Here is a 144,179-nt window from a genome sequence, read left to right on the forward strand (position 1 = left end):
TCTCCCTACAGAATCAGCAGCAACCTCTCCCTATGCTAAGATCGGCAGAAGTAAGATGGCGGTCGGCGTGCACGCCCTTTTATACCCCCTGTGACGCCCACCAAAGCAAGCCAATCACTTGCATGCCCTTCTGAAAGATGGTGGTGACCCCTGCCTATGTCATCACGTTGCCCACAGTGTCCGTGGATCCTGATTGGCTGAAAAAGAGCGCAAAACAAACTTTTGAAACGCGACTTAGGCGCGTAAGTCGCCGACCTCGTGGCTGACCTCATCCTAGGGTCGGGTTTCGTTTCATGAAACCCGACTTTGCCAAAAGCCGGCGACTTTTGAAATTTTTCGACCGGTTTCGCTCAACTCTAATTCTCACAATGTATGCAGGGTCACTATGGAGCTCGTACCATGGAACAATGCGTTCTCACAATGTATGCAGGGTCACTATGGAGCTCACACCATGGAACAATGCATTCTCAAAATGGATGCAGGGTCACTATGGAGCTTGTACCATGTAACGATAAATTCTCACAATGGATGCAGGGTCACTATGAAGCTCATACCATGAAACAATGAGTCCTCACAATGGATGCAGGGTCATAGGGAACTCGTACCATGGAACAATGCGTTCTAACAATGGATGCAGGGTCACTATGAAGCTAATACCATGGAAAGATGCGTTCTCACATCACAATGGATGCAGGGTCACTATGGAGCTCGTACTATGGAGCAATGCGCTCTCACAATGGATGCAGGGTCATTATGGAGCTCGTACCATGGAACGATCCTATCTCATAATGTATGCAGGGTCATTATGGAGCTCAGACCATGGAACAATGCGTTGTCACAATGGATGCAGGGTCACTATGGAGCTCGTACCATGGAACAATGAGTCCTCACAATGGATGCAGGGTCACTATGGAGCTCGTACCATGGAGCAATGGGTTCTCACAATGGATGCAGGGTCATTATGGAGCTCGTACCATGGAACGATGCGTTCTCAAAATGGATGCAGGGTCACTATGGAGCTCGTACCATGTAACGATGCATTCTCACAATGGATGGAGGGTCACTATGAAGCTCATACCATGAAACCATGAGTCCTCACAATGGATGCAGGGTCATAGGGAACTCGTACCATGGAACAATGCGTTCTAACAATGGATGCAGGGTCACTGTGAAGCTCATACCATGGAACGATGCGCTCTCACATCAAAATGGATGCAGGGTCACTATGGAGCTCGTACCATGAAACAACGAGTCCTCACAATGGATGCAGGGTCACTATGGAGCTCGTACTATGGAGCAATGCGCTCTCACAATGGATGCAAGGTCACTATGGAGCTCATACCATGAAACAATGAGTCCTCGCAATGGATGCAGGGTCATAGGGAACTCGTACCATGGAACAATGCGTTCTAACAATGGATGCAGGGTCACTATGAAGCTCATACCATGGAAAGAAGCGTTCTCACATCACAATGGATGCAGGGTCACTAAGGAGCTCGTACCATGGAACAATGAGTCCTCTCAATGGATGCAGGATCACTATGGAGCTCGTACTATGGAGCAATGCGCTCTCACAATGGATGCAGGGTCACTATGGAGCTCGTATCATGGAACGATGCGTTCTCACAATGGATGCAGGGTCACTATTGAGCTCGTACCATGGAACGATGCATTCTCACAATGGATGCAGGGTCATTATGGAGCACAAAGCATGGAGCAATGTGTTCTCACAATGGAGGCAGGGTCTCTGTGGAGCTCGTACCATGGAACGATGCATTCTCACAATGTATGCAGGGTCACTATCGAGCTCATACCATGGAACAATGCGTTCTCACAATGGATGCAGGGTCACTATGGAGCTCGTACCATGGAACAATGAGTCCTCACAATGTATGCCGGGTCATTAATTATGGAGCTCGTACCATGGAGCAATGCGTTCTCTCAATGTATGCAGGGTAATTATGGAGCTCGTTTCATGGACCGATGCGTTCTCACAATGGATGCAGGGTCACTATGGAGCTTAGACCAAGGAACGATGCATTCTCACAATGGAAGCAGGGTCATTATGGAGCTCGTATCATGGAACGATGCGTTCTCACAATGGATGCAGGGTCACTTTGGAGCTCAGACCATGGAACGATGCGTTCTCACAGTGTATGCAAGGTCATTATGGAGCTTGTACCATTGAACAATGCGTTCTCACAATGGATGCAGAGTTATTATGGAGCTCATACCACGGGACAATGTGGTCTCACAATGGATGCAAGGCCACTAAGGAGCTCAGACCATGGAACGATGCATTCTCACAATGGATGCAGGGTCATTATGGAGCTCGTATCATGGAACAGTGCTTTCTCACAATGGATGCAAGGTCATTATGGAGCTCGTACCATGGAACGATGCGTTTTCACAATGGATGCAGGGTCACTATGGAGCTCTACCATGGAACAATGCGTTCTCACAATGTATGCAGGGTCATTATGGAGCTCGTTTCATGGACCAATGCGTTCTCACAATGGATGTAGGGTCATTATGGAGCTCAGACCATGGAACGCTGCATTCTCACAATGGAAGCAGGGTCATTATGGAGCTCGTATCATGGAATGATGCGTTCTCACAATGGATGCAGGGTCACTATGGAGCTCAGACCATGGAACGATGCATTCTCACAATGGAAGCAGGGTCATTATGAAGCTCATACCATGGAAAGAAGCGTTCTCACATCACAATGGATGCAGGGTCACTATGGAGCTCGTACCATGGAATGATGCGTTCTCACAATGGATGCAGGGTCACTGTGGAGCTCGTACCATGGAACGATGCGTTCTCACAATGGATGCAGGATCATTATGGAGCTCGTACCATGGACCGATGCGTTCTCACAATGGATGCGGGGTCACTATGGAGCTCGTACCATGGAGCAATGCGTTCTCAAAATGGATGCAGGGTCACTATGGAGACCGTACCATGGAACGATGCGGTCTCACAATGGATGCAGAGTTATTATGGAGCTCATACCAAGGAACGATGCGTTCTCACAATGGATGCAAGGCCATTAAGGAGCTCAGACCATGGAACGATGCATTCTCACAATGGATGCAGGGTCATTATGGAGCTTGTGCCATGGAACAATGCGTTCTTACAATGGATGCAGGGTCACTATGGAGCTCAGACCATGGAACGATGCGTTCTCACAATGTATGCAGGGTCATTGTGGAGTTCGTACCATGGAACGATGCTTCCTCACAATGGATGCAGGGTCATTATGGAGCTCGTACCATGGAACGATGCGTTCTCACAATGGATGCAGGGTCATTATGAAGCTCAGACCATGGAACGATGCGTTCTCACAATGGATGCAGAGTCACTATGGAGCTCAGACCATGGAACGATGCGTTCTCACAATGTATGCAGGGTCATTATTGAGCTCGTACCATGGAGCAATGCGTTCTCACAATGGATGCAGCGTTATTATGGAGCTCATACCATGGAACGATGCATTCTCACAATGGATGCAGGGTCATTATGGAGCTCGTATCATGGAACAGTGCTTTCTCACAATGGATACAAGGTTATTATGGAGCTCGTACCATGGAACGATGCGTTTTCACAATGGATGCAGGGTCACTATGGAGCTCGTACCATGGAACAATGCGTTCTCACAATGTATGCAGGGTCATTATGGAGCTTGTGCCATGGAACAATACGTTCTCATAATGGATGCAGGGTCACTATGGAGCTCAGACCATGGAACGATGCGTTCTCTCAATGTATGCAGGGTCATTGTGGAGTTCGTACCATGGAACGATGCTTTCTCACAATGGATGCAATGTCATTATTGAGCTCATACCATGGAACAATGTGATCTCACAATGGATGCAGGGTCACTATGGAGCTCGTACCATGGAATGATGAGTCCTCACAATGGTTGCAAGGCCATTACGGAGCTCGTACTATGGAGCAATGCGTTTGCAAAATGTATGCAGGGTCACTATGGAGCTCGTAGCATGGAACGATGGGGACTCACAATGGATGCAGAGTTATTATGGAGCTCATACCATGGAACAATGCGGTCTCACAATGGATTCAAGGCCACTAAAGAGCTAAGACCATGGAACGATGCATTCTCACAATGGATGCAGGGTCATTATGGAGCTCGTATCATGGAACAGTGCTTTCTCACAAAGGATGCAGGGTCATTATAGAGCTTGTACCATGGAACGATGCATTCTCACATTGGATGCAGGGCCACTATGGAGCTCCGACCATGGAACGATGCGTTCTCACAATGGATGCAGGGTCATTATTGAGCTCGTACCATAGAACAATGTGGTCTCACAATGGATGGAGGGTCACTATGGAGCTCGTACCATGGAACGATGCGTTCTCACAATGGATGGAGGGTCACTATGGAGCTCGTACCATGGAACAATGTGTTATCACAATGGATGGAGAGTCACTATGGAGCTCGTACCATAGAACAATGTGTTCTCACAATGGATGGTCACTGTGGAGCTCATACCATGGAACAATGCGTTCTCACAATGGATGGAGGGTCACTATGGAGCTCGTACCATGGAACAATGTGGTCTCACAATGGATGGAGGGTCACTATGGAGCTTGTACCATGGAACAATGTGGTCTCACAATGGATGGAGGGTCACTATGGAGCTCATACCATGGAAAGATGCTTTCTCATAATAAATGCAGGGTCACTTTGGAGCTCGTAACTTGGAATGATGCGTTCTCACAATGGATGCAGGGTCACTATGGAGCTCATACCATGGAAAGATGCTTTCTCACAATGGATGCAGGGTCATTATGGAGCTTGTCCATGGAACAATGCATTCTTACAATGGATGCAGGGTCACTATGGAGCTCGTACCATTGAACGATATGTTCTCACAATGGATGCAGGGTTATTTTGTTGCTCACACCATGGAACGATGTGGTCTCACAATAGATGCAGGGTCATTATGGAGCTCGTAACTTGGAATAATGCGTTCTCATAGTGGATGCAAGGCCACTATGGAGCTCATAACATGGAAAGATGCTTTCTCACAATGGATGCAGGGTCATTATGACACTTGTACCATGGAACGATGCGTTCTCACAATGGATGCAGGGTCACTACGAAGCTCGTACCATGGAACGATGCGTTCTCACAATGGATGAAGGGTCATTATGGAGCTCGTACCATGGAACGATGCATTCTTACAATGGATGCAGGTGTCACTATAGAGCTCATACCATGGAACAATGCGCTCTCACAATGGATGGAGGGTCACTATGGAGCTCGTACCATGGATCAATGCAGCCTGACAGTGGATGCAGAGTTATTATGGAGCTCATACCATGGAACAATGTGGTCTCACAATGGATGCAAGGCCACTAAGGAGCTCAGACCATGGAACGATGCATTCTCACAATGGATGCAGGGTCATTATGGAGCTCGTATCATGGAACAATGCGTTTTCACAATGGATGCAGGGTCACTATGGATCTCTACCATGGAACAATGCGTTCTCATAAAGTATGCAGGGTCATTATGGAGCTCGTTTCATGGACCGATGTGTTCTCACAATGGATGCAGGGTCACTATGGAGCTCAGACCATGGAACAGTGCTTTCTCATAATGGATACAAGGTTATTATGGAGCTCGTACCATGGAAAGATGCGTTCTCACAATGGATGCAGGGTCATTGTGGAGTTCGTACCATGGAACGATGCTTTCTCACATTGGATGCAGGGTCATTATGGAGTTCGTACCATGGAACGATGCTTTCTCACAATGGATGCAGGGTCACTATGGAGCTCAGACCATGGAACGATGCGTTCTCACAATGTATGCAGGGTCATTATTGAGCTCGTACCATGGAACAGTGCTTTCTCACAATGGATGCAAGGTTATTATGGAGCTCGTACCATGGAACGATGCGTTTTCACAATGGATGCAGGGTCACTATGGAGCTCGTACCATGGAACAATGCGTTCTCACAATGTATGCAGGGTCATTATGGAGCTTGTGCCATGGAAGAATGCGTTCTCATAATGTATGCAGGGTCATTATGGAGCTCAGACCATGGAACGATGCATTCTCACAATGGATGCAGGGTCATAATGGAGCTCGTATCATGGAACAGTGCTTTCTCACAATGGATGCAAGGTCATTATGGAGCTCGTACCATGGAACGATGCGTTCTCACAATGGATGCAGGGTCATTATGGAGCTTTTACCATGGAACGATGCGTTCTCACAATGGATGCAGGGTCATTATGGAGCTCATACCATGGAACAATGCCTTCTCACATTGGATGCAGGGTCACTATGAAGCTCGAGCCATGGAACGATGCGTTCTCACAATGGATGCAGCGTCACTATGGAGCTCGAACCATGGAACGATGCATTCTCACAATGGATGCACGGTCATTATTGAGCTCATACCATGAAAGAATGTGTCCTCACAATGGAGGCAGGGTCACTGTGGAGTTCGTCCCATGGAATGATGCGTTCTCACAATGGATGCAAGGCCACTATGGAGCTCAGACCATGGAACAATGCGTTCTCTCAATGGATGCAGGGTCACTATGGAGCTCGTACCATGGAACGATGCCTTCTCACAATGGATGAAGGGTCATTATGGAGCTCAGACCATGGAACAATGCGTTCCCACAATGGATGCAGGGTCATTATGGATTTCAGACCATGGAACGATGCGTTCTCACAGTGGATGCAGGGTCATTATGGAGCTCATACCATGGAACAATGCGTTCTCACAATGGATGCAGTGTCATTATTGAGCTCATACCATGGAAAAATGTGATCTCACAATGGATGCAGGGTCACTATGGAGCTCGTACCATGGAACGATGGGGTCTCACAATGGATGCAGAGTTATTATGGAGCTCATAACCATGGAACAATGCGGTCTCACAATGGATGCAAGGCCACTAAAGAGCTAAGACCATGGAACGATGCATTCTCACAATGGATGCAGGGTCATTATGGAGCTCGTATCATGGAACAGTGCTTTCTCACAAAGGATGCAGGGTCATTATAGAGCTTGTACCATGGAACGATGCATTCTCACATTGGATGCAGGGTCACTATGGAACTCCGACCATGGAACGATGCATTCTCACAATGTTTGCAGGGTCATTATGGAGCTCGTACCATGGAACGATGCGTTCTCACAATAGTTGCAGGGTCACTATGGAGCTCGTAACTTGGAATGATGCGTTCTCACAATGGATGCAGGGTCACTATGGAGCTCATACCATGGAAAGATGCTTTCTCACAATGGATGCAGGGTCACTATGGAGCTCGTAACTTGGAATGATGCGTTCTCATAATGGATGCAGGGTCACTATGGAGCTCATACCATGGAAAGATGCTTTCTCACAATGGATGCAGGGTCACTATGGAGCTCGTACCATGGAACGATGTGGTCTCACAATAGATGCAGGGTCATTATGGAGCTCGTACCTTGGAATAATGCGTTCTCATAGTGGATGCAAGGCCACTATGGAGCTCATAACATGGAAAGATGCTTTCTCACAATGGATGCAGGGTCATTATGGAGCTCGTACCATGGAACGATGCGTTCTCACAATGGATGCAGGGTCACTATGGAGCTCGTACCATGGAACGATGCGTTCTCACAATGGATGAACGGTCATTATGGAGCTCAGACCATGGAACAAAGCGTTCTCACAATGGATGCAGGGTTATTATGGAGTTCAGACCATGGAACAATGCATTCTTACAATGGTTGCAGGTGTCACTATGGAGCTCATACCATGGAACAATGCGCTCTCACAATGGATGCATGGTCACTATGGAGCTCAGACCATGGAACCATGCATTCTCACAATGGATGCATGGTCACTATGGAGCTCGTACCATGGAACGATGCGTGTTGTGAGTTGATTTTCCCCTTCGTCACTGAGGTCTTGTGAACTCCCTATTCTGGTAAAGGAAGGTAATGAGCCTGATTATCAGGCACCTGAGTCTAATGAGGATGACTGGCTGAGTGGAGTCACAGACTGGATATAAGGCTGCCGACGCCCTTCTGCCCTGCGGGTGATTTCTCTGTGGACTTCTAGGACACCAGTCTGATTCCTGCTCCCCTAAAGCTAAGTTTTTTGCTTTGCCTGTTGCATTTGTGTTCTGTTTTTGTTTTCCTTGCTTTTCTGGATTCTGCCATTCCCTGCAGGGGAGAGATGAATCTCCTTTTGCCTGTTGCTCTGTCTTCAGAATATTCCTGAGTACTTACATAGCTTTTTGAAACCTAGCATCTTCAGGGCCTTTTTCACTGTCAGTCTGTTGGCTCTTATTTTCATAGGGTTTTTCACGGATTGCAGACAGCAGCCTTCCTGTCCTTTCCTATGTCGTTAGCTTGGGCCCCATCTTTGCTCTGTCTATCTTTCTGTCTGTGTTAGTGTTTTCATCTTGCTTCACCGTCATTATATGTGGGGGGCTGCCTATTGCTTTGGGGTCTGCTCTGGGGCAGTTTAGATTTCCCCTTTCTTTCTTTAGGCCTATTTAATTCTCTGACTGTGATCGAGTGGTCTAGGGCATCGTAGGAACCTCCCACGGCTACTGCTAGTTGTGTTGATAAGTTCAGGGGTCTGCAATCCGATAGCTGCCAACTTCTCTGGTTTTCTGGACTTAGCTAGCATTTCTGTTTTTGCCTCCTACGGTGACTCAATCATAACAGATGCGTTCTCACAATGGATGCAGGATCATTATGGAGCTCGTATCATGGACCGATGCGTTCTCACAATGGATGCAGAGTCACTATAGAGCTCATACCATGGAGCAATGCATCCTCACAATGGATGCAGGGTCACTATGGAGATCGTACCATGGAGCAATGCGTTCTCAAAATGGATGCAGGGTCACTATGGAGACCGTACCATGGAACGATGCGGTCTCACAATGGATGCAGAGTTATTATGGAGTTCATACCATGGAACAATGTGGTCTCACAATGGATGCAAGGCCACTAAGGAGTTCAGACAATGGAACGATGCATTCTCACAATGGATGCAGGGTCATTATGGAGCTTGTGCCATGGAAAAATGCGTTCTCACAATGGATGCAGGGTCACTATGGAGCTCAGATCATGGAACGATGCGTTCTCACAATGTATGCAGGGTGATTGTGGAGTTCGTACCATGGAAAGATGCGTTCTCACAATGGATGCAGGGTCATTATGAAGCTCAGACCATGGAACGATGCGTTCTCCCAATGTATGCAGGGTCATTATTGAGCTCGTACCATGGAACGATGCGTTCTCAGAATGAATACAGGGTCGTTATTGAGCTCGTACCATGGAACGATGCGTTCTCACAATGTATACAGGGTCATTATTGAGCTCGTACCATGGAACAATGCGTTCTCACAATGGATGCAGCGTTATTATGGAGCTCATACCATGGAACAATGCATTCTCACAATGGATGCAGGGTCATTATGGAGCTCGTATCATGGAACAGTGCTTTCTCACAATGGATACAAGGTTATTATGGAGCTCGTACCATGGAACGATGCATTTTCACAATGGATGCAGGGTCACTATGGAGCTCGTACCATGGAACAATGCATTCTCACAATGTATGCAGGGTCATTATGGAGCTTGTGCCATGGAACAATGCGTTCTCACAATGGATGCAGGGTCACTATGGAGCTCAGACCATGGAACGATGCGTTCTCACAATGTACGCAGGGTCATTGTGGAGTTCGTACCATGGAACGATGCGTTCTCACAATGGATGCAGGGTCATTATTAAGCTCAGACCATGGAAAGATGCGTTCTCACAATGGATGCAGGGTCACTATGGAGCTCAGACCATGGAACGATGCGTTCTCACAATGTATGCAAGCCCACTAAGGAGCTCAGACCATGGAACGATGCATTCTCACAATGGATGCAGGGTCATTATGGAGCTTGTATCATGGAAGAGTACTTTCTCACAATGGATGCAAGGCCATTATGGAGCTTGTACCATGGAACGATGCTTTCTCACAATGGATGCAGGGTCATTATGGAGCTCGTACCATGGAACGATGCGTTCTCACAATGGATGCAGGGTCACTATGGAGCTCGTACCATGGAACGATGCATTCTCACATAGGATGCAGGGTCACTATGGAGCTCGAACTATGGAACGATGCGTTCTCACAATGGATGCAGGGTCACTAATGAGCTAAGACCACGGAACGATGCATTCTCACAATGGATGCAGGGTCATTATGGAGCTCGTATCATGGAACAGTGCTTTCTCACAAAGGATGCAGGGTCATTATAGAGCTTGTACCATGGAACGATGCATTCTCACATTGGATGCAGGGTCACTATGGAGCTCCGACCATGGAACGATGCATTCTCACAATGTTTGCAGGGTCATTATGGAGCTCGTACCATGGAACGATGCATTCTCACAATGGATGCAGGGTCACTATGGAGCTCGTACCATGGAACGATGCGTTCTCACACTGGATGGAGGGTCACTATGGAGCTCGTACCATGTGTGATAAAACACTCCGAGATCGCCTTTGCTGGGGTCAAACGTCACGTGCGTTCAGCATAAAACTCAGGCGCAGAGCTGGGATTCGGGTGAAACTGACCCTGGGTCAGGTTTATTAACGGTGAAAGCAATGCAAAAAAGGAAATAAAACATAAAACAAATCCTTGCCTGTCCGGCACTAACTAAACAATGGACAACCTAACTACCAACTGGCGGGCTTCTCCCGTCCAGCCAAACCACAGTTGCAGTGGGCACTGCTTCCACTCACGTGTGTCTCTCACACAGACAGGCTCTCTGTGTTCCCAGGCTGAGACACTCACACAACCACCTGGCATCCTTTTATATCCACCTCCCATTATTCATTAGCAAGCAGGTGCGATACTGACCAGACTAGGCCACATAGGAAAGGAATCTGGGCGAGATATACCTGCCCTCATCCACTATTCCCACATGATTCTCACACATGGAACAATGTGTTATCACAAAGGATGGAGAGTCACTATGGAGCTCGTACCATGGAACAATGTGTTCTCACAATGGATGGTCACTGTGGAGCTCATACCATGGAACAATGCACTCTCACAATGGATGGAGGGTCACTATGGAGCTCATACCATGGAAAGATGCTTTCTCACAATGGATGCAGGGTCATTATGGAGCTCGTACCATGGAACAATGCATTCTTACAATGGATGCAGGGTCACTATGGAGCTCGTACCATTGAACGATATGTTCTCACAATGGATGCAGGGTTAATTTGTTGCTCACACCATGGAACGATGTGGTCTCACAATAGATGCAGGGTCATTATGGAGCTCGTACCTTGGAATAATGCGTTCTCATAGTGGATGCAAGGCCACTATGGAGCTCATAACATGGAAAGATGCTTTCTCACAATGGATGCAGGGTCACTATGGAGCTCGTACCATGGAACGATGCGTTCTCACAATGGATGCAGGGTCACTATGGAGCTCGTACCATGGAACGATGCGTTCTCACAATGGATGCAGGGTCACTATGGAGCTCAGACCATGGAACGATGCGTTCTCACAATGGATGCAGGGTTATTATGGAGTTCAGACCATGGAACGATGCGTTCTCACAATGGATGCAGGGTCATTATGGAGCTCGTACCATGGAACAATGCATTCTTACAATGGATGCAGGTGTCACTATGGAGCTCATACCATGGAACAATGCGCTCTCACAATGGATGGAGGGTCACTATGGAGCTTGTACCATGGATCAATGCAGCCTCACAATGGATGCAGAGTTATTATGGAGCTCATACCATGGAACAATGTGGTCTCACAATGGATGCAAGGTCACTAAGGAGCTCAGACAATGGAACGATGCATTCTCACAATGGATGCAGGGTCATTATGGAGCTCGTATCATGGAACAGTGCTTTCTCACAATGGATGCAAGGTCATTATGGAGCTCGTACCATGGAACAATGCGTTTTCACAATGGATGCAGGGTCACTATGGAGCTCTACCATGGAACAATGCGTCCTCACAAAGTATGCAGGGTCATTATGGAGCTCGTTTCATGGACCGATGCGTTCTCACAATGGATGCAGGGTCATTATGGAGCTCAGACCATGGAACGATGCATTCTCACAATGGAAGCAGGGTCATTATGGAGCTCGTATCATGGAATGATGCGTTCTCACAATGGATGCAGGGTCACTATGGAGTTCAGACCATGGAACCATGCATTCTCACAATGGATGCATGGTCACTATGGAGCTCGTACCATGGAACGATGCGTTCTCACAATGGATGCAGGATCATTATGGAGCTCGTACCATGGACCGATGCGTTCTCACAATGGATGCAGGGTCACTATAGAGCTCATACCATGGAGCAATGCGTCCTCACAATGGATGCAGGGTCACTATGGAGCTCGTACCATGGAGCAATGCGGTCTCACAATGGATGCAGAGTTATTATGGAGCTCATACCATGGAACAATGTGGTCTCACAATGGATGCAAGGCCACTAAGGAGTTCAGACAATGGAACGATGCATTCTCACAATGGATGCAGGGTCATTATTAAGCTCAGACCATGGAAAGATGCGTTCTCACAATGGATGCAGGGTCACTATGGAGCTCAGACCATGGAACGATGCGTTCTCACAATGTATGCAAGCCCACTAAGGAGCTCAGACCATGGAACGATGCATTCTCACAATGGATGCAGGGTCATTATGGAGCTTGTATCATGGAAGAGTACTTTCTCACAATGGATGCAAGGCCATTATGGAGCTTGTACCATGGAACGATGCTTTCTCACAATGGATGCAGGGTCATTATGGAGCTCGTACCATGGAACGATGCGTTCTCACAATGGATGCAGGGTCACTATGGAGCTCGTACCATGGAACGATGCATTCTCACATAGGATGCAGGGTCACTATGGAGCTCGAACTATGGAACGATGCGTTCTCACAATGGATGCAGGGTCACTAATGAGCTAAGACCATGGAACGATGCATTCTCACAATGGATGCAGGGTCATTATGGAGCTCGTATCATGGAACAGTGCTTTCTCACAAAGGATGCAGGGTCATTATAGAGCTTGTACCATGGAACGATGCATTCTCACATTGGATGCAGGGTCACTATGGAGCTCCGACCATGGAACGATGCATTCTCACAATGTTTGCAGGGTCATTATGGAGCTCGTACCATGGAACGATGCATTCTCACAATGGATGCAGGGTCACTATGGAGCTCGTACCATGGAACGATGCGTTCTCACACTGGATGGAGGGTCACTATGGAGCTCGTACCATGTGTGATAAAACACTCCGAGATCGCCTTTGCTGGGGTCAAACGTCACGTGCGTTCAGCATAAAACTCAGGTGCAGAGCTGGGATTCGGGTGAAACTGACCCTGGGTCAGGTTTATTAACGGTGAAAGCAATGCAAAAAAGGAAATAAAACATAAAACAAATCCTTGCCTGTCCGGCACTAACTAAACAATGGACAACCTAACTACCAACTGGCGGGCTTCTCCCGTCCAGCCAAACCACAGTTGCAGTGGGCACTGCTTCCACTCACGTGTGTCTCTCACAAAGACAGGCTCTCTGTGTTCCCAGGCTGAGACACTCACACAACCACCTGGCATCCTTTTATATCCACCTCCCATTATTCATTAGCAAGCAGGTGCGATACTGACCAGACTAGGCCACATAGGAAAGGAATCTGGGCGAGATATACCTGCCCTCATCCACTATTCCCACATGATTCTCACACATGGAACAATGTGTTATCACAAAGGATGGAGAGTCACTATGGAGCTCGTACCATGGAACAATGTGTTCTCACAATGGATGGTCACTGTGGAGCTCATACCATGGAACAATGCACTCTCACAATGGATGGAGGGTCACTATGGAGCTCATACCATGGAAAGATGCTTTCTCACAATGGATGCAGGGTCATTATGGAGCTCGTACCATGGAACAATGCATTCTTACAATGGATGCAGGGTCACTATGGAGCTCGTACCATTGAACGATATGTTCTCACAATGGATGCAGGGTTAATTTGTTGCTCACACCATGGAACGATGTGGTCTCACAATAGATGCAGGGTCATTATGGAGCTCGTACCTTGGAATAATGCGTTCTCATAGTGGATGCAAGGCCACTATGGAGCTCATAACATGGAAAGATGCTTTCTCACAATGGATGCAGGGTCACTATGGAGCTCGTACCATGGAACGATGCGTTCTCACAATGGATGCAGGGTCACTATGGAGCTCGTACCATGGAACGATGCGTTCTCACAATGGATGCAGGGTCACTATGGAGCTCAGACCATGGAACGATGCGTTCTCACAATGGATGCAGGGTTATTATGGAGTTCAGACCATGGAACGATGCGTTCTCACAATGGATGCAGGGTCATTATGGAGCTCGTACCATGGAACAATGCATTCTTACAATGGATGCAGGTGTCACTATGGAGCTCATACCATGGAACAATGCGCTCTCACAATGGATGGAGGGTCACTATGGAGCTTGTACCATGGATCAATGCAGCCTCACAATGGATGCAGAGTTATTATGGAGCTCATACCATGGAACAATGTGGTCTCACAATGGATGCAAGGTCACTAAGGAGCTCAGACAATGGAACGATGCATTCTCACAATGGATGCAGGGTCATTATGGAGCTCGTATCATGGAACAGTGCTTTCTCACAATGGATGCAAGGTCATTATGGAGCTCGTACCATGGAACAATGCGTTTTCACAATGGATGCAGGGTCACTATGGAGCTCTACCATGGAACAATGCGTCCTCACAAAGTATGCAGGGTCATTATGGAGCTCGTTTCATGGACCGATGCGTTCTCACAATGGATGCAGGGTCATTATGGAGCTCAGACCATGGAACGATGCATTCTCACAATGGAAGCAGGGTCATTATGGAGCTCGTATCATGGAATGATGCGTTCTCACAATGGATGCAGGGTCACTATGGAGTTCAGACCATGGAACCATGCATTCTCACAATGGATGCATGGTCACTATGGAGCTCGTACCATGGAACGATGCGTTCTCACAATGGATGCAGGATCATTATGGAGCTCGTACCATGGACCGATGCGTTCTCACAATGGATGCAGGGTCACTATAGAGCTCATACCATGGAGCAATGCGTCCTCACAATGGATGCAGGGTCACTATGGAGCTCGTACCATGGAGCAATGCATTCTCAAAATGGATGCAGGGTCACTATGGAGACCGTACCATGGAACGATGCGGTCTCACAATGGATGCAGAGTTATTATGGAGCTCATACCATGGAACAATGTGGTCTCACAATGGATGCAAGGCCACTAAGGAGTTCAGACAATGGAACGATGCATTCTCACAATGGATGCAGGGTCATTATGGAGCTTGTGCCATTGAAAAATGCGTTCTCACAATGGATGCAGGGTCACTATGGAGCTCAGATCATGGAACGATGCGTTCTCACAATGTATGCAGGGTGTTTGTGGAGTTTGTACCATGGAACGATGCGTTCTCAAAATGGATGCAGGGTCATTATGAAGCTCAGGCCATGGAACGATGCGTTCTCACAATGGATGCAGGGTCACTATGGAGCTCAGACCTTGGAACGATGCGTTCTCCCAATGTATGCAGGGTCATTATTGAGCTCGTACCATGGAACAATGCGTTCTCACAATGGATGCAGCGTTATTATGGAGCTAATACCATGGAACGATGCATTCTCACAATGGAAGCAGGGTCATTATGGAGCTCGTATCATGGAACAGTGCTTTCTCACAATGGATACAAGGTTATTATGGAGCTCATACCATGGAACGATGCATTCTCACAATGGATGCAGGGTCATTATGGAGCTCGTATCATGGAACAGTGCTTTCTCACAATGGATACAAGGTTATTTTGGAGCTCGTACCATGGAACAATGCGTTCTCACAATGTATGCAGGGTCATTAGGAAGCTTGTGCCATGGAACAACGCGTTCTCACAATGGATGCAGGGTCACTATGGAGCTCAGACCATGGAACGATGCGCTCTCACAATGTATGCAGGGTCATTGTGGAGTTTGTACCATTGAACGATGCTTTTTCACAATGGATGCAGGGTCATTATGAAGCTCAGACCATGGAAAGATGCGTTCTCACAATGGATGCATGGTCACTATGGAGCTCAGACCATGGAACGATGCGTTCTCACAATGTATGCAAGCCAACTAAGGAGCTCAGACCATGGAACGATGCATTCTCACAATGGATGCAGGGTCATTTATGGAGCTTGTATCATGGAACAGTGCTTTCTCACAATGGATGCAAGGCCATTATGGAGCTCGTACCATGGAACGATGCTTTCTCACAATGGATGCAGGGTCATTATGGAGCTCGTACCATGGAACGATGCGTTCTCACAATGGATGCAGGGTCATTATGGAGCTCCTACCATGGAACATTGCCTTCTCACAATGGATGCAGGGTCACTATGGAGCTCGAACTATGGAACGATGCATTCTCACAATGGATGCAGGGTCACTATGGAGCTCGAACCATGGAACGATGCATTCTCACAATGGATGCACGGTCATTATTGAGCTCATACCATGAAACAATGTGTTCTCACAATGGAGGCAGGGTCACTGTGGAGTTCGTACCATGGAATAATGTGCTCTCACAATGGATGGAGGGTCACTATACAGCTCATACCATGTAACGGTGAGTTCTCACAATAGTTGCAGGGTCACTATGGAGCTCATACCGTGGAATGATGCGTTCTCACAATGGATGCAAGGCCATTATGGAGCTCGAATCATGGAACGATGCGTTTTCACAATGGATGAAGGGTCATTATGGAGCTCAGACCATGGAACAATGCGTTCCCATAATGGATGCAGGGTCATTATGGAGTTCAGACCATGGAACGATGCGTTCTCACAGTGGATGCAGGGTCATTATGGAGCTCATACCATGGAACAATGCGTTCTCACAATGGATGCAGTGTCACTATTGAGCTCATACCATGGAACAATGTGTTCTCACAATGGATGCAGGGTCACTATGGAGCTCGTACCATGGAATGATGAGTCCTCACAATGGTTGCAAGGCCATTACGGAGCTTGTAACATGGAGCAATGCGTTCGCAAAATGTATGCAGGGTCACTATGGAGCTCGTACCATGGAACGATGGGGTCTCACAATGGATGCAGAGTTATTATGGAGCTCATACCATGGAACAATGCGGTCTCACAATGGATGCAAGGCCACTAAAGAGCTAAGACCATGGAACGATGCATTCTCACAATGGATGCAGGGTCATTATGGAGCTCGTATCATGGAACAGTGCTTTCTCACAAAGGATGCAGGGTCATTATAGGGCTTGTACCATGGAACGATGCATTCTCACAATGTTTGCAGGGTCATTATGGAGCTCGTACCATGGAACGATGCGTTCTCACAATGGATGCAGGGTCACTATGGAGCTCGTACCATGGAACGATGCGTTCTCACAATGGATGAAGGGTCATTATGGAGCTCAGACCATGGAACAATGCGTTCTCACAATGGATGCAGGGTCATTATGGAGTTCAGACCATGGAACGATGCGTTCTCACAATGGATGAAGGGTCATTATGGAGCTCGTACCATAGAACAATGCATTCTTACAATGGATGCAGATGTCACTATGGAGCTCATACCATGGAACAATGCGCTCTCACAATGGATGCAGGATCACTATGGAGCTCATACCATGGAACAATGTGGTCTCACAATGGATGGAGGGTCACTATGGAGCTCGTACCATGGAACAATGTGTTCTCACAATGGATGGAGGGTCACTATGGAGCTCGTACCATGGAACAATGTGTTATCACAATGGATGGAGAGTCACTATGGAGCTCGTACCATGGAACAATGTGTTGTCACAATGGATGGTCACTGTGGAGCTCATACCATGGAACAATGCGTTCTCACAATAAATGGAGGGTCACTATGGAGCTCATACCATGGAACAATGTGGTCTCACAATGGATGGAGGGTCACTATGGAGCTCGTACCATGGAACAATGTGGTCTCACAATGGATGGAGGGTCACTATGGAGCTCATACCATGGAGCAATGCGTTCTCACAATAGATGCAGGGTCACTATGGAGCTCGTAACTTGGAATGATGCATTCTCACAATGGATGCAGGGTCACTATGGAGCTCATACCATGGAAAGATGCTTTCTCACAATGGATGCAGGGTCATTATGGAGCTCGTACCATGGAACAATGCATTCTTACAATGGATGCAGGGTCACTATGGAGCTCGCACCATTGAACGATATGTTCTCACAATGGATGCAGGGTTATTTTGGTGCTCAGACCATGGAACGATGTGGTCTCACAATAGATGCAGGGTCATTATGGAGCTCGTACCTTGGAATAATGTGTTCTCATAGTGGATGCAAGGCCACTATGGAGCTCATACCATGGAAAGATGCTTTCTCACAATGGATGCAGGGTCATTATGGAGCTCAGACCGTGGAACGATGCGTTCTCACAATGGATGCAGGGTCATTTTGGAGCTCGTACCATGGAACAATGCATTCTTACAATGGATGCAGGTGTCACTATGGAGCTCATACCAAGGATCAATGCAGCCTCACAATGGATGCAGGATCACAATGGAGGTCATACCATGGAACAATGTGGTCTCACAATGGATGGAGGGTTACTATGGAGCTCGTACCATGGAACAATGTGTTCTCACAATGGATGGAGGGTCACTATGGAGTTAGTACCATGGAACAATGTGTTATCACAATGGATGAAGGGTCACTGTGGAGCTCATACCTTGGAAAAATGCGTTCTCACAATGGATGGAGAGTCACTATGGAGCTCGTACCATGGAACAATGTGTTCTCACAATGGATGGAGGGTCACTGTGGAGCTCATACCATGGAACAATGCGTTCTCACAATGGATGGAGGGTCACTATGGAGCTCGTACCATGGAACAATGTGTTCTCACAATGGATGGAGGGTCACTGTGGAGCTCATACCATGGAACAATGTGGTCTCACAATGGATGGAGGGTCACTATGGAGCTCGTACCATGGAACAATGTGGTCTCACAATGGATGGAGGGTCACTATGGAGCTCGTACCATGGAACAATGTGGTCTCACAATGGATGGAGGGTCACTGTGGAGCTCATACCATGGAACAATGCGTTCTCACAATAGATGGAGGGTCACTATGGAGCTCGTACCATGGAACAACGTGGTCTCACAATGGATGGAGGGTCACTGTGGAGCTCATACCATGGAACAATGCGTTCTCACAATGGATGGAGAGTCACTATGGAGCTCGTACCATGGAACAATGTGTTCTCACAATGGATGGAGGGTCACTGTGGAGCTCATACCATGGAACAATGTGGTCTCACAATGGATGGAGGGTCACTATGGAGCTCGTACCATGGAACAATGTGGTCTCACAATGGATGGAGGGTCACTATGGAGCTCGTACCATGGAACAATGTGGTCTCACAATGGATGGAGGGTCACTGTGGAGCTCATACCATGGAACAATGCGTTCTCACAATAGATGGAGGGTCACTATGGAGCTCGTACCATGGAACAACGTGGTCTCACAATGGATGGAGGGTCATTATGGAGCTCATACCATGGAACAATGCGTTCTCACAATGGATGCAGGGTCACTATATAGCTCATACCATGGAAAGATGCTTTCTCACAATGGATGCAGGGTCACTATGGAGCTCATACCATGGAAAGATGTTTTCTCACAATGGATGCAGGGTCACAATGGAGCTCGTACCATTGAACTATATGTTCTCTAAATGGATGCAGGGTTATTTTGGAGCTCAGACCATGGAACGATGCGGTCTCACAATAGATGCAGGGTCATTATGGAGCTCGTACCTTGGAATAATGCGTTCTCATAGTGGATGCAAGGCCACTATGGAGCTCATACCATGGAAAGATGCTTTCTCACAATGGATGCAGGGTCATTATGTAGCTCAGACCATGGAACCATGCATTCTCACAATGGATGCAGGGTCATTATGGAGTTCAGACCATGAAAGAATGCGTTCTCACATTGGATGCAGGGTCATTATGGAGCTTGTACCATGGAACGATGCGTTCTCACAATGGATGGAGGGTCACTATGGAGCTCGTACCATGGAACAATGTGGTCACACAATGGATGGAGGATCACTATGGAGCTTGTACCATGGAACAATGCTGTCTCACAATGGATGGAGGGTCACTATGGAGCTCATATCATGGAACAATGCGTTCTCACAATGGATGCAAGGCCACTATGGAGCTCATACCATGGAGCAAAGTGTTCTCACAATGGATGCAGCGTTATTATGGAGCTCGTACCATGGAACGATGCATTTTCACAATGGATGCAGGGTCACTATGGAGCTCGTACCATGGAACGATGCGTTCTCACAATGTATGCAGGGTCATTATGGAGCTTGTGCCATGGAACAATGCGTTCTCACAATGGATGCAGGGTCACTATGGAGCTCAGACCATGGAACGATGCGTTCTCACAATTTACGCAGGGTCATTGTGGAGTTCGTACCATGGAACGATGCGTTCTCACAATGGATGCAGGGTCATTATTAAGCTCAGACCATGGAAAGATGCGTTCTCACAATGGATGCAGGGTCACTATGGAGCTCAGACCATGGAACGATGCGTTCTCACAATGTATGCAAGCCCACTAAGGAGCTCAGACCATGGAACGATGCATTCTCACAATGGATGCAGGGTCATTATGGAGCTTGTATCATGGAACAGTACTTTCTCACAATGGATGCAGGGTCATTATGGAGCTCGTACCATGGAACGATGCGTTCTCACAATGGATGCAGGGTCACTATGGAGCTCGTACCATGGAACGATGGATTCTCACATAGGATGCAGGGTCACTATGGAGCTCGAACTATGGAACGATGCGTTCTCACAATGGATGCAGGGTCACTAAAGAGCTAAGACCATGGAACGATGCATTCTCACAATGGATGCAGGGTCATTATGGAGCTCGTATCATGGAACAGTGCTTTCTCACAAAGGATGCAGGGTCATTATAGAGCTTGTACCATGGAACGATGCATTCTCACATTGGATGCAGGGTCACTATGGAGCTCCGACCATGGAACGATGCATTCTCACGTTTGCAGGGTCATTATGGAGCTCGTACCATGGAACGATGCATTCTCACAGTGGATGCAGGGTCACTATGGAGCTCGTACCATGTGTGATAAAACACTCCGGGATCGCCTTTGCTGGGGTCAAACGTCACGTGCGTTCAGCATAAAACTCAGGCGCAGAGCTGGGATTCGGGTGAAACTGACCCTGGGTCAGGTTTATTAACGGTGAAAGCAATGCAAAAAAGGAAATAAAACATAAAACAAATCCTTGCCTGTCCGGCACTAACTAAACAATGGACAACCTAACTACCAACTGGCGGGCTTCTCCCGTCCAGCCAAACCACAGTTGCAGTGGGCACTGCTTCCACTCACGTGTGTCTCTCACAAAGACAGGCTCTCTGTGTTCCCAGGCTGAGACACTCACACAACCACCTGGCATCCTTTTATATCCACCTCCCATTATTCATTAGCAAGCAGGTGCGATACTGACCAGACTAGGCCACATAGGAAAGGAATCTGGGCGAGATATACCTGCCCTCATCCACTATTCCCACATGATTCTCACACATGGAACAATGTGTTATCACAAAGGATGGAGAGTCACTATGGAGCTCGTACCATGGAACAATGTGTTCTCACAATGGATGGTCACTGTGGAGCTCATACCATGGAACAATGCACTCTCACAATGGATGGAGGGTCACTATGGAGCTCATACCATGGAAAGATGCTTTCTCACAATGGATGCAGGGTCATTATGGAGCTCGTACCATGGAACAATGCATTCTTACAATGGATGCAGGGTCACTATGGAGCTCGTACCATTGAACGATATGTTCTCACAATGGATGCAGGGTTAATTTGTTGCTCACACCATGGAACGATGTGGTCTCACAATAGATGCAGGGTCATTATGGAGCTCGTACCTTGGAATAATGCGTTCTCATAGTGGATGCAAGGCCACTATGGAGCTCATAACATGGAAAGATGCTTTCTCACAATGGATGCAGGGTCACTATGGAGCTCGTACCATGGAACGATGCGTTCTCACAATGGATGCAGGGTCACTATGGAGCTCGTACCATGGAACGATGCGTTCTCACAATGGATGCAGGGTCACTATGGAGCTCAGACCATGGAACGATGCGTTCTCACAATGGATGCAGGGTTATTATGGAGTTCAGACCATGGAACGATGCGTTCTCACAATGGATGCAGGGTCATTATGGAGCTCGTACCATGGAACAATGCATTCTTACAATGGATGCAGGTGTCACTATGGAGCTCATACCATGGAACAATGCGCTCTCACAATGGATGGAGGGTCACTATGGAGCTTGTACCATGGATCAATGCAGCCTCACAATGGATGCAGAGTTATTATGGAGCTCATACCATGGAACAATGTGGTCTCACAATGGATGCAAGGTCACTAAGGAGCTCAGACAATGGAACGATGCATTCTCACAATGGATGCAGGGTCATTATGGAGCTCGTATCATGGAACAGTGCTTTCTCACAATGGATGCAAGGTCATTATGGAGCTCGTACCATGGAACAATGCGTTTTCACAATGGATGCAGGGTCACTATGGAGCTCTACCATGGAACAATGCGTCCTCACAAAGTATGCAGGGTCATTATGGAGCTCGTTTCATGGACCGATGCGTTCTCACAATGGATGCAGGGTCATTATGGAGCTCAGACCATGGAACGATGCATTCTCACAATGGAAGCAGGGTCATTATGGAGCTCGTATCATGGAATGATGCGTTCTCACAATGGATGCAGGGTCACTATGGAGTTCAGACCATGGAACCATGCATTCTCACAATGGATGCATGGTCACTATGGAGCTCGTACCATGGAACGATGCGTTCTCACAATGGATGCAGGATCATTATGGAGCTCGTACCATGGACCGATGCGTTCTCACAATGGATGCAGGGTCACTATAGAGCTCATACCATGGAGCAATGCGTCCTCACAATGGATGCAGGGTCACTATGGAGCTCGTACCATGGAGCAATGCATTCTCAAAATGGATGCAGGGTCACTATGGAGACCGTACCATGGAACGATGCGGTCTCACAATGGATGCAGAGTTATTATGGAGCTCATACCATGGAACAATGTGGTCTCACAATGGATGCAAGGCCACTAAGGAGTTCAGACAATGGAACGATGCATTCTCACAATGGATGCAGGGTCATTATGGAGCTTGTGCCATTGAAAAATGCGTTCTCACAATGGATGCAGGGTCACTATGGAGCTCAGATCATGGAACGATGCGTTCTCACAATGTATGCAGGGTGTTTGTGGAGTTTGTACCATGGAACGATGCGTTCTCAAAATGGATGCAGGGTCATTATGAAGCTCAGGCCATGGAACGATGCGTTCTCACAATGGATGCAGGGTCACTATGGAGCTCAGACCTTGGAACGATGCGTTCTCCCAATGTATGCAGGGTCATTATTGAGCTCGTACCATGGAACAATGCGTTCTCACAATGGATGCAGCGTTATTATGGAGCTAATACCATGGAACGATGCATTCTCACAATGGAAGCAGGGTCATTATGGAGCTCGTATCATGGAACAGTGCTTTCTCACAATGGATACAAGGTTATTATGGAGCTCATACCATGGAACGATGCATTCTCACAATGGATGCAGGGTCATTATGGAGCTCGTATCATGGAACAGTGCTTTCTCACAATGGATACAAGGTTATTTTGGAGCTCGTACCATGGAACAATGCGTTCTCACAATGTATGCAGGGTCATTAGGAAGCTTGTGCCATGGAACAACGCGTTCTCACAATGGATGCAGGGTCACTATGGAGCTCAGACCATGGAACGATGCGCTCTCACAATGTATGCAGGGTCATTGTGGAGTTTGTACCATTGAACGATGCTTTTTCACAATGGATGCAGGGTCATTATGAAGCTCAGACCATGGAAAGATGCGTTCTCACAATGGATGCATGGTCACTATGGAGCTCAGACCATGGAACGATGCGTTCTCACAATGTATGCAAGCCAACTAAGGAGCTCAGACCATGGAACGATGCATTCTCACAATGGATGCAGGGTCATTTATGGAGCTTGTATCATGGAACAGTGCTTTCTCACAATGGATGCAAGGCCATTATGGAGCTCGTACCATGGAACGATGCTTTCTCACAATGGATGCAGGGTCATTATGGAGCTCGTACCATGGAACGATGCGTTCTCACAATGGATGCAGGGTCATTATGGAGCTCCTACCATGGAACATTGCCTTCTCACAATGGATGCAGGGTCACTATGGAGCTCGAACTATGGAACGATGCATTCTCACAATGGATGCAGGGTCACTATGGAGCTCGAACCATGGAACGATGCATTCTCACAATGGATGCACGGTCATTATTGAGCTCATACCATGAAACAATGTGTTCTCACAATGGAGGCAGGGTCACTGTGGAGTTCGTACCATGGAATAATGTGCTCTCACAATGGATGGAGGGTCACTATACAGCTCATACCATGTAACGGTGAGTTCTCACAATAGTTGCAGGGTCACTATGGAGCTCATACCGTGGAATGATGCGTTCTCACAATGGATGCAAGGCCATTATGGAGCTCGAATCATGGAACGATGCGTTTTCACAATGGATGAAGGGTCATTATGGAGCTCAGACCATGGAACAATGCGTTCCCATAATGGATGCAGGGTCATTATGGAGTTCAGACCATGGAACGATGCGTTCTCACAGTGGATGCAGGGTCATTATGGAGCTCATACCATGGAACAATGCGTTCTCACAATGGATGCAGTGTCACTATTGAGCTCATACCATGGAACAATGTGTTCTCACAATGGATGCAGGGTCACTATGGAGCTCGTACCATGGAATGATGAGTCCTCACAATGGTTGCAAGGCCATTACGGAGCTTGTAACATGGAGCAATGCGTTCGCAAAATGTATGCAGGGTCACTATGGAGCTCGTACCATGGAACGATGGGGTCTCACAATGGATGCAGAGTTATTATGGAGCTCATACCATGGAACAATGCGGTCTCACAATGGATGCAAGGCCACTAAAGAGCTAAGACCATGGAACGATGCATTCTCACAATGGATGCAGGGTCATTATGGAGCTCGTATCATGGAACAGTGCTTTCTCACAAAGGATGCAGGGTCATTATAGGGCTTGTACCATGGAACGATGCATTCTCACAATGTTTGCAGGGTCATTATGGAGCTCGTACCATGGAACGATGCGTTCTCACAATGGATGCAGGGTCACTATGGAGCTCGTACCATGGAACGATGCGTTCTCACAATGGATGAAGGGTCATTATGGAGCTCAGACCATGGAACAATGCGTTCTCACAATGGATGCAGGGTCATTATGGAGTTCAGACCATGGAACGATGCGTTCTCACAATGGATGAAGGGTCATTATGGAGCTCGTACCATAGAACAATGCATTCTTACAATGGATGCAGATGTCACTATGGAGCTCATACCATGGAACAATGCGCTCTCACAATGGATGCAGGATCACTATGGAGCTCATACCATGGAACAATGTGGTCTCACAATGGATGGAGGGTCACTATGGAGCTCGTACCATGGAACAATGTGTTCTCACAATGGATGGAGGGTCACTATGGAGCTCGTACCATGGAACAATGTGTTATCACAATGGATGGAGAGTCACTATGGAGCTCGTACCATGGAACAATGTGTTGTCACAATGGATGGTCACTGTGGAGCTCATACCATGGAACAATGCGTTCTCACAATGAATGGAGGGTCACTATGGAGCTCATACCATGGAACAATGTGGTCTCACAATGGATGGAGGGTCACTATGGAGCTCGTACCATGGAACAATGTGGTCTCACAATGGATGGAGGGTCACTATGGAGCTCATACCATGGAGCAATGCGTTCTCACAATAGATGCAGGGTCACTATGGAGCTCGTAACTTGGAATGATGCATTCTCACAATGGATGCAGGGTCACTATGGAGCTCATACCATGGAAAGATGCTTTCTCACAATGGATGCAGGGTCATTATGGAGCTCGTACCATGGAACAATGCATTCTTACAATGGATGCAGGGTCACTATGGAGCTCGCACCATTGAACGATATGTTCTCACAATGGATGCAGGGTTATTTTGGTGCTCAGACCATGGAACGATGTGGTCTCACAATAGATGCAGGGTCATTATGGAGCTCGTACCTTGGAATAATGTGTTCTCATAGTGGATGCAAGGCCACTATGGAGCTCATACCATGGAAAGATGCTTTCTCACAATGGATGCAGGGTCATTATGGAGCTCAGACCGTGGAACGATGCGTTCTCACAATGGATGCAGGGTCATTTTGGAGCTCGTACCATGGAACAATGCATTCTTACAATGGATGCAGGTGTCACTATGGAGCTCATACCAAGGATCAATGCAGCCTCACAATGGATGCAGGATCACAATGGAGGTCATACCATGGAACAATGTGGTCTCACAATGGATGGAGGGTTACTATGGAGCTCGTACCATGGAACAATGTGTTCTCACAATGGATGGAGGGTCACTATGGAGTTAGTACCATGGAACAATGTGTTATCACAATGGATGAAGGGTCACTGTGGAGCTCATACCTTGGAAAAATGCGTTCTCACAATGGATGGAGAGTCACTATGGAGCTCGTACCATGGAACAATGTGTTCTCACAATGGATGGAGGGTCACTGTGGAGCTCATACCATGGAACAATGCGTTCTCACAATGGATGGAGGGTCACTATGGAGCTCGTACCATGGAACAATGTGGTCTCACAATGGATGGAGGGTCACTATGGAGCTCGTACCATGGAACAATGTGGTCTCACAATGGATGGAGGGTCACTGTGGAGCTCATACCATGGAACAATGCGTTCTCACAATAGATGGAGGGTCACTATGGAGCTCGTACCATGGAACAACGTGGTCTCACAATGGATGGAGGGTCATTATGGAGCTCATACCATGGAACAATGCGTTCTCACAATGGATGCAGGGTCACTATATAGCTCATACCATGGAAAGATGCTTTCTCACAATGGATGCAGGGTCACTATGGAGCTCATACCATGGAAAGATGTTTTCTCACAATGGATGCAGGGTCACAATGGAGCTCGTACCATTGAACTATATGTTCTCTAAATGGATGCAGGGTTATTTTGGAGCTCAGACCATGGAACGATGCGGTCTCACAATAGATGCAGGGTCATTATGGAGCTCGTACCTTGGAATAATGCGTTCTCATAGTGGATGCAAGGCCACTATGGAGCTCATACCATGGAAAGATGCTTTCTCACAATGGATGCAGGGTCATTATGTAGCTCAGACCATGGAACCATGCATTCTCACAATGGATGCAGGGTCATTATGGAGTTCAGACCATGAAAGAATGCGTTCTCACATTGGATGCAGGGTCATTATGGAGCTTGTACCATGGAACGATGCGTTCTCACAATGGATGGAGGGTCACTATGGAGCTCGTACCATGGAACAATGTGGTCACACAATGGATGGAGGATCACTATGGAGCTTGTACCATGGAACAATGCTGTCTCACAATGGATGGAGGGTCACTATGGAGCTCATATCATGGAACAATGCGTTCTCACAATGGATGCAAGGCCACTATGGAGCTCATACCATGGAGCAAAGTGTTCTCACAATGGATGCAGCGTTATTATGGAGCTCGTACCATGGAACGATGCATTTTCACAATGGATGCAGGGTCACTATGGAGCTCGTACCATGGAACGATGCGTTCTCACAATGTATGCAGGGTCATTATGGAGCTTGTGCCATGGAACAATGCGTTCTCACAATGGATGCAGGGTCACTATGGAGCTCAGACCATGGAACGATGCGTTCTCACAATTTACGCAGGGTCATTGTGGAGTTCGTACCATGGAACGATGCGTTCTCACAATGGATGCAGGGTCATTATTAAGCTCAGACCATGGAAAGATGCGTTCTCACAATGGATGCAGGGTCACTATGGAGCTCAGACCATGGAACGATGCGTTCTCACAATGTATGCAAGCCCACTAAGGAGCTCAGACCATGGAACGATGCATTCTCACAATGGATGCAGGGTCATTATGGAGCTTGTATCATGGAACAGTACTTTCTCACAATGGATGCAGGGTCATTATGGAGCTCGTACCATGGAACGATGCGTTCTCACAATGGATGCAGGGTCACTATGGAGCTCGTACCATGGAACGATGGATTCTCACATAGGATGCAGGGTCACTATGGAGCTCGAACTATGGAACGATGCGTTCTCACAATGGATGCAGGGTCACTAAAGAGCTAAGACCATGGAACGATGCATTCTCACAATGGATGCAGGGTCATTATGGAGCTCGTATCATGGAACAGTGCTTTCTCACAAAGGATGCAGGGTCATTATAGAGCTTGTACCATGGAACGATGCATTCTCACATTGGATGCAGGGTCACTATGGAGCTCCGACCATGGAACGATGCATTCTCACGTTTGCAGGGTCATTATGGAGCTCGTACCATGGAACGATGCATTCTCACAGTGGATGCAGGGTCACTATGGAGCTCGTACCATGGAACGATGCGTTCTCACACTGGATGAAGGGTCACTATGGAGCTCGTACCATGTGTGATAAAACACTCCGGGATCGCCTTTGCTGGGGTCAAACGTCACGTGCGTTCAGCATAAAACTCAGGCGCAGAGCTGGGATTCGGGTGAAACTGACCCTGGGTCAGGTTTATTAACGGTGAAAGCAATGCAAAAAAGGAAATAAAACATAAAACAAATCCTTGCCTGTCCGGCACTAACTAAACAATGGACAACCTAACTACCAACTGGCGGGCTTCTCCCGTCCAGCCAAACCACAGTTGCAGTGGGCACTGCTTCCACTCACGTGTGTCTCTCACAAAGACAGGCTCTCTGTGTTCCCAGGCTGAGACACTCACACAACCACCTGGCATCCTTTTATATCCACCTCCCATTATTCATTAGCAAGCAGGTGCGATACTGACCAGACTAGGCCACATAGGAAAGGAATCTGGGCGAGATATACCTGCCCTCATCCACTATTCCCACATGATTCTCACACATGGAACAATGTGTTATCACAAAGGATGGAGAGTCACTATGGAGCTCGTACCATGGAACAATGTGTTCTCACAATGGATGGTCACTGTGGAGCTCATACCATGGAACAATGCACTCTCACAATGGATGGAGGGTCACTATGGAGCTCATACCATGGAAAGATGCTTTCTCACAATGGATGCAGGGTCATTATGGAGCTCGTACCATGGAACAATGCATTCTTACAATGGATGCAGGGTCACTATGGAGCTCGTACCATTGAACGATATGTTCTCACAATGGATGCAGGGTTAATTTGTTGCTCACACCATGGAACGATGTGGTCTCACAATAGATGCAGGGTCATTATGGAGCTCGTACCTTGGAATAATGCGTTCTCATAGTGGATGCAAGGCCACTATGGAGCTCATAACATGGAAAGATGCTTTCTCACAATGGATGCAGGGTCATTATGGAGCTCGTACCATGGAACGATGCGTTCTCACAATGGATGCAGGGTCACTATGGAGCTCGTACCATGGAACGATGCGTTCTCACAATGGATGCAGGGTCACTATGGAGCTCAGACCATGGAACGATGCGTTCTCACAATGGATGCAGGGTTATTATGGAGTTCAGACCATGGAACGATGCGTTCTCACAATGGATGCAGGGTCATTATGGAGCTCGTACCATGGAACAATGCATTCTTACAATGGATGCAGGTGTCACTATGGAGCTCATACCATGGAACAATGCGCTCTCACAATGGATGGAGGGTCACTATGGAGCTTGTACCATGGATCAATGCAGCCTCACAATGGATGCAGAGTTATTATGGAGCTCATACCATGGAACAATGTGGTCTCACAATGGATGCAAGGCCACTAAGGAGCTCAGACAATGGAACGATGCATTCTCACAATGGATGCAGGGTCATTATGGAGCTCGTATCATGGAACGATGCTTTCTCACAATGGATGCAAGGTCATTATGGAGCTCGTACCATGGAACAATGCGTTTTCACAATGGATGCAGGGTCACTATGGAGCTCTACCATGGAACAATGCGTCCTCACAAAGTATGCAGGGTCATTATGGAGCTCGTTTCATGGACCGATGCGTTCTCACAATGGATGCAGGGTCATTATGGAGCTCAGACCATGGAACGATGCATTCTCACAATGGAAGCAGGGTCATTATGGAGCTCGTATCATGGAATGATGCGTTCTCACAATGGATGCAGGGTCACTATGGAGTTCAGACCATGGAACCATGCATTCTCACAATGGATGCATGGTCACTATGGAGCTCGTACCATGGAACGATGCGTTCTCACAATGGATGCAGGATCATTATGGAGCTCGTACCATGGACCGATGCGTTCTCACAATGGATGCAGGGTCACTATAGAGCTCATACCATGGAGCAATGCGTCCTCACAATGGATGCAGGGTCACTATGGAGCTCGTACCATGGAGCAATGCATTCTCAAAATGGATGCAGGGTCACTATGGAGACCGTACCATGGAACGATGCGGTCTCACAATGGATGCAGAGTTATTATGGAGCTCATACCATGGAACAATGTGGTCTCACAATGGATGCAAGGCCACTAAGGAGTTCAGACAATGGAACGATGCATTCTCACAATGGATGCAGGGTCATTCTGGAGCTTGTGCCATTGAAAAATGCGTTCTCACAATGGATGCAGGGTCACTATGGAGCTCAGATCATGGAACGATGCGTTCTCACAATGTATGCAGGGTGTTTGTGGAGTTCGTACCATGGAACGATGCGTTCTCAAAATGGATGCAGGGTCACTATGGAGCTCAGACCATGGAACGATGCGTTCTCCCAATGTATGCAGGGTCATTATTGAGCTCGTACCATGGAACGATGCGTTCTCACAATGTATACAGGGTCATTATTGAGCTCGTACCATGGAACAATGCGTTCTCACAATGGATGCAGCGTTATTATGGAGCTCATACCATGGAACGATGCATTCTCACAATGGATGCAGGGTCATTATGGAGCTCGTATCATGGAACAGTGCTTTCTCACAATGGATACAAGGTTATTATGGAGCTCATACCATGGAACGATGCATTCTCACAATGGATGCAGGGTCATTATGGAGCTCGTATCATGGAACAGTGCTTTCTCACAATGGATACAAGGTTATTTTGGAGCTCGTACCATGGAACAATGCGTTCTCACAATGTATGCAGGGTCATTAGGAAGCTTGTGCCATGGAACAACGCGTTCTCACAATGGATGCAGGGTCACTATGGAGCTCAGACCATGGAACGATGCGTTCTCACAATGTATGCAGGGTCATTGTGGAGTTTGTACCATTGAACGATGCTTTTTCACAATGGATGCAGGGTCATTATGGAGCTCGTACCATGGAACGATGCGTTCTCACAATGGATGCAGGGTCATTATGAAGCTCAGACCATGGAAAGATGCGTTCTCACAATGGATGCAGGGTCACTATGGAGCTCAGACCATGGAACGATGCGTTCTCACAATGTATGCAAGCCAACTAAGGAGCTCAGACCATGGAACGATGCATTCTCACAATGGATGCAGGGTCATTTATGGAGCTTGTATCATGGAACAGTGCTTTCTCACAATGGATGCAAGGCCATTATGGAGCTCGTACCATGGAACAATGCGTTCTCACAATGAATGGAGGGTCACTATGGAGCTCATACCATGGAACAATGTGGTCTCACAATGGATGGAGGTTCACTATGGAGCTCGTACCATGGAACAATGTGGTCTCACAATGGATGGAGGGTCACTATGGAGCTCATACCATGGAGCAATGCGTTCTCACAATAGATGCAGGGTCACTATGGAGCTCGTAACTTGGAATGATGCATTCTCACAATGGATGCAGGGTCACTATGGAGCTCATACCATGGAAAGATGCTTTCTCACAATGGATGCAGGGTCATTATGGAGCTCGTACCATGGAACAATGCATTCTTACAATGGATGCAGGGTCACTATGGAGCTCGCACCATTGAACGATATGTTCTCACAATGGATGCAGGGTTATTTTGGTGCTCAGACCATGGAACGATGTGGTCTCACAATAGATGCAGGGTCATTATGGAGCTCGTACCTTGGAATAATGCGTTCTCATAGTGGATGCAAGGCCACTATGGAGCTCATACCATGGAAAGATGCTTTCTCACAATGGATGCAGGGTCATTATGGAGCTCAGACCATGGAACGATGCATTCTCACAATGGATGCAGGGTCACTATGGAGCTCATACCATGGAACAATGCGTTCTCACAATGGATGCAGGGTCACTATAGAGCTCATACCATGGAAAGATGCTTTCTCACAATGGATGCAGGGTCACTATGGAGCTCATACCATGGAAAGATGTTTTCTCACAATGGATGCAGGGTCACAATGGAGCTCGTACCATTGAACGATATGTTCTCTAAATGGATGCAGGGTTATTTTGGAGCTCAGACCATGGAATGATGCGGTCTCACAATAGATGCAGGGTCATTATGGAGCTCGTACCTTGGAATAATGCGTTCTCATAGTGGATGCAAGGCCACTATGGAGCTCATACCATGGAAAGATGCTTTCTCACAATGGATGCAGGGTCATTATGGAGCTCAGACCATGGAACCATGCATTCTCACAATGGATGCAGGGTCATTATGGAGTTCAGACCATGAAAGAATGCGTTCTCTCATTGGATGCAGGGTCATTATGGAGCTTGTACCATGGAACGATGCATTCTCACAATGGATGGAGGGTTACTATGGAGCTTGTACCATGGAACAATGTGGTCACACAATGGATGGAGGATCACTATGGAGCTTGTACCATGGAACAATGCTGTCTCACAATGGATGGAGGGTCACTATGGAGCTCATATCATGGAACAATGCGTTCTCACAATAGATGCAGGGTCACTATGGAGCTCGTAACTTGGAATGATGCGTTCTCACAATGGATGCAAGGCCACTATGGAGCTCATACCATGGAGCGAAGTGTTCTCACAATGGAGGCAGGGTCACTATCGAGCTCATACCATGGAACAATGTCTTCTCACAATGAATGCAAGGTCACTATGTAGCTCATACCATGGAACAATGCGTTCTCACAATGGTTGCAGGGTCATTATCGAGCTCGAACCATGGAATGATGCGTTTTCACAATGGAGGCAGAGTCATTATGTCGCTCATACCATGGAACAATGCGTTCTCACAGTGGATGCAAGGTCATTATGGAGCTCGTACCATGGAACGTTGTTGTCTCACAATAGATGCATGCCACTAAGGAGCTCAGACCATGGAACGATGCATTCTCACAATGGATGTAGGGTCATTATGGAGCTCAGACCATGAAACGATGCGTTCTCACAATGTATGCAGGGTCATTATAGAGCTCGTGCCATGGAACGATGCGTTCTCACAATGGATGCAGGGTCACTGTGGAGCTCAGACCATGGAACGATGCGTTCTCACAATGTATGCAGGGTCATTATGGAGCTCGTACCATGGAACGATGCGTTCTCACAATGGATGCAGGGTCACTATGGAGCTCATACCATGGAACGATGCGTCCTCACAATGGATGCAGGGTCACTATGGAGCTCAGACCATTGAACCATGCATTCTCACAAAGGATGCAGGGTCATTATGGAGTTCAGACCATGGAAGAATGCGTTCTCACAATGGATGCAGGGTCATTATGGAGCTCAGACCTTGGAACGATGCGTTCTCACAATGGATGCAGGGTCATTATGGAGCTCAGACCATGGAACGATGCGTTCTCACAATGGATGCAGGGTCACTATGGAGCTCAGACCATGGAACGATGCATTCTCACAATGTATGCAGGGTCATTGTGGAGTTTGTACCATTGAACGATGCTTTTTCACAATGGATGCAGGGTCATTATGGAGCTCGTACCATGGAACGATGCGTTCTCACAATGGATGCAGGGTCATTATGAAGCTCAGACCATGGAAAGATGCGTTCTCACAATGGATGCAGGGTCACTATGGAGCTCAGACCATGGAACGATGCGTTCTCACAATGTATGCAAGCCAACTAAGGAGCTCAGACCATGGAACGATGCATTCTCACAATGGATGCAGGGTCATTTATGGAGCTTGTATCATGGAACAGTGCTTTCTCACAATGGATGCAAGGCCATTATGGAGCTCGTACCATGGAACAATGCGTTCTCACAATGAATGGAGGGTCACTATGGAGCTCATACCATGGAACAATGTGGTCTCACAATGGATGGAGGTTCACTATGGAGCTCGTACCATGGAACAATGTGGTCTCACAATGGATGGAGGGTCACTATGGAGCTCATACCATGGAGCAATGCGTTCTCACAATAGATGCAGGGTCACTATGGAGCTCGTAACTTGGAATGATGCATTCTCACAATGGATGCAGGGTCACTATGGAGCTCATACCATGGAAAGATGCTTTCTCACAATGGATGCAGGGTCATTATGGAGCTCGTACCATGGAACAATGCATTCTTACAATGGATGCAGGGTCACTATGGAGCTCGCACCATTGAACGATATGTTCTCACAATGGATGCAGGGTTATTTTGGTGCTCAGACCATGGAACGATGTGGTCTCACAATAGATGCAGGGTCATTATGGAGCTCGTACCTTGGAATAATGCGTTCTCATAGTGGATGCAAGGCCACTATGGAGCTCATACCATGGAAAGATGCTTTCTCACAATGGATGCAGGGTCATTATGGAGCTCAGACCATGGAACGATGCATTCTCACAATGGATGCAGGGTCACTATGGAGCTCATACCATGGAACAATGCGTTCTCACAATGGATGCAGGGTCACTATAGAGCTCATACCATGGAAAGATGCTTTCTCACAATGGATGCAGGGTCACTATGGAGCTCATACCATGGAAAGATGTTTTCTCACAATGGATGCAGGGTCACAATGGAGCTCGTACCATTGAACGATATGTTCTCTAAATGGATGCAGGGTTATTTTGGAGCTCAGACCATGGAATGATGCGGTCTCACAATAGATGCAGGGTCATTATGGAGCTCGTACCTTGGAATAATGCGTTCTCATAGTGGATGCAAGGCCACTATGGAGCTCAGACCATGGAACGATGCGTTCTCACAATGGATGCAGGGTCACTATGGAGCTCAGACCATGGAACGATGCGTTCTTACAATGTATGCAAGGTCATTATGGAGCTCGTACCATGGAGCAATGCGTTCTCACAATGGATGCAGTGCCACTATGGAGCTCAGACCATGGAACGATGCGTTCTTACAATGTATGCAGGGTCACTATGGAGCTCGTACCATGGAGCAATGCGTTCTCACAATGGATGCAGGGTCACTATGGAGCTCGTACCATGGAACAATGCGTACTCACAATGGATGCAGGGTCATTATGGAGTTCAGACCATGGAAGAATGTGTTCTCACAATGGATGCAGGGTCATTATGGAGCTCATACCATGGAACCATGCGTTCTCACAATGGGTGCAGGGTCACTATGCAGCTCATACCATGGAACAATGTGGTCTCACAATGGATGCAGGGTCACTGTAGAGCTCATACCATGGAACGATGCGGTCTCACAATGGATGTAGGGTCACTATGGAGCTCATACCATGGAACGATGAAATATCACAATGGATGCAGGGTCACTGTGGAACTCATACCATGGAACAATGTGGTCTCACAATGGATGCAGGGCCCCTATGGAGCTCAGACCATGGAACAATGTGGTCTCACAATGGATGCAGGGCCCCTATGGAGCTCAGACCATGGAACAATGTGGTCTCACAATGGATGCAGGGCCCCTATGGAGCTCAGACCATGGAACAATGTGGTCTCACAATGGATGCAGGGCCCCTATGGAGCTCAGACCATGGAACAATGTGGTCTCACAATGGATGCAGGGTCACTATGTGCGGAGACATCCCGTCATGGTGTGATCTCCAATGGATGAAATGGCACTTCCACTACTTCAGCGATTTGTGGCTATGATCACCAATGGACTGCAGCCAGTATTATAGGGGACCGCTATTAATAAGGCCTGATTGGATTTTTTGCCCTTGTTTTCAGGGCTGTGGAGTCGCTAAGCTAAACCTGCGACTCCGACTCCTCAATTTCCCTTACACCGACTCCGACTCCCACATATATTGCTTATATTTAAGTGAAAAATGTATTGTAGTCCAATGTGAACATCAGACATTTAATCATTTCTATGATACAATAATCAAGATATTTAGACAGAACATAATATCTATTTATTGGAATACAACTTTAGAACACAAAAAACTAATAAATTGTTATTATGTAATACACCACGTAATATCGAATATATATAATATTTTGTGTGTATATATAACACTATGTAATAAACTATAAGTGGCAGAAAACAGTTTTCAACAAAGACATACTAAATAACATTTGTGCAGTCTATGATTTGTTCTGAGGAATAGTATCGCCTCCATCAGATCCTCCTTCATAGATGACCTCACGTCTGACCTAATAATTTTAAGGCCAGAGAACAACCTCTCTACAGTAACTTGGGTTGGAGGTAAAGCCGTAACCACATGGGAACATCTCTAACAATTTCCGGGTATAAAGGAATTGCCTCCTGCACAGTCAGTTTTGATGAACGGTTGAATTTTTCTTTGAGAGCAAGTGAAACATTTTGCTGAAATCTGGTCAATCTGCTGCTATAGGAGACGGAGTGAAGTCTTTTTCCTTGCGGCAACGCTTTGCCTGCTCCATGTCATACAAATACTTGTCAAAGTCAAACTCCTTATCTGATGAGGATGAAGATATGGCAGCAGTAGCACTGTCAGGACCCGAGTCCTCTTGCGCCTGGCAGTCCTCCTGTAGGCCGCTCATCCTAACCGCTACCTCAGTCAGAGCTTCTTTTCCTTTAGTAAGCTGTTGATCATCAAGAAATATACGATGACTTGGGTCCACATAAACAGCTGCCAGAAGAATTGTATTTTCCAATAGCTGTGTCTCTCTCTTTTTCATTGAAGCAGAAATGCCATCTGCGATTAAACCTCCTCTTTGGGACAGGCAAAATAGCAAGTTCTTCCACTCCCTTATGAAAATGCCAGGAGTTAAATCCTCAGCTTATAACTTTTTAGTCAATGTAAATGGGTGATGAAGCAATCCCTTCAATTTAGCCAGCTGTGTCCATTGACCTTCATTTAGGGTTAGCTGAGGGTTCGCCATACCTGCAAGAAACGGTTTTAGTTCAAGCAATCGCTCAATCATTAAATAGGCGCTGCCCCACCGAGTGGCTTGACCGACAATTGCCCCTTTCCCAGCACGTCTCTTCAAGATGGAGTCAATTTTAGGGGTTCTGGCCGCAGTAGCCAATTTCCTCACTTTGCTAATCAGAGTTCCAGCATGTCTCTCTTGCAGACTATAGGCCCCGTCACACACAGCGATATCGCTAGCGAGATCACTGATTTTGTGACGCCACAGCGACCTCGCTGTGTGTGACATTGATCAGCGACCGGCCCCCCTGCCGGGTATCGCTGATCGCGCTCCATCGTCCTGGGCTATTTTTTGATCGCTGGTCTCCCGCTGGCCAGCGCGCATCGCTGTGAGTGGCAGCGAGAGACCAGCGATCAGCGACGCTGGTTTCCAAGGTAAACAGTGGGTAACTAAGAGCCGCGCGGCTCTTGGATACCTGCTGTTTACATTGGAAACCAGCTTGCTCGCTGGTCCAGATCGCTGGAGGGTCTGTCTATGTGACAGGTCACCAGCGATCAGGTAACGATGTCCCAGCGATCCCATCCACGTCGGATCGTTGGTGGGATCACTGGGACATTGGTACGTGTAACGGGGCCTTGTCTCTTATTGCCAGCTGCAGCGTGTGCACAACACAGCGCATGTGATGAACAGGAAAGACTGTTACAAGTATATCGTGGCACAACTGTGTTGGTGCACAAAGGAAGGTTCCCACACCAGAATAGATACCAGAAAACATTTTTGGCACTCAACTTTTTGTCATAAGTGAAGAGTTTTATTTGCAGTCACATATAAGCGTTTCGGCTGTAACAGTAAGCCTTCATCAGTACACGAGACTGCTGAACGTTAAGATAGGGAGCCACTGTAATATCGGGAGTGATGAGTAAGTGATGTGCCATCCACACTGGATTACGGGGCCTAGAGACCTGAGAGAGAGGGGACGCTGCTCGATCAGTGCCCACAGCCAATGGCCAATAGTGCAATCAATCTTCTATGAGGTCCACGTCGAGTATGGGGATGGAATGGACTCAGATGTAGCTAAGCGGCCTCAGGAACAAGTATGAATATAGCCGTTTCGTTGGTGGGTGGTGGCGCCGTGTGAATTGGAGAGTACGCGGAATCCACTGCTAGTGTGACATGAGACCAACAGACTAAATCCTATGCATACCAGGATGAAGGAGACACTGTGCGCCACACTCTGGCACCCCAACGCGCGTTTCAGAAACCGTTCCACCCCCTGAGGTATGCATAGGATTTAGTCTGTTGGTCTCATGAGCGCGTTATGATTTTATCATCCATCGTGCTGTTCAGCTTGGGACTTTTCTCACGCTGGTCGCCCATTTACTGTGAGCCCTTGGTGGCTTTTCCATTAGCCAGGTTTCCTGCCTACTTATGATGACACCTTTCCAGGAGCCCTGGTCACCATTGCTCTGCTGGGCTTTCATGTGTCACTCTTCCTGGAAAGTAAAGGGTTGTGATTCTTTTAACCACAATCTCGGACTTTGTTGCACTGTTCTTTCTTTTCGGGTGATAGTCTGCAGCGTGTCCAACACTGTTTTGCAATGAGCTGGAGCGGCTATTTCCATCACCGCTATCTTATGACTATTTACTTCTGTGATGCCGCCTCTTTCCAGCTTGTTGTGCCGTCATTTTGGCTTATTTAGGTGACATTAGGCCTGTAACGGAGAGGGGTCAATTAGGCACCGATCCATTATTAATCCACTAGTCAGAAAGGGTTAAAAAAAACTACACACATTAAGAAAAAGACTTTTACCTGTCCGCCGTACAGTCAAGGCCCACGCCGCAATCCATCTGAAGGGGTTAAATAGTTTACAACCGGGAGCGGAGCTAATGCGACCGGCCCGGCTGTAAACCACGGAGGAATGAAGGAAAAGCTGCCTGCGCAGCCTCCCCGCCTGACCGGAGATGAACTGATTAGCGGGAAAGTTTCTGAACATTCTCCCACGCTGTCAGTTCACCATGGCTGGGAGGGGAGTCTGCACAAATGAGGCACAAGAAGTGGAGGAGACAGACGGGGAGCGAGATGAGGAACAAGAAGTGGAGGAGACGGACGGAGAGCGAGATGGAGAGAGGAGCGGGCCCAGGGAGGACGGAGGAGTGGGTCGAGGCGAGGGAGGACGGATGAGCGAGATGAGGCACAAGAAGTGGAGGAGACGGACTGGGAGCGAGATGAGGAACAAGAAGTGGAGGAGACGGACGGGGAGTGAGATGAGGAACAAGAAGTGGAGGAGACGGACGGGGGAGCGAGATGAGGAACAAGAAGAGGAGGAGACGACCGGGGGATCGAGATGAGGCACAAGAAGGGGAGGAGACGGACGGAGAGCGAGATGAGGAACAAGAAGTGGAGGAGACGGACGGGGGAGCGAGATGAGGAACAAGAAGTGGAGGAGACGGACGGAGAGCGAGATGGAGAGAGGAGCGGGCCGAGGGAGGACGGAGGAGTGGGTCGAGGCGAGGGAGGAGGATGGAGGAGTGATATGAGGCACAAGAAGTGGAGGAGACAGACGGAGAGCGAGATGGAGCGAGGAGCGGGCCGAGGGAGGACGGAGGAGTGGGCCGAGGCGAGGGAGGAGGACGGAGGAGCGAGATGAGGCACAAGAAGTGGAGGAGACGGACTGGGAGCGAGATGAGGAAAAGAAGTGGAGAAGACGGACGGGGGAGCGAGATGAGGAACAAGAAGTGGAGGAGACGGACGAGGAGCGAGATGAGGAACAAGAAGAGGAGGAGACGGAGGGGGGAGCGAGATGAGGAACAAGAAGTGGAGGAGACGGAGGGGGGAGCGAGATGAGGCACAAGAAGAGGAGACGGACGGGAAGCGAGATGAGGCACAAGAAGAGGAGGAGACGGAGGGGGGAGCGAGATGAGGAACAAGAAGTGGAGGAGATGAACGGGGGAGCGAGATGAGGCACAAGAAGAGGAGACAGACGGGGGAGCGAGATGAGGCACATGAAGTGGAGGAGACGGACGGGGAGCGAGATGAGGCACATGAAGTGGAGGAGACGGACGGGGAGCGAGATGAGGCACAAGAAGTGGAGGAGATGGACGGAGAGCGAGATGGAACGAGGAACGGGCCGAGGCGAGGGAGGAGGACGGAGGTGCGGGCCGAGGCGAGGTAGGACGGAGGAAGGAGATGAGGCACAAGAAGAGGAGACAGACGGGGGAGCGAGATGAGGCACAAGTGGAGGAGACGGACGGGGGAGCGAGATGAGGCACAAAAAGAGGAGACAGACGGGGGAGCGAGATGAGGCACATGAAGTGGAGGAGACGGACGGGGAGCGAGATGAGGCACAAGAAGTGGAGGAGACGGACGGAGAGCGAGATGGAACGAGAAGCGGGCCGAGGCGAGGGAGGAGGACGGAGGTGCGGGCCGAGGCGAGGTAGGACGGGGGAGCGAGATGAGGCACAAGAAGAGGAGACGGACGGGGGAGCGAGATGAGGCACAAGAAGTGGAGGAGATGGACGGGGGAGCGAGATGAGGCACAAAAAGAGGAGACAGACGGGGGAGCGAGATGAGGCACATGAAGTGGAGGAGACGGACGGGGAGCGAGATGAGGCACAAGAAGTGGAGGAGACGGACGGAGAGCGAGATGGAACGAGGAGCGGGCCGAGGCGAGGGAGGAGGACGGAGGTGCGGGCCGAGGCGAGGGAGGACGGAGGAAGGAGATGAGGCACAAGAAGAGGAGACAGACGGGGGAGCGAGATGAGGCACAAGAAGGAGACTGACGGGAGAGCGAGATGAGGCACAAGAAGAGGAGACGGACGGGGGAGCGAGATGAGGCACAAGAAGAGGAGACGGATGGGGGAGCGAGTTGAGGCACAAGAAGAGGAGGAGACGGACGGGGGAGCGAGATGAGGAACAAGAAGAGGAGGAGACGGACGGGGGAGCGAGATGAGGCACAAGAAGTGGAGGAGACGGACGGAGAGCGAGATGGAGCGAGGAGCGGGCCGAGGTGAGGGAGGACGGAGGTTCGGGCCGAGGCGAGGGAGGACGGAGGAAGGAGATGAGGCACAAGAAGAGGAGACAGACGCAGGAGCGAGATGAGGCACAAGAAGAGGAGGAGACGGACGGGGAAGTGAGATGAGGCACATGAAGTGCAGGAGACGGACGGGGGAGCGAGATGAGGCACAAGAAGAGGAGACGGACAGGGGAGAGAGATGAGGCACAAGAAGAGGAGACAGATGGGGGAGCGAGATAAGGCACAAGAAGTGGAGGAGACGGACGGGGGAGCGAGATGGAGCGAGGAGCGGGCTGAGGCGTGGGAGGAGGACGGAGGAGCGGGCCGAGGCGAGGGAGAAGGACGGAGGAGCGAGATGAGGCACAAGAAGTGGAGGAGATGGACGGAGAGCGAGATGGAACGAGGAACGGGCCGAGGCGAGGGAGGAGGACGGAGGTGCGGGCCGAGGCGAGGTAGGACGGAGGAAGGAGATGAGGCACAAGAAGAGGAGACAGACGGGGGAGCGAGATGAGGCACAAGAAGAGGAGACGGACGGGAAGCGAGATGAGGCACAAGAAGAGGAGGAGACGGAGGGGGGAGCGAGATGAGGAACAAGAAGTGGAGGAGATGAACGGGGGAGCGAGATGAGGCACAAGAAGAGGAGACAGACGGGGGAGCGAGATGAGGCACATGAAGTGGAGGAGACGGACGGGGAGCGAGATGAGGCACATGAAGTGGAGGAGACGGACGGGGAGCGAGATGAGGCACAAGAAGTGGAGGAGATGGACGGAGAGCGAGATGGAACGAGGAACGGGCCGAGGCGAGGGAGGAGGACGGAGGTGCGGGCCGAGGCGAGGTAGGACGGAGGAAGGAGATGAGGCACAAGAAGAGGAGACAGACGGGGGAGCGAGATGAGGCACAAGTGGAGGAGACGGACGGGGGAGCGAGATGAGGCACAAAAAGAGGAGACAGACGGGGGAGCGAGATGAGGCACATGAAGTGGAGGAGACGGACGGGGAGCGAGATGAGGCACAAGAAGTGGAGGAGACGGACGGAGAGCGAGATGGAACGAGAAGCGGGCCGAGGCGAGGGAGGAGGACGGAGGTGCGGGCCGAGGCGAGGTAGGACGGGGGAGCGAGATGAGGCACAAGAAGAGGAGACGGACGGGGGAGCGAGATGAGGCACAAGAAGTGGAGGAGATGGACGGGGGAGCGAGATGAGGCACAAAAAGAGGAGACAGACGGGGGAGCGAGATGAGGCACATGAAGTGGAGGAGACGGACGGGGAGCGAGATGAGGCACAAGAAGTGGAGGAGACGGACGGAGAGCGAGATGGAACGAGGAGCGGGCCGAGGCGAGGGAGGAGGACGGAGGTGCGGGCCGAGGCGAGGGAGGACGGAGGAAGGAGATGAGGCACAAGAAGAGGAGACAGACGGGGGAGCGAGATGAGGCACAAGAAGGAGACTGACGGGAGAGCGAGATGAGGCACAAGAAGAGGAGACGGACGGGGGAGCGAGATGAGGCACAAGAAGAGGAGACGGATGGGGGAGCGAGTTGAGGCACAAGAAGAGGAGGAGACGGACGGGGGAGCGAGATGAGGAACAAGAAGAGGAGGAGACGGACGGGGGAGCGAGATGAGGCACAAGAAGTGGAGGAGACGGACGGAGAGCGAGATGGAGCGAGGAGCGGGCCGAGGTGAGGGAGGACGGAGGTTCGGGCCGAGGCGAGGGAGGACGGAGGAAGGAGATGAGGCACAAGAAGAGGAGACAGACGCAGGAGCGAGATGAGGCACAAGAAGAGGAGGAGACGGACGGGGAAGTGAGATGAGGCACATGAAGTGCAGGAGACGGACGGGGGAGCGAGATGAGGCACAAGAAGAGGAGACGGACAGGGGAGAGAGATGAGGCACAAGAAGAGGAGACAGATGGGGGAGCGAGATAAGGCACAAGAAGTGGAGGAGACGGACGGGGGAGCGAGATGGAGCGAGGAGCGGGCTGAGGCGTGGGAGGAGGACGGAGGAGCGGGCCGAGGCGAGGGAGAAGGACGGAGGAGCGAGATGAGGCACATGAAGTGGAGGAGACGGACGGGGGAGCGAGATGAGGCACAAGAAGAGGAGGAGACGGACGGGGGAGCGAGATGAGGCACATGAAGTGGAGGAGACGGACGGGGGAGCGAGATGAGGCACAAGAAGAGGAGACGGACGGGGAGCGAGATGAGGCACAAGAAGAGGAGGAGACGGACGGGGGAGCGAGATGAGGAACAAGAAGTGGAGGAGACGGACGGGGGAGCGAGATGAGGCAAAAGAAGAGGAGACAGACGGGGGAGCGAGATGAGGCACATGAAGTGGAGGAGACGGACGGACAGCGAGATGGAGGGAGGAGCGGGCCGAGGTGAGGGAGGAGGACGGAGGTGCGGGCCGAGGCGAGGGAGGAGGGAGGAAGGATATGAGGCACAAGAAGAGGAGGAGACAGACGGGGGAGCGAGATGAGGCACAAGAAGAGGAGACGGACGGGGAGCGAGATGAGGCACAAGAAGAGGAGGAGACGGACGGGGAGCGAGATGAGGCACAAGAAGAGGAGACGGACAGGGGAGCGAGATGAGGCACAAGAAGAGGAGACGGATGGGGGAGCGAGTTCAGGCACAAAAAGAGGAGACGGACGGGGGAGCGAGATGAGGCACATGAAGTGGAGGAGACGGACGGGGGAGCGAGATGAGGCACATGAAGTGGAGGAGACGGACGGGGGAGCGAGATGAGGCACAAGAAGAGGAGACGGACGGGGAGCGAGATGAGGCACAAGAAGAGGAGGAGGAGACGGACGGGGGAGCGAGATAAGGCACAAGAGGAGGAGGAGACGGACGGGGAGCGAGATGAGGCACAAGAAGTGGAGGAGACAGACGGGGGAGCAAGATGAGGCACAAGAAAAGGAGACGGACGGGGGAGAGAGATGAGGCACAAGAAGAGGAGACGGACGGGGGAGCGAGATGAGGCACAAGAAGAGGAGACGGACGGGGGAGCGAGATGAGGCACATGAAGTGGAGGAGACGGACGGGGAGCGAGATGAGGCACAAGAAGAGGAGACGGACGGGGATCGAGATGAGGCACAAGAAGTGGAGGAGACGGACGGGGGAGCGAGATGAGGCACAAGAAGAGGAGGAGATGGACGGGGAGCGAGATGAGGCACAAGAAGAGGAGGAGACGGATGGGGGAGCGAGATGAGGCACATGAAGTGGAGGAGACGGACGGGGGAGCGAGATGAGGCACATGAAGTGGAGGAGACGGACGGGGGAGCGAGATGAAGCACAAGAAGAGGAGGAGACGGACGGGGAGCAAGATGAGGCACAAGAAGAGGAGACGGACAGGGAGCGACATGAGGCACAAGAAGTGGAGGAGACGGACGGAGGAGCGAGATGAGGAACAAGAAGTGGAGGAGACGGACGGGGGAGCGAGATGAGGCACAAGAAGTGGAGAAGACGGACGGGGGAGCGAGATGAGGAACAAGAAGTGGAGGAGATAGACGAGGAGCGAGATGAGGCACAAGAAGAGGAGACGGACGGGGAGTGAGATGAGGCACAAGAAGTGGAGGAGACGGACGGGGGAGCGAGATGAGGCACATGAAGTGGAGGAGACGGACGGGGAGCGAGATGAGGCACAAGAAGTGGAGGAGACGGACGGAGTGCGAGATGGAGCGAGGAGCGGGCCGAGGCGAGGGAGGAGGACGGAGGTGCGGGCCGAGGCGAGGGAGGACGGAGGAAGGAGATGAGGCACAAGAAGAGGAGGAGACGGGCGGGGGGGAGCGAGATGAGGCATATGAAGTGGAGGAGACGGACGGGGGAGCGAGATGAGGCACAAGTCCAGTTTTGGGCACCACATTTTAAAAAAGACATCAACAAACTGGAGGAAGTTCAGAAAAGAGCGACCAGAATGGTGACCGGTCTGCAAACCCTGTCTTATGAGGAAAGGTTGCAGGATTTGGGAATGTTTAGTTTGCAAAAGAGAAGACTGAGAGGAGACTTAATAGCTGTCTACAAATATCTCAAGGGCTGTCACATTGTAGAAGGATCAACTTTATTCTCATTTGCACAAGGAAAGACTAGAAGCAATGGGATGAAACTGAATGGGAGGAGACACAGATTAGATATTAGAAAAAACTTTTTGACAGTTAGAGTGATCAATGAGTGGAACAGGCTGCCACGAGAAGTGGTGAGTTCTCCTTCAATGGAAGTCTTCAAACAGAGGCTGGACAGACATCTGACTGGGATGATTTAGCGAATCCTGCTTTGAGAAGGGGGTTGGACCAGATGGCCCAGGAGGTCCCTTCCAACTCTACGATTCTATGATTCTATGATTCTATGATTCTAAGAAGAGGAGGAGACGGACGGGGAGCAAGATGAGGCACAAGAAGAGGAGACGGACGGAGAGCGAGATGAGGAACAAGAAGAGGAGACGGACGGAGAGCGAGATGAGGAAAAAGAAGTGGAGGAGACGGACGGGGAGCGAGATGAGGCACAAGAAGAGGAGGAGACGGACGGGGGAGCGAGATGAGGCACAAGAAGAGGAGGAGACGGACGGGGGAGCGAGATGAGGAACAAGAAGAGGAGACGGACTGGGAGCGAGATGAGGAACAAGAAGAGGAGACGGACGGAGAGCGAGATGAGGAACAAGAAGAGGAGACGGACGGAGAGCGAGATGAGGAACAAGAAGAGGAGGAGACGGACGGGGGAGCGAGATGAGGCACAAGAAGAGGAGACGGACGGGGAGCGAGATGAGGCACAAGAAGAGGAGACGGACGGGGGAGCGAGATGAGGTACAAAAAGAGGAGGAGACGGGCGGGGAGCGAGATGAGGAACAAGAAGAGGAGGAGACGGACGGGGGAGCGAGATGAGGCACAAGAAGAGGAGACGGACGGGGGAGCGAGATGAGGAACAAGAAGAGGAGACGGACTGGGAGCGAGATGAGGAACAAGAAGAGGAGACGGGCGGGGGAGCGAGATGAGGCACAAAAAGAGGAGGAGACGGGCGGGGAGCGAGATGAGGCACAAGAAGAGGAGGAGACGGACGGGGGAGCGAGATGAGGCACAAGAAGAGGAGACGGACGGGGGAGCGAGATGAGGCACAAAAAGAGGAGGAGACGGGCGGGGAGCGAGATGAGGCACAAGAAGAGGAGGAGACGGACGGGGGAGCGAGATGAGGCACAAAAAGAGGAGGAGACGGGCGGGGAGCGAGATGAGGCACAAGAAGAGGAGGAGACGGACGGGGAGCGAGATGAGGCACATGAAGTGGAGGAGACGGACGGAGAGCGAGATGAGGAAAAAGAAGTGGAGGAGACGGACGGGGAGCGAGATGAGGCACAAGAAGAGGAGGAGATGGACGGGGGAGCGAGATGAGGCACAAGAAGAGGAGGAGACGGACGGGGGAGCGAGATGAGGAACAAGAAGAGGAGACGGACTGGGAGCGAGATGAGGCACAAGAAGAGGAGACGGACGGGGAGCGAGATGAGGCACATGAAGTGGAGGAGACGGACGGGGGAGCGAGATGAGGCACATGAAGTGGAGGAGACGGACGGGGGAGCGAGATGAGGCACAAGAAGAGGAGACAGACGGAGAGCGAGATGAGGAACAAGAAGAGGAGACGGACGGGGAGCGAGATGAGGCACAAGAAGAGGAGACGGACGGGGAGCGAGATGAGGCACAAGAAGAGGAGACGGACGGGGGAGCGAGATGAGGCACAAGAAGAGGAGGAGACGGACGGGGAGCGAGATGAGGAACAAGAAGAGGAGGAGACGGACGGAGAGCGAGATGAGGAACAAGAAGAGGAGGAGACGGACGGGGGAGCGAGATGAGGCACAAGAAGAGGAGGAGACGGACGGGGAGCAAGATGAGGCACAAGAAGAGGAGGAGACGGACGGGGGAGCGAGATGAGGCACAAAAAGAGGAGGAGACGGGCGGGGAGCGAGATGAGGAACAAGAAGAGGAGGAGACGGACGGGGGAGCGAGATGAGGCACAAGAAGAGGAGGAGACGGACGGGGGAGCGAGATGAGGCACAAAAAGAGAGAGGAGACGGGAGGGGAGCGAGATGAGGCACAAGAAGAGGAGGAGACGGACGGGGAGCGAGATGAGGCACATGAAGTGGAGGAGACGGACGGGGGAGCGAGATGAGGAACAAGAAGTGGAGGAGACGGACGGGGAGCGAGATGAGGAACAAGAAGAGGAGGAGACGGACGGGGGAGCGAGATGAGGCACAAGAAGAGGAGGAGACGGACGGGGAGCGAGATGAGGCACAAGAAGAGGAGGAGACGGACGGGGGAGCGAGATGAGGAACAAGAAGAGGAGGAGACGGACGGGGGAGCGAGATGAGGAACAAGAAGTGGAGGAGACGGACGGGGAGCGAGATGAGGCACAAGAAGAGGAGACGGACGGGGGAGCGAGATGAGGAACAAGAAGAGGAGGAGACGGACGGGGGAGCGAGATGAGGCACAAGAAGTGGAGGAGACGGACGGGGGAGCGAGATGAGGAACAAGAAGTGGAGGAGACGGACGGGGGAGCGAGATGAGGAACAAGAAGAGGAGGAGACGGACGGGGGAGCGAGATGAGGCACAAGAAGTGGAGGAGACGGACGGGGGAGCGAGATGAGGAACAAGAAGTGGAGGAGACGGACGGGGGAGCGAGATGAGGAACAAGAAGAGGAGGAGACGGACGGGGGAGCGAGATGAGGAACAAGAAGTGGAGGAGACGGACGGGGGAGCGAGATGAGGAACAAGAAGTGGAGGAGACGGACGGGGGAGCGAGATGAGGAACAAGAAGTGGAGGAGACGGACGGGGGAGCGAGATGAGGCACAAGAAGAGGAGGAGACGGACGGGGGAGCGAGATGAGGCACAAGAAGAGGAGACGGACGGGGAGCGAGATGAGGAACAAGAAGAGGAGGAGACGGACGGGGGAGCGAGATGAGGAACAAGAAGAGGAGGAGACGGACGGGGAGCGAGATGAGGCACAAGAAGAGGAGGAGACGGACGGGGAGCGAGATGAGGCACAAGAAGTGGAGGAGACGGACGGGGAGCGAGATGAGGAACAAGAAGAGGAGGAGACGGACGGGGGAGCGAGATGAGGCACAAGAAGTGGAGGAGACGGACGGGGAGCGAGATGAGGCACAAAAAGAGGAGACGGACGGGGAGCGAGATGAGGCACAAGAAGTGGAGGAGACGGACGGGGAGCGAGATGAGGAACAAGAAGTGGAGGAGACGGACGGGGGAGCGAGATGAGGAACAAGAAGAGGAGGAGACGGACGGGGAGCGAGATGAGGCACAAGAAGAGGAGGAGACGGACGGGGGAGCGAGATGAGGCACAAGAAGTGGAGGAGACGGACGGGGAGCGAGATGAGGCACAAAAAGAGGAGGAGACGGACGGGGAGCGAGATGAGGCACAAGAAGAGGAGGAGACGGACGGGGAGCGAGATGAGGCACAAGAAGTGGAGGAGACGGACGGGGAGCGAGATGAGGAACAAGAAGAGGAGGAGACGGACGGGGGAGCGAGATGAGGCACAAGAAGTGGAGGAGACGGACGGGGAGCGAGATGAGGCACAAGAAGAGGAGGAGACGGACGGGGGAGCGAGGAGCGGGCCGAGGGAGGACGGAGGTGACAGACCTCGGGATCCCTTCAGAGTCGGACCGCCCATCACTGGTAACTATAGTAACCGTCACGTGCTCCCGCGCTGTGCTTTTCCTGCTCTGATTGGCTGCTGGTAGGACACACCTCCGGAAATCGTCCGTTACCAAGGAGACCAAACAAGGCTGAGACGCGGAGACCCCGGAGAGAGCGGAGCCGGTGACAGAGGCCGAGTACAGCCGCAGCGCCACCTGGAGGGGTCAGTTCACACGGCGCTTTGGCTCAGATCCCCCACACATGAGGCGGAGGGGCCGCCGGGTATAAGGCTCTGTGCAAACGCTGCGCCTTCACTGCGGTTTCCCACAGGCAAAACCTGCTCTCTTGTTGGTAAAGACGCAGCTGACAGTGTTTTGCTTCAATTTTCTTGTCTCTTGTGTGATGATAAAGTCTGCTGACCAATGCCGGTTTGCCGCGACGCCCCTGCCGACATCCCCGCGACGCCCCTGCCGACATCCCCGTGACGCGACGCCCCTGCCGACATCCCCGCGCCGTCCCTGCCAACATCCCTGCGACGCGCCGTCCCTGCCGACATCCCCGCGACGCCCCTGCCGACATCCCCGTGACGCGCCGCCCCTGCCAACATCCCCATGACGCGACGCCACTGCCGACATCCCCGCGACGCGCCGCCCCTGCCGACATCCCCGTGACGCCCCTGCCGACATCCCCGTGACGCGCCGCCCCTGCCGACATCCCCATGACGCGACGCCACTGCCGACATCCCCGTGACGCGCCGCCCCTGCCGACTTCCCCGCGACGCCCCTGCCGACATCCCCGCGACGCGCCGCCCCTGCCAACATCCCCATGACGCGACGCCACTGCCGACATCCCCGCGACGCGCCGCCCCTGCCGACATCCCCGTGACGCCCCTGCCGACATCCCCGTGACGCGCCGCCCCTGCCGACATCCCCGCGACGCGCCGTCCCTGCCGACATCCCCGTGACGCGACGCCCCTGCCGACATCCCCGTGACGCGACGCCCCTGCCGACATCCCCGCGACGCGCCGCCCCTGCTGACATCCCCGCGACGCGACGCCCCTGCCGACATCCCCGTGACGCGACGCCCCTGCCGACATCCCCACGACGCGCCGTCCCTGCCGACATCCCCACCCTTGCCGACATCCCCGCGACACAACGCCCCTGTCGACATCCCCGCAACGCCCCTGCCGACATCCCCGCGCCGCCCCTGCCGACATCCCCGCGCCGTCCCTGCCGACATCCCCGCGACGCGCCGTCCCTGCCGACATCCCCACCCCTCCCGACATCCCCGCGAAGCAACGCCGCTGCCGACATCCACGCGACGCCGCTGCCGACATCCCCGCGCCGTCCCCCTTGTGCAGTGTCTATGTGCTCTGTCTCTTACACTTTTCTCCTCTCCTTCCTTAGATTCGGGATGGAGCAGCCCTGCGTCTCCCATAGTCCCTGTCTGCAGGAGGAGGTGAGCGATTGTCCCCCTGTCTGAAGGGTGTGAGTGTCCTGATCCCAGTGCAGGTTTTGAGCTGCACGTCAGGGGTTAATGTCTGGAGCTCAGTGCAGGTTTTGACCTGCACACCTGGGGTTAATGATTGTGGCCTCTTTCTGGTTCTGGGAGAGCTTCTTAAACCCCTGGGAAGCTCCATTCCCTGCCAGTTATACTTTTGCCTTTGGCCGAGTGTGCTGACCCCCGTGTGCCTGTTCGTTGTTATAGCTTGTTTATATGGTTCTGACCCGGTTCTGTTTCCCGTTGTGAGTTTGCCTGTTGATTTTGTACTGCGTTATTATCTCTGTGTAGGACTCATTGCCTGTGTCTGACTACTCTCTGCTCGCCCCTCTTGTACCTTGCTGCTACCTCTGTGTAGGACTCATTGCCTGTGACCTGACTGCTCTCTGCTCGCCCCTCTTGTACCTCGCTGCTATCTCTGTGTAGGACTCATTGCCTGTGATCTGACTACTCTCTGCTCGCTCCTCTTGTACCTCACTGCTATCTCTGTGTAGGACTCATTGCCTGTGATCTGACTACTCTCTGCTCGCTCCTCTTGTACCTCACTGCTATCTCTGTGTAGGACTCATTGCCTGTGATCTGACTACTCTCTGCTCGCTCCTCTTGTACCTCGCTGCTATCTCTGTGTAGGACTCATTGCCTGTGTCTGACTACTCTCTGCTCGCTCCTCTTGTACCTCGCTGCTATCTCTGTGTAGGACTCATTGCCTGTGATCTGACTACTCTCTGCTCGCTCCTCTTGTACCTCGCTGCTATCTCTGTGTAGGACTCATTGCCTGTGATCTGACTACTCTCTGCTCGCTCCTCTTGTACCTCACTGCTATCTCTGTGTAGGACTCATTGCCTGTGTCTGACTACTCTCTGCTTGCTCCTCTTGTACCTCGCTGCTATCTCTGTGTAGGACTCATTGCCTGTGACCTGACTACTCTCTGCTCGCTCCTCTTGTACCTCGCTATCTCTGTGTAGGACTCATTGCCTGTGATCTGACTACTCTCTGCTCGCTCCTCTTGTACCTCGCTATCTCTGTGTAGGACTCATTGCCTGTGATCTGACTACTCTCTGCTCGCTCCTTTTGTACCTCGCTGCTATCTCTGTGTAGGACTCATTGCCTGTGACCTGACTACTCTCTGCTCGCTCCTCTTGTACCGTGCTGCTATCTCTGTGTATGACTCATTGCCTGTGACCTGACTACTCTCTGCTCACCCCTCTTGTACCGCGCTGCTATCTCTGAATGTGACTCATTGCCTGTGATCTGACTACTCTCTGCTCACCCCTCTTGTACCTCGCTGCTATCTCTGTGTGTGACTCATTGGCTACGTCCTGACTATCCTCCCTGTCTATGCCCCTTGGTAACTTTGTCTCTCAGTTACCCTGCTAGGAATTCTCTTGCAGCTCCTAGCTCTCTGGAGTTTAGGCCACGCCCCCAGCAGTCACGTGCTTCAGGTCCTACTGTCCTGAAGTATGCACCTACTCGGCTGCTGCCCGTGGGTCGCCCTCCCAGGGCTGTGGGGTACTCGGTACCGGGCCGGTATCAGTGGGATGTGTCACAGCAGCGGTGACCCGGACCGTGGCCCTGGGCGCCCAAGTAATGGCGATATGTTAATGGTGGAATGTAGTTAGATGAATAGTTCGTGACGCCACCTGTGGTGCTCGGCAAGGGAGGTGTTAAGCCGACGCTGCAGACAGATCCTCCGGGACAGATGGTGTGGTGCAGCAGTTATGTTATAGCCCTCCACAGGCAGGGCTGTTGTCCCAGGGCAGTGTAGATGTGGAGACACTTAGATGTTGTAGTGTTTGGCGCAGGGGATGTAGCAGTGTTTGGCAGGCGGATGCAGGAAGGAATGGAGGACACCAGGGCATGTAGTTCCAAAGCTTTGCTCACAGTCTGTAGTGCCCGCTTCCGTGCCGTGTCCTCCGTGTCAGGGACTCAGTCAACCTCCAGGCAAGATGGAATGCTCCCTTCCACTCTCCGCCAACTTATGTGCCTTTTCTGAACGTCTCCTCTGTAGCGCCTAGTACTCCTAGTACTGAGTTACACTGGAGTTCCTCCTGACAGATGTTCCCAAGAGCTCTACTTGTACGGCAGACAGCTGTAGCCTGCTTCGGGGACTCCCTTCTCCTGGATCCCGACTCTCTATCCCGACTCTTGTGCCCCAAGTCTTAGATGGGAGTAGTGCATTTACAGCCCACTACTCCACCGGTGTCTGCTGCAGAACCATTAGTGTCCATACAACCTCGGGGACCGGGCGCCGGCCTTGCGCTTAGAACTTCTAGGCAGGGTTCTTCTTCTAACCCACGTCCTCTGCGTTCCCTTTTACTCCTACGTTCCGTACTTGTCTTTACCTTCTATAGATGCTCAGGCTTTGATTCAATGTCTTTCTCCTTCTTTCCTTTTCTTTCCCGTGCCAGCTGGCTCAGGTCACTGAGGCAGCTGGAGCACTCCTTCCTCCATCCCTTCTTCCAGGGATCTCCTATCCTCACTCCTCTCTGAGTGACTTCCTCCCTCCGACTGACTTCCTGTCAGACTGACCTCTAATCCTAAACCATCCCGCTGTTTTATGTATCCTAAACTCCACCCGCCTCCCAGCACGTTTAGTGTTCCAAGGAGGGAACCACCAAAGGTGCTCTGCTTCTCTCTAAGCAAGGAGCCGCAATGTGGTTTTGCTGAACTACTCTGTGGTGTGGGGTGCGAGTGTTGGAGCGTGGTCAGGAGCCTCCAACTTACCTGGATGGTGGGGCACCACACCTTAGGAGAAGATGCAGTACCTCTGTGGCAATGAGCCTCAGGGGCGCCACATACCCCCCCCGTTAAACACAGCACGTCCGCGGGCTGCAATGCAAAGTTGACAGTACAGGAACATACAAAATTTTTATAATGCTGAATAAACATTTCTTATACTATACTTCCCAATATGAGAGGCACTCATTCTTGAACGTTGCAAACAGTTATTAATTAACTATCTAAAATTCTAAGTCAAAAAGTGCAATTTTTCATACCATACATAATTCTAAGTGCTATTATCTGTTGCTCACTATCACTTCAGTATTCTTTATCTTTCCATCTCTAGTACGCATTTCTTTTTCTCTCTCTAGTGCACATTTTCTACTTTCTTTCAAGTGACAACCGTGATGCATATACATTTTCAACTCTTTATTCAAATCTCTCATCTCTGTATCAAAATATTCCTAATTCTATATAAAAGCCATTTCCTTGTTACCAATACTCTTATAAGACACATCATCATCAAATACTTCACATTAAAACTTTTCAACAGTTCTTGTAAGTGCTGGACACCGCTCCCAGCCGGGATCTCTTGCAGTGTCCTTTGAGGTAGACGTATTCTTCGCAAAGTGTCTATATGTAAAACCAAGAGAGGGCACCTAAAGAGGTGCAACTATTTACAAGTAAAAGTTTTTGGATCACTCCAAGTTCATGATCGCTAGTTCAATAGGAAGGCTGCCAACAACACAGGGCAACACTGGGAAAGCAAAAACTAACCATGATGGTCAAAAATGGAATAAAAAGGCACAACGGTGCAAACAAACCCTCCTGGGTCACGAGAGTTACTGCAAGTTATTAGTGCTGATCCCCTCCTTGGGTTCTGGAAGCTGCTGATTGGGTACTGCTACCAGATGTAAGGAACGCATTGGCAGTCCTCAAGTACTCCTCTTCCAGTGGGGTGAAATCTGTGGCTTTCTGTACCTTGGGCACATCTTGGCACATAGGGGCAGTAGGTGGTCTCTGCCTGCAGGTCTGGAGGAGATCTTCTGGGACTCGCCTGATGTTCAGGGCATGCCAGCCTCTGAGACCTTCATGCCTAGTAAATGTCACCTTGTCTCCCGGGCTCAGGTTCCTGGCAGGGTGTCATTTCCTCAAGTGAGGTTCCACGTCTCTCCTGAAGAATAGATCGTAGATTCAGCTAGGGTCATGGATAAAGCCGAACCCCCTCTCATGGTTCACATTCAAGACGTGGCCCCAACCTGCTGCATCCCTGGGACCATAATGACCAGCACGGACCCGCTCCTTCCGGTCCAAATCTGGGCCTAGTATCGCTTGCCGGCACTGCTCTCTCTCCCGGTGTTCAGCTGCCGGATGGTGGCTTGACAACTGGCCCAGTGCTCATCATCCTCCCGCTGTTCCCGGGACTGGTCCAGGCTGGTTTGGTACTGCGGTGCCACCTTCAGGGGCTCCGGTGTTCCCGCCGGGGACTGGTATCCCGGTCCCAGACCAGATCTAGCACGACCTGGCCAGCCGCTGCGACTGTGGTGCACCCCAGGGCCTTCCCCGGTGTTGGGGCATCGGACGCACCTGGGGCCTCCTGGCGGTGTGGTCTTTACTCCGGTGCCGGTGAAAGCGGGCCGGTGGTAGCGGGTGGTGGTTCCTGGTCCGCGGGGGCCTCTGATGGGACCTGCGCAGCCGCATCAGGTCCAGGCGGGTGCTCCTTTTCCACTGCTTCAACTCCCAGGGCCGCATATAACTCCTCCTGTGGCGGCAGCAAAGGGGCTTCGGATGCTGCCGGTGGTGTAACAGCGGCGGCAGGCTCCACTGAATCTGCCTGGGGAAGCGCCGGTGCAGCGGCGGCGGTCACCGCAGATGTAGGCCCCTCCTGGGCGCACTGCCAGTTCAGCCTCCACAAGGCCTCCTGCCTCAGCCGCAAACATTGGGTCAGTCAGCCGGGCGATTTTGTCCTCCAGCTGCTGACGGTTCATTTCCGCTACAGGGTTGGAGCCTGCAGTCATGGTGCTGGGGAGATCCACTTCCCTCTCTCTCCAAGATGGCGTTCTGGTGTTCTTCTCCCTCCTCTCTCGGCCCCTTTCCCGCCACTGGCTTCTGCCCCGCCTTCTTGGGGCGGCGTCTTCTTCCAGCGCCTCCATACCAAGCCAGTATACGAACCCCTCGGGGGGTGGGCTATGTTGCTGTCACATAGTAATTCAGGCAGGGGAGGCCCAAGACTGTTCGCAGTCTTTTCCTAGGACCTCCCATCTCTTCACGCCCTTCTTCTCCACGCCAACGACCATTTTTAATGTTCATTTCACAGTCTATTAAACTGGGTTTTCTGCACATTCTCACAAGTTTTAAGTCCAACAAATCTTAGGCACACAGAACCCGATGGCATCGGGTCTCATCATCCTGTTTGTGATGCCAAGTTGGGTCGCCCTCCCAGGGCTGTGGGGTACTCGGTACCGGGCCGGAATCAGTGGGATGTGTCACAGCAGCGTTGACCCGGACCGTGGCCCTGGGCGCCCAAGTAATGGCGATATGTTAATGCTGAATGTAGTTAAATGCATAGTTTGTGACGCCACCTGTGGTGTTCGGCAAGGGAGGTGTTAAGCCAACGCTGCAGACAGATCCTCTGAGACAGATGGTGTGGTGCAGCAGTTATATATAGCCCTCCACAGGCAGGGCTGTTGTCCCAGGGCAGTGTAGCTGTGGAGACACTTAGATGTTGTAGTGTCCGGCGCAGGGGATGTAGCAGTGTTTGGCGGGCGGATGCAGGAAGGAATGGAGGACACCAGGGCATGTAGTTCCAAAGCTTTACTCACAGTCTGTAGTGCCCGCTTCTGTGCCGTGTCCTCCGGGCCAGGGACTCAGTCAACTTCCAGGCAAGATGGAATGCTCCCTTCCAACACTCCGCCAACTTATGTGCCTTTTCTGAATGTCTCCTCTATAGCGCCTTTAAATGTGAAGATCTCCTAGTACTGAGTTACACTGGAGTTCCTCCTGACAGATGTAGCCTGCTTCGGGGACTCTCTACTCCTAAGTCCCGGCTCACTATCCGTGTTGCTGTTGTGCCCCAAGTCTTAGATGGGAGTAGTGCATTTACAGCCCACTACTCCACCGGTGTCTGCTGCAGAACCATTAGTGTTCACACAACCTCGGGGACCGGGCCCCGGCCTTGCGCTTAGAACTTCTAGGCAGGGTTCTTCCTCTAACCCACGTCCTCTGTGTTCCCTTTTACTCCTACGTTCCATACTTGTCCTTTCCCTCTATGGAAGCTCAGGCTTCAGTTCTACATCTTTCTCCTTCTTTCCTTTTCTTTCCCGTGCCAGCTGGCTCAGGTCACTGAGGCAGCTGCAGCACTCCTTCCTCCATCCCTTCTTCCAGGGATCTCCTTTCCTCACTCCTCTCTGAGTGACTTCCTCCCTCCGACTGACTTCCTGTCAGACTGACCTCTAATCCTAAACCATCCCGCTCTTTTATGTATTCTAAACTCCACCCGCCTCCCAGCACGTTTAGTGTTCCAAGCAGGGAACCACCAAAGGTGCTCTGCTTCTCTCTAAGCAAGGAGCCACAATGTGGTTATGCTCAACTACTCTATTGTGTGGGGTGCGAGTGTTGGAGCGTGGTCAGGAGCCTCCAACTTACCTGGATGGTGGGGCACTACACCTTAGGAGAAGGTGCAGTACCTCTGTGGCGACTGAGCCTCATGGGCGCCACACCCGCTCCACAGGTATCTTTGAGTACAGTTCGCTTTACTCAGGACACGCGCACTGGCTCAGTGAGCTAGTTCAGTGCGGTGTTCCTGACATTATAGCTGACCCTTGAATTTTTTTTTTCTCTCCTCACTTCTGCAGCATGGACCCAATGCATGCCTTATCTGAGCAGGTGAAATGCTTGACTCAGTCACTGCAGAAGCTTAGTTTGGAACACCAAGCTCTGGCCCAGTCTCAACGGCGGGTTGAGGACCCAGTTCAGGGTGTACTTTCCGCAGGCTTCCAGCAGGTGGGGAATAGAGATGTAATTTTATTCCCACCCGAATCCCCGGTTAATTGCCAGATACATTTTCTGGTAACAAGGATGATTTCAGGGCATTTAAGGAGGGCTGTAAGCTTTTTCTCTTTGAGACCCCGCTCCTCAGGGGATGAGAAACAGAGGGTGGGGGTGGTTATATCTCTGCTTAGGGGGTCCCCACAAGCCTGGGCATTTTCGCTTTCCTCTTCTGCCCCTGAGAGAATGTCTGTGGATGCGTTTTTTGAAGCCTTAGGGCTTATTTACGATGATCCAGATAGAGTGCGTTTGGCTGAGGACAAGGTGATGAGTGTCTGTCAGGGGGAGTACTAGGCCGAGTGGTTCTCTACTGAATTCAGACATTGGGCAGCCAAGATTTTCCTGGAGTGATGCCACCCTTTGGGGGCTGTTCCGTAGAGGCCTGTGTGAACGTCTGAAGGATGCTTTGGCACTCCATCCTCCACCTGACTCCCTGGAGTTTGCCATGACCCAAGCGGTTCGCATGGATCGCAGACTACGGGCTAGAGGCGTTAGGCAACTGGAAACATCATTATTCTCCAGTGGAGATGAGACCCGGACTCCTCCTGTGGCTATGGAGGTGAGCGCTGTCACCTGTGAGAAGGAAAGAAGACGCCGTCGGGAGAAGCAGTTGTGCTTCTATTGTGGGGAATCTGGACACTGGAAGAAGGACTATCCCTCCTGTCCGTCATCCTCCAAGATGGCGGGAAACGACTAGGTCTGGGTAGTAGTCAAGGAGGCTACCCAGACCTTCAGGTACAATTTTCCTCACGTGCAAAAATGGTGCTGCAGGTGGAACTGGAACTTGCCAATGGTCCGGTTCAGACTACTGCTTTTGTTGACTGTGGTTCTGCTGTGAACCTGATTGATACCAAAGTTATGACTCTTAAGATAGGGACAGTCAGGCTTCGGGATCCTGTTAAACTTGTGGCAATTGACTCGTCCCCTCTTACCCAGGACGGTATCTGTTTCAGGTCTGAACTTTTTTTTCTAAAAGTGGATCCCACTCGTGGAAAAACTAAGTTGTCTTGTGTAGATAACTTGCATGCAGAACTGGTACTGGGGATGCCTTGGCTTCAACACCATAATCCTACCATTGATTGGTTGACAGGGGAGATCACTCAATGGGGATGCAAGGATAAATGTGGTAACCTGGGACACCTTGTTAACTCTGTTAAATCCATATCTGTGTCGTCTGTCGGTCTGGAAGGTATTCCGGAGTACCTGAAGGATTTTGAAGACGTTTTTTCCGAAAGTGTGGCTGAGGCGCTGCCACCACATAAACCCTACGATTGTGCCACTGAATTAGTACCCGGAGCCAAGTTACCTAAGGCTCGATTGTTCAATTTGTCTGGGCCTGAGCGCCAAGCCATGAAGGAGTACATAGCTGAGAGTCTCCGCAAGGGCATATCAGGCCTTCTGTGTCACCCGTGGCAGCAGGATTCTTCTTTGTGAAGAAGAAAGATGGTGGTTTGCGGCTGGGCGTCGACTTTCGGGAACTTAACAAGATAAGTGTTAGGAACACTTAACCGCTTGCCCTCATCCCAGACTTATGTAGCCAGCTAGCTGGGGCCCAATGTTTCTCCAAGTTAGATCTCCGGGGGTCCTGCAATCTGATAAGAGTTCGGGAAGGGGACGAGTGGAAAACTGCGTTCCTCACATCTGAAGGACTCTTTGAAAACCTGGTAATGCCGTTAGGGTTAACTAATGCACCCGCTATTTTCCAGAACTTCAGCAATGTTGTGTTTTGTGACCTGATAGGCCGTTTTGATATCATTTCTTTGGATGACATTTTGGTGTATTCCGCGGACAGTCAGTCTCACTTGCAACACCTACAGACAGTTCTCCAGAGACTCAGGGAGAACCAATTGTTTGTTAAATTGGAAAAGTGTTTGTTTTTCGTACAGGAACTGTCTTTTTTGGGACTGATTGTGTCTTGTGAAGGGTTTCGTATGGATCCTAAGAAGGTGCTGGCGATCGCTGACTGGGTTCAGCCTCGAGATCTCAAGGGGCTCCAGCGCTTCTTAGGATTTGCGAACTATTATCAGAGATTCATTAAAGGTTTCTCACGAGTGGTTAAACCACTCACGGATCTTACCCAGAAGGGGGCTAATGTAAAAAATTGGTCTCTACTCGCTAAGGAGTCCTTCTCAGCTCTTAAGAGATGTTTCATGTCCGCCCCAGTGTTGGTCCAACCAGACCCGTCCAAACCATTCATTGTGGAGGTGGATGCTTCTGAAGTGGGGGCAGTGCTGTCCCAGGGTCCAGCCACCCTTACTAATTTCAAACCCTGTGTCTTCTTCTCCAAGAAGTTCTCTTCAGCCGAGAAAAACTATGATGTAGGCAACAGAGAACTTCTTGTGGTCAAGCTGGCATTCGAAGAATGGAGACACTTTTTGGAAGGGGCGGCTCACACTATCACGGTTGTCATGGATCACAAAAATTTGGCATACCTTGAATCTGCTAAGAGGCTTACTCCTAGACAAGCCCGTTGGTCACTTTTTTTTCACGATTTCAATTCTCCATTACTTTTCGACCGGGATCCAAATATGTTAAAACGGATGCCCTGTCCAGAAGTTTTGACTCGGTGTCTCCCCCCGAGCCACCATCCTCCATTCTTCCCCCCGGGGTGGTAATGGCGGGGGTCTCATCGGAATTGGAACAAGAAATTTTAAGGGCTCAGTTCCTAGCTCCGGCAACCAGGCCAGGGGATAAATTGTTTGTTCCAGATTTATTGCGGCCTAGCCTTCTGCAGGAGTTTCATGACTTTAGGCTGAGTGCTCATCCCGGTATCACGGCCACTAGAGAGGCAGTAGCCAGGGTTTTTTGGTGGCCTTCACTGAGGTCCGGTGTCGAGAAATTCATTTCTGCTTGTGGTGTGTGTGTGCTCGTTCCAAAAGCTCGCATAACTGGCCGGCTGGGGAACTCATACCTTTACCGGTTCGTGATAGGCCATGGACTCATCACTCCATGGACTTCATTACCGGCCTTCCACCTTCCAGGGGCAATACCGTGATCTGGGTAGTGGTGGTTAGATTTTCAAAACAGGCCCATTTCATTCCCTTGGCAGCATTACCCTCAGCAGAAACAGTGTCAAGGTTGTTTGTGCAGCATGTGGTCCAATTGCATGGGGTACCCCTGAATGTGGTGTCTGACAGAGGTGTGCAGTTTGTGGCCAAATTTTGGAGGGGATTCTGTATGAAAATGGGCATCTCACTCTCCTCGTCGGCATATCACCCGGAGAGTAATGGTCAGACGGAAAGCACCAATCAATCCCTGGAACAAATTCTCAGGTGTCTGACCTCCGCTAGACAGGATGAATGGTGTGATGCGTTACCATTGGCAGAATTCGCTTTTAACAACCGGGTGAGTCAGTCCACCAACATGTCCCCATTCCTGATTAATTATGGGTTTAATCCTCATTTTGGGGAATTTTCACGGGTGGATTCCGGTTGTCCAGGGGTAGAGGGGTCCGTTCAACTGTTAAAAAACCTCTGGGCTGAAGTCCAGCGTAATATCTCTCGGGCCCAGGAGAGGTACAAATATTTTGCTGACAAAAAGAGAGCCACGGGACACGTTTCAGGTGGGGGAGAAGGTTTGGCTTTCCACACGAAACTTCAACTTGAAGGTGCCATCAGCTAAATTGGGACCAAAGTTCATTGATCCGTACGAGATTATGGCGATAGTCAACCCAGTGGCATATAGGTTGTGTCTCCCCGCCTCCTTAAAAATATCCAATGTGTTCCATAAATCCCTGTTGAAACCCTTAGGGTCTTTCAAGGAGGATTTCGAGTCTGTTGTCCCTCCAGTGTTGGTGGAGGGTCACTTGGAGTATGAGGTCGGACATATTGTGGACTCTCGGCGGGTGCGCCGCTCTTTGCAGTACCTGGTCCACTGAAAGGGTTATGGACCAGAGGATCGCTCGTGGGTCCCTGCTCACTCTGTACATGCAGATCGCCTGGTTCGGGCTTTCCATACCAAATACCCGGGGAAGCCTGGGGGTCCAGAGGCCCCCGTTGAGAGGGGGGTACTGTCATGATCCCAGTGTAGGTTTTGACCTGCACGTCAGGGGTTAATGTCTTGAGCCCAGTGCAGGCTTTGACCTGCACGCCTGGGGTTAATGATTGTGGCCTCTCTTTGGTTCAGGGAGAGCTTCTTATAGCCCTGAGAAACTCCAATCCCTGTCAGTTATACTTTTGCCTTTAGCCGAGTGTGTTGACCCCTGTGTGCCTGTGCCTGTTCGTTGTCTTCTAGCTTGCTTATGTGGTTCTGACCCGGTTCTGTCCCGCATTGTGAGTTTGCCTGTTGATTCTGCGCTACCCTCTCTGTGCTTGATCTATCCAGTGCTAGTGCTGTGCTTGATCTACCTAGTGCTCTGTTTGATCTACCTAGTGCTGTGCTTGATCTACCCAGTGCTAGTGCTGTGCTTGATCTACCCAGTAATAGTGCTGTGCTTGATTTATCCAGTGCTAGTGCTGTGCTTGATCTACCCAGTGCTAGTGCTGTGCTTGATCTACCTAGTGCTAGTGCTGTGCTTGATCTACTCAGTTATAGTGCTCTGCTTGATCTACTTAGCGCTGTGCTTGATCTATCCAGTGTTAGTGCTGTGCTTGATCTACCTAGCGCTGTGCTTAATCTACCCAGTGCTAGTGCTGTGCTTGATCTACCTAGTGCTGTGCTTGATCTACCTAGTGCTGTGCTTGATCTACCTAGTGCTACTGCTGTGCTTGAGCTACCTATTTCTAGTGCTGTGCTTGATCTACCCAGTGCTAGTGCTGTGCTAGATCTACCTAGTGCTAGTGCTGTGATTGATCTACCTAGTGCTAGTGCTGTGCTTGATCTACCTAGCGCTGTGCTTGATCTACCTAGTGCTTTGCTTGATCTACCTAGTGCTGATCTACCTAGTGCTAGTGCTGTGCTAGATCTACCTAGCGCTGTGCTTGATCTACCTAGTGCTTTGCTTGATCTACCTAGTGCTGATCTACCTAGTGCTAGTGCTGTGCTTGATCTACCTAGTGCTTTGCTTGATCTACCTAGTGCTGATCTACCTAGTGCTAGTGCTGTGCTTGATCTACCTAGTGCTGTGCTTGATCTACCTAGTGCATTGCTTGATCTACCTAGTGCTGATCTACCTAGTGCTAGTGCTGTGCTTGATCTACCTAGTGCTTTGCTTGATCTACCTAGTGCTGATCTACCTAGTGCTAGGGCTGTGCTTGATCTACCGAGTGCTTTGCTTGATCTACCTAGTGCTAGTGCTGTGCTTGATCTACCCAGTGCTAGTGCTGTGCTTGATCTACCGAGTGCTTTGCTTGATCTACCTAGTGCTAGTGCTGTGCTTGATCTACCCAGTGCTAGTGCTGTGCTTGATCTACCTAGTGCTAGTGCTGTGCTTGATTCATCCAGTGCTAGTGCTGTGCTTGATCTACCAAGTGCTGTGCTTGATCTACCTAGTGCTGTGCTTGATCTACCTAGTGCTGTGCTTGATCTACCTAGTGCTGTGCTTAATCTACCCAGTGCTAGTGCTGTGCTTGATCTACCTAGCGCTGTGCTTGATCTACCTAGCGCTGTGCTTGATTTATCCAGTGCTAGTGCTGTGCTTGATCTACCCAGTGCTAGTACTGTGCTTGATCTACCAAGTGCTAGTGCTGTGCTTGACCTACCTAGTGCTTGTGCTGTGCTTGAGCTACCTAGTGCTAGTGCTGTGCTTGATCTACCAAGTGCTGTGCTTGATCTACTCAGTTATAGTGCTGTGCTTGATCTACTTAGCGCTGTGCTTGATCTATCCAGTGCTACTGCTGTGATTGATCTACCTAGCACTGTATTTAATATACCCAGTGCTAGTGCTGTGCTTGATCTACCTGGTGCTGTGCTTGATCTACCTAGTGCCAGTGCTATGCTTGATCTACCTAATGCTGTGCTTGATCTAGCTAGTGCTAGTGCTGTGCTTGATCTACCCAGTGCTAGTGCTGTGCTTGATCTACCTAGTGCTAGTGCTGTGCTTGATCTACCCAGTGCTAGTGCTGTGCTTGATCTACCTACTGCTGTGCTTGATCTACCTAGGACTAGTGCTCTGCTGTGCTTGATCTACCTAGTGCTGTGCTTGATCTACCTAGTGCTTTGCTTGATCTACCCAGTGCTAGTGCTGTGCTTGATCTACCTAGTGTTAGTGCTGTGCTTGATCTACCTAGTGCTGTGCTTGATCTACCCAGTGCTAGTGCTGTGCGTGATCTACCTAGCGCTGTGCTTGATCTACCTAGTGCTGTGCTTGATCTACCTAGTGCTAGTGCTGTGCTTGATTTATCCAGTGCTTGTGCTGTGCTTGATCTACCCAGTGCTGTGCTTGATCTACTCAGTTATAGTGCTGTGCTTGATCTACTTAGCGCTGTGCTTGATCTATCCAGTGCTAGTGCTGTGATTGATCTACCTAGCGCTGTATTTAATTTACCCAGTGCTAGTGCTGTGCTTGATCTACCTAGTGCTGTGCTTGATCTACCTAGTGCTAGTGCTGTGCTTGATCTACCTAGTGCTGTGCTTGATCTACCTAGGACTAGTGCTCTGCTTGATCTACCCAGTGCTAGTGCTGTGCTTGATCTACCCAGTGCTAGTGCTATGCTTGATCTACCTAATGCAGTGCTTGTTCTACCCTGTGCTAGTGCTGTGCTTGATCTACCTACTGCTGTGCTTGATCTACCTAGGACTAGTGCTCTGCTTGATCTACCCAGTGCTAGTGCTGTGCTTGATCTACCTAGTGCTAGTGCTGTGCTTGATCTACCTAGTGCTTGTGCTATGCTTGATCTACCTAGTGCTAGTGCTGTGCTTAATCTACCCAGTGCTAGTGCTGTGCTTGATCTACCTAGTGCTGTGCTTGATCTACCCAGTGCTAGTGCTGTGCTTAATCTACCCAGTGCTAGTGCTGTGCTTGATCTACCTAGCGCTGTGCTTGATCTACCCAGTGCTAGTGCTGTGCTTGATCTACCTTGTGCTTGTGCTATGCTTGATCTACCTAGTGCTAGTGCTGTGCTTAATCTACCCAGTGCTAGTGCTGTGCTTGATCTACCTAGTGCTGTGCTTGATCTACCCAGTGCTAGTGTTGTGCTTGATCTACCTAGTGCTGTGCTTGATCTACCTAGTGCTAGTGCTGTGCTTGATCTATCCAGTGATAGTGCTGTGCTTGACCTACCTAGTGCTAGTGCTTGATCTATCTAGTGCTGTGCTTGATCTACCCAGTGCTAGTGCTGTGCTTGATCTACCCAGTGCTAGTGCTGTGCTTGACCTACGTAGTACTAGTGCTGTGCTTGATCTACCCAGTGCTGTGCTTGATCTACTCAGTTATAGTGCTGTGCTTGATCTACTTAGCGTTGTGCTTGATCTATCCAGTGCTAGTGCTGTGCTTGATCTACCTAGCGCTGTATTTAATCTACCCAGTGCTAGTGCTGTGCTTGATCTACCTAGTGCTGTGCTTGATCTACCTAGTGCTAGTGCTGTGCTTGATCTACCTAGTGCTCTGCTTGATCTCCCTAGTGCTAGTGCTGTGCTTGATCTACCCAGTGCTAGTGCTGTGCTTGATCTACCTAGTGCTAGTGCTGTGCTTGATCTACCTAGCGCTGTGCTTGATCTACCCACTGCTAGTGCTGTGCTTGATCTCCCTAGTGCTTGTGCTATGCTTGATCTACCTAGTGCTGTGCTTGATCTACCTAGTGCTGTGCTTGATCTACCTAGTACTAGTGCTCTGCTTGATCTACCCAGTGCTAGTGCTGTGCTTGATCTACCCAGTGCTAGTGCTGTGCTTGATCTACCCAGTGCTAGTGCTGTGCTTGATCCACCTAGTGCTTGTGATATACTTGATCTACCTAGTGCTGGGCTTGATCTACCTACTGCTGTGCTTGATCTAACCAGTGCTAGTGCTGTGCTTGATCTACCTAGTGCTTGTGCTATGCTTGATCTACCTAGTGCTAGTGCTGTGCTTGATCTACCTAGTGCTGTGCTTGATCTACCCAGTGCTAGTGCTGTGCTTGATCTACCTAGTGCTAGCGCTGTGCTTGATCTACCTAGTGCTGTGCTTGATCTAACCAGTGCTAATGCTGTGCTTGATCTACCTAGTGCTAGTGCTGTGCTTGATCTATCCAGTGCTAGTGCTGTGCTTGATCTACCCAGTGCTAGTGCTGTGCTTGATCTACCTAGTGCTGTGCTTGATCTACCTAGTGCTAGTGCTGTGCTTGATCTATCCAGTGCTAGTGCTGTGCTTGATCTATCCAGTGCTAGTGCTGTGCTTGATCTACCTAGTGCTGAGCTTGATCTACCTAGTGCTAGTGCTGTGCTTGATCTATCCAGTGCTAGTGCTGTGCTTGATCTATCCAGTGCTAGTGCTGTGCTTGATCTACCCAGTGCTAGTGCTGTGCTTGATATACCTAGTGCTGTGCTTGACCTACCTAGTGCTAGTGCTGTGCTTGATCTACGCAGTGCTAGTGCTGTGCTTGATCTACCTAGTGCTAGTGCTGTGCTTGATCTACCCAGTGCCAGTGCTGTGCTTGATCTACCTAGTGCTGTGCTTGATCTACCCAGTGCTAGTGCTGTGCTTGATCTACCTAGTGCTAGTGCTGTGCTTGATCTACCTAGCGCTGTGCTTCATCTACCTAGTGCTGTGCTTGATCTACCTAGTGATTGTTCTATGATTGATCTACCTAGTGCTGTGCTTGATCTACCCAGTGCTAGTGCTGTGCTTGATCTACCTAGCGCTGTGCTTGATCTACCTAGTGATGTGCTTGATCTACCTAGTGATGTGCTTGATCTACCTAGTACTAGTGCTGTGCTTGATCTACCTAGTGCTAGTGCTGTGCTTGGTCTACCTAGTGCTGTGCTTGATCTACCTAGCGCTGTGCTTGATCTACCTAGTGCTAGTGCTGTGCATGATTTATCCAGTGCTTGTGCTGTGCTTGATCTACCCAGTGCTAGTGCTGTGCTTGATCTACCCAGTCCTAGTGCTGTGCTTGACCTACCTAGTGCTGTGCTTGATCTACCCAGTGCTGTGCTTGATCTGCTCAGTTATAGTGCTGTGCTTGATCTACTTAGCGCTGTGCTTGATCTATCCAGTGCTAGTGCTGTGATTGATCTACCTAGCGCTGTATTTAATTTACCCAGTGCTAGTGCTGTGCTTGATCTACTTAGTGCTGTGCTTGATCTACCTAGTGCTAGTGCTGTGCTTGATCTACCTAGTGCTGTGCTTGATCTACCTAGTGCTAGTGCTGTGCTTGATCTACCCAGTGCTAGTGCTGTGCTTGATCTACCCAGTGCTAGTGCTGTGCTTGATCTACCTAGCGCTGTGCTTGATCTACCCAGTGTTAGTGCTGTGCTTGATCTACATAGGACTAGTGCTCTGCTTGATCTACCCAGTGCTAGTGCTGTGCTTGATCTACCTAGTGCTAGTGCTGTGCTTGATCTACCTAGCGCTGTGCTTGATCTACCCAGTGCTAGTGCTGTGCTTGATCTACCCAGTGCTAGTGCTGTGCTTGATCTACCTAGTGCTGTGCTTGATCTACCCAGTGTTAGTGCTGTGCTTGAACTACCTAGTGCTTGTGCTATGCTTGATCTACCTAGTGCTAGTGCTGTGATTGATCTACCTAGTGCTAGTGCTGTGCTTGATCTACCTAGTGCTTTGCTTGATCTACCTAGTACTTTGCTTGATCTACCCAGTGCTAGTGCTGTGCTTGATCTACCTAGTGTTAGCGCTGTGCTTGATCTACCTAGTGCTGTGCTTGATCTACCTAGTGCTTTGCTTGATCTACCTAGTGCTAGTGCTGTGCTTGATCTATCCAGTGCTAGTGCTGTGCTTGATCTACCTAGTGCTATTGCTGTGATTGATTTATCCAGTGCTAGTGCTGTGCTTGATCTACCTAGTGCTATGCTTGATCTACCTAGTGCTAGTGCTCTGCTTGATCTACCCAGTGCTAGTGCTGTGCTTGATCTACCTAGTGCTAGTGCTGTGCTTGATCTACCTAGCGCTGTGCTTGATCTACCCAGTGCTAGTGCTGTGCTTGATCTACCTAGTGCTAGTACTGTGCTTGATCTACCCAGTGTTAGTGCTGTGCTTGATCTACCTAGTGCTTGTGCTATGCTTGATCTACCTAGTGCTAGTGCTGTGCTTGATCTACCCAGTGCTGTGCTTGATCTACTCAGTTTTAGTGCTGTGCTTGATCTACTTAGCGCTGTGCTTGGTCTATCCAGTGCTAGTGCTGTGCTTGATCTACCTAGCGCTGTATTTAATCTACCCAGTGCTAGTGCTGTGCTTGATCTACCTAGTGCTGTGCTTGATCTACCTAGTGCTAGTGCTGTGCTTGATCTACCCAGTGCTAGTGCTGTGCTTGATCTACCTAGTGCTAGTGCTGTGCTTGATCTACCTAGCGCTGTGCTTGATCTACCCACTGCTAGTGCTGTGCTTGATCTACCTAGTGCTTGTGCTATGCTTGATCTACCTAGTGCTGTGTTTGGTCTACCCAGTGCTAGTGCTGTGCTTCATCTACCTAGTGCTGTGCTTGATTTACCTAGTACTAGTGCTCTGCTTGATCTACCCAGTGCTAGTGCTGTGCTTCATCTACCTAGTGCTGTGCTTGATTTACCTAGTACTAGTGCTCTGCTTGATCTACCCAGTGCTAGTGCTGTGCTTGATCTACCTAGTGCTAGTGCTTGATCTACCCAGTGCTAGTGCTGTGCTTGATCCACCTAGTGCTTGTGATATGCTTGATCTACCTAGTGCTAGTGCTGGGCTTGATCTACCTAGTGCTGTGCTTGATCTAACCAGTGATAGTGCTGTGCTTGATCTACCTAGTGCTAGTGCTATGCTTGATCTACCCAGTGCTAGTGCTGTGCTTGATCCACCTAGTGCTTGTGATATGCTTGATCTACCTAGTGCTAGTGCTGGGCTTGATCTACCTAGTGCTGTGCTTGATCTAACCAGTGATAGTGCTGTGCTTGATCTACCTAGTGCTAGTGCTATGCTTGATCTACCTAGTGCTAGTGCTGTGCTTGAGCTACCTAGTGCTTGTGCTATGCTTGATCTACATAGTGCTAGTGCAGTGCTTGATCTACCCAGTGCTAGTGCAGTGCTTGATCTATCCAGTGCTAGTGCTGTGCTTGATCTACCTAGTGCTGTGCTTGATCTACCTAGTGCTGTGCTTGATCTACCTAGTGCTAGTGCTATGCTTGATCTACCTAGTGCTAGTGCTGTGCTTGAGCTACCTAGTGCTTGTGCTATGCTTGATCTACATAGTGCTAGTGCAGTGCTTGATCTACCCAGTGCTAGTGCAGTGCTTGATCTATCCAGTGCTAGTGCTGTGCTTGATCTACCTAGTGCTGTGCTTGATCTACCTAGTGCTGTGCTTGATCTACCTAGTGCTTGTGCTATGCTTGATCTACCTAGTGCTAGTGCTGTGCTTGAGCTACCTAGTGCTTGTGCTATGCTTGATCTACATAGTGCTAGTGCAGTGCTTGATCTACCCAGTGCTAGTGCAGTGCTTGATCTATCCAGTGCTAGTGCTGTGCTTGATCTACCTAGTGCTGTGCTTGATCTACCTAGTGCTGTGCTTGATCTACCTAGTGCTAGTGCTGTGCTTGATCTACCAAGTGCTAGTGCTGTGCTTGATCTACCTAGTGCTAGTGCTTAATCTACCCTGTGCCAGTGCTGTGCTTGATCTACCTAGTGCTGTGCTTGATCTACCCAGTGCTAGTGCTGTGCTTGATTTACCTAGCGCTGTGCTTGATCTACCTAGTGCTAGTTCTGTGCTTGATCTACTTAGTGCTAGTGCTGTGCTTGATCTACCTAGTGCTGTGCTTGATCTACCCAGTGCTAGTGCTGTGCTTGATCTACCTAGCGCTGTGCTTGATCTGTCTATTGCTGTGCTTGATCTACTCAGTGCTAGTGCTGTGCTTGATCTACTCAGTGCTAGTGCTGTGCTTGATCTACTTAGTGCTAGTGCTGTGCTTGATCTACCTAGCGCTGTGCTTGATCTGTCTATTGCTTTGCTTGATCTACTTAGTGCTAGTACTTTGCTTGATCTACCTAGTGCTGTGCTTGATCTACCGAGCGCTGTGCTTCATCTGTCTAGTGCTAGTGCTTTGCTTGATCTACTTAGTGCTAGTGCTGTGCTTGATCTGCCTAATGCTAGTGCTGTGCTTGATCTGCCTAATGCTAGTGCTGTGCTTGATCTACTCAGTGCTAGTGCTGTGCTTGATCTACTCAGTGCTAGTGCTGTGCTTGATCTACTCAGTGCTAGTGCTGTGCTTGATCTACTCAGTGCTAGTGCTGTGCTTGATCTACTTAGTGCTAGTGCTGTGCTTGATCTGCCTAATGCTAGTGCTGTGCTTGATCTACTCAGTGCTAGTGCTGTGCTTGATCTACTCAGTGCTAGTGCTGTGCTTGATCTACTTAGTGCTAGTGCTGTGCTTGATCTACCTAGCGCTGTGCTTGATCTGTCTATTGCTTTGCTTGATCTACTTAGTGCTAGTACTTTGCTTGATCTACCTAGTGCTGTGCTTGATCTACCTAGCGCTGTGCTTGATCTACCTAGCGCTGTGCTTCATCTGTCTAGTGCTAGTGCTTTGCTTGATCTACTTAGTGCTAGTGCTGTGCTTGATCTACTCAGTGCTAGTGCTGTGCTTGATCTACCTAGTGCTAGTGCTGTGCTTGATCTACCTAGTGCTAGTGCTGTGCTTGATATACTCAGTGCTAGTGCTGTGCTTGATATACTCAGTGCTAGTGCTGTGCTTGATCTACTTAGTGCTAGTGCTGTGCTTGATCTACTCAGTGCTAGTGCTGTGCTTGATCTACCTAGTGCTAGTGCTGTGCTTGATCTACCTAGTGCTAGTGCTGTGCTTGATATACTCAGTGCTAGTGCTGTGCTTGATATACTCAGTGCTAGTGCTGTGCTTGATCTACTTAGTGCTAGTGCTGTGCTTGATCTACTTAGTGCTAGTGCTGTGCTTGATCTACCCAGTGCTGTGCTTTATCCTGTTTAGAGCAATCACATTCATATAAGCTGTGGCGAAAACACCTGACGTGATAGAATACATCAGCAGAAAAATCAAACTCTACCAAAACGTTACAGCGTTAGGCGCCAAACACCCAAATAAAGTTCTGTCTCCATCTCTTTTGCTGCAGACGGTGACATCTCCCCCTCCAGCCATCCACACATTGATCACAGTGGTGATTGAGGTCCCTTATTCCTTTCTGATGTCTCCTGTCGGGCAGCAGCGGTGACGACTGTCATATCTGGTGTTTGGATCTTCTGGACAATGTAGTTCTTTCTCATGACCCGTTTCTTCTGCCTTTCTCCTGTTTATAGAGAGTTACAGCAAGCTTGGATGCCTTCTGTTCTGCCTCGGGACTCGCCATAGAGGGACAGACCCACCAACACGGACAGAAGGGCATATTGAGCACTCAGCTGCTGGTGGACATGTCTACAACACACCAGGAGTCATACAGGATGCCGGCATCCGACTTTGGCCAGCAGCGCACAGGTACGTGTTCAGTGCCAGGGACATCTGAGGTCTGAGGTCTTCTCTGCTTTACTTATTCATCTTCATCCACAGGCCTGAGGGAGGAAAAGATTCGGAAACTTCTCTATCACAAGTTCAGGTCAGTGCAGTCCGCAAGCATCCCACATTACTGTAATATAGGAGGTTCCTGTGTCAGGAGTGTGTGATGTCATCACTAAGACGCTCCTGTAATATAGAGGGTTCCTGTGTCCGAGGTGTGCGATGTCATCATGCGCTCCTCCTGTAATGTACCCCGTCCCTGTATCAGAGGTGTGCGATGTCACCGTGCGCTCCTCCTGTAATGTACCCCGTCGCTGTATCAGAGGTGTGCGATGTCACCGTGCGCTCCTCCTGTAATGTGCCCCGTCGCTGTATCAGAGGTGTGCGATGTCACCGTGCGCTCCTCCTGTAATGTGCCCCGTCCCTGTATCAGAGCTGTGCGATGTCACCGTGCGCTCCTTCTGTAATGTACCCCGTCCCTGTATCAGAGGTGTGCGATGTCACCGTGCGCTCCTCCTGTAATGTGCCCCGTCCCTGTATCAGAGCTGTGCGATGTCACCGTGCGCTCCTCCTGTAATGTACCCCGTCCCTGTATCAGAGGTGTGCGATGTCACCGAGCGCTCCTCCTGTAATGTACCCCGTCCCTGTATCAGAGGTGTGCGATGTCACCGTGCGCTCCTCCTGTAATGTACCCCGTCCCTGTATCAGAGGTGTGCGATGTCACCGTGCGCTCCTCCTGTAATGTACCCCGTCCCTGTATCAGGTATGCGATGTCACCGTGCGCTCCTCCTGTAATGTGCCCCGTCCCTGTATCAGAGGTGTGCGATATCATCGTGCACTCCTCCTGTAATGTACCCCTTCCCTGTATCAGATGTGTGCGATGTCATCGTGCGCTCCTCCTGTAATGTGCCCCGTCCCTGTATCAGAGGTGTGCGATGTCATCGTGCGCTCCTCCTGTAATGTATCCCGTCCCTGTATCAGAGGTGTGCAATGTCACCGTGCGCTCCTCCTGTAATGTATCCCGTCCCTGTATCAGAGGTGTGCAATGTCACCGTGCGCTCCTCCTGTAATGTACCCCGTCCCTGTATCAGAGGTGTGCGATGTCATCGTGCGCTCCTCCTGTAATGTGCCCCGTCCCTGTATCAGAGGTGTGCGATGTCATCGTGCGCTCCTCCTGTAATGTATCCCGTCCCTGTATCAGAGGTGTGCAATGTCACCGTGCGCTCCTCCTGTAATGTATCCCGTCCCTGTATCAGAGGTGTGCAATGTCACGTGCGCTCCTCCTGTAATGTACCCCGTCCCTGTATCAGAGGTGTGCGATGTCATCGTGCGCTCCTCCTGTAATGTGCCCCGTCCCTGTGTCCGAGGTGTGCAATGTCACCGTGCGCTCCTCCTGTAATGTACCCCGTCCCTGTATCAGAGGTGTGCAATGTCACCGTGCGCTCCTCCTGTAATGTGCCCTGTCCCTGTATCAGAGGTGTGCAATGTCACCGTGCGCTCCTCCTGTAATGTGCCCTGTCCCTGTATCAGAGGTGTGCAATGTCACCATGCGCTCCTCCTGTAATGTACCCCGTCCCTGTATCAGAGGTGTGCGATGTCACCGTACGCTCCTCCTGTAATGTACCCCGTCCCTGTATCAGAGGTGTGCAATGTCACCGTGCGCTCCTCCTGTAATGTGCCCTGTCCCTGTATCAGAGGTGTGCGATGTCATCGCGCGCTCCTCCTGTAATATACCTCATGCATAGATACAGGTGAATCTCACAAAATTAGAATATCAACAAAAAGTGAATTTATTTCAGTTCTTCAATACAAAAAGTAAAACTCATATTCTATAGAGTCATCTATTTCCCGGGTTTATTTCTGGTAATGTTGATGATTATGGCTTACAGCCAATGAAAACCCAAAAGTCATTATCTCAGTATGTTAGAATTGTAATGTAAAATGTCTATAAAGTATGATGTTTCTAGAACCTTCTAGAAATCTCCCATTCCACACTACTGAGGACATTGTCCACTGTCAGCTGGCAGCACTTCCCCCCTCCCTTACAGCCCCCTCCTTTTGCCCCCCTTAGCAGCTGTGTGTGTGCTTTCTGACGGCATCTGAATACCGGGCATTTCCTCTCAAAGCACAGCTAGGGGGAAAAGATCTCTTTGTTCTGTCCGAGGCTGGATGCCAGTATATGGGAAGTATTAAAACAAGTCATATTGCAAAAACCATACAACTCAGAGATATAATAACCATATCACTGCGTAGACAACGAAAGCAGCTTACCAATCTCTAATTTTCATAATCCTAATCCCTCCAGAAACCGAGATATGGATTGCTCCCAAACGGAGTGTCCTAAGTATAGCATGCTTGGTGTCTTCGGATTCTATTCGGTAAATCACAAACAATGATGCCCTATGTGTGTTGGTACGGGCTTTTCTCGTTTAGATATAGTTATTCTAAGTTTTGTAGCCAAATCCTAACTTGGAGAGAGGGAGGTTGGACCTCTCCAGACCGCCCATTTCGTGAGGTCACAGACCCTAGGCTATAGGTATTCCCTACCAAATTCCAGTCAGTTCAGCTGGAGTCCTGCTGCCAGAGAGATGTGCCGATAAGTGGGGACGTTTGGTTAAGCGCCCCTCCCCCAGCCACATGGTCTGTCTAATACCAACTACGCACATGTGAGTGTCACTTTCTGTTCTTTCATCCACGTTGTTTTATATTTCCATTTGTACATATGTAATGTCTCAACTTTATAGCAACTCTTATCTATGTAATTACTGCCCACATTTTGGGAATAAATGATAAAATCTATTAGCTCTGTCTCCATGCTCTAAGAAATGAACTATGCGCCTTTTTTTTAGATAATCGCTACTAATTTGGGGTTTGTCACGGACCCTCTTAATTAACTCTTTGATTAAGTAAAGCGTGGCTGGTGGCAGCGTGGTGTGTGCGGTTGGTTAGGCTGGTTGGCAGTACAGATGGGTCTTACATGCTGAATGAGGGGCTGCGGCCACAGCATTGATAATTCCCTTACTGCAGTAAGGGAAAGTATCCGAAAGACCTTAATGACTATAGACCTGTAGCATTGACATCACACCTGATGAAGGTATTAGAGAGATTGGTTCTCACATGTCTCCGTCCTATAGTGAGCTCGGATATGGGCCCTCTCCAGTTTGCCTACAGGCCGGGCATTGGTGTGGATGATGTGACGAACAGCCCACCACCGTTCGTCCAAATACGGAGGCGACTGACGGGGGTCCCGCTGCCACCAAAACACGACGGACAGCGGACCCTGTGTCACCACTATGTCACAATCCCACCACTGACACCGGTGCATCAGCGGACGGAGGGACGTGACACAATGCCGGCACACGGCTATCACAGGCGCAGTGGGGGCTTATCTTAGTTATCCCACCACTGGCACCATGTGACCAAAAATATCCAGCAAGCTAATCTCGCTCTACAATTTGCCGCAGGGGGAGTTTAATTTGGATGCCCCACCACTGCTATCAATCTTCCAAGTACTGCGGGGATTTATGTACATCCCACTTTCTCAGTTCCACTTTGGAACTCGCAGCTCTCCGGCGCCCCCCTTACCCTCAGGTCAGTCAGGGAACTGCACCTAGGATAATTAGTCGCCGGACGGACTGCCTGTTGTGAACCGGCAATTAGGCTTCTGCAGTAAGGGAATTATCAATGCTGTGGCCGCAGCCCCTTATTCAGCAATATAAGACCCTTCTGTACTGCCAGCGCTGCCACCAGTCACGGTTACTTAATTCACAGTGTTAAATTAAGAGGGTCCGTGGCAAACCCCTTGAATTAGTAGCAATTATCCATCAAAGGCGTATAGTTCGATTCTTAGAGCATGGAGACAGGCTAAATATTAAATCATTTATTTTCCGAAAGAGGACAGTGATTACAGATAAAAGTTGCTATAAAATTGAGACATAAAATATGTACCGTACAGATATAAAATAAAGGGATTAAAAACAGAGGTACACTCACGGTTGATCATGACTCTCTAGGCAAACCCATGCGGCTGAGAAAGAAGGCGGAGCCACACATCTCCACTCATCTGGAGTTCTGGTCAGCACGAGGATTGGAGCTCTTCTGAGCTGGTTTTGCCCAGGGAATGCCTTATAGACTTTCCTATGTGACATCACGGAGAGATGCATTCTGGGTTGATCCCACCTCTCTCATCCAAGTTATATTTTGGCTACAAAACATAGATTAGCTATAACTTTATGGGAGAAGCTGGTATGGACTCATCAGTGGTATCATGTTTCCCAGCGTAATGAGCCCATCAAGAAAACATCAAACATCTATGCGATATGACCGTCCATTTGGGCGCAAATCATATCTCAGGTTCTCGACATGTTAGGACTTCGGAAGTGACACTGTAGCGGAGCTGGGACCGCTCGGATCACAGAGATATGGTTATTATATCTCTATGTTATAGGGCTTTCACAGGGCAGGCTCTTAAAGGTTTACTTCTAACTCCTGATTTCAAACAAAGAGGTTTTTCCCGCACTTTTTTTTTCTTTCAGTTGAGGCTGAGAGAAGCCAAATGGTTGTAACAGCAGGAAGTTGATTTATAACACCTGGGGGGAAGGGAAGCTGCTGCAGGGTGCAATGTAACTGAGACACTGGCAGGCAGCTTCTTACAAAATGGAGGATTTTTAGCACATTGCAACAGAAAACATATCTTGCGGCCATTGTGCATCACACCTCCCCCCTTAAGAGGGCGCTAAGGAGGCATTACCTCTCGGTAATCGGCCATGCGCACCTCAGCGGGTTCGCCCCGGCGGGACAAACCATCGGCATTGCCGTTTTCACTGCCCTTCCTGTGTTTTACAGTAAAGTCGTACTGTTGAAGGGCAAGGCTCCAGCGGAGCAACCTTCCATTGGTTCCGGACACTGTGTGCAACCAGCTCAGAGGGTTGTGGTCGGTTACCACCGTGAAGGCATGCCCGTACAGGTAGGGCTGCAAACGTTGCAGTGCCCACACCATGGCCAGACACTCGTTCTCGATGGTCGAGTATGCCACTTCCCTCGGCAAAAGTTTCCGGCTCAGGTACAACACGGGGTGCTCTTGGTCCCCCGAGTCGACCTGGCTAAGCACAGCACCGAGGCCAAACTCGCTGGCGTCGGTCTGTACCAGAAACGGGCGACTGCTGTCGACTGCTCTCAACACTGGAGAGTTGCACAGGGCTGCTTTCAAAGCTTGGAAAGCCGCCTCACAGTCATCTGTCCAGTTGAGTGTTTGGGGTAGCCTCTGCTTGGTGAGGTCAGTCAAGGGTTTCGCAAGGGCGCTATAGTCCTGTACGAACCGCCTATAGTACCCGGCAGTGCCCAAGAAGGACTTCACCTGCTTCTTGGTCCTGGGGGTGGGCCAGGACACGATTGCGTCCACCTTTTCTGGCTCCGGACTCATGAAACCCCCGCCTACCCGGTGCCCCAGGTAGTGGACCTCGTGCATGCCTATCTGGCACTTCCCCGGCTTGATGGTCAGGCCTGCCTGGTGAAGACGCTTGAGCACCTCCTGGAGGTGCTGAAGGTGTTCCTCCCAGGTGGAACTGAAGACGGCAATATCGTCTAAGTACGCTACCGCGTACTCCTCCAGTCCCCGAAGCAGGTGGTTGACCATCCGCTGGAAAGTGGCAGGGGCATTTTTCATGCCGAAGGGCATGACCGTGGACTCATACAGTCCAAAGGGGGGTGATAAAGGTGGATTTCTCCTGCGCCTCAGGGCTCAGGGGAATCTGCCAGTATCCCCGACTCAAATCCATGATGGATATGTAGTTGGCGTCTGCCAACCGCTCGAGCAGCTCCTCGATGCGCGGCATCGGGTGGGCATCAGAGGTTGTGATGGCGTTGAGCCCCCTGTAGTCCACGCAGAACCGGGTGGTTCGATCCTTTTTAGGCACGAGGACTGCTGGTGAAGCCCACGCGCTTTTTGACCGTCGAATCACCCACAGCCTTAACATCTCATCGATCTCTTGGCGCATGACTTGTTGCACTGTTTCAGAGATCCGATAAGGTGTTCGCCGTAATGGGGCGTGATTCCCGATGTCCACCTCATGAACCGCTAACTCTGTCCTCCCCGGTTGGTTGGTGAACACGGGCCGGAAGAGTTCCAGGGTGGCCATCAACTGCAACCGTTGGGACACGGTGAGCGAACCACTTATCTCCATGTCCTCAATGGACCCATTGGCCTTGGCCTGGGCCAGCATGTCCAGGAGGGGATCTTCCTCCCCATCCTCTGGCAGATTGCAGACCGGTAGGACGCAAGCTTCATGTTCGTAGTGCGCCTTCAGCATGTTGACGTGAAGGCCTTGCGCCTACCCCGAGCATGGTCAAGCGTGACCACGTAGGTGACCGGGTTGAGCTGTTGGTGGACGACGTACGGGCCTTCCCAGGCTGCCTGAAGCTTATCCGTTGGTACAGGGACCAGCACCCACACCTTTTGACCCACCTGGTAGGTCCGCTCCCGAGCGTTCTGGTCGTACCAGCGCTTCTGGTCAGCCTGAGCCTGCGTCATGTTGTCATGCACCTGTCATGATCTGAATTTGATCTGACAGTTTTAAAAGCACAGAGTGAACTTTTTTTCCTTTTGGCAAGTTGCCAAGGTGACTTGACTGTCCCCGGTGGTGCTTAGTGGTATCGCACTTTAGGTTTAATGCGCACATAATTATGAATCAGGTGTGGGGCTCTATAAATGAGTCTCAGGGTGTGTAATCACTGCTGGTGATATTGATTCATTCATTGATTCTGAGTTGGTGAGAGCCTGGTGGAAGGATGGAGCTGAGGAGTCCTGTGCAGCTTAGCCAGGGGGGACGTGTGTCAGCTATGGTGTCTGGACAAAGGGCTGGCATGGCGTGGTGGGGTCGCAGTGATGGTGTCGACAGGAAGTGTCTGCATGGACTGGTGGAGTGGCGACTATGGAGAGTGGCACTCACCATGTGGGACTTGGCTGCTGAGCTGGACTCAAGCATGCTTGACTTCGTGGCAGAAGCTGAACTCGTCCTTGGGACTCTGTTACTAAGCAGCAGCAACTGGTGGTGGACTCTGCTCCAAGGCTGCACTATGGTGATGGATCCGGGTGGAGGAGAAGACGCACGCAGGTGGAGGGCTCTGTTGCAGGAGCATAAGCACAGAGCATAAAGCTAAGTGGTGTGTCCCCTGTATTGTCTCTTTCCCTCATGTGTGTTATTAGTGCAGTGGTGGGAGTAGTCTCCGCACCGCCCAATTCCCTAGTGAGGGTTTAGGGTCAGGGCGAGCAAGGGCTTTGAGGTACGCGTGCGGCGCCCGGTGTGGAACCGGCGTAGGGAACGTTAGGAGTGCAGGGACACTGGCTCAGGGGAGCTCAGGAGGTCTCCACTTTCCTATTCCCTATCGCAAGGCCACCATTGTTAATGTTTCCCAGGTTCCCCCTTATTATTTAAATTCGCCGTACTTGAGGCGGGGTTTCCAGAATGTATTTATTACGTGTAATACCTAAATTCGCCAGGTGGAGGCGGCGTATCCATCTGCACGTATTATTATTTAAATTCGCCCTACTGGAGGCGCTGTATCCAGGGTCACGTGTATTATGGGTCCGCCTTGCGGTAACATCTGCGTCCAGACACACGTTGACCATGACAGCACCAACTGCGTCAAGGTCTGCATCTTGTCACGGAAGCGCATGACATAATCCACGATGGACACTTCTGTGGGGTTTGGCTCATCTTCCCAGGATTCTCTTATCAACCCAAGGGGTCCCCGGACTCGCCTGCCATACAGGAGCTCGAAGGGGGAGAACCCGGTCGAGGCCTGCGGAACTTCTCTGTAAGCGAACAGCAGGTGTGGGAGGTACCGCTCCCAGTCGTGCCCTTGGGTCTCAACCAGTATGCGGAGCATCTGTTTGAGGGTACCGTTGAAGCGTTCACACAAACCATTAGTCTGTGGGTGATACGGACTCGATACCAGCTGCGTCACCTGCATTTTCTCACAGAGAGCCTCCATTAGGCGAGACATGAATTGGGGCCCTTGATCGGTAAGCATCTCCCTGGGAAATACTACTCTTGAAAAGATGGTCACCAGTGCGTCAGCCACCTTATCTGCCCTGGTTGAAGACAGAGCTACTGCCTCTGGGTACCGGGTAGCGTAGTCTACCACAGTGAGAATGCATCGCTTTCCGGAGCTGCTGGGGACGGACAGCGGTCCTACAATGTCCACCGCGATTCTCTGGAAAGGCTCCTCTATCACCGGCAAAGGAATAAGGGTAGCCTTAAGAGCAGGCCCCGCCTTACCCACTTTTTGACAGGTGGCACAGGAGCGGCAGTAGTGTGTTACATCTGTCCCCATCTTGGGCCAATAGAAGTGTTGAGACAGCCGTGCCTTTGTTTTGCTGATCCCCAAGTGTCCAGCGAGTGGAATCTCATGGGCAATCCGCAACAACTCAGTTCTGAACTGATAGGGGACGACCAGCTGTCTCTCCCTCAACCACTCCTTTTTAGGATCTCCGGGTACTGTCTCCCGGTACAACCTTCCTCGTTCCCAGAACACCTTCTCCTTATCAGACTCGGAGGTGGGCGTCTTGGCGAGACCTCTCAATTTCTCAAGGCTGGCATCTGAGTGCAGAGCAGCCTGGAACTCCATGCTGGAGGCTGCCAGAAGTGACGTCAGGGTCCCCTCTTTACTGGGACCCTCTGGTTCAGTCTCTCCTGTAGCAGCAGAGGGTCCAGAAGACAGTGCGTTACCTGCGATCTGGGCACTCTGACTGCGTGTGACAGCTGCTATGTATGCTGCCTCCCTGGGGATTTCTACAGACCCACCAGCCGGGGCTGCCCTGGGCTCTACCTCCCCATCCACCCCCAATACTTCAGGAGCAGTGCTACTTATGGGCCAGTTACCTTCCTCGGTGGCACTGGTCAGCTGCATGGCATTACCTTCCTCATGGTCCCCATGCAGCTCCCCATTTCCTTGAGCATCGTTGCTTGCTCCTGCCAGGGGTTCCTCAGCCGTCTCACTCTGCAGAGTGACGGGGCTGAGCACTTCGGTACCTGTGGACACATCTACCGGTTCAAAGAAAGGGTTAACGGGTTCAGTCGGCACAGATACATCAACATCATCATCATCCTTCCTAGGAGAAGAATGGTTATCAGTTTGCTTTGGTACATTCACATCAGCATCATACCTGGGGAAAGAATGGTTGTTAGTTGCATCATTACTCATCAAGGCATTAGCAGGTAACACATTCAGTTTCCCATCATCATCATCATCAGGGTTAACGTTACCCTTATTATCAGTTTGGGGAAGGGTGTCAGGGACATAGTATGCAACCATCCGCCCCAAGTCAGTCCCCAATAAAACATCAGTGGGCAGGTTTTCAGACACTCCCACCTCCCTCAACCCGCTCCCAGCACCCCAATCAAGAAAAACCCGGGCCACTGGCAAGGGACAACGGGTGCCTCCAATCCCGGTGACAGTCAGGGTTTTCCCCTCAACAAACTCTTCAGGGGCCGCCAGTCCAGGACGGATGAGGGTTCGTTCAGCCCCGGTGTCCTTGAGGCCTGTAGCAAGACGGGCCCCCACCTGAACAGGTTGAACGTTGTCGTCAGCCCTCCCAACCACACCTCCCACCAAAAGAACAGAGGCGTTGGGCCCGGGGGCCTTGGCTGGGGGGTTCTTCGGCCTATTCGGACAGGCGTAAAAGAAGTGACCAGGCCGCTGGCAGCAACATGGACTGGGCCTCCGGAGGGACGGCTAGCTGGGGCACTGGGGTTGGTTGCGGGCTTACCCCCTTTCCAGCTGGTGGCGACTGGCCTCCGCGTCTCGGGCTTCCGGTTGGCCTCGTAGTTGGCGATCTGCGCCGCTTTGTCCGCGTTCGTTGGTTCGCGGTCCAGGATGAACTGTCGGACCTCAGCTGGGCAGAGATGCAGGAACTGGTCTTTGATCATCAGGTCCCGTAGCTGCTCAAAGGATTCAACGGACCACATCACTGTAGCTATCGTGTGGGCCACGTTGGAGGTGCCGAAACTTCTTTCGGTATACCTCAGGTGTCAGCCGGTATTTGGCGATCAGCGCCTCCTTTATGGCGCGATAGTCATCATCATGCGCTTGCGGAAGAGAAGCAAACGCCTCCAGAGCTTTGCCTTTTAGCCCTGGGGTCAAGTACCTGGCCCATTGGTCTTCGGGCAGTCGGTACTGTCTGCAGGCTTTCTCAAAGGCTCGCAGAAACGTGTCCAAGTCCCCGTCCTTTTCCATCACGGGAAAATGCTCTGTCCGGGGTTTAGGAGTCTGGACGCTGCTGGGCTCACTGGTTCGGGCTGTGGGGGCATTCCACCCCCGCTGGAGCATCTCCAGCTCATGGGCCCTCTGAGCCTCAGCTTGGCGCTCACGTTCAGCTCTCTGAGCCTCTGCTCGGTGTTCGGCTCGCTGCTCTGCTCTCTCGAGCTTGCTGGATCAGCTGCAGGCGTCCGTCACGGTCTTCGGCAGGGAGTGCGTCCAAGGCCGCTTGCAGATAGGGGTCCACCCCGTTCTGGTTGAATGTGGGGCCAGCGCTCATGAGTGGAGCCTCTGCTGCAGCCCCATTGTTACTTGAGCCCGCTTCTGCGTTCGCTGGGCTCTGGTCGTTTTCCCGTTGCACCAGAGCCGCGATCATTTGGGCTTTGTTTTTGTTCGTGGTGTCGATCCGCCACACCCCGCAGAGGGCAATAAGAGATGCCGTGTTATGCTGCTTATACCACTCTGCTCCCATCGTAGCCATGGTTGCCAAATAAAAGACAGAAAAGAAAAACGGAGAAAGAGGGAGGGAATACTTGCAAGTACACACTAATGTCTCAGGACTAATAACCACTGAGTCTGTTCTCCAAAACCTATGATGCAGGATTCCCGCAGGAACCGTGCAGGTTTTTAGTGAGAGGAATGATTGCTCAAACCAAATCACTAATGCTCTAGGATTATCCCACCGCTCTGCCACCAATATGTGACGAACAGCCCACCGCCGTTCGTCCAATTACGGAGGCGACTGACGGGGGTCCCGCTGCCACCAAAACACGATGGACAGCGGACCCTGTGTCACCACTATGTCACAGTCCCACCACTGACACCGGTGTATCAGCGGACGGAGGGACGTGACACAATGCCGGCACACGGCTATCACAGGCGCAGTGGGGGCTTATCTTAGTTATCCCACCACTGGCACCATGTGACCAAAAATATCCAGCAAGCTAATCTCGCTCTACAATTTGCCGCAGGGGGAGTTTAATTTGGATGCCCCACCACTGCTATCAATCTTCCAAGTACTGCGGGGATTTATGTACATCCCACTTTCTCAGTTCCACTTTGGAACTCGCAGCTCTCCGGCGCCCCCCTTACCCTCAGGTCAGTCAGGGAACTGCACCTAGGATAATTAGTCGCCGGACGGACTGCCTGTTGTGAACCGGTATTTAGGCTTCTGCAGTAAGGGAAATATCAATGCTGTGGCCGCAGCCCCTTATTCAGCAATATAAGACCCTTCTGTACTGCCAGCAAGCCGCAATAGCCGTACACAACGCGCTGCCACCAGTCACGGTTACTTAATTCACAGTGTTAAATTAAGAGGGTCCGTGGCAAACCCCTTGAATTAGTAGCTATTATCTATCAAAGGCGTATAGTTCGATTCTTAGAGCATGGAGACAGGCTAAATATTAAATCATTTATTTTCCGAAAGAGGACAGTGATTACAGATAAAAGTTGCTATAAAATTGAGACATAAAATATGTACCGTACAGATATAAAATAAAGGGATTAAAAACAGAGGTACACTCACGGTTGATCATGACTCTCTTGGCAAACCCATGCGGCTGAGAAAGAAGGCGGAGCCACACATCTCCACTCATCTGGAGTTCTGGTCAGCACGAGGATTGGAGCTCTTCTGAGCTGGTTTTGCCCAGGGAATGCCTTATAGACTTTCCTATGTGACATCACGGAGAGATGCATTCTGGGTTGATCCCACCTCTCTCATCCAAGTTATATTTTGGCTACAAAACTTAGATTAGCTATAACTTTATGGGAGAAGCTGGTATGGACTCATCAGTGGTATCATGTTTCCCAGCGTAATTGTCATGATCCCAGTGCGGGTTTTTGAGCTGCACACCGGGGGTTAATGTCTGGAGCTCTGTGCAGGTTTTGACCTGCACACTTGGGGTTAATGATTGTGGCCTCTTTCTGGTTCTGGGAGAGCTTCATAAACCCCATTGGCCTAGTGTGCTGACCCCCGTGTGCCTGTTTGTTGCTATAGCTTATTTATATGGTTCTGACCCGATTCTGTTTCCCGTTGTGAGTTTGCCTGTTGATTTTGTACTGCGTTATTATCTGTGTATGACTCTTGCATGTGACCTGACTACTCTCTGCTCGCCCCTCTTGTACCTTGCAACTATCTGTGTATGACTCATTGCCTGTGACCTGACTACTCTCTGCTCGCCCCCTTTGGTACCCTACAGCTATCTCTGTGTGTGACTCATTGGCTATGTCCTGACTATTATCACTGTCTATGCCCCTTGGTAACTTTGTCTCGCAGTTACTCTGCTAGGAATTGTCTTGCAGCTCCTAGCTCTGTGGAGTTTAGGCCACGCCTCTAGCAGTCACGTGCTTCAGGTCCTGCAGGTGTGAAGTACACATCTACTTGGTTGCTGCCCGCTCCACAGGTAGCTTTGAGCACAGTTCGCTTTACTCAGGACACGTGCACTGGCTCAGTGAGCAAGTTCAGTGCGGTGTCTCTGACATTATAACTGGCCTACAATTTTTTTATTTTTTTTCTCTCCTCACTGCTGCAGCATGGACCCAATGTGTGCCTTATCTGAGCAGGTGAAATGCTTGACTCAGTCACTGCAGAAGCTTTGTTTGGAACACCAGCTCTGGCCCAGTCCCAACGGCGGGTTGAGGACTCAGTTCAGGGGGTACTTTCCGCAGGCTTCCAGCAGGTGGGGAATAGAGATGTCATTTTAATCCCACCTGAATCCCCGGTTAAATTGCCAGATATATTTTCTGGTAACAAGGATGACTTCAGGGCATTTAAGGAGGGCTGTAAGCTTTTTTTTTTCTTTGAGACCCCGCTCCTCTGGGGATGAGAAACAGGGGGTGGGGGTGGTGATGTCCCTGCTTAGGGGGTCCCCACAAGCCTGGGCGTTCTCGCTTTCCTCTTCTGCCCCTGAGAGAATGTCTGTGGATGCGTTTTTTGAAGCCTTAGGGCTTATTTATGATGAGCCTGATAGAGTGCGGTTGGCTGAGGACAAGGTGATGAGTGTCTGTCAGGGGGAGCACTCGGCCGAATGGTTCTGTACTGAATTCAGACGTTGGGCAGCGGAGATTTCCTGGAGTGATGCCGCCCTTCGGGGGCTGTTCCACAGAGGCCTGTGTGAACGTCTGAAGGATGCTTTGGCACTCCATCCTCCGCCTGACTCCCTGGAGGATGCCATGGTCCAAGCGGTTCGCATGGATCGCAGGCTGCGGGCTAGAGGCATTATGCAACGGGAATCGCCCTTATTCTTCAGTGGAGATTAGACCCAGACTCTTCCTATGGCTATGGAGGTGAGCGCTGTCACCTGTGAGGGAAAAGAAAGAAGACACCGCCGGGAAAAGCAGTTGTGCTTCTATTGTGGGAAATCTGGACATTGGAAGAAGGACTGCCCCTCCTGTCCGTCATCCTCCAAGATGGCGGGAAACGACTAGGTCTGGGTAGTAATCGAGGAGGCTACCCAGACCTTCAGGTACAATTTTCCTCATGTGCAAAAATGGTGCTGCAGGTGGAACTGGAACTTGGTTATGGTCCTGTTCAGACTACTGCTTTTATTGACTGTGGTTCGGCTGTGAACCTGATTGATACCAAGGTTATGATTCTTAATAAGATAGGGACAGTCAGGCTTCACGATCCTGTTAAACTTGTGGCAATTGACTCATCTCCTCTTAACCAAGACGGTATCTGTTGCAGGTCTGAACATTTTTCTCTAAAAGTGGGTTCCACTCATGTGGAGAAACTAAGTTGTCTGGTGCTAGATAACTTGCCTGCAGGACTGGTACTGGGGATGCCTTGGCTTCAACGCCATAATCCTACCATTGATTGGGTTACAGGGGAAATCACTCAATGGGGATGCAATAATAAATGTGGTAACCGGGGACATCTTGTTAACGCTGTTAAATCCGTGTCTGTGTCGTCTGTCGATCTGGAAGGTATTCCGGAGTACCTGAAAGATTTCGAAGACGTTTTTTCCGAAAGTGAGGCTGAGGCACTGCCACCACATAGACCCTATGATTGTGCCATTGATTTAGTACCCGGAGCCAAGTTACCTAAGGCTCGATTGTTCAATTTGTCTGGGCCTGAGCGCCAAGCCATGAAGGAGTACATAGCTGAGAGTCTCCGCAAAGGGCATATCAGGCCTTCTGTGTCACCTGTGGCAGCAGGGTTCTTCTTTGTGAAGAAAAAAGATGGTGGTTTGCGGCCGTGCCTCGACTTTCGGGAACAAGATAACGGTTAGGAACTCTTACCCGCTTCCCCTCATCCCAGACTTATGTAACCAGTTAGCTGAGGCCCAATGGTTCTCCAAGTTAGATCTGCGGGGGGCCTACAATCTGATAAGGGTTCGGGAAGGGGACGAGTGGAAAACGGCATTCCTCACATCAGAAGGACTCTTTGAGAACCTGGTAATGCCGTTTGGGTTAACTAATGCACCCGCTATTTTCCAAAATTTCATCAATGTTGTGTTTTCTGATCTGATAGGCCGTTTTGTTATTATTTATTTGGATGATATTTTGGTGTATTCCCCGGACAGTCAATCTCACTTGCAACATCTAAAGACAGTTCTCCAGAGACTCAGGGAGAACCAATTGTTCGCCAAATTGGAAAAATGTTCATTTTTTGTACAGGAGCTGTCTTTTTTGGGGTTGATTGTGTCCTGTGAGGGGTTTCGTATGGATCCTAAGAAGGTGCTGGCGATCGCTGACTGGGTTCAGCCTCGAGATCTCAAGGGGCTCCAGCGCTTCTTAGGATTTGCGAACTATTACCGGAGATTCATTAAAGGTTTCTCACAAGTGGTGAAACCACTCACGGATCTTACCCAGAAGGGAGCTGATGTAAAAAATTGGTCTGTACTCGCTAATGAATCCTTCTCAGCGATTAAGAAATGTTTTACGTCTGCCCCGGTGTTGGTGCAACCTGACCCGTCCAAACCATTCATTGTGGAGGTGGATGCTTCTGAAGTGGGGGTGGGGGCTGTGCTGTCCCAGGGTCCGGCCACCCTTACCAATCTCAAACCCTGTGCCTTCTTCTCCAAGAAGTTCTCTTCAGCTGAGAAAAACTATGATGTAGGCAATAGAGAACTTCTTGCGGTCAAGCTGGCGTTTGAGGAATGGAGGCACTTTTTGGAAGGGGCGGCTCACCCTATCACGGTTGTCACGGATCACAAAAATTTGGCATACCTTGAATCTGCTAAGAGGCTTACTCCTAGACAGGCCCGTTGGTCACTTTTTTTTTTTTCACGATTTCAGTTCTCAATTACTTTTCGACCGGGGTCCAAAAATGTTAAAGCGGATGCCCTGTCCAGAAGTTTTGACTCGGTGTCTCCCCCCGAGCCACCATCCTCCATTCTTCCCCCAGGGATGGTAGTGGCGGGGGTCTCAACTGAGCTGGAACAAGAAATCCTAAGGGCTCAGGCCCTAGCTCCGGCAACCAGGCCAAGCGATAAACTGTTTGTTCCAGATTCATTGCGGCCTAGACTTCTGCAGGAGTTTCATGATTCTAGGCTGAGTGCTCATCCAGGTATCACGGCCACTAGAGAGGCAGTAGCCAGGGGTTTTTGGTGGCCTTCGTTAAGGTCCGATGTCAAGGAATTTGTTTCTGCTTGTGGCATATGTGCCCGTTCCAAAAGCTCGCATAACCGACCGGCTGGGGAACTCATACCTTTACCGGTTCCTGATAGGCCATGGACTCATCTTTCCATGGATTTTATTACCGGCCTTCCACCTTCCAGGGGCAATACCGTGATCTGGGTGGTGGTGGATAGGTTTTCTAAACAGGCCCATTTCATTCCCTTGGCAGCATTACCTTCAGCAGAAACGTTGTCAAGATTGTTTGTGCAGCATGTGGTCCGATTGCATGGGGTACCCCTGAATGTTGTGTCTGACAGAGGTGTGCAGTTTGTGGCCAAATTTTGGAGGGCGTTCTGTATGAAATTGGGCATCTCACTCTCCTTCTCGTCGGCATATCACCCGGAGAGTAATGGTCAGACAGAACGCACCAATCAATCCCTGGAGCAAATTCTCAGGTGTCTGACCTCTGCCAGACAGGAGGATTGGTGTGATGCTTTACCGTTGGCTGAATTCGCTTTTAACAACCGGGTGAGTCAGTCCACCAACATGTCCCCATTCCTGATTAACTATGGCTTTAATCCGCATTTTGGGGAGTTTTCTCGGGTGGATTCCGGTTGTCCAGGAGCAGAGGGGTCCGTTCAACGGTTAAAAGACCTCTGGGCTGAGGTCCAGCGTAATATCTCTCGAGCCCAGGGGAGATACAAATATTTTGCGGACAAAAAGAGAGCCTCGGGAGACATGTTTCAGGTGGGAGAGAAGGTTTGGCTCTCCACGCGTAACATCAACTTAAAGGTACCATCAGTTAAGTTGGGACCAAAGTTCATTGGTCCGTACGAGATTATGGAGATAGTCAACCCTGTGGCATATAGGTTGCGTCTCCCCGCCTCCTTAAAAATATCTAATGTGTTCCATAAGTCTCTGTTGAAACCAGCAGGATCTGTCAAAGAGAACTCTGAGACTGTTGTTCCTCCAGTGCTGGTGGAGGGTCAATTGGAGTATGAGGTCGGACATATTGTGGACTCTCGGCGGGTGCGCCGCTCTTTGCAGTACCTGGTCCACTGGAAGGGATATGGACCAGAAGAGCGCTCATGGGTCCCTGCTCGCTTGGTACATGCAGATCGCCTTGTTCAGGCGTTCCATGCCAAGAACCCGGGGAAGCCTGGGGGTCCGGAGGCCCCCCGTTGAGAGGGGGGTACTGTCATGATCCCAGTGCGGGTTTTTGAGCTGCACACCGGGGGTTAATGTCTGGAGCTCTGTGCAGGTTTTGACCTGCACACTTGGGGTTAATGATTGAGGCCTCTTTCTGGTTCTGGGAGAGCTTCATAAACCTCTGGGTAGCTTCAATCCCTGCCAGTTATACTTTTGCCTTTGGTCTAGTGTGCTGACCCCCGTGTGCCTGTTTGTTGTTATAGCTTGTTTATATGGTTCTGACCCGATTCTGTTTCCCGTTGTGAGTTTGCCTGTTGATTTTGTACTGCGTTATTATCTGTGTATGACCCATTGCCTGTGACCTGACTACTCTCTGCTCGCCCCTCTTGTACCTTGCAGCTATCTGTGTATGACTCATTGCATGTGACCTGACTACTCTCTGCTCGCCCCTCTTGTACCTTGCAGCTATCTGTGTATGACTCATTGCCTGTGACCTGACTACTCTCTGCTCGCCCCCTTTGGTACCCTACAGCTATCTCTGTGTGTGACTCATTGGCTACGTCCTGACTATTCTCACTGTCTATGCCCCTTGGTAACTTTGTCTTGCAGTTACTCTGCTAGGAATTGTCTTGCAGCTCCTAGCTCTGTGGAGTTTAGGCCACGCCTCTAGCAGTCACGTGCTTCAGGTCCTGCGGGTGTGAAGTACGCACCTACTTGGTTGCTGCCCGCTCCACAGGTAGCTTTGAGCACAGTTCGCTTTACTCAGGACACGCGCACTGGCTCAGTGAGCAAGTTCAGTGCGGTGTCTCTGACAGTAATGAGCCCATCAAGAAAACATCAAACATCTATGCGATATGACCGTCCATTTGGGCGCAAATCATATCTCAGGTTCTCGACATGTTAGGACTTCGGAAGTGACACTGTAGCGGAGCTGGGACCGCTCGGATCACAGAGATATGGTTATTATATCTCTATGTTATAGGGCTTTCGCAGGGCAGGCTCTTAAAGGTTTACTTCTAACTCCTGATTTCAAACAAAGAGTTTTCCTTTCCCGCACTTTTTTTTTTCTTTCAGTTGAGGCTGAGAAGCCAAATGGTGTAAGAGGAAGTTGATTTATAACACCTGGGGGGAAGGGAAGCTGCTGCAGTGTGCAATGTAACTGAGACACTGGCAGGCAGCTTCTTACAAAATGGAGGATTTTTAGCACATTGCAACAGAAAACATATCTTGCGGCCATTGTACATCACAGATGATGCCATTATCCACCTTCTAGATAGGACTCTCTCTCACCTGGAGAAACCTCGGAACATTGTGAGAATAATGTTCTTCGATTTCTTTAGTGCTTTTAACACCGTACAGCCAGGTCTACTGAGAGACAAGCTGGGCCTTGTTGGTGTGGACCTCCAACTCTCCACCTGGATCCTTAACTACCTCACGAACCGACCTCAGTTTGTAAAGGTTCGGGACAGTGTGTCAGACACGGTGATCTGCAGTACAGGGGCACCTCAAGGTACAGTTCTTGCCCCTTTTCTCTTCACACTGTACACTGCGGATTTTAGGTGCAACTCATCTAGCTGCTACTTGCAGAAGTATTCTGATGACTCTGCAATAGTAGGCCTCATCACAGGAGGAGATGAAAGAGAGTACAGAGACACTAACCAAGCTTTTGTGGAGTGGTGTCAGAGGAACCACCTTAGGATTAATTCCGGGAAGACCAAGGAATTGGTGGTGGACTTTCGCAAGGGAAAAAATCCACCAGTAGTGGTGAACATTCAGGGAAATGACATTGAGATAGTCGACACCTATAAGTAACTTGGTGTGATCCTCAATAATAAGCTTGACTGGGCCCATCACTTGGATGCAGTGTACAGGAAGGGCCACAGTAGGCTTTATCTGTTCAGAAGGCTGAGAGCCTTCGGAGTTAGAGGGGCACTCCTTGCTTCCTTCTTCAACTCTGTTGTGGCATCAGTCATCTTCTTTGGTGTGGCGTGCTGGGGTAGTGGCATATCAACCAGGGACAGGAATAGGCTGGACAGACTGATTAGAAGGGCCAGCTCTGTCCTGGGATGCCCCCTTGACCCAATTCAGGAAGTAGGCGACAGGAGGATACTGGCCAAGGTGAGCTACATGGTGCAGAATGATTCCCATCCCATGCATGAGACCGTGACAAAGATGTGCAGTACTGTCAGTGACCGGCTACTTCATCCTAAATGTGAGAGGGAGCGCTATCGAAAGTCCTTCCTTCCTGCTGCAGTTAGGCTGTATAACCAGCACTGTCCAAAACGGAGAACGACCCAAACAGAGAACTGATAGATCCAAAGTTGTGACAGTCCGGTTACATTTTTTTTTTTTTTTTTCGTATATGTACCTACCTACTGGCAATGTAATGCCTTTATGCATCTGTATCTGTACTTGTTCCTGCCTTGCTGCTGTAATGCTCTGAATTTCCCCATAGTGGGACGATTAAAGGATTATCTTATCTTAGTGGCCCGTGCACAACAAGCAGCCCATCCGGCGACTAATTATCCTAGGTGCAGTTCCCTGACTGACCTGAGGGTAAGGGGGGCGCCGGAGAGCTGCGAGTTCCAAAGTGGAACTGAGAAAGTGGGATATACATAAATCCCCGCAGTTCTTGGAAGGTTGTTAGCAGTGGTGGGGCATCCAAAATAACCCCCCTGTGATAAATTGCTAGAGCAAGATTAGCTTGCTGTATTTTTGTCACGTGGTGCCGGTAGTGGGATAACTAAGATAAGCCCCCACTGTGCCTGTGATAGCCGTGTGCCGGCAGTGCGTCACGTCCCTCCGTCCGCTGACAAATCTGTGTCGGTGGTGGGATCGTGACGTATTGGTGGCACAGAGTCCGCTGTCCGTCACAATTTGGCGACAGCGGTCCGCCCGTTTGTCACATATTGGTGGCAGCAGTGGGCTGTTCCTCACAAGAATAATTCACAATAAACACCTGTAAAGGCTCCTAAGTGTTTATAAAGGTCCCTTAGTCGGTTTCAGTAGCTCCACAATCATGGGGAAGACTGCTGACCTGACAGATGTCCAGAAGGCAGTCACTGACACACTCCACAAGGAGGGTGGAGAGGCCACAATCCAAGCTGCTGGAGGTCTAGTGTGAAGTCTCCACAATCAGTGATGGTTAGGGGAGCCATGTCATCTGCTGGTGTAGGTCCACTGTGATTTATCAAGACCAAAGTCAGCGCAGCCGTCTACCAGGACATGTTAGAGCTCTTCATGCTTCCCTCTGCCGACAAGCTTTATGGAGATGGAAATGTCATTCTCCAGCAGGACTTGGCCCCTGTCCACACTGCCAAAAGTACCAATACCTGGTGTACACACAACAGTGTCACTGGGCTTGATTGGCAGCAAACTCGCCTGACCTTAACCCCTTAGAGAATCTATGGAATATTGTCAGGAGGAAGATGAGAGACACCAGACCCCACAATGCAGACGAGCTGAAGGCAGCTATCAAAGCAACCTGGGCTTCCATAACCCCTCAGCAGTGCCACAGGCTGATCGCCTCCAGGCCACGCCGCATTGATGCAGTAAATGATGCAGAAGGAGCCCGACCAAGTACTGAGGGCATTTACTGATCATACATTTCAGGAGGACAAGATTTCAGATTTTACAATCATTTTTCCAGCTGGTGTTATAAAGTATTCTAATTTCCTGAGATAATGACTTTTGGGTTTTCATTGGCTGTAAGCCATAATCACCAACATTACCAGAAATAAACCCGTGGAACAGATCACTCTGAGTAATGGCTCTATAGAATAGAGGAGAGGCACTGTCTGTAGTGGAGAACCGAAATAAATTCACTTTTTGATGATATTCTAATTTAGTGAGAAGCCCCTGTACATGGGCACTAAGGGTTTTATCTTCCTCCTCGTGCACAGTTTGCACTGACATAAAGTGAATGCTTTGCGCAGAAGCTGTGCACACGCGACCGGATGCAGTGCAGTCTGTGTGGAGCCTCCAGGTCTGCTTCCCATTACAGCCCAACCATAGGACAATTAGCTCTTTGTATATACAAGAGACACTAAAAAGCTGCAGCTTTATGTTACTACTGTACTGTGCCCTCCAGAGAGAGAGGAGAGGTGTGAGTGTACTGTACCCACCAGAGAGAGGAGAGGTGTGAGTGTACTGTACCCTCCAGAGAGAGAGGAGAGGTGCGAGTGTACTGTGCCCTCCAGAGAGAGAGAGGAGAGGTGTGAGTGTACTGTACCCACCAGAGAGAGGAGAGATGTGAGTGTACTGTACCCACCAGAGAGAGAGGAGAGGTGCGAGTGTAGTGTACCCTCCAGAGAGAGAGGAAAGGTGCGAGTGTACTGTACCCTCCAGAGAGAGGAGAGGTGTGAGTGTCCTGTACCCACCCGAGAGAGGAGAGGTGAGTGTACTGTACCCACCAGAGAGAGGAGAGGTGTGAGTGTACTGTACCCTCCAAAGAGAGGAGAGGTGCGAGTGTACTGTACCCTCCAGAGAGAGGAGAGGTATGAGTGTACTGTACCCTCCAGAGAGAGGAGAGGTATGAGTGTACTGTACCCTCCAGAGAGAGGAGAGGTGTGAATGTACTGTACCCTCCAAAGAGAGGAGAGGTATGAGTGTACTGTACCCTCCAGAGAGAGGAGAGGTATGAGTGTACTGTACCCTCCAGAGAGAGGAGAGGTGTGAGTGTACTGTACCCACCCGAGAGAGGAGAGGTGTGAGTGTACTGTACCCTCTCTTTGGAGGAGAGGTGCGAGTGTACTGTACCCTCCAGAGAGAGGAGAGGTGCGAGTGTACTGTACCCTCCAGAGAGAGGAGAGGTGCGAGTGTACTGTACCCTACAGAGAGAGGAGAGGTGTGAGTGTACTGTACCCTCCAAAGAGAGGAGAGGTGTGAGTGTACTGTACCCACCAGAGAGAGAGGAGAGGTGCGAGTGTAGTGTACCCTCCAGAGAGAGAGGAAAGGTGCGAGTGTCCTGTACCCACCCGAGAGAGGAGAGGTGAGTGTACTGTACCCACCAGAGAGAGGAGAGGTGTGAGTGTACTGTACCCTCCAAAGAGAGGAGAGGTGCGAGTGTACTGTACCCTCCAGAGAGAGGAGAGGTGCGAGTGTACTGTACCCTACAGAGAGAGGAGAGGTGCGAGTGTACTGTACCCTCCAAAGAGAGGAGAGGTGTGAGTGTACTGTACCCTCCAGAGAGAGGAGAGGTGTGAGTGTACTGTACCCTACAGAGAGAGAGGAGAGGTGTGAGTGTACTGTACCCTACAGAGAGAGAGGAGAGGTGTGAGTGTACTGTACCCTACAGAGAGAGAGGAGAGGTGTGAGTGTACTGTACCCTACAGAGAGAGAGGAGAGGTGTGAGTGTACTGTACCCACCAGAGAGAGAGGAGAGGTGTGAGTGTACTGTACCCTCCCGAGAGAGGAGAGGTGTGAGTGTACTGTACCCACCAGAGAGAGAGGAGAGGTGCGAGTGTAGTGTACCCTCCAGAGAGAGAGGAAAGGTGCGAGTGTACTGTACCCTCCAGAGAGAGGAGAGGTGTGAGTGTCCTGTACCCACCCGAGAGAGGAGAGGTGTGAGTGTACTGTACCCACCAGAGAGAGGAGAGGTGTGAGTGTACTGTACCCACCAGAGAGAGGAGAGGTGTGAGTGTACTGTACCCTCCAGAGAGAGAGGAGAGGTGTGAGTGTACTTTACCCACCAGAGAGAGATGTGCGAGTGTACTGTACCCACCAGAGAGAGGAGAGGTGCGAGTGTACTGTACCCTCCAGAGAGAGAGGAAAGGTGTGAGTGTACTGTACCCACCAGAGAGAGAGGAGAGGTGCGAGTGTACTGTACCCTCCAGAGAGAGGAGAGGTGCGAGTGTACTGTACCCTCCAGAGAGAGAGGAAAGGTGTGAGTGTACTGTACCCTTCAGAGAGAGAGGAGAGGTGTGAGTGTACTTTACCCACCAGAGAGAGATGTGCGAGTGTACTGTACCCACCAGAGAGAGGAGAGGTGCGAGTGTACTGTGCCCTCCAGAGAGAGAGGAAAGGTGTGAGTGTACTGTACCCACCAGAGAGAGAGGAGAGGTGTGAGTGTAGTGTACCCTCCAGAGAGAGAGGAGAGGTGTGAGTGTACTGTACCCTCCAGAGAGAGAGGAAAGGTGTGAGTGTACTGTACCCTCGAGAGAGGAAAGGTGTGAGTGTACTGTACCCACCAGAGAGAGAGGAGAGGTGTGAGTGTACTGTACCCTCCAGAGAGAGAGGAAAGGTGTGAGTGTACTGTACCCTCCAGAGAGAGGAAAGGTGCGAGTGTACTGTACCCTCGAGAGAGGAAAGGTGTGAGTGTACTGTACCCACCAGAGAGAGAGGAGAGGTGTGAGTGTACTGTACCCTCCAGAGAGAGAGGAAAGGTGTGAGTGTACTGTACCCTCCAGAGAGAGGAAAGGTGCGAGTGTACTGTACCCTCCAGAGAGAGAGGAAAGGTGCGAGTGTACTGTACCCTCCAGAGAGAGAGGAGAGGTGCGAGTGTACTGTACCCTCCTGAGAGAGAGGAAAGGTGTGAGTGTACTGTACCCTCCAGAGAGAGAGGAAAGGTGTGAGTGTACTGTACCCTCCAGAGAGAGAGAGGAAAGGTATGAGTGTACTGTACCCTCCAGAGAGAGGAGAGGTGCGAGTGTACTGTACCCTCCAGAGAGAGAGGAGAGGTGTGAGTGTACTGTACCCACCAGAGAGATGTGCGAGTGTACTGTACCCTCCAGAGAGAGAGGAGAGGTGCGAGTATACTGTACCCTCCAGAGAGAGAGGAGAGGTGTGAGTGTACTGTACCCTCCAGAGAGAGGAGAGGTGTGAGTGCACTGTACCCTCCAGAGAGAGAGAGAAGAGGTGTTAGTGGACTGTACCCACCAGGGAGAGAGGAGAGGTGTGAGTGTACTGTACCCTCCAGAGAGAGAGAGGAAAGGTATGAGTGTACTGTACCCTCCAGAGAGAGGAGAGGTGCGAGTGTACTGTACCCTCCAGAGAGAGAGGAAAGGTGTGAGTGTACTGTACCCTCCAGAGAGAGAGGAGAGGTGTGAGTGTACTGTACCCACCAGAGAGAGATGTGCGATTGTACTGTACCCACCAGAGAGGAGGTGCGAGTGTACTGTACCCTCCAGAGAGAGAGGAGAGGTGTGAGTGTACTGTACCCTCCAGAGAGAGAGGAGAGGTGTTAGTGTACTGTACCCACCAGAGAGAGAGGAAAGGTGTGAGTGTACTGTACCCTCCAGAGAGAGAGAGGAAAGGTATGAGTGTACTGTACCCTCCAGAGAGAGGAGAGGTGCGAGTGTACTGTACCCTCCAGAGAGAGAGGAAAGGTGTGAGTGTACTGTACCCACCAGAGAGAGAGGAGAGGTGTGAGTGTACTGTACCCACCAGAGAGAGATGTGCGATTGTACTGTACCCACCAGAGAGAGAGGAGAGGTGCGAGTGTACTGTACCCTCCAGAGAGAGAGGAGAGGTGCGAGTGTACTGTACCCTCCAGAGAGAGGAGAGGTGTGAGTGTACTGTACCCTCCAGAGAGAGAGGAGAGGTGTTAGTGTACTGTACCCACCAGGGAGAGAGGAGAGGTGTGAGTGTACTGTACCCTCCAGAGAGAGATGTGCAACTTTACCTGTCAGAACTGTAAACTTGTTGCCCTCTTAGAGGAAAAGGTGCAGGTGTAGTGAAACCTCCACCAGGGGGAGCTGGTGAGGGAAGAGAGGTTACACACTAAGAGCAGCAACCCTGAGCAACAGCACAGGTGCCTCAGGTAACGAGAGAGAATAGTCAGACGAACAGAGTCAGAAACTAGCAGGAGCAGACGTACCAGAACATGAGTACCAAGCCGAGAGTCAGAAAGCCAGAACATGAGCACGGGGTCCAAAAAGTGAGACGAAATACGTGGTCGGGGAACAAGCCGGGGAATCAGATGCCAGAGAGGGAACGTAACAGCAGAGACGAATACCAAGAGACGAGGTCAGAGATCAGTCCGGGTCATACACGTGAATATCAGTCAAAGGCAGGAGGATCACCAAGTTACAAGGGTCAGAGGCTCTAAACTGGAAGCTTGAGCTATCACTAACACTGGTCAGCAGGCTGTGAGAGACTGAAATAGCCAGCTAGCTCCAGAACGAGGCTGAGGAGATTAACTCTCGCATGACCAGTCCAGAGTGAAGACAGCAGAAAATAAACTCCGGACTGGACCATGACAGTACCCCCCTCTCAATGGTGGGCCACTGGACCCCCAGGCTTCCCTGGATGTCGAGCGTGAAAGGCCCGGACCAACCGATCCGCATGGACCGAACGCGCCGGCACCCATGACCGATCCTCAGGACCGTATCCTTTCCAATGGACCAAGTATTGAAGTGAACGACTGAGCATACGAGAATCCACCACCTGTTCCACCTCGTACTCGGTCTGACCATCTACCATAACAGGTGGCGGGTGCAAGGGAGACTCATCAGAGGAAGGCACCGACGGGCTTCAGAAGCGCTTTATGGAACACATTAGGAATCCGTAATGACGGAGGCAAACGCAGGCGAAAGGCCACAGGATTAATCACCTCTAAAATCTCATACGGACCAATAAACTTGGGACCCAACTTAGCAGAGGGAATTCTCAGCCTTATGTTTTTGGTGGATAACCATACCTTATCCCCCACCTGATAAGTCTGCCCCACTGAGCGTCGTTTATCTGCAAAAAATTTATATTTGCCCTGAGCCTCCCCAATGTTTCTCTGAACCTCCCTCCAAACCTCCTCCAACCGCAAAAAGGCCGAATCAGCCCCTGGACACTCTGAATCTAGTCTGGAGAATTCACCAAAATGAGGGTGAAACCCATAGTTGAAGAAGAAAGGAGAAGTACCAGTAGACTGATTGACACGATTATTGAAGGCGAATTCCGCTATAGGTATCACAGAGCACCAATCATCGTGTCTGGATGTGACAAGACACCGCAGGATCTGCTCCAAAGACTGATTGGTCCTTTCAGTCTGACAATTGGTCTCGGGATGGTAGGCTGATGAAAAGGTCAGACTGATGTCCAGCCTTTTACAAAAAGCTCTCCAGAATTTAGCCACAAATTGCACCCCTCTATCAGACACCATACTGACAGGCACACCATGCAATCGGACCACATGCTCAATGAACAGTTTAGATAGAGTCTCAGCATTAGGGAGGCCTGCCAAAGGTACAAAATGCGCCTATTTGCTGAACCTATCAACCACTACCCAGATCACGGTTTTACCATTAGAGGGAGGAAGATCGGTGATAAAATCCATGGACAGGTGAGTCCACGGACTATCCGGAATTGGCAGTGGCACCAATTCCCCGGCCGGCCGGTTGTGGGAGACTTCAGCGCGGGCACAAGTTTCACAGGAGGACACAAAACCAGTGACGTCAGAAGTCAACGAGGGCCACCAGAACAGCCTGGTGGTGGCTTTACGAGTGGCCGAGATTCCAGGATGCCCACTCAGAGCTGAGTCGTGGAACTCCCGAAGCACCCTTAACAGATACTGGACAGGCACAAAGAGCTTATTTTCAGGTATGGACAGAGGAGCAAGAGATTGGGCCTCACGAATCTCCTGCTCCAATCTCGGGGACACCACAGCCACCACCACCCCGCGCTGAAGAATGGAGGAAGGAGGCGATACTGGATCTAGGCTGCGAGACAAGGCATCCGCCTTCACATTCTTGGAACCTGGTCTGAAAGTGATGGAAAACTGAAATCGGGAAAAAAAAAAGTGACCACCTTGCCTGTCTTGGAGTCAGACGTTTGGCGGATTCGATGTAAGACAGGTTCTTGTGATCTGTAATGACAGTGATATGATGGACAGCCCCCTCCAAAAAATGCCTCCATTCTTCAAAAGCCAATTTAATGGCCAACAACTCTCAGTTACCCACATCATAATTCCTTTTAGCAGAGGAAAATTTTTTAGAAAAGAAGGCACAGAGTCTTAAGTTAGTTAATGTGGTGGGGCCCTGGGACAACACAGCCCCCACTCCCACCTCAGAGGCATCCACTTCTATGATGAATGGTTTAGACAAGTCAGGTTGCACCAGTACCGGAGCAGTCATGAAACGTTCTTTTAACAAAGAAAACGCCGCCACAGCTGGAGCTGACCAGTTTTTGAGATCCGCCCCCTTTTGGGTGAGATCAGTGAGGGGTTTGACCACTTGAGAGAACCCCTTGATGAATTTTCTATAATAATTGGCGAACCCCAGAAATCGCTGAAGACTCTTGAGATCTCTGGGTTGCACCCAATCCACAATGGCCTGTACCTTCCTAGGGTCCATACAAAACCCCTCAGCGGACAGGATGACCCCTAGAAAGGACAATTCTTGAGCAAAAAATGAACATTTCTCCAGTTTGGCAAAGAGTGAGTTCTCCCTGAGCCTCTGGAGAACCGCATGAAGATGACCCATATGACTTTGTCTATCAGAAGAATATATGAGTATATCATCAAGATAAACAACTACAAAGCGTCCAATAAAATCAGAAAAAACATGGTTAATGAAATTCTGGAATACCGCTGGTGCGGTAGTCAAACCAAAGGGCATAACCAAATTTTCAAACAGACCCTCAGAGGTGAGAAACGCAGTTTTCCATTCATCCCCCTCCCGCATACGGATGAGATTGTATGCTCCCCTGAGGTCCAACTTAGAGAACCACCTGGCCCCCGACAATTGATTGTACAAATCAGGTATCAGTGGGAGAGGATAAGCATTTCTTATGGTTATTTTATTCACTTCTCGAAAGTCGAGGCATGGGCGTAAACCACCATCCTTTTTTTTTCCCAAAAAAGAACCCCGCTGCCACGGGAGAGACAGATGGCCGTATATGCCCTTTACGGAGGCTCTCAGAGATATACTCCTTCATAGCAGCCCGCTCAGGGCTGGAGAGATTGTACAGCCGGGCTTTGGGCAATTTGGCACCGGGAACAAGATCCACGGCACAATCGAATGAGCGGTGTGGTGGTAGAACCTCAGCCTCCTTTTCGGAGAACACATCCTCAAAATCCTTCAGGTACTCCGGAATACCCTCCAGACTGATGGATGGCATAGACACAGTAGCAAGACATTTTTCAAAACAACCAGGTCCCCATTTAACAATATCCCTGGACCCCCAGCCAATAACCGAGTTATGCCGTTGCAACCAGGGAAACCCTAACACCAGGCCAGCAGGGAGGTTATCCAAAACATAGCATGACATGCGCTCCTGGTGTAGGGCCCCCACCCTGAGAGTGAATTCTTTAGAACTGAAATGGAGACCATCCTTAGTGAGAGGTGTAGAGTCAATAGCCACAATTTTTAAGGGAGTCTCCAACCTAACTGTCCCTAATCTACATCGAGCCACCAGCTTAGAATCAATCAGGTTCAGGGATGACCCACAGTCTACAAAAGCCGAAGTATGGAAAACGCCATTCTCAACGCCAAGTTCCACCTTTAGCAGTATCTTTGAAAAAGAAGAAAAAGGTACCTGAGAGTCTGGGTGACCTCCACGATCATCACCCAGATTCAGCCGCTTGTTAGTCAGAGGACAGGAGGGGGCAGTCTTTTTTCCAATGTCCGGGATCTCCACAGTAAAAACACAGTTTTCCATCACGTCGCCATTTCCTCTTTCTCTCCTGGGGGGTTGGTGGCTCTCACCTCCATAGGTTCAGATGGAAGCAAAACATCAGGGTTAGCAGGGAAAAACGGAAACCCTTGCTGAGTAACACCTCTCTCCCGCAGTCTCCGATCCATACGGATAGCCTGAGTCATAGCCTCCTCCAATGAGCTGGGAGGTGGATGGAGAGCCAGAGCGTCCTTCAAGCAATCCGACAGTCCCTTCCTGAACAGACATCTCAGTGTGGAGTCGTCCCAGGACACCTCAGTGGACCATCGACGGAATTCGGAGCTGTACTATTCGGCTGAGTGCTTCCCTTGCCCCAGACCCAAAATAGTGTCCTCTGCCACCCTAACACGGTCCGGTTCATCATAGATAAGTCCTAAGGGCCTCAAAGAACCTATCTACCGACATCCGTTCAGGGGCAGTAGGGGGGAACGAAAAAGTCCAGGATTGGGGACCCTCCCTAAGTAAGGAGATAACAATCCCCACCCGCTGAGTCTCATCCCCAGACGATCGGGGTCTAAGGGTACCGTTACACCTAGAGATGCACCAGCGACCCCGACTAGCGATATGACGCAGTCAGGATCGCTCGTGCATCGCTGGGTGGTCGCTAGCGAGCTGCCACTTAGGCAGATCTCACCAGCGACATCGCAGGGGACGGGGATCACTACTTACCTGTCAGACGCGGCGATCCTGCGTCCTCCCGCCCGGCTCCACGCGTCGCTCGTCGTCACAGCAGGAAGCGCCGCAGAAAGCGGCCGACGAGAAATGATCCAGCAGCTTCTCGCACGATCAGCGATAACCAGCGGGGGGAGCCGGTCGGAGGTAAGTATCACATGTAGCGATATCGCTAGCAATATCACTATAACGTCACAAAATCGGTGACTTTACAGAGATATTGCTAGCGATATCGCAGTGTGTAATGGGGGCTTAAGAGAAAACCATAATTTACAACTCTCCTTGAATAGGTGAAATTTATCTCTGTCGCCAGAAAATGTGTCAGGAAGTTTAACTGAGGGTTCAGGAGAGTGCAAAATAACATCTACAGAGTCACCTGGAGGAAAAACAATATGAGAGGTGTTTCCCTGCATGGTCTTAATAGTCTCAGTTCTTTCTGTAAGTGGGTCTGAGACATGACAAGGGACTGATAATTCACAGAAAAGTCCTGCTCCATCTGCGTCAAACTGGACACTTGATCTGCCAAGTTATGCAGCAGATCCATGACCAAAGAAAAAAAAGTGCAAAATCCCATTTAAATGTATGGGTTCGTGATAATGTAGTGAAACCTCCACCAGGGGGAGCTGGTGAGGGAAGAGAGGTTATGCACTAAGAGCAGCAACCTGAGCAACAGCACAGGTGCCACAGGTAACGAGAGAGAATAGTCAGACGAACCGAGTCAGAAACTAGCAGGAGCAGACGTACCAGAAGCAGCAGCAATACACGTAGTCAAAATACCAAGCCGAGAGTCAGAAAGCCAGAACATGAGCACGGGGTCCAAAACGTGAGACGAAATACGTGGTCGGGGTACAAGCCAGGAGGTCAGATGCCAGAGAGGGAACGTAACAGCAGAGACGAATACCAAGAGACGGGGTCAGAAATCAGTCCGGGTCATACACGTGAATATCAGTCAAAGGCAGGAGGATCACCAAGGTACAAGGGTCAGAGGCTCTAAACTGGAAGCTTGAGCTATCACTAACACTGGTCAGCAGGCTGTGACGGACTGAAATAGCCCAGCTAGCTCCAGAACGAGGCTGAGGAGATTAACTCTCGCATGACCAGTCCAGAGTGAAGACAGCAGAAAATAAACTCCGGACTGGACCATGACAGCAGGGACTGGAAGAAAGAATAGCAACATTGAAGGTAATTAACACTAGAAGTCCCAGAAATTTTGAGCTCCCCCTGAAGTCCCGAAAGAGGGTCAAATGACCCTTAGTCCGAACTGACTACTCTGATGGCTCCAATTAGCATCCTTTCATTTGTAAATGTGGCCATTGTCTGAGGAATCTGCAGGGGGGAGTAGAGCTGAATTCATCCTCAAAACACTGTGTGAAACACAGGTCAAGAGACTTTGCATTTTGATGGAACTGACAATTTGTATAAACTACACATTTTGTTTTGAAGCACACATTAAGTGTTTTGGGAGAGATGTGACCTTTTGCTGCTGATCCGTGATGTTGTGCTGCATTATCCAGGTCATTTTGCCAAATGTACATATAGTTTGCTAAACATACAATCTGTTTCAATTTTTTAAGTTTTTCTAAAAGAATTTAGTTATGTTTTTCTTTTAAAAAAGATGTGAAAGAAGTGGGTTAAAAATGACAGACAAAAAAACAAAACAAATTAATTGTGTTGATCCACCTCAACAAAGGTCTTGTAAAAGAGAAAAAGAATGTAAGCTGCTCCTGAGTGTGTCTGCCCACCCCCCAGCTGCATTGTTGTGTGGGGGATATGCATAAGGTTGCTAACACCTTAGCAAATTTGCATGCAGCCTTTTGTGCTGTGGGGGATAAATAGGTGACCGCTTCACCTATTTTGTTCACAAGAAACAAAATGCAGAGAAGGCTCACCACTAAACCACTCACAAATACACGTGTGGCAAATGTACCAGGGACATACCCAGGCAGTGCCAGGTATGTTCCGACAGTGCAGACAGACTGCTCGGTGAGTGCTGAAATGCTAGTCACACAAGAAGGACATGCCACTCACACACACACATGCAGCCCCCACTGCAGCCTGTTGTAAATATGTGTGGAATGGTTTTATTCCTTGTATTTTTTTTATTATTTTTATATCAAAAATAAAAAGCATGGAGACAAATAACAGTTGTTCTTATGTATATTTTTCACACTGACATTTCAGTCCTCCTGACTTAGACACAAATGCTTCTGGCCATCACTCACAGCTGTACCTTGCTCTAAAGTTTCTAATTCTCTATTTAAAATATAAAAAAATGATTCATTGTTTCAGTGCTTTTTTGCTCAAATAAAACTAAACTAAATACAATATGTATAGTCTTTATATTATCAAATACAATAAACTGAATAGAACTAACTAGAAACTAAAAGGCTAAACTCAATGGAAAACAACAACCTCCTGTGGTGCGACAGTAGTGGCCTTAATTACAGAACAAAAGACGGTGATTATAGGATGTTAGATAAAATCCTTCAGGTCATTCGACCCGTCTCTGGGTTCCAAAGGTAGAAATGTTAAATGACCCCTCTCTGGGACTTCTAGTGTTAGAGAACATGAGGACTTCTTGGATGAAGCAGAAGCAACCATTCAGGATTTGGAAAGTGAGAAAAGCTTCAGAGCACATACAGAGGCTGAAAAGTGGAGCCATGTGACGAAAAGAAGCAAACGGATCAAGTGGTCATCACCACCCACACAGCTTAGCAACCAATATGAAGCCCTCATGCTGGAGAACGAAAATGGCACAGCTCAGGATGATACCGTATCTACAAGAGAAGACACACTATCAACAAAAGTTACTCTGTCGGAAACAAATGACACTCAAAAACACTCACGAGCAACAAGCAGTGCGTCCGGAAAGAAAAGAAGCGTGGTAGTTGTGGGCGACTCACTACTAAAAAGGCACGGAGGCAACTATCTGCAGGCCGGACATAACCGCACGAGAAGTATGCTGCCTCCCAGGAGCAAAAATCAAGGATGTGGCCAACAGGATACCAACTATCCTCAAATCCAAGGACGACTACCCTTTCCTACTGATACACGTAGGCATAAACGACACGGCAAGAAATGACCTACCAACTATCTGCGAAGACTTTGAAATTCTGGGGAAGAAAATAAAGGAACGGGACGTACGGGTTGTTTTCTCATCAATCCTCCCAGTCGATAGCCATGGCATCAGAAGATGGAATAGGATACTAGAGGTGAACAACTGGCTACGACGGTGGTGCAGGCAGCAAGGATTTGGATTCTTGGACCATGGCGTGAATTACCTCTACGATGGACGTCTCGCAAGAGATGGGATACACCTCACAAAACCTGGGAAACACACATTCACCAGAAGACTTGCCACACTCATCAGAAGGGCTTTAAACTAGAAGAAGAGGGGATGGGAGGAAAAACAGCCGACAAGAACATGCAGCAGAAGGACAAACTAATCAAGGATACTAGATGTGGTAAAGAGGACCCAAGACAGGGTACTCAGAAGGAAGCTAAGAAAAAGGAAGCAAAACCTCTTTCCTGCATGCTGACCAACGCAAGGAGCCTGACCAATAAGACTGAAGATCTGGAGTTGGTAATGTATGAGGAAAAATACGACATAGTAGGAATAACTGAGACATGGTTAGACGACAGCTAGGACTGGGCAGCTAACCTGCAAGGATATGATTTGTTTAGGAGGGATCGTAAAAAAAGGAAAGAGGTGGAGTCTGTCTATATATAAAGCCCACACTAAGAGAAGATATACAAGAGGGAAATGAAGAGGTGGAGCCTCTATGGGTGGAGATACAAGGAGGGAAAAGTAATAAAATCCTCATAGGGGTTTGTTATAAGCCACCAAATATAACAGAAACCACTGAGAATGTATTATTGAGACAAAGAGACAAAGCAGCAAATCCCAATGAGGTGATTATTATGGGGGACTTCAACTACCCCGACAGACTGGGAAACCGAAACCTGCGGATCTCAGAAAGGAAACCAATTTCTGTCAGTGACCAAGGATAATTCTCTGTCACCACTTGTGCAGGGCCCAACTAGAGGGACGGCCCTTCTGGACTTAATGTTAAGCAACAGATAGAATAACAGAAGTACGAGTACATTTAGCAAAAGTGGAAACTGAGAGACTCATTGCTAAGGAAAGTAAAACAAACCCCAAACTATTCTTTAATTATATAAACAGTAAAAAGATTAAAATTGATGGTGCCGGCCCTTTAAAGAACAATGAGGGTGAAATCATAGAGAGCGATGTGGGAAAAGCAAATGTTTTAAATACTTTTTTCTCCACAGTGTTCACACAGGAAAAGGATTTGCCAGGGGAAATGCAGAGTGATAATGTAAACTCCCCATTAAGTATTACCGGCCTAACCCAGGAAGAAGCGCAGAACCGCCTTAGTAAGATTAAAACTGACAAATCACCAGGCCCTGATGGAATTCACCCTCGGGTATTAAGGGAGTTAAGTAATGTGATAGACAGGCCTCTATTCCTTATATTTAAAGACTCTATAGAAACAGGGTCTGTTCCTTTTGATTGGCGGCAAGGAAATGTGGTACCAATATTCAAAAAGGGGTGTAAAAGGGAACCTGGAAACTATAGGCCGGTAAGCTTAACATCTGTTGTGGGTAACATTTTTGAAGGGTTTCTAAGGGATACCATTATGGAATATCTCAATGTTAATAAATGTTTAACTCCATATCAACATGGATTTATGAAGGATCGCTCCTGTCAGACTAACCTGATCAGCTTCTATGAGGATGTCAGCTCTCAAATGGACCAAGGAGAATCATTGGATGTCATTTATCTCCACTTCTCTAAAGCATGTGACACTGTCCCACATAAAAGATTGGTAAGTAAGAGGAGAAAGCTTGGGCTAGGAGAAAATGTGTGTAGATGGTAGGTAGCTGGCTTAGTGATAGAAAGCAAAGAGTGGTTATTAATGGGGCATCCTCAGATTGGGCCAGGGTTACTAGTGGGGGACCACAGGGGTCTGTATTGGGCCCCCTACTATGTAATATATTTATTAATGATCTAGTGGATGGCTTACACAGTAAAATATCAGTATTTGCAGATGATACAAAACTATGTAAGGTAGTTACCACAAAGGAGGACAGTTTGCAACTACAGACAGATTTGAGTAAATTGGAGAATTGGGCTGAAAAATGGCAAATGAGGTTTAACACAGATAAGTGTAAGGTTATGCACATGGGAAGGAGAAACAGAGGCTACAATTACTGACTAAATGGGAAACTGCTGGGGAAATCAGACATGGAAAAAGACTTAGGCATCTTAGTCAATAAGAAGCTAAATTGGAGTGCCCAGTGTCAGGCAGCTGCCACCAAAGCAAATAGGGTCATGGGATGCATTAGAAGAGGTCTGGGGACACGAGATGAAAACATAATTCTCCCTCTGTACAAATCACTCGTCAGACCACACTAAAAATAGATGGACATAAGGTCTTCCTTCAGCCTTCAAAACTATGTTACTATGAGTGTACTGTACCCACCCAAGAGAGGAGAGGTGTGAGTGTACTGTACCCACCAGAGAGGAGAGGTGCGAGTGTACTGTACCCACCAGAGAGGAGAGGTGCGAGTGTACTGTACCCACCCATGAGAGGTGCGAGTGTACTGTACCCACCAGAGGAAATGTGTGAGTGTACCGTACCCACCTGAGAGGAGAGGTGCGAGTGTACTGTACCCACCAGAGAGAGGAGAGGTGCGAGTGTACTGTACCCACCCAAGAGAGGAGAGGTGCGAGTGTACTGTACCCACCCAAGAGAGGAGAGGTGCGAGTGTACTGTACCCACCCAAGAGAGGAGAGGTGCGAGTGTACCGTACCCACCTGAGAGATGTGTGATTGTACTGTACCCCGAGAGAGGAGAGGTGCGAGTGTATTGAACCCCGAGAGAGGAGATGTGTGAGTGTATTGTACCCACCAGAGAGTAGAGGTGTGAGTGTACTGTACCCACCTGAGAGAGGAGAGGTGTGAGTGTACTGTACCCACCCGAGAGAGGAGAGGTGTGAGTGTACTGTACCCACCTGAGAGAGGAGAGGTGTGAGTGTCCTGTACCCACCCAAGAGAGGAGAGGTGTGAGTGTACTGTACCCACCAGAGAGGAGAGGTGCGAGTGTACTGTACCCACCAGAGAGGAGATGTGCTAGTTTACTGGTACCCACCAGAGAGAGATGTGTGATTGTACTGTACCCCGAGAGAGGAGAGGTGCGAGTGTACTGTACCCCGAGAGAGGAGAGGTGTGATTGTACTGTATCCCGAGAGAGGAGAGATGCGAGTGTACTGTACCCCGAGAGAGGAGAGGTGTGAGTGTACTGTACACACCAGAGAGGAGATGTGTGAGTGTACTGTACCCACCAGAGAGAGGAGATGTGCATGTGTACAGTACCCACCTGAAAGAGAGGTGTCAGGATTTTGGGGGGGAGTTTGCCCCCCAGTTGTCAGGAATTTATATATTATATATATGGTCGGGTGATATATAAATCCCCACAACTTATGTTGTTATGTATATAGCGTTATGACACACGCTACTATAGAAAATTGGAGTCGGATCCTACACAGGACTATTACAGGGAACTAAACAAGTTGGTTTCTTGTCTGCCTCACCAGTCCATAAGAGCTGGCGATGACCTGATACCAGAGACTCCAAGAATAGGGACATTCTACATGCTTCCCAAAATCCACAAATCTGGAGATCCAGGAAGACCAATTATTTCATGTGTGGGCACCCTCACTGAGCAGGTATCTGGATGGGTAGAGGGTATTCTTAAACCACTGGTGAAGGATACATCCAGCTACATTCAGGACACAACTGACCTATTGTATAAACTAGCAGCAATAGGTCCTCTACCAGAAGGAACCATCGTGGCCACCATGGATGTGGAATCTTTGTACTCTAATATCCCGCACCAAGATGGCTTAAATGCCTGCAAATTCTTCATGGAAAACACAGGGACTGATGCTGATGCTGTGGTGAAACTTATAAAATTCATCCTCACCCACAATTACTTTGAATTTGACAACAGGATCTATCTACAGGAGACTGGCACAGCTATGGGAAGTAAAATGGCTCCACAGTACGCAAATCTTTTCATGGCCAAGCTTGAAAGCAACTTTTTGTCCTCTTGCCCCATCAGGCCCCTGGCCTACTACCGCTTCATTGATGATATTTTAATCATTTGGACGGAGTCTGAGCAACAGCTAAAGACGTTCCACGAACAGTTTAATCAATTTCATCCCACCATCAATTTAACACTCAACTACTCCAGTACTGAGATTAATTTTTTGGACACCATCATTAAGCTAAAAAACAATGAAATAGAGACATCCCTGTATCAGAAGCCAATCGACCGTCCAACATACCTTAAATGGGACAGTTTCCATCCAAAACACATAAAGACCTATTGTCTACAGCCAAGCCATCAGATACAATCGTATATGTTCCAACCCCATGGATAGAGACAAACACCTTGGTCGCCTCAAAAAGACCTTTTTGAATCAGGGTTACCATCCAAGAACAATTGAAATCCAAATTACAAGAGCCCCCAGAATGTCAAGGAATCACCTGCTACATTACAAAGCTAAAGAAGAAAATAACCGGGTGCCTCTAGTGGTCACCTACAACCCAAATCTGGAGGTGGTAAGGGGAGCTGCACGGAAATTACAACCTTTACTACAAAAAGATGCCCAATTAAAATCCATTTTTCCAGACCCCCCACTGCTGTGCTTTAGGCAGCCCCCAAATCTAAGAAGCATCATTGTCAGAAGCCCCCTGTCCTCCCCAACAGCTGCAGGGACCTTTCCTTGTAACCAGAAAAAATGTAAAACCTGTCCAGTTATAATGACCACGGACAAGATAAAGATCCCCAACTCACATCAGGACTACAAGATCCCAGGTACTCTCACCTGCATTACATCTAATGTGGTGTACTTAATTATTTGTACTAAATGTCCAACTGGGGGTCTGTATGTGGGGGAGACAGGGCAAAAGCTTAGAACAAGGATGAATGCTCATCGTCACACAATAAGAGAAAAAAGAATGGATCTACCTGTGGCCAAACATTTCTGTATCCCTGATCACAGCAGTGTGGATATGAAATTACTGGTATTGAAAGGTAACTTCAATTCTCAGAGAGAGAGACGAGTTTGGGAGTATAAATTTATGACGACCTTTGACACTCTCAGTGCTGGAATGAATGTGTCGCATGGATTTATGTCTTTTTACATCAATTAAGGAATTTCCTTTTAAAACCTTGTGGGGGCATCACAACACAGAACTAGACCCCAATCAGAGGACCATAAAACATCCAGACTCCTTATCTATGAACTGGTCCAATGTTTATATTTATGTTTCTCCCTCTCCCATATTGATAGTTCTGCTTCACGTCACTTGTCTTATCTATTGCATTTTTTCTAGGCTGTATTGTGCATAAATATGTGACTTCAGATTTTGTATTAGTCTAGCCTGAAGAAGAGACGGAGGAGTCTCGAAAGCTGCAATGTGTCACCATCTTTTCAGTTAGCCATTAAAAGGTATCAACCACTGAGGACTCTCAATCCTGAATATTTTTCTATCTACTGGCTAACACGGTACAAGGATATACATCTTTCCTGTATCACAACTCATGTTTACACTTTCAGTTGCGGTTTGGAACTTGCAGCTCTCTGGTGCCCCTTTACCCTCATGTCAGTCAGGTTACTGCACCTAGGATAAGTAGTCGCCGGAAAGGCTGCCTTGTCGCGTACTGGTTATTGGGCACTCTGCAGTGAGGGCGGTGTGTACCACCAGTCGCAGGCAGGGAATACACCTATAAACCCATCCGTCACTGCCAGGGTTCCCCAATACCACCAGGACGCTTTGCTGCCACCAGTTCGTTTGATACTAAAGGCTATATCGGGTCAGGAACCAACCAGGTAGCGTAATCTGGCATGGAGGACATGTCGGTTCGATCATAGAGCCAAAAGAACAAAACTAGTAAATTTATAAGTTTACTCCAGAAAAAGATAGGCAGTGTTCGCAGAAAAAATACAAAAGATATTACAAAAAAAGAGACAAAATACAGTATGTACAGACAGTTACAAATAAAAGGGGTTAAAATAAGAGACTTTCTCTATCTCAGTCACGGGTATGACGTGTTGATAAAGGGGAGGGAATTCCCACAGACAAAGATTCAGTCCCCAGTATGGATGGTAGCGGTCTTCCCCAGGTCTGAGCGTGTGAACTTTATGCTTTTCTCTCACTGACCTCACTTGGGGGCTGAGTTGCAGGATGTACGCCCCTTTTTTTTAAAAAAGTTATTAAAACTTCTACTTGCCATAACTCTGGCTGGGGGGCTCACAGAGTGACGCCAGCGGTATCCTATTTTCTCTTACGAAATCATCTTTTGTTTGAGACCAAACATGACACGTCTGCGTGTCACAGAGGGGCAGACACTGGTTTTCCGGTTTCTGATGACCCTAGAAGTCGAAAATGTTGCGGTGTGTAGCCTAAATTCTACCGGTTCTGAAAATATGTTTCCTGTCTCTAGGATTATTGTGTGTCATTCAATTTGAGTTTGAACAGACAAAGGACCATGTGGCTGGGAACAAAAAAAACGCATTTAACTGGTCAGAAGCCATAAAAGTGACCAACAGCTGAAAAAGCAGGGGATGGAGGGGGTAGGTGGATAGTATTTCAGACAGCCAGAGAGAGGGGGATTGTTTGTGAAGCTTGTCATTCACAAACCAAGAAAAGGCAACAGACAGCCCTGGATGGGTACTTTGTTTATTTAGGAATTACTCATATTTTCCTGACAAGAGGAGAGGTGCGAGTGTACTGTACCCACCAAAGGGAGATATGCGAGTGTACTGTGTCCACCTGAGACAGAGAGGAGGTGTGCGAGTGTACTGTACCCACCAAAGGGAGATGTGCGAGTGCACTGTACCCACCTGAGAGCGGAGAGGAGATGTGCGAGTGTACTGTGTCCGCCTGAGAGAGAGGAGGTGTGCGAGTGTACTGTGTCCACCTGAGAGAGAGAGATGTGCGAGTGCACTGTACCCACCTGAGAGCAGAGAGACGTGTACTGTACCCACCAAAAGGGAGATGTGCGAGTGTACAGTACCCACCTGAGACAGAGAGATGTGCGAGTGTACTGTGTCCACCTGAGAGAGAGGAGGCGTGCGAGTGTACTGTACCCACCAAAGGGAGATGTGCAAGTGTACTGTGTCCACCTGAGAGAGGAGATGTGCGAGTGTACTGTGTCCACCTGAGAGAGGAGATGTGCGAGTGTACTGTGTCCACCTGAGAGAGGAGATGTGCGAGTGCACTGTGTCCACCTGAGAGAGGAGATGTGCAAGTGTACTGTGTCCACCTGAGAGAGGAGATGTGCGAGTGCACTGTGTCCACCTGAGAGAGAGGAGGTGTGCGAGTGTACTGTACCCACCAAAGGGAGATGTGCGAGTGTACTGCGTCCACCTGAGAGAGGAGATGTGCGAGTGTACTGCGTCCACCTGAGAGAGGAGATGTGCGAGTGCACTGTGTCCACCTGAGAGAGAGGAGATGTGCGAGTGTACTGTACCCACCTGAGAGCGGAGAGACGTGTACTGTACCCACCCGAGAGCGGAGAGACGTGTACTGTACCCTCCTGAGAGCGGAGAGACGTGTACTGTACCCACCCGAGAGCGAGAGACGTGTACTGTACCCTCCTGAGAGTGGAGAGACGTGTACTGTACCAACCCGAGAGCGGAGAGACGTGTACTGTACCAACCCAAGAGCGGATAGACGTGTACTGTACCCACCCGAGAGTGGAGAGACGTGTACTGTACCCTCCTGAGAGTGGAGAGACGTGTACTGTACCCACCCGAGAGCGGAGAGACGTGTACTGTACCCTCCTGAGAGCGGAGAGACGTGTACTGTACCCACCCGAGAGCGAGAGACGTGTACTGTACCCTCCTGAGAGTGGAGAGACGTGTACTGTACCAACCCGAGAGCGGAGAGACGTGTACTGTACCAACCCAAGAGCGGATAGACGTGTACTGTACCCACCCGAGAGTGGAGAGACGTGTACTGTACCCACCCGAGAGTGGATAGAAGTGTACTGTACCCACCCGAGAGTGGAGAGACGTGTACTGTACCCACCCGAGAGCGAGAGACGTGTACTGTACCCTCCTGAGAGTGGAGAGACGTGTACTGTACCCACCCGAGAGCGGAGAGACGTGTACTGTACCCTCCTGAGAGCGGAGAGACGTGTACTGTACCCACCCGAGAGCGAGAGACGTGTACTGTACCCTCCTGAGAGTGGAGAGACGTGTACTGTACCAACCCGAGAGCGGAGAGACGTGTACTGTACCAACCCAAGAGCGGATAGACGTGTACTGTACCCACCCGAGAGTGGAGAGACGTGTACTGTACCCACCCGAGAGTGGATAGAAGTGTACTGTACCCACCCGAGAGTGGAGAGACGTGTACTGTACCCACCCGAGAGTGGAGAGACGTGTACTGTACCCACCCGAGAGCGGAGAGACGTGTACTGTACCCACCCGAGAGCGGAGAGACGTGTACTGTACCCACCCGAGAGCGGAGAGACGTGTACTGTACCCACCCGAGAGCGGAGAGACGTGTACTGTACCCACCCGAGAGCGGAGAGACGTGTACTGACCACAGAATGAAGATTTGATGCTTTTATTTTCTGGTTTCAGTCAAGACATCCTTGAAGAACAGAGGTCGCCATCGGAGGAGACGAATGTCACAGAATCTTCATATTATAGAGACTACCAGGTGGAGGGTTTCTTACCAAAGACTCCCACTCCCAGTAAGGTAATTAGCATTGCAAACTGGTCAGATGTGATTAGTGGATCCTCACGATCATCATGGCTGGCGGATTGGGCTTGTGTATGTAATTGATTATTGTATTTTATGCTTGACAGGAATATGATTACCGAATGGAACAGGCCAAGACCTTCTGGATGGAGAATGTTCACAGAATCACTGTAAGTCCTACATTATTACGTGACCCTCGTTGGTTTTGGTGGTGATTCCTCGTTATCTTCCTTTTTTATCCAGGGAGTCTCGGACGTCAGAACAAAGAACTCTCCCTTCAAAAGGAGCTCGGCTTTTAGCACTCCAATATCACACTATCTGGATCAGTCTGTCCCACACAGCATTGAAAACTATCCCAACATGTAATTCTCAAAACTTATCCTGAGCAGAAGTGTCACCATACATCACAAGGGAATGCTCTCTATAGGTCAAATAAAAACCCATCCCCAGAATCACTGTCCCATCTAGAGTTATCTTTATACATCACACCCAAGAAAACGATGCCCCCCCTATGTGTTATAGTCACAGCCAAGAGAATGAAAAATTTACCTATGTCAGTGTCACAGCCAGGACAAAAATCTACCAATGTCACAGCGAAAACCAGCAGAACGATCTCCCTACATCAGTCACAACCAGCAGAACAATCCTACATCCATCACCACCAGCAGAACGATCTCCCTACATCCGTCACAACCAGCAGAACAATCCTACATCCATCACCACCAGCAGAACGATCTCCCTACATCCGTCACCACCAGCAGAACGATCTCCCTACATCAGTCACAACCAGCAGAACGATCTCCCTACATCCGTCACCACCAGCAGAACGATCTCCCTACATCAGTCACAACCAGCAGAACAATCCTACATCCATCACCACCAGCAGAACGATCTCCCTACATCCGTCACCACCAGCAGAACGATCTCCCTACATCAGTCACAACCAGCAGAACGATCTCCCTACATCCGTCACCACCAGCAGAACGATCTCCCTACATCAGTCACAACCAGCAGAACGATCTCCCTACATCAGTCACAACCAGCAGAACGATCTCCCTACATCAGTCACAACCAGAACGATCTCCCTACATCAGTCACAACCAGCAGAACGATCTCCCTACATCAGTCACAACCAGCAGAACAATCCTACATCCATCACCACCAGCAGAACGATCTCCCTACATCCGTCACCACCAGCAGAACGATCTCCCTACATCAGTCACAACCAGCAGAACGATCTCCCTACATCAGTCACCACCAGCAGAACAATCTCCCTACATCAGTCACAACCAGAAGAACAATCTCCCTACATCAGTCACAACCAGAACGATCTCCCTACATCAGTCACAACCAGCAGAACGATCTCCCTACATCAGTCACCACCAGCAGAACAATCTCCCTACATCAGTCACAACCAGAAGAACAATCTCCCTACATCAGGCACAACCAGAACGATCTCCCTACATCCGTCACCACCAGCAGAACGATCTCCCTACATCAGTCACAACCAGCAGAACGATCTCCCTACATCAGTCACCACCAGCAGAACAATCTCCCTACATCAGTCACCACCAGCAGAACAATCTCCCTACATCAGTCACAACCAGAACGATCTCCCTACATCAGTCACAACCAGCAGAACGATCTCCCTACATCAGTCACAACCAGCAGAACGATCTCCCTACATCAGTCACAACCAGAACGATCTCCCTACATCAGTCACAACCAGAAGAACAATCTCCCTACATCCGTCACCACCAGCAGAACGATCTCCCTACATCCGTCACCACCAGCAGAACGATCTCCCTACATCAGTCACAACCAGCAGAACGATCTCCCTACATCAGTCACAACCAGAAGAACAATCTCCCTACATCCGTCACCACCAGCAGAACGATCTCCCTACATCAGTCACCACCAGCAGAACGATCTCCCTACATCAGTCACAACCAGCAGAACGATCTCCCTACATCAGTCACCACCAGCAGAACAATCTCCCTACATCAGTCACCACCAGCAGAACAATCTCCCTACATCAGTCACAACCAGAACGATCTCCCTACATCAGTCACAACCAGAACGATCTCCCTACATCAGTCACAACCAGAAGAACAATCTCCCTACATCAGTCACAACCAGCAGAACGATCTCCCTACATCAGTCACAACCAGAACGATCTCCCTACATCAGTCACAACCAGAAGAACAATCTCCCTACATCAGTCACCACCAGCAGAACAATCTCCCTACATCAGTCACAACCAGCAGAACGATCTCCCTACATCAGTCACAACCAGAACGATCTCCCTACATCAGTCACAACCAGAACGATCTCCCTACATCAGTCACAACCAGAAGAACAATCTCCCTACATCAGTCACAACCAGAACGATCTCCCTACATCAGTCACCACCAGCAGAACAATCTCCCTACATCAGTCACAACCAGTTGCTGGGATCTTCTGGCTCTTCGAATAACTTTGAATGCTTGTCACACAGTCGTATCGCCCCTTTGCTGCTGCTGTATACAAAAGTATTGCAATGATGTGGATGGAACTCAGCGACTGTAATGACTTCAACAAGCTCTTCCATGTTGGTTTAATGTCCACAATATTAAAACTTCGGTCTGTTATCTCCAGGTTCCACAGATTGATTCGTAGGTCGTCTGCTGACATGTACGTTTCGTAATCGCTGTTCACAGATATTGAGTTAATGTGATGTGTATGCATTGGAAAGCACTTCTCGTGGTAGCCTCCACCATCAGATCTGTGGGCCTTAATACCGGGACTCGTAATGAGGTTATTGTGCATGGGTCACGTATCCTTCCTTCTTCATCCTTCAGGCTATAACTCTCTTGTCTCGTTCACCGACTTTCCATGGCTTTACTGTTTTGTCGTTAGTAGATAGCAGAAAATAAGCGGCATTCTGCTGAGGAAGCCATCTTATCTTGTTTATTTTCTCTTCTATCTCTAAACTTTTCAAGTAATCGAATTCTGGCTCGTGGCTCTGGAAAGTGCTGTAAACATTATACTCGCCTCTTCTGTGAGGTTGGTTCTTGCTCTCCTGCTCCCGCTGAAAAATTACAACACGGCCCCCCTTGTCTCCTGTGCTGTTGAATTCAACTGTCGAGATATTGTCAGCTGTAGGATATCGAAGCATTTTTTTTTCTCCTGATAACAAAAGAACCATTGCACTCCTCAACATCTTCAGAAATGAAAAAAGTCCCTCTAAATTCTGGAATCATAACTGATTTACAGAAGCAAAGCAGCAATGATGTGTTTATCTACAGCAGTATCGATATGTTCCAATCGAAAATGTAAGTTTAGAACAATGAACACGAAACTAAAACGCCATGTACTTGCTGTGTTTCCAACTGATAAAATGAGGAATTCCTGAGCTCATTCACAACCAGCAGAATGATCTTCCTACATCAGACACAACCAGCAAAACGATCTCCCGACATCCGTCACAACCAGAAGAACGATCTCCCTACATCCGTCACAACCAGAAGAACGATCTCCCGACATCCGTCACAACCAGAAGAACGATCTCCCTACATCCGTCACAACCAGCAGAACGATCTCCCTACATCAGTCACAACCAGCAGAACGATCTCCCTACACCAGTCACAACCAGAAGAACATCTCCCTACATCAGTCACAACAATAACGATCTCCCTACATCAGACACAACCAGAAGAACGATATCCCTACATCCATCACCACCAGCAGAACAATCTCCCTACATCAGTCACAACCAAAAGAACAATCTCCCTACATCAGTCACAACAACGATCTCCCTACATCTGTCACAACCAGCAGAACGATCTCCCTACATCAGACACAATCAGCAGAACGATCTCCCTACATCAGTCACCACCTGCAGAACGATCTCCCTACATCAGTCACCACCTGCAGAACGATCTCCCTACATCAGTCACCACCTGCAGAACGATCTCCCTACATCAGTCACCACCAGCAGAACGATCTCCCTACAGCCATCACAACCAGAACGATCTCACTACATCAGACACAACCAGCAGAACAATCTCCCTACATCAGTCACAACCAGAAGAACGATCTCCCTACATCAGTCACAACCAGAAGAACAATCTCACTACATCAGTCACAACCAGAAGAACGATCTCCCTACATCAGTCACAACCAGAAGAACAATCTCCCTACATCCGTCACAACCAGAAGAACGATTCTCCCTACATCCGTCACAACCAGAAGAACGATTCTCCCTACATCCGTCACAACCAGCAGAACAATCTCCCTACATCCGTCACAACCAGAAGAACGATTCTCCCTACATCCGTCACAACCAGCAGAACAATCCCTACATCAGTCACAACAAGAACAATCTCCCTACATCCGTCACAACCAGAACAATCTCCCTACATCAGTCACAACCAGAAGAACGATCTCCCTACATCAGTCACAACCAGAAGAACGATCTCCCTACATCAGTCACAACCAGAAGAACGATCTCCCTACATCAGTCACAACCAGAAGAACAATCTCCCTACATCCGTCACCACCAGCAGAACGATCTCCCTACATCCGTCACAACCAGAAGAACGATTCTCCCTACATCCGTCACAACCAGCAGAACAATCTCCCTACATCAGTCACAACCAGAAGAACAATCTCCCTACATCCGTCACAACCAGAACGATCTCCCTACATCCGTCACAACCAGAACGATCTCCCTACATCCGTCACCACCAGCAGAACGATCTCCCTACATCAGTCACAACCAGAACGATCTCCCTACATCCGTCACAACCAGAACGATCTCCCTACATCTGTCACAACCAGCAGAACGATCTCCCTACATCAGACACAATCAGCAGAACGATCTCCCTACATCAGTCACCACCAGCAGAACGATCTCCCTACATCAGTCACAACAACGATCTCCCTACATCTGTCACAACCAGCAGAACGATCTCCCTACATCAGACACAATCAGCAGAACGATCTCCCTACATCAGTCACAACCAGCAGAACGATCTCCCTACATCAGTCACCACCTGCAGAACGATCTCCCTACATCAGTCACCACCTGCAGAACGATCTCCCTACATCCGTCACCACCAGCAGAATGATCTCCCTACATCAGTCACAACAACGATCTCCCTACATCAGTCACCACCAGCAGAACGATCTCACTACATCAGACACAACCAGCAGAACAATCTCACTACATCAGACACAACCAGCAGAACGTTCTCCCTACGTCAGACACAACCAGCAGAATGATCTCCCTACATCAGTCACAACCAGCAGAACGATCTCCCTACATCAGTCATGTGAAGAACAGCAGACTGCTGACACCAAATTGTGACGGACAGCGCAGTCTGTGCCACCAATATGTCACAATCCCACCACTGACACGGGTTTGTCAGCGGACGGAGGGACGCGACGCACTGCCGGAGCACGGCTATCACAGGCACAGTGGGGGCTTATCTTAGTTATCCCACCACTGACACCATGTGACCAAAATATACAGCAAGCTAATCTCGCTCTAACAATTTACCGCAGGGGGGTATTTTGGATGCCCCACCACTGCTAACCACCTTCCAAGAACTGCAGGGATTTATATACACTCACTGGCCACTTTATTAGGTACACCTGTCCAACTGTGTGTTAAGACTTAATTTCTAATCAGCCAATCACATGGCGGCAACTCAGTGCATTTAGGCATGTAGACATGGTCAAGACAATCTCCTGCAGTTCAAACCGAGCATCAGTATGGGGAAGAAAGGTGATTTGAGTGCCTTTGAACGTGGCATGATTGTTGGTGCCAGAAGGGCTGGTCTGAGAATTTCAGAAACTGCTGATCTACTGGGATTTTCACGCACAACCATCTCTAGGGTTTACAGAGAATGGTCCGAAAAAGAAAAAAAATCCAGTGAGCGGCAGTTCTGTGGCCGGAAATGCCATGTTGATGCCAGAGGTCAGAGGAGAATGGGCAGACTGGTTCGAGCTGATAGAAAGGCAACAGTGACTCAAATTGCCACCCGTTACAACCAAGGTAGGCAGAAGAGCATCTCTGAACGCACAGTGCGTCGAACTTTGAGGCAGATGGGCAACAGCAGCAGAAGACCACACCGGGTACCACTCCTCTCAGCTAAGAACAGGAAACTGAGGCTACAATTTGCACAAGCTCATCGAAATTGGACAGTAGAAGATTGGAAAAACGTTGCCTGGTCTGAAGAGTCTCGATTTCTGCTGCGACATTCGGATGGTAGGGTCAGAATTTGGCGTAAACAACATGAAAGCATGGATCCATCCTGCCTTGTATCAACGGTTCAGGCTGGTGGTGGTGGTGTCATGGTGTGGGGAATTTTTTCTTGGCACTCTTTGGGCCCCTTGGTACCAATTGAGCATCGTTGCAACGCCACAGCCTACCTGAGTATTGTTGCTGACCATGTCCATCCCTTTATGACCACAATGTACCCAACATCTGATGGCTACTTTCAGCAGGATAATGCGCCATGTCATAAAGCTCGAGTCATCTCAGATTGGTTTCTTGAACATGACAATGAGTTTACTGTACTCAAATGGCCTTCTCAGTCACCAGATCTCAATCCAATAGAGCATCTTTGGGATGTGGTGGAACGGGAGATTCGCATCAGGGATGTGCAGCCGACAAATCTGCGCCAACTGTGTGATGCCATCATGTCAATATGGTCCAAAATCTCTGAGGAATGCTTCCAGCACCTTGTTGAATCTCTGCCACGAAGAATTGAGGCAGTTCTGAAGGCAAAAGGGGGTCCAACCCGTTACTAGCATGGTGTACCTAATAAAGTGGCCAGTGAGTGTATATCCCACTTTCTCAGTTCCACTTTGGAACTCGCAGCTCTCCGGCACCCCCCCTTACCCTCAGGTCAGTCAGGGAACTGCACCTAGGATAAGTAGTCGCCGGATGGGCTGCTTGTTGTGTACAGATACTTAGACTACTGCAGTAAGGCAATTATCAATGCTGTGGCTGCAGCCCTTCATTCAGCATGTAAGACCCATCTGTACTGCCAGCTAGCCTAACCAACCACACACACCACGCTGCCACCAGCCACGCTTTACTTAATCACAAAGTTAATTGAGAGGGTCCGTGACAAACCCCAAATTCGTAGCGATTATCTAAAAAGGCGCATAGTTCGTTTCTTAGAGCATGGAGACAGAGCTAATAGATTTTTTATAATTTATTCCCAAAATGTGGGCAGTAATTACATAGATAAAAGTTGCTATAAAGTTGAGACATCAAATATGTACACAAAATGTAAAATGTCTATAAGGTAGAACTTTCTAGAATCTTCAATTCTTTCCAGAAAATCGCCTTGTCACACAGCAGCATACCCCCTCCTTATCAGCTCTGTGCTTGCTGGTAACATGAAACCGTCCATTTCCTCTCCAAGCCTCAGTGTAGAATTCTTCTCCCCTCCTCTCTGCACAGCTAAGGGGAAAGGATGTCCCTTTGTTCTAAAACCACGAGGTTTGAATGCAGCTATGGGAAGTATTAAAACAATTAATATAGCGAAAACCATACGCAGTAGAGATTTAAAACCCACATTTCTGTGAAGCGCACGAGGCCAGCTTACTAATTCCTAATTTTCACAGTTATAACCTCTCCAGAACCTGAGATATGGATTGCTCCCAAACGGAGTGTCTTAAGTATGGCATGCTTGGTGTCTTCGGATTCTATTCGGTAAATCACAAACAATGATGCCCTATGTTTGTTGGTACGGGTGTTTCTCGTTTAGATATAGCTACTCTAAGTTTAGTAGCCAAATCTTAACTTGTAGAGAGGGAGGTTGGACCTCTCCAGACCACCCATTTCATAAGGTCACAGACCCTAGTCTATAGGTATTCGTTAGCAAATTCCAGTCAGTTGGAGCTGAGTTCTGATGCTGGCGACACGTGCAGATGTCTTTGGATGTCTGGTTGGCTGCCCATCCCCCTCCAAGCCACATGGGATGCCTAAAGAGTCATAAGCAACTGTGAGTGTACTCTCTGTTTTCATTCATTTTGTTTTATACTTGTATTTGTACATATGTAATGTCTCAACCTTGTAACAACATTTTATATTTGTAACCACTGCCCGACTTTTTGGGGAATAAATGATATAATATTCAGTCTGCCTTCATGCTCTAGTAAACGAACTATGCGCCTTTTTCAGATAATCGCTACTAATTTGGGGTTTGTCACGGACCCTCTTAATTAACTCTGTGATTAAGTAAAGCGTGGCTTGTGGCAGCATGGTGTGCACGGCTGACTAGGCTAGCTGGCAGTACAGACGGGTCTTACATGCTGAATGAGGGGCTGCGGCCACAGCATTGCTAATTCCCTTACTGCAGAAGTCTTGTGGCCCGTGCACAACAAGCAGCCCGTCCGGCGACTAATTATCCTAGGTGCAGTTCCCTGACTGACCTGAGGGTAAGGGGGGCGCCGGAGAGCTGCGAGTTCCACTGAGAAAGTGGGATATACATAAATCCCCGCAGTTCTTGGAAGGTTGTTAGCAGTGGTGGGGCATCCAAAATACCCCCCTGCGGTAAATTGTTAGAGCAAGATTAGCTTGCTGTATTTTTGTGATGTCGTGCCGGTGGTGGGATAACAAAGATAAGCCCCCACTGTGACTATGATAGCCGTGTGCTGGCAGTGCGTCACGTCCCTCCGTCCGCTGACAATCCAGTGTCGGTGGTGGGACTGTGACGTTTTGGTGGCACTGGCCACGCCGTTCGTCACAATTCGGTGGCAATGGCGTGCCTCCTGCTTGCGTTCATCACAGTACAATACAAATATAACATAAAGGGATTAAAAGACAGGAAGTAACACTCACATGTGCTTAGTCGGTATCAGGCAGACCATGTGGGGGGAGAAGGCGGAGCCACACGTCCCCACTCATCTGCACGTCTTGTCAGCACGGACTCTGTAGCTCCAACTGCCTGGAATTTGGTAGGGAATACCTTATAGTCCAGGGTCTGTGACCTCATGAAATGGGCGGTCTGGTGAGGTCCAACCCCCCTTTCTCTAAGTTATGATTCTTTACTAAAACTTTATAATAGCCATATCTTCACGAGGGAAGCACGCACAGACACATATATGGTATCATTGTTTGTGATTTACCGAATAGAATCCACCAACACCAACCATGCCATAATTAAGACACTCCATTTGGGAGCAATCCATATCTCAGTTTCTGGAGAGGTTATAACTGTGAAAATTAGGAATTAGAAAGCTGGCCTTGTGCCCTTCGCAGAAATGTGGATTTTATATCTCTGTCATGAGCGAAGCGCACGCTAGGCTTCTTTAATATTTCCTATACCTGTATTCAAACCTCGTGGTTTCAGAACAAAGGGACATCCTTTCCACTTAGCTGTGCTGGGGGTGGATGGGGGGAAGGAGGAGGCTTCGAGAGGAAATGCCCGGTTTCCTGTTACCAGCAGGCAGAGGGGGAAGGTGAAGGGAATGCTGCAGCTGACAGTTTACAATGTCCTCAGAAGGAAAGGGGAGATTCTGGAAGGTTCCAACAGGAAACATCATACCTTACAGACATTTTACATTACACCTCCCCCTTTTTGAGGGCGCTATGGAGGCATTACCTGACGGTAATCGGCCAAGCGCACCTCAGCGGGTTCGCCCTGGTGGGACAACCCATCTGCATTACCATGTTCGCTGCCCTTATTGTGTTGTACAGTAAAGTCGTACTGTTGAAGGGCAAGGCTCCAGCAGAGCAACCTTCCATTGGTTCCGGACACTGTGTGCAACCAGCTCAGTAGGTTGTGGTCGGTTACCACCGTGAAGGTGCGCCCGTACAGGTAGGGCTGCAAACGTTGCAGTGCCCACACCATGGCCAGACACTCCTCGATGGTCGAGTATGCCACTTCCCTCGGCAAAAGTTTCTGGCTCAGGTACAACACGGGGTGCTCCTGGTTCCCCGAGTCGACCTGGCTGAGCACCGCACCGAGGCCAAACTCGCTGGCGTCTACACCAGAAACGGGTGACTGCTGTCGACTGCTCTCAACACTGGAGAGCTGCACAGGGCTGCTTTCAAAACTTGGAAGGCCACCTCACAGTCATCTGTCCAGTTGACTGTTTGGGGTAGCCTCTGCTTGGTGAGGTCAGTCAAGGGTTTTGCATGGGCACTATAGTCTTGTACAAACTGCCTATAGTACCCTGCAGTGCCCAAGAAGGACTTCACCTGTTTCTTGGTCCTGGGGGTGGGCCAGGACGCGATTGCGTCCACTTTGTCTGGCTCCTTACTCATGGAACCCCCGCCTACCCGGTGCGCCAGGTAGTGGACCTCGTTCATGCCCATCTGGCACTTTCCCGGCTTGATAGTCAGGCCTGCCTGGTGAAGACGCTTGAGCACCTCCTGGAGATGCTGAAGGTGTTCCTCCCAGGTGAAACTGAAGATGGCGATGTCGTCCAAGTACGCCACCGCGTACTCCTCCAGTCCCCGGAGCAGGTGGTTGACCATCCGCTGGAAAGTGGCAGGGGCATTTTTCATGCCTAAGGGCATGACTGTGGACTCGTACAGTCCAAAGGGGGTGATAAAGGCGGATTTCTCATGCGCCTCAGGGCTCAGGGGAATCTGCCAGTATCCCAGACTCAGATCCATGATGGATATGTACCTTGCTTTTGCCAACCGCTCAAGCAGATCCTCGACGTGCGGCATCAGGTGGGCATCAGAGGTTGTGATGGCGTTGAGCCCCCTGTAGTCCACGCAGAATCGGGTGGTTCGATCATTTTTAGGCATGAGGACTACAGGTGAGGCCCACGCACTTTTTGACCGTCGAATCACCCCCAGCCTTAACATCTCATTGATCTCTTGGCGCATGACCTGTTGCACCTCCTCAGAGATCCGATAAGGTGTTCGCCATAGTGGGGCGTGATTCCCGGTGTCCACCTTATGAACCGCTAACTCCGTCCTCCCAGGTCGGTTGCTGAGCATGACCCATAAGGGTTCCAGGGTTTCCACCAACTGCGACCGCTGAGATACGGTTAGCAAACCACTTATCTCTGTGTCCTCAAGGGACCCATTGGCCTTGGCTTGGGCCAGCATTTCCAGGAGGGGATCTTCCTCCCCATCCTCGGGCAGGTTGCAGACCGGTAGGACGCAAGCTTCATGTTCGTGGTGCGCCTTCAGCATATTGACGTGAAAGGCCTTGCGCCTACCCCGAGCATGGTCAAGCGTCACCACGTAGGTGACCGGGTTGAGCTGTTGGTGGACGACGTATGGGCCTTCCCAGGCTGCCTGAAGCTTATCCGTTGGTACGGGGACCAGCACCCACACCTTTTGACGCACCTGGTAGGTCCGTACCAGTGCTTCTGGTCAGCCTGAGCCTGCGTCATGCTGTCATGCACCAACTGCGTCAAGGTCTTTATCTTGTCACAGAAGCGCATGACATAATCCACGATGGACACTTCTGTGGGGTTTGGCTCATCTTCCCAGGATTCTCTTATCAACCCAAGGGGTCCCCGGTCTCGCCTGCCATACAGGAGGTCGAAGGGGGAGAACCCGGTCGAGGCCTGCGGAACTTCTCTGTAAGCGAACAGCAGGTGTGGAGGTACTGCTCCCAGTCGCGCCCTTAGGTCTCAACCAGCATGCGGAGAATCTGTTTGAGGTATCGTTGAAGCGTTCACACAAACCACTAGTCTGGGTGATACGCACTCGATACCAGGTGCTTCACCTGCATTTTCTCACAGAGAGCCTCCATTAGGCGAGACATGAATTGGGTCCCTTAATCGGTAAGCATTTCCCTGGGAAAACCTACCCTTGAAAAGATGGTCACCAGTGCGTCAGCCCCCTTATCTGCTCTGGTTGGAGACAGAGCTACTGCCTCTGGGTACCGGGTAGCGTAGTCTACCACGGTGGGAATGTATTGCTTTCCAGAGCTGCTGGGGACGGCCAGCGGGCCTACAATGTCCACCACAATTCTATGGAAAGGCTCCTCTATCACCGGCAAAGGAATAAGGGGAGCCTTAAGAGCAGGCCCCGTCTTACCCACTTTTTGACAGGTCTTACAGGTGCGGCAGTATTGTGTTACATCTGTCCCCATCTTGGGACAATAGAAGTGTTGAGACAGCCGTGCCTTTGTTTTGCTGAACCCCTAAGTGTCTAGCGAGTGGAATCTAATGGGCAATCCGCAACAACTCAGTTCTGAACTGGAGGGGGACGACCAGCTGCCTTTCCCTCAACCACTCCTTTTGGGAATCTCCAGGTACTGTCTCCCGGTACAACCTTCCTCGTTCCCAGAACACCCTCTCCTTAACAGACTCGGAGGTGGGCGCCTCGGCGACACCTCTCAATTTCTCCAGGCTCGCATCGGAGTGCAGAGCAGCCTGGAACTCCTTGCTGGAGGCTGCCAGAAGTGACGTCAGGGTTCCTTTCTTACTGGGACCCTCTGGAACCGGCTCTGGGGTCACCTCTAGTTCAGTCTCTCCTGTAGCAGAAGAGGGTCCGGAAGACAGGGCGCTACCTGCGATCTGGGCACTCTGACTGCGCGTGACAGCTGCTATGTATGCTGTCTCCCTGTGGATTTCTACAGACCCACCAATCGGTGCTGCTATGGGCCCCACCTCCCCATCCACCCCCAACGCTTCAGGAGCAGTGCCACTTATGGGCCAGTTACCTTCCTCGGTGGCATTGGTCAGCTGCATGGCATTACCTTCCTCATGGTCCCCATTTCCTTGAGCACCGTTGCTTGCTCCTGCCAGGGGTTCCTCAGCCATCTCACTCCGCAAAGTGACGGGGCCGAGCACTTCGGTACCTGTGGACATATGTACCGTTTCAGAGAAATGGTTAACAGGTTCAGTCGGCACAGATACATCATTCCTAGGAAAAGAATGGTTATCAGATTTCTTTGGTACATTTACATCACCATCATTCCTGGGGAGAGAATGGTTATTAGTTGCATCATTACTCATCAAGTCATCAGCAGGGAACACATTCACTTTCCTGTCATCATCATCATCATCAACGTTACCTTTATTATCAGGTTGGGGAGGGGTGTCAGGGACGTAGTATGCAATCATCCTCCCCAAGTCAGTCCCCAATAAAACATCAGTTGGCAGGTTTTCAGACACTCCCACTTCCCTCACCCCGCTCCCAGCACCCCAATCAAGGAATACCCGGGCCACTGGAAAGGGACAGCGGGTACCCCCAATCCCGGTGACAGTCAGGGTTTTCCCCTCAACAAACTCTTCAGGGGTCGCCAGTCCAGGACGGATGAAGGTTCGTTCAGCCCCGGTGTTCTTGAGGCCTGTAAGCAAGACGGGCCCCCACCTGGACAGGATGAATGTTGTAGTCAATCCTCCCATCCATACCTCCCACCAAAAGAACAGAGGCGTTGGGCCCAGAGGCCTTGGTTGGAGGGTTCTTCGGCTTCCCCAGACAGGTGAAACTGAGTTGACCAGGCCGGTGACAGTGGTAACACAGGCGACTGTCAGTAGTAGGCCTGGTGTTGGCAACAGGGACAGGGCCTCCGGAGGGACGGCTAGCTGGGGCACTGGGGTTGGTAGCAGGCTTACCCCCTCTCCAGGTGGTGGTAACTGGCTTCCGTGCCTCTGGCTTCCGGTTGACCTCATAGTTGTCGGCGATCTGCGCCGCTTTGTCCGCATTCGTTGGTTCGCGGTCCAGGATGAACTGTCGGACCTCAGCTGGGCAGAGATGCAGGAACTGGTCTTTGATCATCAGGTCCCGTAGCAGATTATTGGTATTCACTGACAGTCCATGGATCCACTGGTCAAAGTGGGTCCTGAGTCCTTGCACCACATCACTATAGCTATCGTGTGGGCCACATTGGAGGTTCCGGAACTTCTTTCGGCATACCTCAGGTGTCAGCCGGTATTTGGCGATCAGGGCCTGCTTTATGGCACCATAGTCATTGTCGTCTTATGACGGAAGAGAAGCAAACGCCTCCAGAGCTTTGCCTTTTAGCCCTGGGGTCAAGTACCTTGCCCATTGGTCTCTAGGCAGCTGGTACTGTCTGCAGGCTTTCTCAAAGGCTCGCAGGAATGTGTCCAAGTCCCCATCCTTTTCCATCACGGGAAAATGCTCTGGCCGGGGTTTAGGAGTCTGGACGCTGCTGGGCTCACTGCTTCGGGCTGTGGGGGCATTCCATCCCCGCTGGAGCATCTCCAGCTCATGGGCCCTCTGCGCCTGGCGCTCGGCTCTCTCAGCCTCTCTTTGGCACTCAGCTCTCTGCTCCGCTCTCTCCTGAGCTTGCTGGATCAGCTTCAGATGTCCATCATGGTCTTTGGCAGGGAATGCATCCAAGGCCGCTTGCAGGTGGGACCGGCATATGGTGGTTGGACCTCAGCTGCGGTACCACCTTGGCTGGGGCCGGCTCCTGCACCCGCTGGGCTCTGGGTGTTGTCCAGCTGCACCAGAGCCGCGATCAGTTGGTCTTTGTTCTGGTTTGTGGCAACAAGGCCCCGGTACGTGCATAAACCAGCAAGAGTTTCCTTTTTCTGCTGCTTGTACCACTCTGCTCCCATCGCCGCCATGGTTGCCAAATAAAAGATAGAAAAGAAAAACAAAGAAAAAGGGAGGGAATACTTGCAAGTACACAAAAATGTCTCAGGACTAGTAACCACTGAGTCTGTTCTCCAAAACCTATGATGCAGGATTCCCGCAGGAACCGTGTAGGTCTTTAGTGAGAGGAATGATTGCTCAAACCAAATCACTAATGCTCTAGGATTATCCCACCGTCCTGTCACCAATATGTGACGAACAGCACGGCTGGTGCCACCAATACGCCACGATCCCACCAATATGTGAAGAACAGCAGACTGCCGCCACCAAATTGTGATGGACAACGCAGCCTGTGCCACCAATATGTCACAATCCCACCACTGACACGGGTTTGTCAGCGGACGGAGAGACGCGACGCACTGCCGGCGCACGGCTATCACAGGCACAGTGGGGGCTTATCTTAGTTATCCCACCAATGACACCATGTGACCAAAATATACAGCAAGCTAATCTCGCTCTAACAATTTACCGCAGGGGGTATTTTGGATGCCCCACCACTGCCTAACCACTTTCCAAGAACTGCAGGGATTTATGTATATCCCACTTCAGGGACCAGGGAACTGCACCTAGGATAAGTAGTCGCTGGATGGGCTGCTTGTTGTGTACGGGCACTTAGACTACTGCAGTAAGGCAATTATCAATGCTGTGGCCGCAGCCCCTCATTCAGCATGTAAGACCCGTCTGTACTGCCAGCTAGCCTAACCAACCGCACACACCACGCTGCCACCAGCCACGCTTTACTTAATCACAGAGTTAATTAAGAGGGTCCGTGGCAAACCCCAAATTAGTAGCGATTATTTAAAAAAGGCGCATAGTTCATTTCTTAGAGCATGGAGACAGAGCTAATAGATTTTTTATCATTTTTTCCCAAAATGTGGGCAGTAATTACATAGATAAAAGTTGCTATAAAGTTGAGACATCAAATATGTACAATACAAATATAAAATAAAGGGATTAAAAGACAGAAAGTAACACTCACATGTGCTTAGTCGGTATCAGGCAGACCATGTGGGGGGAGAAGGCGGAGCCACACGTCTCCACTCATCTGCACGTCTTGTCAGCACGGACTCTGTAGCTCCAACTGCCTGGAATTTGGTAGGGAATACCTTATAGTCCAGGGTCTGTGACCTCACGAAATGGGCGGTCTGGTGAGGTCCAACCCCCTTTCTCTAAGTTATGATTCTTTACTAAAACTTTATAATAGCCATATCTTCATGAGGAAAGTTCGCACAGACACATATATGATATCATTCTTTGTGGTTTACCGAATAGAATCCACCAACACCAATCATGCCATAATTAAGACACTCCATTTGGGAGCAATCCATATCTCAGTTTCTGGAGAGGTTATAACTGTGAAAATTAGGAATTAGAAAGCTGGCCTCGTGCCCTTCGCAGAAATGTGGGTTTTATATCACTGTCATGAGCGAAGCGCACGCTAGGCTTCTTTAATATTTCCTATACCTGTATTCAAACCTCGTGGTTTCAGAACAAAGGAACATCCTTCCCACTTAGCTGTGCTGGGGGTGGATGGGGGGGGAGGAGGAGGCTTCGAGAGGAAATGTTACCAACAGGCAGAGGGGGGAGGTGAGGGGAATGCTGCAGCTGACAGTCTACAATGTCCTCAGAAGGAAAGGAGAGATTCTGGAAGGTTCCAACAGGAAACATCAAACCTTACAGACATTTTACATTACAAGTCACAACCAGCAGAACGAACTCCCTACATCAGTCACAACCAGAAAAACGATTTTCCAACATCAGTCACAACCAGCAGAAAGATCTCCCTACATCGGTCACAACTAGAAGAACGATCTCCCTACATCCGTTACAACCGGGAGAATGATCCCCTGCATCACAGTCACAGCCGGGAGAATGATCCCCTGCATCACAGCCACAGCCAATAAGAATGATCCCCTGCATCACAGCCAGGAGAATGATCCCCTGCATCACAGCCAGGAGAATGATCCCCTGCATCACAGCCAGGAGAATGGTCCCCTGCATCACAGCGAGAAGAATGATCCCCTGCATCACAGCGAGAAGAATGATCCCCTGCATCACAGCCAGAAGAATGATCCCCTGCATCACAGCCACAGCCGGGAGAATAATCCCCTGCATCACAGCCGGCAGAATGATCCCCTGCATCACAGCCACAACCGGGAGAATGATCCCCTGCATCACAGCCACAGCCGGGAGAATGATCCCCTGCATCACAGCCACAGCCGGGAGAATGATCCCCTGCATCACAGCCACAGCCGGGAGAATGATCCCCTGCATCACAGCCACAGCCGGGAGAATGATCCCCTGCATCACAGCCACAGCCGGGAGAATGATCCCCTGCATCACAGCCACAGCCGGGAGAATGATCCCCTGCATCACAGCCACAACTGGGAGAATGATCCCCTGCATCACAGCCACAACTGGGAGAATGATCCCCTGCATCACAGCCACAGCATGGAGAATGATCCCAAGCATCACAGCCACAGCATGGAGAATGATCCCCTGCATCACAGCCACAGCTGGGAGAATGATCCCCTGCATCACAGCCACAGCTGGGAGAATGATCCCCTGCATCACAGCCACAGCCGGGAGAATGAACCCCTGCATCACAGCTGGGAGAATGATCCCCTGCATCACAGCCACAGCTGGGAGAATGATCCCCAGCATCACAGTCACAGCCGGGAGAATGAACCCCTGCATCACAGCTGGGAAAATGATCCCCTGCATCACAGTCACAGCTGGGAGAATGATCCCCTGCATCACAGCCACAAGAATGATCCCCTGCATCACAGCCGGGAGAATGATCCCCTGCATCACAGCCGGGAGAATGTTTCCCTGCATCACAGTCACAGCCAGGAGAATAATCCCCTGCATCACAGTCACAGCCAGGAGAATAATCCCCTGCATCACAGCCACAGCCAGGAGAATAATCCCCTGCATCACAGCCAAAACCGGGAGAATGATCCCCTGCATCACAGCCGGGAGAATGATCCCCTGCATCACAGCCACAGCTGGGAGAATGATCCCCAGCATCACAGTCACAGCATGGAGAATGATCCCCTGCATCACAGCCACAGCTGGGAGAATGATCCCCTGCATCACAGCCACAGCTGGGAGAAAGATCCCCTGCATCACAGCCACAGCTGGGAGAAAGATCCCCTGTATCACATTCACAGCCGGGAGAATGATCCCCTGCATCACAGTCACAGCTGGGAGAATGATCCCCTGCATCACAGCCAGAAGAATGATCCCCTGCATCACAGCCGGGAGAATGATCCCCTGCATCACAGCCACAGCTGGGAGAATGATCCCCTGCATCACAGTCACAGTGGGGAGAATGATCCCCTGCATCACAGCCGGGAGAATGATCCCCTGCATCACAGTCACAGTTGGGAGAATAATCCCCTGCATCACAGCCACAGCCGGGAGAATGATCCCCTACATCACAGTCACAGCCGGGAGAATGATCCCCTGCATCACAGTCACAGCTGGGAGAATGATCCCCTGCATCACAGCCGGGAGAATGATCCCATGCATCACAGTCACAGCCGGGAGAATGATCCCCTGCATCACAGCCACAGCCAGAAGAATGATCCCCTGCATCACAGCCAGAAGAATTATCCCCTGCATCACAGCCACAGCCAGAGGAATGATCCCTTGCATCACAGTCACAGCCGGGAGAATGATCCCCTGCATCACAGTCACAGCTGGGAGAATGATCCCCTGCATCACAGTCACAGCCGGGAGAATGATCCCATGCATGACAGCCACAGCCGGGAGAATGATCCCCTGCATCACAGCCAGAAGAATGATCCCCTGCATCACAGCCAGAAGAAGGATCCCCTGCATCACAGTCACAGCCGGGAGAATGATCCCCTGCATCACAGCCACAACAGGGAGAATGATCCCCTGCATCACAGCCAAAAGAATGATCCCCTGCATCACAGCCGGGAGAAAGATCCACTGTATCACAGTCACAACTGGGAGAATGATCCCCTATATCACAGCCACAGCCAGGAGAATGATCCCCTACATCACAGTCACAGCCGGGAGAATGATCCCCTACATCACAGCCACAGCCGGGAGAATGATCCCCTGCATCACAGTCGCAGCCGGGAGAATGATCCCCTGCATCACAGCAGCAGCCGGGAGAATGATCCCCTGCATCACAGCCGCAGCCGGGAGAATGATCCCCTGCATCACAGCCAGAAAAATGATCCCCTGCATCACAGTCACAGCCGGGAGAATGATCCCCTGCATCACAGCCACAACTGGGAGAATGATCCCCTACATCACAGTCACAGCCGGGAGAATGATCCCCTGCATCACAGTCACAGCAGGAAGAATGATCCCCTGAATCACAGCCAGAAGAATGATCCCCTACATCACAGCCACAGCCAGGAGAATGAACCCCTGCATGACAGCCACAGCCGGGAGAATGATCCCCTGCATCACAGCCAGAAGAATGATCCCCTGCATCACAGCCAGAAGAATGATCCCCTGCATCACAGTCACAGCCGGGAGAATGATCCCCTGCATCACAGTCACAGCCGGGAGAATGATCCCCTGCATCACAGTCACAGCCGGGAGAATGATCCCCTGCATCACAGTCACAGCCGGGAGAATGATCCCCTGCATCACAGTCACAGCCGGGAGAATGATCCCCTGCATCACAGCCACAGCCGGGAGAATGATCCCCTGCATCACAGCCACAGCCGGGAGAATGAACATCTGCATCACAGTCACAACCGGGAGAATGATCCCCTACATCACAACCACAACTGGGAGAATGATCCCCTGCATCACAGCCACAGCCGGGAGAATGATCCCCTGCATCACAGCCACAGCCGGGAGAATGAACATCTGCATCACAGTCACAGCCTGGAGAATGATCCCCTGCATCACAGTCACAACCGGGAGAATGATCCCCTGCATCGCAGCCACAACTGGGAGAATGATCCCCTGCATCGCAGCCACAGCCGGGAGAATGATCCCCTGCATCGCAGCCACAGCCGGGAGAATGATCCCCTGCATCACAGCTGGGAGAATGATCCCCTGCATCACAGTCACAGCAGGAACAATAATCCCCTGCATCACAGTCACAGCAGGGAGAATGATCCCCTGCATCACAGTCGGGAGAATGATTCCCTGCATCACAACCGGGAGAATGATCCCCTGCATCACAGCCACAGCCGGGAGAGTGATCCACTGCATCACAGCCACAGCCGGGAGAATGATCCACTGCATCACAGCCACAGCCGGGAGAATGATCCCCTGCATCACAGCCACAGCCGGGAGAAAGATCCCCTGCATCACAGTCACAGCTGGGATAATGATCCCATGCATGACAGCCACAGCCGGGAGAATGATCCCCTATATCACAGTCACAACTGGGAGAATGATCCCCTGCATCACAGCCACAGCCGGGAGAATGATCCCCTGCATCACAGCCACAGCCGGGAGAATGATCCCCTGCATCACAGCCACAGCCGGGAGAATGATCCCCTGCATCACAGCCACAGCCGGGAGAATGATCCCCTGCATCACAGCCACAACAGGGAGAATGATCCCCTGCATCACAGCCAAAAGAATGATCCCCTGCATCACAGCCAGAAAAATGATCCCCTGCATCACAGTCACAGCCGGGAGAATGATCCCCTGCATCACAGCCACAACTGGGAGAATGATCCCCTACATCACAGTCACAGCCGGGAGAATGATCCCCTGCATCACAGTCACAGCAGGAAGAATGATCCCCTGAATCACAGCCAGAAGAATGATCCCCTACATCACAGCCACAGCCTGGAGAATGATCCCCTGCATCACAGCCAGAGGAATGATCCCTTGCATCACAGTCACAGCTGGGAGAATGAACCCCTGCATCACAGTCACAGCCGGGAGAATGAACCCCTGCATGACAGCCACAGCCGGGAGAATGATCCCCTGCATCACAGCCAGAAGAATGATCCCCTGCATCACAGTCACAGCCGGGAGAATGATCCCCTGCATCACAGTCACAGCCGGGAGAATGATCCCCTGCATCACAGTCACAGCCGGGAGAATGATCCCCTGCATCACAGTCACAGCCGGGAGAATGATCCCCTACATCACAGTCACAGCCGGGAGAATGATCCCCTACATCACAGCCACATTCGGGAGAATGATCCCCTGCATCACAGCCACAGCCGGGAGAATAATCGCCTGCATCACAGCCGGGAGAATGATCCCCTGCATCACAGCCACATCCGGGAGAATGATCCCCTGCATCACAGCCACAGCCGAGAGAATGATCCCCTGCATCACAGCCACAGCCGGGAGAATGATCCCCTGCATCACAGCCACAGCCGGGAGAATGATCCCCTGCATCACAGCCACAGCCGGGAGAATGATCCCCTGCATCACAGCCACAGCCGGGAGAATGATCCCCTGCATCACAGCCACAGCCGGGAGAATGATCCCCTGCATCACAGCCACAGCCGGGAGAATGATCCCCTGCATCACAGCCACAGCCGGGAGAATGATCCCCTGCATCACAACCACAACTGGGAGAATGATCCCCTGCATCACAACCACAACTGGGAGAATGATCCCCTGCATCACAGCCACAACTGGGAGAATGATCCCCTGCATCACAGCCACAGCCGGGAGAATGATCCCCTGCATCACAGCCACAGCCGGGAGAATGATCCCCTGCATCACAGCCACAGCCTGGAGAATGATGCCCTGCATCACAGTCACAGCCTGGAGAATGATCCCCTGCATCACAGTCACAGCCGGGAGAATGATCCCCTGCATCACAGTCACAGCCGGGAGAATGATCCCCTGCATCACAGTCACAGCCGGGAGAATGATCCCCTGCATCACAGTCACAGCCGGGAGAATGATCCCCTGCATCACAGTCACAACCGGGAGAATGATCCCCTGCATCACAGCCACAGCCGGGAGAATGATCCCCTGCATCACAGCCACAGCCGGGAGAATGATCCCCTACATCACAGCCACAGCTGGGAGAATGATCCCCTGCATCACAGCCACAGCCGGGAGAATGATCCCCTACATCACAGCCACAGCTGGGAGAATGATCCCCTACATCACAGCCACATCCGGGAGAATGATCCCTTGCATCACAGCCACAGCCGAGAGAATGAATCCCTGCATCACAGTCACAGCCGGGAGAATGATCCATTGCATCACAGCCAGGAGAATGATCCCCTGCATCACACTCACAGCTGGGAGAATGATCCCCTCCATCACAGCCACAGCCGGGAGAATGATCCCCTGCATCACAGCCACAGCCGGGAGAATGATCCCCTGCATCACAGCCACAGCCGGGAGAATGATCCCCTGCATCACAGCCACAGCCGGGAGAATGATCCCCTGCATCACAGCCACAGCTGGGAGAATGATCCCCTGCATCACAGCCACAGCTGGGAGAATAATTCCCTGCATCACAGCCGGGAGAATGATTCCATGCATCACAGCCACAACTGGGAGAATGATCCCCTGCATTACAGACACAACTGGGAGAATGATCCCCTCCATCACAGCCACAGCCGGGAGAATGATCCCCTGCATCACAGCCACAGCCGGGAGAATGATCCCCTGCATCACAGCCACAGCTGGGAGAATGATCCCCTGCATCACAGCCACAGCTGGGAGAATGATCCCCTGCATCACAGCCACAGCTGGGAGAATGATCCCCTGCATTACAGCCACAGCTGGGAGAATAATTCCCTGCATCACAGCTGGGAGAATGATCCCCTGCATCACAGCCACAGCTGGGAGAATGATCCCCTGCATCACAGCCGGGAGAATGATTCCATGCATCACAGCCACAACTGGGAGAATGATCCCCTGCATTACAGACACAACTGGGAGAATGATCCCCTCCATCACAGCCACAGCCGGGAGAATGATCCCCTGCATCACAGCCACAGCCGGGAGAATGATCCCCTGCATCACAGCCACAGCTGGGAGAATAATTCCCTGCATCACAGCAGGGAGAATGATCCCCTGCATCACAGCCACAGCCGGGAGAACGATCTCCTGCATCACAGCCACAGCTGGGAGAATAATTCCCTGCATCACAGCTGGGAGAATGATCCCCTGCATCACAGCCACAGCTGGGAGAATGATCCCCTGCATCACAGCCGGGAGAATGATTCCATGCATCACAGCCACAACTGGGAGAATGATCCCCTGCATTACAGACACAACTGGGAGAATGATCCCCTCCATCACAGCCACAGCCGGGAGAATGATCCCCTGCATCACAGCCACAGCCGGGAGAATGATCCCCTGCATCACAGCCACAGCTGGGAGAATAATTCCCTGCATCACAGCAGGGAGAATGATCCCCTGCATCACAGCCACAGCCGGGAGAATGATCTCCTGCATCACAGCCACAGCCGGGAGAATGATCCCCTGCATCACAGCCACAGCTAGGAGAATGATCCCCTGCATCACAGCCACAGCTAGGAGAATGATCCCCTGCACCACAGCCACAGCTGGGAGAATGGTCCTCTACATCACACTCACAGCCGGGAGAATGATCCCCTGCATCACAGCCAGGAGAATGATCCCCTGCATCACAGCCAGGAGAATGATCCCCTGCATCACAGCCAGGAGAATGATCCCCTGCATCACAGTCACAGCCGGGAGATTGATCCCCTGCATCACAGCCACAACCGGGAGAGTGATCCCCCTACATCACAGTCACAGCCGGGGGAATGATCCCCTGCATCACAGCCACAGCCGGGAAAATGATCCCCTGCATCAAAGTCACAGCCGGGAGAATGATCCCCTGCATCACAGCCACAGCCGGGAGAATGATTCCCTACATCACAGCCGGTAGAATGCTCCCCTGCATCACAGCCACAGTCGGGAGAATGATCCCCTGCATCACAGCCGGGAGAATGATCCCCTGCATCACAGTCACAGCTGGGAGAATGATCCCCTGCATCACATTCACAGCCGGGAGAATGATCCCCTGCATCATAGCCACAGCCGGGAGAATGATCCCCTGCATCACAGCCACAGCCGGGAGAATGATCCCCTGCATCACAGCCACAGCCGGGAGAATGATCCCCTGCATCACAGCCACAGCCGGGAGAATGATCCCCTGCATCACAGCCACAGCAGTGAGAATGATCCCCTGCATCACAGCCACAGCAGTGAGAATGATCCCCTGCATCACAGTCACAGCAGTGAGAATGATCCCCTGCATCACAGTCACAGCAGGAAGAATGATCCCCTGCATCACAGTCACAGCAGGGAGAATGATCCCCTGCATCACAACCACAACTGGGAGAATGATCCCCTGCATCACAACCACAACTGGGAGAATGAACCCCTGCATCACAGTCACAGGCTGGAGAATGATCCCCTTCATCACAGTCGGGAGAATAATCCCCTTCATCACAGTCGGGAGAATGATCCTCTGCATCACAGTCACAGCAGGAACAATAATCCCCTGCATCACAGTCACAGCAGGGAGAATGATCCCCTGCATCACAGTCACAGCAGGGAGAATGATCCCCTGCATCACAGTCACAGCCGTGAGAATGATCCCCTACATCACAGTCACAGCCGGGAGGATCATGCCCTGCATCACAGCCACAGCCGCGAGAATGTTCCCCTGCATCACAACAGGGAGAATGATTCCCTGCATCACAGCCGGGAGATTGATCCCCTGCATCACAGCCATAGCCGGGAGAATGATCCCCTGCATCACAGCCGGGAGAATGATCCCCTGCATCACAGTCACAGCCGGGAGAATGATCCCCTACATCACAGTCACAGCCGGGAGAATGATCCCCTACATCACAGCCACAGCCGGGAGAATGATCCCCTGCATCACAGCCACAGCCGCGAGAATGTTCCCCTGCATCACAGCAGGGAGAATGATTCTAGACCACTTCACCACCTGGCTTACTCACTTTCTGTCCTGTGACATCCCCACCCTCATCATGGGAGACTTTAACATCCCCATCAATGATCCGCTCTCCCAGTCTGCCTCTCATCTTCTTTCTCTAACTTCTTCATTCGGCCTCTCACAGTTTACTAATTCTCCTACACATGAGGACGGGAATACTCTGGACCTGGTTTTCTCCCGTCCCGGCTCGCTGCACAACTTTACTAATTCACCTCTCCCGCTCTCGGACCACAACCTTCTTTCCTTCTCTGTCAAGAATTGTCTCCTCACCCGGGACACCCCCACTTACCACACTTATCGGAATACACGTACCATTAATACCCAACAGCTTAGGGACAATCTCCACACATCTTTAGCCCCCATCTCCACCCTCTCCTGTCCAGACATAGCATTGTCACACTTCAATAATACACTGAAGAATGCCCTAGATGAAGCAGCACCTTCTATACGCAGAAAGACCCGACACAGACAAAAGCAGCCCTGGCACACAACGCAAACACGCTCTCTTCAGCGCTGCTCGAGGTGTGCAGAGCGGCAGTGGAGAAAATCTCTCTTAGCAGAAGACTTCATCCACTATAAGTTCATGCTCAAAACCTATAACTCTGCCCTTCATCTGGCCAAACAATCCTACTTCACCACCCTCATCACCTCACTATCCAACAACCCAAGACGACTTTTTGAAACCTTAAACTCCCTCCTGAAACCTAAAGTACAGGCCCCCATCACCAACCTCAGCGGTGAGGATCTGGCCACTTATTTCCTAGAAAAAATCAACCACATCCATCAGGATATCTCAGCCCTATCTCCTCAGTGCCTGGATCCCCTTCCCTGCCGCACCTCAAGCTCACTAGACATCTTTGAGCCTGTTTCAGAAGAAGTTTCCAAGCTCCTCGCTTCTGCTCGGCCTACAACCTGCAACAGTGACCCTATTCCTTCACAGCTCCTGCAGTCTCTCTCACCAGTGGTCACCACTCACCTGACTAAAATATTTAACCTCTCTCTCTTTCTTCAGGTATATTTCCCTCCTCATTTAAACATGCCATCATAACCCCTTTACTTAAAAAGCCATCCCTGGACCAGAACTGCACTGCTAACTACAGACCTGTCTCTAACCTTCCCTTCATCTCTAAACTCCTGGAACGCCTGGTCCACTCCCGTCTAATCCGCTATCTCTCGGATAACTCTCTTCTCGACCCCTTACAATCTGGTTTCCGCTCTTTACACTCTACTGAAACTGCCCTCACTAAAGTCTCTAATGATTTAATAACAGCTAAATCGAAAGGTCATTGCTCCCTGCTGATTCTCCTGGATCTCTCTGCCGCATTTGACACTGTGGATCACCAGCTTCTCCTCACTATGCTCCGCTCTATAGGCCTCAAGGACACAGCCCTCTCCTGGTTCTCCTCCTACCTCTCTGACCGCTCCTTCACTGTATCTTTTTCCGGCTCCTCTTCTCGTCCCCTTACTATCGGGGTCCCGCAGGGCTCAGTCCTAGGCCCCCTCCTCTTCTCTTTATACACTGCCCCTATTGGACAAACAATCAGCAGATTTGGGTTCCAGTATCATCTCTATGCTGATGACACCCAATTATACACTTCTTCCCCTGACATCACCCCTACCCTAATTCAAAATACCAAGGATTGTCTGTCTGCTGTCTCTAGCATCATGTCCTCCCTCTATCTGAAACTAAATCTCTCTAAAACTGAACTTCTTGTGTTTCTCCCCTCTACTAACCTCACTCTACCTAACATCGAAATAACCCTGGAGGGTTCAACCATAACTCCCAAGCAGCATGCCCGCTGTCTTGGGGTCATATTCGACACTGAACTTTCCTTTACTCCGTACATCCGATCACTCAGTCGCTCTTGTCACCTGCATCTTAAAAACATCTCCAGAATCCGACCTTTTCTCACCTTTGAAACTGCTAAGACTCTTACTGTCGCTCTTATTCATTCTCGTCTGGACTACTGCAACTCTCTTCTGATCGGTCTCCCTCTTACCAAACTTTCTCCTCTCCAATCCATCTTGAATGCGGCAGCCAGGGTCATATTTCTGTCCAGCCGCTTCACCGATGCCTCCATCTTGTGCCAGTCATTACACTGGCTACCTATTCGCTACAGGGTCCAGTATAAACTCATCTCTCTCACCCACAAAGCTCTCCACTGTTCTGCACCGCCTTATATCTCCTCTCTCATCTCTGTCTATCGCCCTACACGTGCCCTCCGTTCTACAAATGACCTAAGACTAACATCCCCCGTAATCCGAACCTCGCACCTCCGTCTCCAAGACTTCTCTCGTGCTGCTCCAGCTCTCTGGAATGCACTTCCCCAGACGATCAGACTGATACCTAGCCCTGACCTATTCAAGCGCGCTTTGAAAACCCATCTCTTCAAAGAAGCCTATCACATCAACTACTCAGCAAGCTAACTTTGCCCTGTTCCCTCCTTCCAAATATTATTCTGAATCTGCACCCTACTATTCATCTGTCTCCACACCCTTCATGCACATGATAACTGCACTTGATACTTGTCTATTGCGCTTAAACACACGGGCTGATGACCGGATCATGCAGCTTTATATGAAAATCCCTATTATAATTGCCAGACCTGAATTAACAAGCATTTCTCACCTACTGTGTCCCCCCATTTCCTTGTAGATTGTAAGCTTGCGAGCAGGGACCTCACTCCTAATGTCATTGTTTGAATTGTCTTAACTTGTATTGAATTTATTGTCTGTACATGTCCCCGCTTAATTGTAAAGTGCTGCGGAATATGTTGGCACTATATAAATAACAATTATTATTATTATTATTATTCCCTGCATCACAGCCAGAAGAATGATCCTCTGCATCACAGCCAGGAGAATGATCCCCTGCATCACAGCCAGAAGAATGATCCTCTGCATGACAGTCACAGCCGGGGGAATGATCCCCTGCATCACTGCCACAGCCGGGAGAATGATCCCCTGCATCAAAGTCACAGCCGGGAGAATGATCCCCTGCATCACACTCACAGCCGGGAGAATGGTCCTCTACATCACACTCACAGCCGGGAGAATGATTCCCTACATCACAGCCGGTAAAATGATCCCCTGCATCACAGCCACAACCGGGAGAATGATCCCCTGCATCACAGTCACAGCCGGGAGAATGATCCCCTGCATCACAGTCACAGCCGGGAGAATGATCCCCTGCATCACAGCCACAGCTGGGAGAATGATCCCCTGCATCACAGCCACAGCTGGGAGAATGATCCCCTGCATCACAGCCGGGAGAATGATCCCCTGCATCACAGTCACAGCCGGGAGAATGGTCCTCTACATCACACTCACAGCCGGGAGAATGATCCCCTGCATCACAGCCAGGAGAATGATCCCCTGCATCACAGCCAGAAGAATGATCTCCTGCATCACAGCCAGAAGAATGATCCTCTGCATGACAGTCACAGCCGGGAGATTGATCCCCTGCATCACAGCCACAACCGGGAGAGTGATCCCCTACATCACAGTCACAGCCGGGGGAATGATCCCCTGCATCACAGCCACAGCCGGGAAAATGATCCCCTGCATCAAAGTCACAGCCGGGAGAATGATCCCCTGCATCACAGCCACAGCTGGGAGAATGGTCCCCTGCATCACAGCCACAGCTGGGAGAATGATCCCCTGCATCACAGCCACAGTCGGGAGAATGATCCCCTGCATCACAGCCACAGCTGGGAGATTGATCCCCTGCATCACAGTCACAGCCAGAATGATCCCCTGCATCACAGCCACAGCTGGGAGAATGATCCCCTGCATCACAGTCACAGCAGGGAGAATGATCCCCTGCATCACAGCCACAGCCGGGAGAATGATCACATGCATCACAGTCACAGCCGGGAGAATGATCCGCTGCATCACAGCCACAGCCAGAAGAATGATCCCCTGCATCACAGCCACAGCCGGGAGAATGATCCCCTGCATCACAGTCACAGCAGGGAGAATGATCCCCTACATCTCAGTCACAGCCAGGAGAATGATCCCCTGCATCACAGCCACAACTGGGAGAATGATCCCCTGCATCACAGCCGGGAGAATGATCCCCTGCATCACAGTCACAGCCGGGAGAATGATCCGCTGCATCACAGCCACAGCCAGAAGAATGATCCCCTGCATCACAGTCACAGCCGGGAGAATGATCCCCTGCATCACAGTCACAGCAGGGAGAATGATCCCCTACATCTCAGTCACAGCCAGGAGAATGATCCCCTGCATCACAGCCACAACTGGGAGAATGATCCCCTGCATCACAGCCGGGAGAATGATCCCCTGCATCACAGTCACAGCCGGGAGAATGATCCCCTGCATCACAGTCACAGCAGGGAGAATGATCCCCTGCATCACAGTCACAGCAGGGAGAATGATCCCCTGCATCACAGTCACAGCTGGGAGAATGATCCCCTGCATCACAGTCACAGCTGGGAGAATGATCCCCTGCATCACAGTCACAGCTGGGAGAATGATCCCCTGCATCACAGCCATAGCTGGGAGAATGATCCCCTGCATCACAACCACAACTGGGAGAATGATCCCCTGCATCACGGCCACAGCCGGGAGAATGATCCCATGCATCACAGCCACAGCCGGGAGAATGATCCCCTGCATCACAGCCGGGAGAATGATCCCCTGCATCACAGCCACAGCCAGGAGAATGATCCCCTGCATCACAGCCACAGCCGCGAGAATGTTCCCCTGCATCACAGCCACAGCTGGGAGAATGATTCCCTGCATCACAGCCGGGAGAATGATCCCCTGCATCACAGCCACAGCCAGGAGAATGATCCCCTGCATCACAGCCACAGCTGGGATAATGATTCCCTGCATCACAGCCACAGCCGGGAGAATGATTCACTGCATCACAGCCACAGCCGGGAGAATGATCCCCTGCATCACAGCCACAGCCGGGAGAATGATCCCCTGCATCACAGCCAGGAGAATGATCCCCTGCATCACAGCCACAGCCGGGGGAATGATCCCCTGCATCACAGCCACAGCCGGGAGAATGATCCCCTGCATCACAGCCAGGAGAATGATCCCCTGCATCACAGCCACAGCCGGGGGAATGATCCCCTGCATCACAGTCACAGCCGGGGGAATGATCCACTGCATCACAGCCGGGAGAATGATCCCCTGCATCACCGCTACAGCCGGGAGAATGATCCCCTGCATCACAGTCACAGCTGGGAGAATGATCCACTGCATCACAGTCACTGCCGGGGGAATGATCCCCTGCATCACAGTCACAGCCAGGAGATGTCATGATCACGTGTGTCAGGACGCAGATGTTACCGCAAGGCGGACCCATAGCACACGTGGCCCTGGATACACCGCCTCCAGTGGGGCGAATTTAAATAATAAAACGTGCAGGTGGATACGCCGCCTCCACCTGGCGAATTTGGGTATTACACGTTATATACATAAAATCTGGAAACCCCGCCTCCAATACGGCAAATTTAAATAATAAAGGGAGAAACCTGGGAAACTTTAACAATGGTGGGCCCTGCAATAGGGAAAAGGGAATTGGAGACCTCCTGAGCTCCCCTGAGCCAGTGTCCCTGCACTCCTAACGTTCCCTATGCCGGTTTCGCACCGGGCGCCGCACGCGTACCTCAACGCCCTTGCTCACCCTGAACCTAAACCCTCACTAGGGAATGGGTCGGTGCGGAGACTAATCCCACCACTGCACTAATAACACACATGAGGAAAGAGACAATACAGGGGGACACCACTTAGCTTTGCTCTGTTGCGTGCGCTCCTAGCAACAGAGCTCTCCACCTGAGTGCATCTTCGCCTCCACCCGGATCCATCACCATAACAGGATCCTTCACCTTAGCGCAGCCTCGGAGCAGAGTCCACCACCAGTTGCAGCTGCTTAGAACCAGAGTCCCAAGGAAGTGTTCAGCTGCTGACACGAAGTCGAGCATGCTTGAGTCCAGCTCAGCGGCCAAGTCCCACATGGTGAGTGCCACTCTCCATAGTCGCCACTCCACCAGCCCATGCAGACACTTCCCGCTGACACCATCACTGCGACCCCACCACGCCATGCCAGCCCTTCGTCCAGACACCATAGCTGAAACACATCCCCCCTGGCTAAGCTGCGCAGGACTCCTCACCAGCTCCATCCTTCATCCAGGCTCTCCAAAAACAGAGTGAACACAAACTCACAATACCACAGGCAGTGAGTGAACCCCCTGAGCACACCTTTATAGGGTGTCACACCTGATCCATAATTAACTGCAAAAAACCCTAAAGTGCAATACTGCTAACCACCACCGGGGACAGTCAAGACACCTTGGAACTTTCCAAAGTAAAAAAAGTTCACCCAGTGCAATTTAATACCACCAGATCCAACACTGGATCATGACAGTACCCCCTCCTTAATGAGGGGCCTCTGGACCCTCAAGACCACCCCTCATTAGGGAAACACCTACAGCGGGGACGCCCAGACCCTGAGTTCACCCCACCATTCCCTGACACTTCAAGTTTATGACAAACGCACCGCTGGTATTGGCAATAAAGTTCATTTTTATTATTTTGGAGGAACCACCCATCTCCACAGCGCCGACCTGGGGAACGAGTTTATGTATGTATATGTATGCTAAGAGCTGATCAGACTCCACAACACATTTCCAAGATGTTTTTTGGTGGCACCCATACATGCTCGTTCACTCACAGGTCCGGACCTGAACGTTTATTGCACACATACATATGTCATAACTTGGTGAACTCACTCCGGACACAGAGGCGTCCCCCTGTGTCACCACACTCACACCCCCACTATTCACCAAGGGACACCACGCTCCAACCCTTTCACCATGAGGACTGCACCTCTTAGGGTTGGTTAATGGCGAGGGTTGAGATTTGTCCCTACTCCCCCGCAGCACACCTGCTGCACACACCAGGAGGAGAAAGGGACCGGGAAATGGAGGAAATATACTCTCGCTGGTTGCCTCCATACGACCAGGAGGGCGGCTTCTTCGGTGGTATAGAAGATTTGGCGTAAACCCCGCGGACTATCACACCAGTCAGCTCACCACAAGGGCGTACCCCTTCACCTCGGGGAATACCAGGCAGCTCCGTGGGGCACCATTCCTCCCACCTGCCTGGGTGCGCCCGCCTGCATGAACCAGTCCTGCTCCCCAGCAGCGACTCTAGGGGGTTTTAGTACCATAGCCGCAGGAATATGGAGGAAAAATATATATACTCGCTGGTCGCCTCCACACGACCAGGAGGGGCGGCATCGAAGATTTGGCATGAGCCCCGCGGACTATTCACCAATCTGCTCCCTACAGGGACGTACCCCTTCACCTCGGGGAATACCAGGCAGCTCCGTGGGGCACCATTCCTCCCACCTGCCTGGGTGCGTCCCCTGTAAGAGCAAGTCCCGCTCCCCAGCAGCGACTCTAGGGGCTTTTGCCAGACCGCAGCCGCCATTTTTTTTTTCTCTGGTTATCTGAGCCGAGGCCCCAGACCCTGATAACTGCTGCTGCAGCGGCTCTAACACACCATGCCGCTCCCCACTGCACCTCAGTGAGGCCCGGCAGCAATTACCACAGGTCTCCACATGGCCAAAGCTCACCAGAAAAAAAAACTGTAGGGCCTGTGATAATGT

At 50.4% G+C, this 144,179-nt stretch overlaps 1 protein-coding gene, 1 long non-coding RNA gene and 1 pseudogene across 3 annotated transcripts; 1 reads left to right on the top strand and 2 right to left on the bottom strand.

Annotated features, from left to right (window-relative positions):
- Positions 1–38,106: 38,106 nt before the first annotated feature.
- LOC141076081 (uncharacterized) lies at positions 38,107–49,356 on the bottom strand. Its single transcript, XR_012227405.1, has 2 exons — positions 49,238–49,356; positions 38,107–39,319 (listed from the first exon to the last, which is right to left on the bottom strand). It is a non-coding gene; the product is annotated as an uncharacterized lncRNA (long non-coding RNA).
- On the top strand, positions 49,317–112,510 carry LOC141076080 (sperm-associated antigen 8-like). 2 transcript variants are annotated; one of them, XM_073563326.1, is made up of 7 exons: positions 49,317–49,457; positions 50,641–50,692; positions 70,816–70,990; positions 71,063–71,108; positions 111,938–112,055; positions 112,166–112,228; positions 112,302–112,510. In XM_073563326.1, exons 2-7 carry the CDS (start codon positions 50,648–50,650, stop codon positions 112,422–112,424), a joined length of 570 nt encoding a protein of 189 aa, XP_073419427.1. In that variant the 5' UTR covers positions 49,317–49,457; positions 50,641–50,647; the 3' UTR covers positions 112,425–112,510. The 2 variants fall into 2 exon arrangements, with proteins under 2 accessions (XP_073419427.1, XP_073419428.1); XM_073563327.1 differs by having other exon boundaries at positions 49,449–49,585.
- Positions 112,511–114,495: 1,985 nt separating this feature from the next.
- LOC141076073 (serine/threonine-protein phosphatase 2A 55 kDa regulatory subunit B beta isoform-like) lies at positions 114,496–115,300 on the bottom strand (annotated as a pseudogene).
- Positions 115,301–144,179: the final 28,879 nt, after the last annotated feature.

Source organism: Dendrobates tinctorius, unplaced genomic scaffold (genome assembly GCF_039654945.1).
Source record: "Dendrobates tinctorius isolate UK_male_01 unplaced genomic scaffold, ASM3965494v1 ptg000386l, whole genome shotgun sequence".
NCBI lineage: Eukaryota > Metazoa > Chordata > Amphibia > Anura > Dendrobatidae > Dendrobates > Dendrobates tinctorius.

Excerpts from the sequence above, each read along its gene's own strand:
- LOC141076080 (XM_073563326.1), top strand. The coding sequence starts at position 50,648 with ATGGAGCAGCCCTGCGTCTCCCATAGTCCCTGTCTGCAGGAGGAG. Across the intron at positions 50,693-70,815 it reads GTCCCTGTCTGCAGGAGGAG|AGAGTTACAGCAAGCTTGGA; the intron begins GTGAGCGATTGT and ends TCCTGTTTATAG. Across the intron at positions 70,991-71,062 it reads CTTTGGCCAGCAGCGCACAG|GCCTGAGGGAGGAAAAGATT; the intron begins GTACGTGTTCAG and ends CTTCATCCACAG.